The 138964-nt window shown below is 49.5% G+C and overlaps 9 protein-coding genes and 1 pseudogene across 13 annotated transcripts in view; 8 read left to right on the forward strand and 2 right to left on the reverse strand.

Moving 5' to 3' along the window:
• Positions 1–2149: 2149 nt before the first annotated feature.
• Positions 2150–4196, forward strand: HJV (hemojuvelin BMP co-receptor; the record flags this gene model as incomplete). The annotated part of the gene is made up of 3 exons (XM_081113103.1): positions 2150–2246; positions 2604–3172; positions 3573–4196. The coding sequence occupies 3 exons, from the start codon at positions 2150–2152 to the stop codon at positions 4194–4196; spliced, it is 1290 nt and encodes a 429-aa protein (XP_080969229.1).
• Positions 4197–22143: 17947 nt separating this feature from the next.
• Positions 22144–26329, forward strand: TXNIP (thioredoxin interacting protein). Its single transcript, XM_081112805.1, has 8 exons — positions 22144–22632; positions 23104–23176; positions 23280–23427; positions 23827–23929; positions 24047–24303; positions 24410–24566; positions 24674–24825; positions 24956–26329. The coding sequence occupies exons 1-8, from the start codon at positions 22383–22385 to the stop codon at positions 24989–24991; spliced, it is 1176 nt and encodes a 391-aa protein (XP_080968931.1). The 5' UTR covers positions 22144–22382; the 3' UTR covers positions 24992–26329.
• A 14845-nt stretch (positions 26330–41174) lies between these two features.
• Positions 41175–52947, reverse strand: POLR3GL (RNA polymerase III subunit GL). Of its 2 annotated transcripts, XM_081112843.1 has the most exons (8): positions 52861–52938; positions 45052–45213; positions 44590–44719; positions 43520–43588; positions 43126–43182; positions 42615–42688; positions 42193–42303; positions 41175–41898 (listed from the first exon to the last, which is right to left on the reverse strand). In XM_081112843.1, the coding sequence occupies exons 2-8, from the start codon at positions 45169–45171 to the stop codon at positions 41812–41814; spliced, it is 648 nt and encodes a 215-aa protein (XP_080968969.1). In that variant the 5' UTR covers positions 45172–45213; positions 52861–52938; the 3' UTR covers positions 41175–41811. The 2 variants fall into 2 exon arrangements, with proteins under 2 accessions (XP_080968969.1, XP_080968970.1); XM_081112844.1 differs by lacking the exon at positions 45052–45213 and having other exon boundaries at positions 52861–52947.
• Positions 52948–55907: 2960 nt separating this feature from the next.
• Positions 55908–59052, forward strand: ANKRD34A (ankyrin repeat domain 34A). 2 transcript variants are annotated; one of them, XM_081112836.1, is made up of 3 exons: positions 55908–56077; positions 56178–56241; positions 56621–59052. In XM_081112836.1, the coding sequence occupies exon 3, from the start codon at positions 56737–56739 to the stop codon at positions 58204–58206; it is 1470 nt and encodes a 489-aa protein (XP_080968962.1). In that variant the 5' UTR covers positions 55908–56077; positions 56178–56241; positions 56621–56736; the 3' UTR covers positions 58207–59052. The 2 variants fall into 2 exon arrangements, with proteins under 2 accessions (XP_080968962.1, XP_080968961.1); XM_081112835.1 differs by lacking the exon at positions 56178–56241.
• Positions 59053–60470: 1418 nt separating this feature from the next.
• LIX1L (limb and CNS expressed 1 like) lies at positions 60471–84011 on the forward strand (the record flags this gene model as incomplete). The annotated part of the gene is made up of 6 exons (XM_081113032.1): positions 60471–60762; positions 70826–70989; positions 75036–75176; positions 79730–79825; positions 81455–81532; positions 81872–84011. 6 exons carry the CDS (start codon positions 60471–60473, stop codon positions 82112–82114), a joined length of 1014 nt encoding a protein of 337 aa, XP_080969158.1. The 3' UTR covers positions 82115–84011.
• A 2809-nt stretch (positions 84012–86820) lies between these two features.
• RBM8A (RNA binding motif protein 8A) lies at positions 86821–91015 on the forward strand. Of its 2 annotated transcripts, none has more exons than XM_081112138.1 (6): positions 86821–87002; positions 87263–87322; positions 87402–87476; positions 87827–87963; positions 88213–88349; positions 88484–91015. In XM_081112138.1, the coding sequence occupies exons 1-6, from the start codon at positions 86936–86938 to the stop codon at positions 88527–88529; spliced, it is 522 nt and encodes a 173-aa protein (XP_080968264.1). In that variant the 5' UTR covers positions 86821–86935; the 3' UTR covers positions 88530–91015. The 2 variants fall into 2 exon arrangements, with proteins under 2 accessions (XP_080968264.1, XP_080968263.1); XM_081112137.1 differs by having other exon boundaries at positions 86882–87002; positions 87399–87476.
• Positions 88818–94269, reverse strand: LOC308534664 (gonadotropin-releasing hormone II receptor-like; annotated as a pseudogene). Its single transcript has 4 exons — positions 93809–94269; positions 90053–90245; positions 89107–89247; positions 88818–88891 (listed from the first exon to the last, which is right to left on the reverse strand). The product of its transcript is annotated as a gonadotropin-releasing hormone II receptor-like (transcript).
• A 284-nt stretch (positions 94270–94553) lies between these two features.
• On the forward strand, positions 94554–102042 carry PEX11B (peroxisomal biogenesis factor 11 beta). Its single transcript, XM_081112136.1, has 5 exons — positions 94554–94838; positions 95583–95698; positions 96067–96268; positions 100631–101071; positions 101663–102042. The coding sequence occupies exons 1-4, from the start codon at positions 94783–94785 to the stop codon at positions 101034–101036; spliced, it is 780 nt and encodes a 259-aa protein (XP_080968262.1). The 5' UTR covers positions 94554–94782; the 3' UTR covers positions 101037–101071; positions 101663–102042.
• A 2526-nt stretch (positions 102043–104568) lies between these two features.
• On the forward strand, positions 104569–121261 carry ITGA10 (integrin subunit alpha 10; the record flags this gene model as incomplete). Its single annotated transcript, XM_081113235.1, is given in 29 exon segments — positions 104569–104656; positions 105192–105266; positions 107192–107319; positions 107743–107891; positions 109072–109222; positions 109412–109577; positions 109659–109732; positions 109970–110117; positions 110315–110463; positions 110682–110825; positions 110941–111144; positions 111946–112076; positions 112976–113142; positions 113233–113375; positions 114204–114317; positions 114500–114604; positions 114606–114641; positions 114645–114710; positions 114712–114879; positions 115050–115142; positions 115296–115372; positions 115527–115616; positions 116028–116112; positions 116276–116389; positions 116631–116711; positions 116847–116960; positions 118940–119035; positions 119323–119436; positions 119724–121261. Coding segments are annotated over 29 exon segments (3336 nt in total). The 3' UTR covers positions 119790–121261.
• Positions 121262–134801: 13540 nt separating this feature from the next.
• Positions 134802–138964, forward strand: part of ANKRD35 (ankyrin repeat domain 35) — a 7154-nt gene continuing 2991 nt past the window's right edge. The window contains exons 1-4 of the mRNA XM_081113162.1: positions 134802–134902; positions 135560–135741; positions 136289–136326; positions 136459–138468. Of these exons, the coding sequence (XP_080969288.1) occupies positions 134814–134902; positions 135560–135741; positions 136289–136326; positions 136459–138468 (2319 nt within the window). The 5' untranslated portion in view covers positions 134802–134813. The remainder of the gene's footprint in view (positions 134903–135559; positions 135742–136288; positions 136327–136458; positions 138469–138964) is intronic.

Genomic DNA, 138964 nt, shown 5'->3' on the forward strand with positions numbered 1-138964 from the left:
GTGTGTGTGTGTGTGTGTGTGTTGGTGAGAGGGAGGGAAGAGGCATTGCTGTATGAAAATGGAGGTAGTAGGGGGATGGACAGCTGCAAGGATCTGAACTGGAAGACTGAAACCCTCATCCTAAACAACTTAGAGCTCAGATTTCTTCTCTGGGCAGCTGGCTTTTTCGGTCCTTCTGAAATAGTCTGCAAAGATGGGGGAGGGCTGTCAACTACATCCGATCTGGACCCTGTTTAAAGTCAGCTCCCCGCTAGGTATGTTCTGTAGAAACGAAATGCAATAGTCAATACAGCGGAGATGAGGGCGGTGAACGAGAGGCACGCAATTGCCCGCTCTCATTTTAAAGGCCGGGGCTCATTCGTGGCCATACTGGAGGGCTGCCTGGAGTAGGCAGTGACTAGAGTCCTAGAAGCTGGAATTGGATATCTGACTTGCCTGTCATATTTCGGTTTGCCCTCCCCTACTTGGCACCCTACACCCCACATTCTTTCTAATCCTCCTGCCCTCCCAACTCCCACACCCTACCCCCATCAACGCTCCTGGAATTTTGGACTTAGCTATTTTTAAAACAGTCAACTCAGTAGCCACCTCCCTCCCCCGCTCAGCTGTCCAGTGCCCCAGCCAGCCATATACTCCCCCTTCCCCCCACACCAGCCCTTCTCTGGCTCCCTGACCTCGCTGAGGTTGCAGCAGGCCTGGGGGCCTAGGGGAGACATGGAGAAAGAGACGGGGGATCCCCTGGCTGGAGCCGACCAACAGAGTAGGCAGTCATGGCCGGAGAACGGGATGTCAGAGTAATGTTTGGCCTCTGGAAACAGTAAGTCAAAATGAAATTGCAATTCCTTTAATACGCTTTTGGATTGAAGTGAGACTTTCACAGAATTGCAACAGATATCTCTGGTCCAAAAGCTACGATCTCTTCCAGGCTAAGGTGCCCAATCTGCATTCCTCCTTCTGTCTGATTTCTTTCTGGCCTCGAGCCACTCGAAGTTTAAGCCTCGGGCTCCCCTCGGGCAGTTCCAGCTCTCTCTTCACCTGGTTCCCTCCAGGCTTCCGAGGACGCCGCCTTCCTTAGCAGGAGTGTCCCACGTCCTGAGTCTGTGGTTTTCTCATCAAGGCCAAATTTAGCCTCACATGATTAGTCATGACATTCGTCTACCCCGTCCCCGCTTAGCGGTGCCCTTCGCATTGGGCTTCCAAGGATGGTGGCCACTCCTCGTCAAAAATGATTTCTCCCCACAACTCCAGACCTGAGGTCCTATTCTCCCTCCTGTGCCTGTCCCCTAGGCGTACCCTTACCCCAGGGGAGGCAGGCCCCTCCCCAAGTCCTCTCCTCGTCCAGAGACTGAGAACTTCTAAATGTGCAAAGGGAAGGTTAACGGGAAAGGTGATTCCTCAGCCAGGTTTGGAAATACTCAAATGCTGAGGACTCCGTGCAAGCAGGTGTTGTGCATGCGTGGGTTGCACTCAGTTATCCGATGAGAGAGGGGTTATAACTGCAGCTCTCTGGAACAGATGAAAAGAAATCAGCTCCCTTTTTTATTTGAATATTGAGGGATGGGTATTCTGCCATTGCTCGTTCTTGCTGAAAATTCTAACCCAACGTGGGTAAAAGAGAAAGAACAACCCCTGGTGTTCCCTCCTGCTGGGGAGAGGCAAATTAGAGGTATGTTTCTGAAGCACTTTTCAGATCCTAAGTCCATTGGGGAACCTATAATTCCATTGGGGAACCTACTGGAACGGTTGGATCTGATCTGTCCCCATGACTCCTCCGCTTTGGACATTTCTGCTGTTTTGGTAGCTCAGAATGGGGCAACACAGTGGACTCTGCCCCCCACCCCGGGGCCACGCAACGTTCCGTCCACCCCCACCCAGGGGTGTTGCATAAGGGACCTGAAAGTGGCCACAGAGCAGGGCACGGAGGTCTAACCGCCACACGTACAGTCCAGGGAGCCCCCTTCTCCCCAAACTCCGGTCTGTGTACCCTTTTCTTGACCTTCTCACATTCCCTTCACATCATCCAGAACAGCCTTCGACGTTCCTCTCTCCCCACGCCCAGTCTCTTACAGGACGGCCAGCCAACGTCCACTAGGTAGGACAGCCATCCGCTGGGAAGAGCTGGAGCCTGCGGGGACCTGGCTGGATAGGTATGGGGGATCCTGGCCAGTGCCCTAGTCCCCGGGCCCCCCATGGCAGTCCCCCGACTCTAAGCACCCTCACTCTCCTGCTGCTCCTCTGTGGATATGGTAAGGAGGGGCTAGGGAAGGGTGTGGGGGGCCTAGAAGGCAGGCTGCTCTCGAGGGTGGGCATGTGAGCATGAGGGAGTGAGAAGAATGGGTGCCAGGGGTCACCCCCTCTCAAGCAGGTCCATACTATTTCCCATTCCGCTGGGGGAAGGGGAGAGCTACAGCGGGCTCATCCATTTGAGCAAAACTGAGCGAGGACAGCACTGGGAGCTGGGGGCTGGGCCTTGGGAGCCTTCAGTGGTTTCAGGAGGGGCTGGCATCCCCTGAGGAGATGTGGGGCGGGGGGGGGGGGGGCGGGCAAACTCCGATCGAGCGGGGCTCTGCGCACCATCTCGCTCCTCCCGCGTCTGCCCCCAGCTCACTCTCAGTGCAAGATCCTGCGCTGCAATGCGGAGTACGTGTCGTCCACCTTGAGCCTCCGAGGCGGGGGCTCCCCGGGGGCGCTCCGAGGGGCCGGCGGCGGGGGCCGGGGCGCCGGGGGCTCCAGCGGCCTCTGCCGGGCGCTGCGCTCCTACGCGCTGTGCACGCGGCGCACGGCGCGCACCTGCCGCGGGGACCTCGCCTTCCACTCGGCGGTGCACGGCATCGAGGACCTGATGATCCAGCACAACTGCTCCCGCCAGGGCCCCACGGCCCCGCCCCCGGCCCGCGGCCCCGCCCTGCCCGGCGCCGGCCCCGCGCCCCCCGCCGGCCCCGCCGCCCCCGACCCCTGCGACTACGCGGGCCGCTTCGCCCGGCTGCACGGCCGGCCCCCCGGCTTCCTGCACTGCGCCTCCTTCGGGGACCCCCACGTGCGCAGCTTCCACCATCACTTCCACACGTGCCGGGTGCGGGGCGCGTGGCCGCTGCTGGACAACGACTTCCTCTTCGTCCAGGCCACCAGCTCCCCCGTGGCCCCCGGCGCCAACGCCACCGCCACCCGCAAGGTCAGGACCCGGTCGCTCCCCGGACCCTCTCCCGGCGCCCAGCCCCGCGCCGCTGTCCCCGGGCGAGGCTCCCAGCCCCCGTCCCCCCAGCCTCCGTCCTGCGGACACCGCTCCTGCGAATCCCTGTCCCTGGGGGGGGGGGGGGGGGGCGGGGGTCCACTCAAGTTCAAAGCCACTGCAGACAGTGCGGAGGGGAGAGCCGAGAGCCCTGGGGCGAGGGGGCTTCTCCTTCCCCTGCGGGAGCTGCTGAGGCTGAGGCCAAGGGGAGAGGGGGCTGAGCAGGGATGGGGATGGGGGAGATGGGGGACCCCGCCAGGCCTGGCAGGAGAGCCCGTCCGAGGCCTGGCTGCGGGGCGAGGGTGCCCGGCCCCGAGCGAACCGCCCCCCTCTCGCCCCCCAGCTCACCATCATCTTTAAGAACATGCAGGAGTGCATCGACCAGAAGGTCTACCAGGCGGAGGTGGGCAACCTGCCCGCCGCCTTTGAAGACGGTTCCGTCAACGGCGGGGACCGGCCGGGGGGCTCCAGCCTGTCCATCCGCTCGGCGAGCCCCGGGAGCCACGTGGAGATCCGGGCCGCCTACATCGGCACCACGGTGGTCGTGCGCCAGGCGGCCGGGCAGCTCTCCTTCGCCATCCGCGTGGCGGAGGACGTGGCCCGCGCCTTCTCGGCCGAGCAGGACCTGCAGCTCTGCGTGGGCGGGTGCCCCCCGAGCCAGCGGCTGTCCCCCGCCGAGCGCGGCCTCCGGGGGGCGCTGCCCGCGGACGCTGCCCGGCGGCTGTGCAAGGAGGGGCTGCCGGTGGAAGACGCCTACTTCCAGTCCTGCGTCTTCGACGTTCTCATCTCTGGGGACCCCAACTTCACCGTGGCCGCCCGGGCTGCACTGGAGGACGCCCGCGCTTTCCTGCCGGACCTCGAGAAGCTGCACCTCTTCCCCTCCGACGCCGGCGCCCCCCTGGTCCCCGCCGCCCTCCCAGCCCCGCTGCTCCCCGGCCTCTTGGTTCTGTGGCTTTGCGCTCAGTAACTAGGCCCTGGGCCCTGGGTTGGGCTGGACATGACTTGGGGATGGAGATTGGCAGGGACGAGCAGAAAGATTCGCTGAAGGGCCCTGGCCGGTTCGGCTCAGTGGATAGAACATTGGCCTGCGGACTGAAGGGTCCAGGGTTCGATTCACGTCAAGAGCACATGCCCAGGTTGGGGGCTCGATCCCCCGGAGGGGCTGTGCAGGAGGCAGCCCGTCAATGATTCTCTCTCATCATTGATGTTTCTATCTCCCTCTCCCTTCCTTTCTCTGAAAAAGAATCACTGAAGGAAACAGTGGGGCCTGGGAGACACGTGAAACAATGACATTTATCCAGAGTTCGACAAGGCTGCAGCCAGCCGTGTGGAAATGATCGTAGAATAAGTATTCTGGGTCAGGTTTCTGCATCCCAGACCCCCTTAGGGACTCTGCACCACCCGTTTCCTGGTCCCCTTTCCAGTCGGTGAACTGCTCCAGTCCATCCGCTCCTGAGCTCACCCCTACCCACCAGCTTAGCGGTTAGAGTGGCCCTGAGGATCCCTAGAAAACGGAAAGGGTGAGACTATTAACAGGAAAGAACTGAAAGAGGAAAACATGATCGTTACCCATAAAAACACACTGGTTTCCTCCGAGGAAAAATAGTTCAGGAAAGGAGTTTATCTGATGAACATCGGAGGGCGATGTGTTTGACTTTCTGGGTTCAGACGTGAAGGGGGGGGGGGGGGGTCTGGATCTTAGTTGAAAGGAACCTCTGCCCTTGGAGAATGGCACAGGCAGGACAGAAGCCATCACCCCGCCCCCAGCTAAGCCGCTGTTAAAGCTGTGGGTGGTCGCTGTCCTAGCTGCCTGTGCGGAATCTGATGCTCTGAGGTGAGTAAAGACCAGGTGCTCACACAGAGGGCAGACCGGGTGCTCACACAGAGGGCAGACCAGGTGCTCACACAGAGGGCAGACCGGGTGCTCACACAGAGGGCAGACCGGGTGCTCACACAGAGGGCAGACCGGGTGCTCACACAGAGGGCAGACCGGGTGCTCACACAGAGGGCAGACCGGGTGCTCACACAGAGGGCAGACCGGGTGCTCACACAGAGGGCAGACCGGGTGCTCACACAGAGGGCAGACCGGGTACTCACACAGAGAGCAGACCAGGTGCTCACACAGAGAACAGACCAGGTACTCCACAGAGGGCAGACCAGGTGCTCACACAGAGGGCGCAGGGGCATCAGACACAGCTTCTGCTCGCTGGAAGGTCACTGGCTACTAGGGAGACAGGGGAGCGGGTGCTACTCACTACATTCTACCGCACTGGGCGCTCTGCCAGGAAGAGGGCTGGAGAGACTCAATAATAAGAATAATAATGGGTATAGAGGAGATGGGATTGGAAGAGACCTTTGAAGGTCAGGTAGGACTTGCATTGGTAAGGGCCTTCCAGGCAATGGCAACCTGAGTGAAGCATAGATTCATGATTCAGTGAAGCAACCAGCAAAAGTCCAGTGACCTGGGCGGGAAGTAGAGAAATTCCAGAGTACGGTGGGCAGAGGACAGATTATGAAGCGCCTTGAGAGCGGAGCCAAGGAGTTAAATTCAAATGAATTCATTGATGGGGGGCTTAAAGCCTGTCAGGCAATGCTCTGAACTCAGGTTGTTGTGAATCCTCACCTGAGGATATTTTCCCACTGCTTTTCAGAGAGGGTGAAAGGGAAGGAAGGAACGAAGGAAGGAGAGAGAGAGAGAGAGAAGAGACACATCAATTGGTTGCCTCCTGCACATACCCAACCGGAAATCGAACCCGCCACCCTTCAGTGCCTGGGCTGACACTAACCATTCAGCAGCCAGGACTGTTCTATACACTTTTAAATTATTAGTTTATTTAATCCTCACAGCTCTCTGAGGAAGGTAATATTTTCATCTCTATTTTTACATAAAGGACCTGAGGTACAGGAAGATTTAGCAACTTGCCCACAGTCATGCAGCTAATAAATGGTAGAGCCAGAAATGGAACCCAGGCAGTTCAGCTCTACAGCCTTAACTAGTAACCGCTAGAGCAGCGGTTCTCAACCTGTGGGTCGCGACCCCTTTGGCGGTCGAACGACCCTTTCACTGGGGTCGCCTAGGACCATCCTGCCTATCAGATATTTACATGACGATTCATCACAGTAGCAACATTACAATTATGAAGTAGCAACGAAAATAATTTTATCGTTGGGTCACAACATGAGGAGCTGTATTTAAAGGGCCAGAAGGTTGGAACCACGGCACTAGACTGCATTGAAGAGGAATCGGAGAGCCACTAGCCTTTGGTTGGGAAGCTGGGCAGAAAGGGGAGCTGTGGCAGGGCTGCCACCGCAGAAGCGACCTCTTCTTCTGTCACATGAAACCCCAAAGGAGAGCGGGGGTCAGGGGAGCCCGAAGTTGAAGGAATCTAGTTTGTAGAAGAGAAGGCTAGAGCATAAAAGCTATTCTAGTTCAGGTCTAAAGCTGCTCTGAACAAAAACGACTTAGGAGGTAACTTTTATATTCAGTACGTCCCCCCTCTTTTCCTGGGCCTGTCCCTCACCTAATCAGGTGTTGACACTTATGTCGCCCCTGTTCTGCCCATTCTCCCCCAGAACACATCGACACACTGGCCAGTGCCTGCCAGGCAGGGTGGCTATCGGGTCTTCCGTTCCAAATTTCTTTTGCAATTCCCCATCCCCAGCTCCTCCTCTCCGCCTGCTCTAAGGACCACAGCCACTTGGCCATTTCATCAGAGCACAGTCTCATTTCTGAAATGACCGGTTAATCTAGAAAGCAATCTGTTCTAATGGGAGGAAATGGGAAGAAAAATATCTAGGGCTCTCCCTTCCCATTCAGATAACAGGCATTTTCACTCAAAACATCTTTTTAAGAAACTGCTCCTTATATTGGTTCTCTTAACTCACCGGAGTCACTTTACCCCGCCGATTTGGGAATCGCTAGTAAATTAAGAATTTTATAGCCAACTGGTGAAAGCAATGGTTTAATGACACCTGTCAGGTAAGCCTGCTTCCTTTGCCCAGATTAGGGTTCTCCCTCTTACCAATGCAGGCCTTGACGAGGGGTAGGTCAGCCTGAGAGGCCCGGGTTGGATTCTGGTCAAGAGCACGTAGCTGGGTTTCAGGCTCAATCCCCGGCCTGGCTGGTCAGCGCAGTGCAGGAGGTGACCTATTGATGTGACTCTTGCACATGGATTTTTCTCTCTCTTCCCCTCCCTTCCACTCTCTCCAAAAATCAGTGGGAACATATCCTTGGCTGAGGATTAACAAAAGGGGGAGGGGGGTTAGAGGGTAAGGGAGTCATTCAAAATAAGCATTTGAAAAGATGCTCCACATCTTTGTCACCAGGGAAATGCAAATCAAAATAAAACCACAAAGAGAAAATACTACACCCGTGACAATGGTTACAATGTAAAAGATTTGACCAGGCCAACTGTTGGCTAGGCGTGTGGCTCTCAGACTCTGCTGGTGGGGATGTAAGATAGTATAGGGTGTCCCAAAATTCACGCAAGATTTGAATTTTGCCTGATCATTAACAACAACAAAAAATAAAAGCCTGCCGAAACCGGTTTGGCTCAGTGGATAGAGCGTCGGCCTGCGGACTGAAAGGTCCCGGGTTCGATTCCGGTCAAGGGCATGTGCCTGGGTTGCGGGCACATCCCCGGTGGGAGATGTGCAGGAGGCAGCTGATCGATGTTTCTCTCTCATCGATGTTTCTAACTCTCTATCTCTCTCCCTTCCTCTCTGTGAAAAATCAATAAAAATATATTTAAAAAAATAAATAAATAAAAAATAAAAGCCTAATTTTACTTGGTTTATTGAATCAGATTCTAATATCTGTTGCCCTTTGATTTCAATCCCTTCAATTTGATAAGCATTACCAAGTACCAATGATGGCCCAGGAGCAGGGACAATGAAATGAAGACCAATGAAGACCACGGCTTTGCGTATGTGCCAGCAAAGCCGTGGAGGCCATTTACCCGATGTGCTATTCCATACATAACCCTATACTGTATACTTTATGAATCAATAAAAAATTACAATTTTTAATTATAAACCTGTGTTTTCTATCAAAATTACTTCTTGCGTGAATTTTGGGACACCCTATATGACCACTTTGTAAAAACAATTGGGCAGTCTTTTTAAAAGCTAAGTAAACACTTACCACACAGTTGAAACATTCCACTCCCGAATATTGACCCCAGCGAAACGATAGCATGTTTCTGTGCAAAGACTTGCATACCCATGTCCACAGTCCTCTTGTTCGAAATAACCAAAAACTGGAAGCAAGCCAAATGTCCCTCAGTAAGTGAATGGATACACCGATTGTGGTAAACCCGTACAACAGAATACCACTAAGCAATAAGGTGAAATAAACTACGGGTCCACACAACATGATGGATTTCAAAATAATAACGCAAGTGAAAGAAGCCAAACAACAACAAAAAGGAGTACTTACTGTATGCTTCCATTTATATAAAATGGTAGAAAGTGCAAACTAAAGTGACAGAACAGACATCAATGGTTGCCTGGGAAGGGGTAGAGGGAGGGTGGGATGGAGGAATGGCCAGCGTGGCTCAGTGGTTGAGCAGCAACCTATGAACCAGGAGGTCATGGTTCAATTCCCGGTCAGGGCACATGCCCAAGCTGCGGGCTCGATCCCCAGTGAGGGGTGTGCAGGAGGCAGCCAATCAGTGATTCTCCCTCATCATTGATGCTTCTATCTATCTGTCCCTCTCCCTTCCTCTCTGAAATCAATAAAATAATTTTTTAAAAAGGGGTGGGGGGAGGCTGGGAGCAAGCTGGAAGAGGTTAATGGGGGGAGGGAAAGGAGGACCTATGTAATACTTTCAACAATAAATATTTAAAAAAAACAAACCGGGGGTGGAGGGAATGCCCACAATACAAAAAGATACTTTACAAAAACAAAAAAATACAGGGGGTTGGGGAATGCGGAAACAAGCATTTGAGAGTAACATGTTCATTATCTTGAGTGTAGTAACAATTTCAGGGGTATACTGAGGGGCATATGTCATAATGTTGCAAAAGACCAAAGAAATACCAAGCCCGCTTCCTAGAGAAAGGGAGGGACCCCGTTTATTAACACTAGTTGGACTCGGGGAATAATATTCAAATCCGAGTAAAGTAACATGCAGAGAGCCTTTCTATATATATCCCGCTGGGGTCTTTGTCTTGCAGATATGGTTCCGCCCCCTTGTGGGCTTACAGGAAGGCCCCAGGTGTTGGGGGTCCCCAGGCCATATCCGATGATCTGTCCTGGGGCCAGCAATAACAACCTCCCTCCCCACCCCCCACCCCCCCCCACCCCCGCCCAGGGCAGTGCATTGTTCACAGTTTTTATGGCCTGACACGCCTTGCAAGACCAGTTTCCTCCTCGATAAAACATGAAATTATACACTTCAACTCTGTGTAGTTTATCATACATCAATTATACCCAATAAAGCTGTAGGTTTTTGTTTGCAAGTGGGTAACCAGCTTTCCCTCTTCCTCTGACGGATCAGACAAAAGCTTAGAATGACCAGAACATGGAAAGAAAGTAATACAGCACAGACTTTCCTCCTCCTGGGAACACACAGAAAAGAAAAAGATGGTGGGGCAAGGGAAGAGAAGATCTAATGATTTTATATTCTCTCTTCTAACTCTTGTCCTAAGGACCACATTCCTTCCTCCAGATTGTCAGAGACCAGAGAAAGGACCTTTCCTGGTTTAAAAACATCTACCCTGGGCCTCATCATTCTGCCTTTCCACTCCACCTACAGCCAGCAGGTGGCGCTGGTGACTAAGAAGACGTATTCGGGATGAGGAAGGTCTCCAGGAGAAAGAAAATTAATTTCTCAGGTTATCTGACAGGTTGCCCATTTGAGAGAAAATATTAATAAGCATTTGGCAGAATTGTCATTTCAGAAATAAATTTTCATGGATAATAGAGACCATTATAAACTTTTGAACAATACTAGATACAGAGGCAGAGCTGCCTCAAGCAGATTGTCAAACTGCAGCGGGAAGGCCGGGGAGGGTTGGGGGGCAGGAGGTAGGGGGGTAAGAGATCAACCAAAGGACTTGTATGCATGCATATAAGCATAACCAGTGGACATAAGACACTGGGGGATAGGGGAGGCCAGGGGAATGTCAAGGGCGGGGGGGAAAAAATGGACACATATGTAATACCCTTTGTAATACTTTAAGCAATAAAATAAAAAATAAAAAAAGAAAGAAAGAAAGAAATTTAAGATAGGTGCATAGTACACTAGGTAAATTGTTCAAATTATTATAACTTCACAACGAACAGAGTTGTTCAAGACATGAAACAATCAAAATACACTACTTGGCTCCACATGGAAATTATTTACACAGTGATAATAATGTAAACAGCCCTAGCCAGTTTTGCTCAGTGGATAGAGCGTTGGCCTGTGGACTGAAGGGTCCCAGGTTCAATTCTGGTCAAGGGTATATTCCCGGGGTTGTAGGCTCGATCCTCAGGGGGGGGCATACAGGAGGCAGACAATCAATGATTCTCCCTCATCATTGATGTTTTTATCTCTCTTTCCCTCTCCCTTCCTCTCTGAAATCAATAAAAATATATAAAAGTAATAATAATGTAACACTGTCTATTGATGTAGCCAAAATTGTGATATAACTCTATTGGAAGGATGAGGTAAAAGAAAAGGGAAGGTAGGTATACACTGGGATGTAAAATGCTTAAAATTTCAATTATTGTAACAAAAATAGAGTAGGTATGTCTAATGTTTCTAAATTAAGAAATAAAAGAAGAAACATATAGTTTAGAAATATAAAGTAAATAACAGATTAAAAAGCTGAAATTATTGAAAGAGATAATTCAGTAGAGAGACCTGAGATGTGCTACGTTTTGTGTATTAAATACTATATGATTTCAACCACATTATGTTTCCTTATGTTGATTTTTCAAAGAGAGGGCATTTCCACCTTAGCCAGTCCTGAGCTTTCCCCCTTAACTTCTCAAACTTGTGGGCAAGCAACCACTTCCCAGATCCACCCAACTCCTCCCTACCCTCCTCATGTACTTCGTGGCAAGCTCCTTCCCACATTTTTTCTCAAGGAAAGAGGAGAGTCCAGTAAGTACAGTTCTCAAAACCAGTGCCAAGAAGCTGTGCCAGCACGAAGGGGGGAACAGAAGACAGGACATTAGAAAATAAAAGTCCTTTCTTCATTTTCCTGATGCTCCCAAACCAAATTATTCATCATCCTCCTGACCGTTAATAGGAAGGAATAAGTTAAATATGTTTCCTGAGATAAAATTTGTGTTTGAATAGAGGGTGGGTTTTAAGAAAGAGAAAGAGAAAGCAGAAAGGAAAACTAGATTCTGCCACCACTATGAGCTATTTTGGAATCATTCTTTGCTATTGGTTCAAAGAACAAATAATTTTAATATCAAGGGGTTTTTGTGGTTTTTTAAAAATATATTTTTATTGATTTCAGAGAGAGAGGGAGAGGTAGAGAGAGAAAGAGAGAAAATGATGCAGGCCCCCTACTGGGGATGCAGCCAACAAGCAGGGCATGTGCCTGACCAGAATTGAACCGTGACCTCCTGGTTCATAGGTCAACACTCAATCACTGTACCACACCCGCCTGGCTAGCAAGGGTTTTGTATAGTCAGTCTTGAAACAGCACTGTTCTTCTACTCATACCTCTAAGACACTAGCTAACTCAGATTTTAAAAAACTAATCGGCCTCTTCATTTTGCCCTGCTACTCCACCTCATCCCAGCCAAGAACTGAAAGCCCCGTTGCTAAAACGATAGCAACTGAAACGGAAAATGTTCTGCTGTAATTTTATTTTCTCTTTGTGAAGGTCACTGACCTTCATCTACCACAACCAAGCCTGCAGCCAGGGAGGAATGCCGTCAGCACAGGAGAAGCAACCAAAGTCAGGAGCGGGGGCAATGGCCTGGGCTGTGTGAGCAATCCTATGGGTTACCGTTTGCCCTTCTTTAGAACTTTTGAAGCACCTAAACTATACCAGGCCATGAGACAACATGGTTCCTATCTTTGGAGAGCTCAGTTTAGTGGGAAGGAATAATCAGATAAACATAATTACAAGATAAACCATCAACATGCATAACATATAGCCCTGCCGGTTTGGCTCAGTGGATAGAGCATCAGCCTGCAAACTGAAGGGTCCCAGGTTCGATTCTGGTCAAGAGCAGGTACCTCAGTGCAGGCTCAACCCAGAGGGCAACCAATCGATGTTTCTCTGTCTCTCCCTCCCTTCCACTCTCTCGAAAAATCAATGGAAAAATGTCCTAAAAATATCCTCAGGTGAGGAATATATATATATACACACACATACATATATGCAACACATATAGAAGCATGTCCAACATGCTGTAGAAATACAAAGGTGACAATTAAGTCTAAACAGAAGATGACTTAAAAAAATCAAAGTAGAGCCGAAACCGGTTTGGCTCGGTGGATAGAGCGTCGGCCTGCGGACTGAAGGGTCCCAGGTTTGATTCCGGTCAAGGGCATGTACCTGGGTTGCGGGCACATCCCCAGTGGGGGATGTGCAGGAGGCAGCTGATCGATGTTTCTCTCTCATCGATGTTTCTAACTCTCTATCTCTCTCCCTTCCTCTCTGTAAAAAATCAATAAAATATATTTAAAAAAAAAATCAAAGTAGAAAGATCTTTGAACCATATAAATCAGATGAATTTTGTCCTAAGTTGTGTGAACTTGGGCAAGTCTTTTGAACTCTCTGAATCGCAATGTACACTCTACAAAACATCTGCGGCCTATCTAGTGAGAGTCAATTGCTTGTGCAATTTCTTTCTTTTTTTAAAAATTGATTTTAGAGAGGGAGGGAGGGGGAGAGAGAGACATTGATGGGTTGCCTCCTGTATGTGGGATCAACCCCACGACCTTCAGATGCAGTGGGTCCCTCGCGGCCAGGTTTGGGCAGGTCTTTATAACACATTGTACAGTTGTCTCTATGTTCACTGTACATGTTATTAACAGAGGAAGCATTGTTAACTGTCAGTCTGGATAAAAAACAAAACAACTTTTAGCATGTGGCTTCTTCTCTCAGTCATGAACACCATGTTCCTTTCTCTGCTACTTTTTCTCACGGTCAAAGAATCATCTTTGCCTCTCGGGGAGCCGTTCGGGTCAAGTTTCAAGTCTCTGAAAACCATCTGTGTTTTTGAGACAATTCTTGGACTAAGGATTGACAGTACATTCACTTACCCACTGGGTGGCAGGGCTGAGCCAACTGGATTATTGAATTGTGTAAGAAAGAAAAAAATTCTCAGAAAAGGGGAAGTTGGGTTAAGCACGCAATGTCCTGTCTCCCTCGTGCTTATAAACATGAACACCGTCCAATTTTCCCCTAACAGAAAAACAAACCCTCACCCCTCACCGCCTTGCCACCCTCGCTCTGCTACACAATTGGACCGGGGCCTCTGAGGAGAGACCGGTTATGTATGTTACAGGGGAACAGAAGGAACTGAGGTGGAGGTTTAAAAGCAACAATACCAGGGTCTGCATGAGTGCACGCTGTGTGGGAGGCGGTCAGACGGACATGAGCAGAGCCAGGACGATGGGCCGGGCACAGAAGCTCGCCAGGGCAGAGAACCCTGGGAGTCTAGCAGAGGACAATTGCAGGGTGGGGCCTCCCCTCCGGGTGACCTTTGCTCCCCTAGCATACAGCTGGCCTTGTGGTTGGACCCCCTTGACCTCTCCTCCCTAGGGTAACATTTAGGCCTCAGTTGTATTTCAGCTCCAGGCCCAGAAAAGCAACAAAACCAGAGAAGCAACCCCAAGGCTGCCCTCAGGAACAGCTGGATAAAGATCTGCACTGGAGCCCACCAATCAAGCCCAAGGCTGGAAGGACACACCTGGAAAGCTGCTGAATATGCTATTGGGATCTTCCCCTGGGACCGCCCCTAAGCTTTCCACCCCTAACCCTTAGGAGCCCAGCTGGTGTGGCTCAGTGGTTGACCGTAGACCTAGGAAGCAGGAGGTTGTGGTTCCATTCCCAGTCAGAGCACATGCCTGGGTTGTGGGCTTGATCCCCTGTGGGACAGGCAGTCCTATCGATGGTTCTCTCTCATTATTGATGTTTCTATCTCTTCCTCTCTGAAATATATATATATATATATATATATATATATATATATATATATATTTAAACCCTTAGGACAGAGGACCCAGGGCACTCTCCCTCCAGGGAGCCTTCCCTTCTCCTGCGTTGTGCCCCCCACCCCCACCCCCACCCCCGCCTCCACCCCCAGGTGATTACCATTATCTTCCACACTCCAAGCTCCAAGGGCCCTTCCTGTACCTCTATAACTTGTATACTCAGCCCATTTCTTCTACAAATTACTGCTTCCCCCTCTGTGATTTTATAAATAAGTGCTTTAGTCTTGGCTCTGAATTCTTTCCCAGCCAGAACCCAAGTACCGAGGTTGCTGAGCCCAGATCCGGTCTGACCCCACGGGTCTAACACCAGGTGCCCTTCCTGCCACCCACAGCAATTCTAGTCCAGAGCCACACCCCTATCGATCCAACGTATATGTAATAATAATTGTACTCTATGAAATGTACTCTGCTAGGTGCTATGAAGAAGACAGGATCTTTTAAAAGGACATAGTTCCTTCTCTCTAGGAATTCATTATCTGAGAGAAATGAAATTTACATGCAAGTTCCATGCGAGAAATATAAACAAGATGCTATGGAATCCCCAGAAGGGAATGAAATCCTCTTGGTTACAAGGCAAAAGACGAGGGGATCGGGAATCAAGAAAGATTTCAGAAAGGAACAGTCGTTTGGCTGTCCACCAAGAAGCAGAGACGGCAGGAGGGCCCAGCATTCCAGGTAGAGAGGAAAGCATAAACAAAGGCAGAGAAAGATGTATTGGAGGAACAGTGCGTACTCAGGTTTGGCTGAGGTATTGGGTACATGCAAAGGAAGTAGAGAGAAATGAGACTGAACGTTTGGTTGTGGCCAGTTTGTGAAGGCTTTTCACGGCAAGTCAAAGCATGTGAAGTTGACTCAGTTACACAGTGGGTTTGGGAGCCTCACGGGAACAGACAGAAACTCAATTTTGATAGATTTAGTCAAGGGCTATAGATTATAGCATAAATATCAGTTACAAGCTATTAAAATAATCTAGGCAAAAGTAACAAGGACACGAATCAGAGTGGTGGAATAAGAGATGAGATAATTCTAGAATCACTAGAAAGGTAGCTTTCATAGAATCGGGCAGTTGACTGGCTGTGGGGATGTCAGAGGAAGGAATCAGCGGCCATTCCTGGATTCTAAGCCTTGATAACAGAGGGAATGCATAACGGTTCCCTTAAAAGAAACCAGGGAAGCCCGGCTGGTGTGGCTAAGTGGTTGAGCTTCGACCTATGAACCAGGAGGTCACGGTTCAATTCCTGGTTGGGGCACATGCCTGGGTTGTGGGCTCGATCCCCAGTGGGGAGCATGCAGGAGGCAGCTGACCAATGGTTCTCTCTCTCATCATTGATGTTTCTACCTCTCTCTCCCTGGCCCTTCAGCTCTGAAATCAATCAAAACATATTAAAAAAAAGAAACCAGGGGAGAACTGAATTTGAACATAGGGGCAAGATTCTGAATTCCATACTGGACAAGTTAAATCTGAGATGCCAGCCGGCATTTTGGAGACAGACTAAAGGGATAGTATAGATTTCTACAGCAGTGATGTACGGATGGGCGAACTGAAGAACAAAGCTTGAAGGAAAAAAAGCCGGGGGGTGGGGGGAGAGGGAGGAGAAGGGCCAAAGATAAGCCCTTAAGAAAAGCTTTCAGGGCCACAGAAAAAAAGAAATTACTAGCAAAGGAGAAAGAATAAAGTCCAAAAGCAAGAGGAATGTTTAAATTTTTAAGAGATGGCAGTTTTCAAATTACATAGGAGTCAAGGGGAATGGGGCCTAAAAAAACACTCTGGTTACCCATGAAACCTTGAAAAAAACTGTCTCAGTGGCAGCAGAAACCACACTAAAAGGGACAAGTTCAGTCAACAGAGAAAGTGCTATAAGTTTGATAGTAAAGAAAAGACAATAGATGGGGTGGTAGCAGAGAAGGGATTGCCTTCTGTTCATATACTAATGCCACTTTAAGAAATATCTTAAAAGAGTCAGCAATAGATCTGAACAAATTAATTCATCTCCTCTCCCCAGCTTTCCCTAAAGTTGGGGGACTCCTAGATCTCTGATCTTTCCTCAATTTAGTAGGACAATGGATCCCCCAAACATGAAATGTGGTTTTCCAGGTGAGTTTTGTTTTTTTTTTTAATTTAGGTATAGTGGACACACAGCATATTCGTTTCAGGTATACAACATAATGATCCAATATTTTTGTATATTGTGAAATGTTCACCACAATAAGTCTAGTTAATGTCTATCCCTGTACATAATTATAGCATTTTTTCTTGTGATGAGGACTTTTAGAATCTATTCTCTCAGTAACCTTCAAATATGAGATACAGTACTTTTAACTATAGTCACCATGCTGTACCTTATATCCCCATGACTTGTTTAACTAGAAGTTTATTCCTTCTGACTTTGTTTACCCATTTTGCCCAACCCCCAACCCCCACCTCCAGCAACCATCGATCTGTTCAGATGAGGTATTTTTAATAATTAAAGCTAAAGTAGGCCCTGGCCGGGTAGCTGACTGGTTAGAGCGTTGTCCTGATACACCAAGGTTGTGGGTTTGATCCAGGTCAGGGCACATGCACGAATCAACCAATAAATGCATAAGTAAGTGGAATGACATTTCTCTCTCCAATCAATCAATAAATAACAATTTTTTTAAAAGCTAAACTTAAATAAAAGACACCCTCACAAAGCCTCCTAGAGACAACTCTAGATTAAGTATGAAGAATCCTGGTTTTGGCCTGGCCTGTGTGGTTCAGTGGTTGAGTGAACCAGGAGGTCACGGTTCAATTCCCGGTCAGGGCACTAGCCCAGGTTGCAGGCTAGATCCCCAGTGTGGGTGGCAGGGGGCAGCTGACGGATGATTCTCTCTCATCGTTGATGTTTCTATCTCTCTCCCTCTCCCTTTTTCTCTGAAATCAATAAATGTATATATATATATACACACACACACATATTAAAAAAAAGAATCCTGGTTTTGAAGAGCTCCACCAGTTACTAGTTTCATGTCTTAGGGCAAGTCATTTAATTAAAATAATGCAACTGGTTTAGAAAAAAAGACAGCTAGAGTCCCCTTTAATTCTTAACGTTTTAAGTCTTATCTGAATCCTTTACAGTGAACTTCAAGCAAGATACTGTGTGAAACCCCTGGGGCAGGACCACACATTGGAAAGAGTACATACAGTACTTTATAGATCAGAAGCAGCTGGTTCAAGCTCTTGCTCTACTTAACAAAATCTGTGACCTCGGGCAAATTACTTAACCCCAAGCCTGATTTCATCAACCCTGAGTCACAAGGTTATTATAAGAATTAAATGAAATAATCTAACCTTAAATCCTTTCTGGAACAAGATGACAGATGAATTTATTGCCATTAGAAACACTCAAACCTGTAGCCAAACTGATGACAGCTGCTGGGAAGCAAAATCTCAACGGATCGAGAAAATGCTCTGGAAAATAGTTTCGCACCTTATTTTATAAATTACAGTCAAAAGAGAAGGCGTAAATGGATTACATGACATGTATTGGTGATAGATTAGGGAGGTAGGAGAAAGCAAATCGGCGGCTGGTGAGACCTCTGGGATTAGATAAAAAGTAAAATGATAGACACTTCTTTTACACAGGTGGGTACAGGATAGTTAACACAGTCAACAACACTGTAACATTAGCGGTGAGGGGATCTGTGGCCCCGAGCTACTCTGACATTCCAAAGGAATGTTATTGTAGATGCAAATAGACAATAGACAGTTAAGGTAAAGACTGAGTTTTGTCGGGGAAGCTTCTAGCCAAGGACATGACCACCTGCCATGTACTGCTTAAAGAGTTTTAATTTCAGACCATCATCTTATGTGGTTACTTTAGGTCTGGAGTTTGTAAGGCGGCCGTGCAGGCCTTGCCTGAGCATGTCAGGTTTAGTATGTGGCCCCTCTTCGTCCGCATTCTGAATAAAATATCATTGAGATAATTACATAAAGCACCTGGTCCTTACAGGTGCTCAATAAATGACAAGAAAAAGTCATTTTGAACTCAAAATGCTACACAATTATTAATGTGTTCTTATTTATCTATAAGTTGGAGGCAGTCTCAATCCCACACTCTCTTTCAAACCTCTATTTGCCTCTATCTAACATGACATTCCCTAGGGGAGTGGGAAAAGGGGGGGGGGGCGGTTAGTTAAGAGTAAAAGGGCCCTGGCTGGTGTGGCTCAGTTGGTTGAGCGGTGTCCTGAACTCTGACAGGTCACTGGCCGGATTCCTGGTCAGAGCACATACCCAGGTTGATCCAGGGCGTGTACAGGAAGCAACTAATGGATGTTTTTCCTCACATTGATGTTTCTCTCTCCTCTCCCTTCTTCTCCCTCTAAATTCAATTTAAAAAAAGAGAGAGAGAGAGTAAAAGGGAAGCTTACTCTTTGTGAAGGTGACAGAGTGATCAAAACGACAAAGGAAGGGGTCTGTTTTCCCTTAGGAGCTAGGAGTCTTTAGAGTTCTTGAATGTTTGTCAGGCCAGAGGTTAAAGACAAGAGAAATGCAACCAGTCCCTCGTCTGACTGGTACCAAGTGCGGGGCGCTTCACCCCCTACTCAGCCACCTCCAGTCAAGCAAACAAGTCCCCACTGTGTTTCCTACTGGCACTGGGATTGACAAGGGTGGGGAGGGAACAGGTAGAGATGATCGAACTTGCAAAACTGCGGGACTTAGCCCTCACTTTGCTGTTTGCTCCTTCGGGACTTGCCCCTTTTCTCCCCGGCCCCCCACAAGTGTTTGCACCCTGTTTTCAAGACAGGAGTTTACACAATTTTTTCTTCTTCCCAGCCAGGAACTGAGAAAGAGAAAGAGGAATCCGGGGGCAGATTTTTATCTGAATTCCAGGCTATTGGGTGAAAGGTCGCAAACAACTCTGTCCAGGAGGGTTCCCTTCCAGAACATGCCTTGGCTGCAGGCCTGGTTGGCAGCTGCTGCCAAACCGAAATAGTTTTTTGGCATTTAAGGAAACCCAGACATTTCACAGAGCAAACAAGAGGTCTGTACTGGAAGAAAGAAGAAACTGAAGCCCAAGAGAGGAACTTAGAGCAAGAGAAAATCGCATTAAATTTTTTTAAATTAAAAAATTCAACACTTCATAGGTGTGCCCAAATACTTCCCTTTTTCTAAGATGTCCCAACTCAACACCACCCTGATCCACTAATACTTCCTCCATCCCCTCAAAATGTACCGAGTTACATATCACACATTATCTAACAACACTGATTTGTGTATTTCTTTGTAATCATTTTGATGTTTCATTTTATGTACACTTTCATACCCAATCAAACTAAAAATTCTCCCAGAGCCATAATATTGAATTTAAAAAAAAATTTTTTAGTGAAAGTCACACCTTTGCTACTCCAGATAATTCAATGAATATTGTGACTAACCCAAAACAACTCAGGCCTCGTTGGTTCACTTTCTAGAACAGGGTGTTGCCTCTAACTCATACACCCTAAGGATCCACTTCTCTTTTTTGTTTGTGGGAATCGATGCTGTGTGTGTGTATGTGTATGTACGTGTGTGTGTGTTTCCAACAGTCTTGATGCCCGATTCTTGGGCTTGCTTAATACTGAGGTTGAATTGTAACTTGTTAGCCTTAGGATGTCAACCGGGTTAGGGGGTTTGAGGAAGAAGGATTCTTAACAGCAATGAAAAAACTTTTTTTTTTTTGCTGATAGGGTAGAATTTCTGTATATTCTAATGCTTTTTACTCACTTCCTCATCTCAATCTTGGGGACATTGTCTTCCTCTTTCTAGTACAAGAAATGAGGTAATAATCACCTGATGCCCGGCAGGAACCCGAGGGGCTCAAGAATCAAGGAGAAGGTGAAGAATCCCAGCAAGAGGCCCATCTGACAGACAAACGACAACAGGGTCTCCTTTGGTTTGACATATCACCTTCTGATGACCCTTCTGTCTTCTATTTCCTTTCTTACTAATTCAAATAGGTTAGGAAAAAACTTTTAAAAGAGAAATTCTTCCTGCAAATAGGAATATGACCATCTCGTCCACTAACACTTTTGTTATAAACAAGAGAACTTTCCTGTGTTTAAAAATATATATATTTATTAATGAGAGAGAGAAGGAGAGAGATATCAAGTTCTTGTTCCACTTATTTATGGGTCCACTGGTTAATTCTCGTACATGCCCTGACTAGGGATCAAACCCACAACCTCGGTGTATTGGGACAATGCCCTAACCAAGGACATACCAGGCCAGGGCGAGAACTGAAAACTTTCCTGCTTTGAACTACCTTGGAGCCTGGGAGCGGGGTAGGCTACAGATTTAGGAACACGCCTTTGATTAATGATTTGAAGGGGCGATAAAGACCAAAAAGAAGCGAAAGTAACCCAGGAAGAAAGGGAAAAGAGTGAACCATCCGTTCTTGCCACTTTCCTGGAAAAGCAACGAGGGAGATAATGAGAACCTAAGGGTCACGCCTCAGTGAAGAGGTCAGGAGGTAGTTGGGGAAGCAGACACCGTGTTCCCCAACTTTGCAGGTAGGAACTGCAGCGATGAGGGATCAGCAACAGGATGTGAACACGCCCTGACTGTTTCCGTTCCAGAGAACAGACTGCAGGGTACAGGGTGCAGAACAGGGTACAGGGATGAAGAACAGCACAGGCCTCCAGCCCGAGCCCCGAGCCAGGAGGGGGCGGGGGGGGGAATAGAAGTGGGGGGCGGGGGGTCAGTCCCACACACCCGCTTCCCAAGGACTTGGAAAGAGGTTTAAAACTGGTGGCCCGTTCTCCTTGCCTTGCATGTCTTTGCTTGTTAATAAAGATGCCGGCCCTGTCCCAGCCCCCGCTACCGTGTCCTTAGAGCTGCGGGATAGGTTTTGCACGATCTGCAGCTGGGAATGCGCGGCGCCTCTGCACCCACCGCCCGGCCGAGCCGAGCCGAGCGCGAAGCTCCCTCCTCAGCACTTTTCCGTCGCCTCCACCCGCGCCCCAGCCCAGGCGCGTCCCCGCCCGCCCGCCCTCCGAAGGCCGCTGGCCCTGGGTGCGTTTTAGGGTCAGCGAGGTCCTCCTCTCATGGAGCCTAAGGGAGCCCGGCCCGCAGCCCTCCGCAGCCCCCTCCCCAGGCAGCTCCCCGCAGCTCCCTTCCAGGCAGTTCTCCGCACACCCCTCCCCGCAGCCCCCTCCCCAGGCAGCTCCCCGCAGCTCCCTTCCAGGCAGTTCTCCGCACATCTCTCCCCGCAGCCCCCTCCCCAAACAGCTCCCCGCACACCCCTCCCCGCAGCCCCCTCCCCGCAGCCCTCTCCCCAGGCAGCTCCCCGCACACCCCTCTCCGAAGTCCCCTCCCCAGGCAGCTCCCCGCACACCCCTCTCCGAAGTCCCCTCCCCAGGCAGCTCCCCGCACACCCCTCCCCGCAGCCCCATCCCGCAGCCCCCTCCCCAGGCAGCTCCCCGCACACCCCTCCCCGCAGCCCTCCCCCCAGGCAGCTCCCCGCACACTCCTCTCTGAAGCCCCCTCCCCAGGCAGCTCCCCGCACACCCCTCCCCGCAGCCCCCGCACCCCCCTCCCCGAGGCCGCGGAGCACAACAACCATTTTCCCCGCCAGGAGCACACGGTGTCCACGCACCGCGGCGGCGTCGCTGATTGGCCAGGCCCCTGGTAAACAAGCGGCGGGCAGCCAATGGGAGGGCTGTGCACGAGGGCAGCACGCGCCGCGGGGCCCGGGCGGCGGGGCCCGGCCCCTATAAAGCGCGGTTTCCGGGCGCGGCGGCAGCGCCCTGGTTTCCGCGGACTGAGCACCCATCAGCCGCCGAGCCCCGCGCCCCCCAGCTGTGCTCCTGTTGGAATCCCTCGGCATCGCCAACAGCTGCCCTTGTCCTGACATCTTTTCCAAAGTTGCCGAGAGTTGCAGAGGGAACTGCTCTTCCGTCCTTTTAAAGCGCCTGTGGATTTAGGGTTTTGTGACCCCCACGACCCGCATTCGTTGCTCCCCAGCCGCCCCCGCCCGATCATGGTGGTGTTCAAGAAGATCAAGTCTTTCGAGGTGGTCTTCACCGACCCCGAGAAGGTGTACTGCAGCGGGGAGAAGGTGGCCGGCCGGGTGACGGTGGAGGTGTGTGAGGTGACGCGGGTCAAGGCCGTGCGGGTGCTGGCCTGCGGGGTGGCCAAGGTGCTGTGGCTGCACGGGTCCCAGCAGTGCAAGCAGACCCTGGAGTACCTGCGCTACGAGGACACGCTGCTGCTGGAGGACCAGCCGACAGGTGAGCTCCGGGCTTCTCTGCGGAGCGGGTGGGGGTGGGGGAGCTGAGTTGAGAAGTTTGGAAGGAATACATGGAGCTTCTAAATGCTCGAAGCTGCTCGGGTTGAGCGGTTTGTGTTGTGTCCCTATAGTTGAAGTTTTAAATTTGCAACCCCTTCCCCCATCAAAAAAGGCCAACTGGTCCTATTTTCTTAGAGTGATCCTGCGGGATTTTGCCTTAGCTATTTAAAGAATTCTTTTTTTTTTTTTTTATGCATACGTTACTCTTTGCTGGTTGAGACGATAGCAGCTTAATTTTAAACGTTGCAAGTTTTTGCCCAACAAAATGCATCAGAATTTCTCAGTGAAGAACTTAAGGGATGGAGATGGGGGTGCTACAGTAGGTCCTGCGTCCTGCCCACGAATTCTTATCACACAGATGCGTTCTCAGTGTAACAAGAAACCTAATGGTATCGCCTTTCTCTCCCTGCAGGTGAGAACGAGATGGTTATCATGAGGCCTGGAAACAAATACGAGTACAAGTTCGGCTTTGAGCTTCCTCAGGGGTAGGTATCAGCGAAGTGCATCTTCGGACTTTTCTATCTCGAGATCTTCCCCTCATTTGATCCTGGAGAGTGTTTTTAAATTGTTTCCTTTTCCTTTCCACAGGCCTCTGGGAACATCCTTCAAAGGAAAATACGGGCATGTGGACTACTGGGTAAAGGCTTTCCTGGATCGCCCCAGCCAGCCCACGCAGGAGATAAAGAAAAGCTTTGAAGTGGTGGATCTAGTGGATATCAATACCCCTGATCTGATGGTGAGGTTCAGTTTAAGATTCTGTTCTCTTGGGTCTCAGGGATGATAAGTCACATGTCTTGGGCATTAGATTGAAACACCTTAGGTGGGGATTCAAGTTCTAAGTCATCAAGGTGGGAGGGAAAGCTGCCTGCTCTAGGTAAGGGGTGGAAAGTAAAGAGAAGCGTAGAGCCTGGCGCAGGTGTGGTTCAGTTGGTTGGAGGGTCAGCCTGTGCATCGAAGGGTCTCGGGTTCAATCCCCAGTCAGGGCGAGGTCAGGGAGAATTTGGGAGGCAACCAGTATATGCTTCTCTCTCCCTTTCTCTTCCTCTCTTCCTAAAAACATATTCTTAAAAAAATAAAAAAAAGCAGAGAAAGTGTCTCCAGAAAGTCTCAAATCAATCCCCTCTCTTCTCCGTAGGCTCCCGTGTCTGCCAAAAAGGAGAAGAAAGTGTCCTGCATGTTCATTCCCGATGGGCGGGTGTCTGTCTCTGCCCGAATCGACAGAAAAGGATTCTGTGAAGGTAAAAGCCTAAGTCCTGACAAAATAGAAACTGTGGGTTTTGGGGGTGAGGGCAGGGCAGGGGCAGAAGGAAAGTCCCAACTGTACTTAACATCAGCTTCATCTTTCATGTTGCTAGGTGACGAGATTTCCATCCACGCCGACTTTGAAAACACATGTTCCCGAATCGTGGTTCCCAAAGCTGCCATCGTGGCCCGCCACACTTACCTGGCCAACGGCCAGACCAAGGTGCTGACGCAGAAGCTGTCGTCTGTCAGGGGCAATCATATCATCTCAGGAACCTGCGCATCATGGCGTGGCAAGAGCCTCCGGGTGCAGAAGATCAGGCCTTCCATCTTGGGCTGCAACATCCTCCGCGTTGAATATTTCCTGCTGGTGAGTGGTGGGGGTGGGCCTGGAGAGAGCGATTGTTCATCTGTCAGAACAGCAGCGGTGCTTTCTCCAGACCTCCAGTCTCACAAACTGCCAACTTCCTTTCTAGATCTACGTTAGCGTCCCTGGCTCCAAGAAAGTCATTCTGGACCTGCCCCTGGTGATTGGCAGCAGGTCGGGTCTGAGCAGCCGCACGTCCAGCATGGCCAGCCAGACCAGCTCCGAGATGAGTTGGGTAGATCTCAACCTCCCTGATACCCCAGAAGGTGAGCCAGACCCCATGTCCTGGCCTAGGGCCTGCTTGGGTGTGTAAAATTGGGATGGTCGGCCATGTCTGGGCCAGGATTCTCATCCCCAACCTCTCTCTGTCCAGCTCCTCCTTGCTATATGGATATCATTCCTGAAGACCACCGGCTGGAGAGCCCCACCACTCCTCTGCTAGACGACACAGATGGCTCTCAAGACAGCCCTATTTTTATGTATGCGCCTGAATTCAAGTTCATCCCACCACCTACCTACACGGAGGTGAGAATTGTCATTTGACCACTGCATTTGTTCCAAACCTCCTATAGGAAGTTGAGTTGGAGGGATTCCTAAAGGGGGGGGTTTCTTTTAGTTTTTACCGGAACTAAAATGTTTTCATTCTTCCTCCCAGGTGGATCCCTGCATCCTCAACAACAATGTGCAGTGAGCATGTGGGAGAGAAGAAGCAGCTGTATCTACTGGTGTCTTTCCGCCTCTTCCTGGACTCTTCCTTTTTCAGAGACTCAACAGTCTCTACAGTGGGGTTGGTCCACCCCTGCCTCTGACTCCCCAGCGTAGGAGGTGACCAGCAGGCAGTCTAGTCTCCTGGGCCTTAAAGGATGCACACCCATCCTCAGCCAGCCAAGATGTTGTGATGTCGGGGTGTTTGCTAGATGGGTTTAAAAACATAGGCCCATCCCATTTTCTGAGATCGCCTTGAAAATTGAGGCATATTGAGTAGTTTTGAATGGCCTCCTGGCATGGTCTTCCCAAGATTTTTGCAGGGGAATATATACATAGATCGCTATAATGATACCAGATCATGAACATCTGTATCATGTGGAGCAGAGTCAATGTAGCAAACTGGGAAAATGGAAAGGGGGGGAAAATCCTCTTCAAAACTTTGGGAAAAGGAGGTTCTTAAAATCATCCTTGCCCTTTGTAAACTTACAGACAAAAATAAGAACTCTCCAGAGCTGATTGGGTCTGGACTTCGGAGAGCGTGTGAACTAAAGGGAAGAAGCTCTAGGGCGGTCTTTGCTTAGAATGTATTCCATCTGGCAGAAAGCGTTAATAGCTGCGCCCCCCAAAGGCCTTCTAAGCCATTCTCAGAGCCTGCTGCACTGTGTTCTGTTGCAAACGTCTTTCTATGGGAGAACGTGTTTGTCCTTTCATGTGACTCCTTGGGATTGATTCGGAGGTGATGTGTTTAGCACTTTAGTTCCTGTCATTTTACTCTTTTCTATCTCAAACCGTAAGCTAAAACTGGTCTACTACGTCTCTAGATATAAGCACAAGGACAAAAAGGTTGCTCATGACTGTTGAGACTTTGTCCCAGTGTACAGAATTCTGTAATTCTGACACTCCAGCTGTCTGAGAGGGGTTGCTGCCACCAGCCTTGCCCACGGTGACTTCTCCTCACCAAGGAGAGGCTAGATCGGATGCCCAGCCCTGGTCAGAGCCTCCGGACGTTGCCGTGAGAAACCCGAGGGCAGATCTCCACAAAAGCCCCGGGCTCCCCTCTCCAGGGTGGGGAGGCGGGGGATGCTGACAGCCCCTCTCACTGCAGCCTTTAGCACTTTGTTCCCCCTCCTGTGTCAGAGCACTGAGCGCCACCCTTTTCTGAGAAAGCACGTGGACTGAAGGTGGTTTAATGTTTTTTTAATTGTGTATCTTTTTGTATGATTAAAAAAACTATATTTTGTACTTAACCAGATATATTTTCACCCCAAGTAGGGGATATTCTTTGTAAAAAATAAATAAAGTTTTTTAATGGCAAAAACTGTTTTCTTGTCTGTGAGATGGTATTGGAGAAGTTACTAGAAAGTGTGCCTCACCCTGGCCGGGTAGCTCAGTTGGTTAAAGTGTCATCCCAGTGTGCCATGGTTGTGGGTTCAATCCCCCGTCAGGGAATGTACAAGATTCAACCAATTAATGCATAAATGAGTGGAACAACAAATCAATGTCTCTCAATAAATAATAAGTACACTTTCTTAAGAAGTGTGCCTAAAGGAGCATTTCTCCTACTTCACAATTCATTCTTGAAAACCCTCCGATTATTACCCATCGACCCTAATGAATATAGTCAGAATGGGGGTTGGAGAGCTGGAGAGGGAAGACATTTGAGCTATATTTGGTCTTTCCCAATTCAGTAAGGAACTAGCTGGGATCTTCTGATGATCTAAGCTAGTTTTCTACATTTATAGTTAATCATTACTAAAGTTCTTCAATTTTGGAGTGCATAAGCTTTTTTTTTTTTTTTAATGAGCTTTTAAAAAACAAGAAAATGAGGTTTGTGAGGAAAGGTTTACAGTTCCAGATTTTATCATTTGGCTTCATGGTTTCTCCCCAGTGTAAACCTGGTTTATATAAAGACAAAATAATTATTCAGGACTTAAGGATTTAGTTATGAATATTCTTTTTTAAAATTGGTTTTTAGAGGAAAGGAGAGAAACATCAATTTGTTCCATTTATGCAACTCATTGATTTTTTTTTAAGTGAATGGGCTTTTTTGTTGTTTTCATGTATTTTTAAAAATATATTTTTATTGATTTCAGAGAGGAAGGGAGAGGTAGATAGAAACATCGATGATGAGAGAGAGAATCAATCCCCGATCAGCTGCCTCCTGCATCGAGCCCACAACCCAGGCATGTGCCCTTGACTGGAATCAAACCTGGGGCTCTTTAGTCCACAGGCCGATGCTCAATCCACTGAGCCAAACCAGCTAGGGCTCTTGCTGTATTTTTTAAGTTTATTTCAGAGACAGAGCAGAAGGGAGAAGGAGAGAGAAACATCAATGTGAGAGAGAAGCACCAATCAGCTGCCTCCTGCTTATCCCCTACCAGGAATCAAGCCCCCAAAACCCAGGCATGTGCCCTGACTGGAATCGAACCAGCGACCTTTTGGTGCACGGGACAACACTCAACCAACTGAGCTACACTGGCCAGGGCTCATTGGTTGATTCTTGTATGTGCCCTGACCTGGGATCGAACCCACAACCTTGGGAAAGTGCTCTAACCAACTGAGCTACCCGGCCAGGGCTTAAATTCTTTGCAGGCTGCTCCCATGTTTTTATCTCTGCAGTTTGTACCTTTCCAAGCATATAATCATAATAGTAAATGTTTGCTGAATACTCAACTCCACCCTCATCCCTTAAGATATGTTATGCTTCAGCAGGTCCTATTTCTTCCTTGTAGGGTAATAACAATAGATTGACACCACGTAATTGCACCTCTAATTGAAATGATTTTTATTATTCCTAAAGGGGTGACTCAGATGGAAACCCTGAAATGGCAGGCCTTAATGTACTTCCAATTTCTGGCTCATTTAAACCTTTGTAGGCAGATCTAGTCCTGGCCATTATTTGGGGTTCGGCTTTTCTGTGGACTTGCACATGCTAATTCCAAACCTCGGATTCCTGGAAATTCATAAAATCCATGTGAATGGAACAGAAAGTGAAATTGAAAAGATTCCTTTCCGTTCCTGTCTTTGTGTGCTTGTGTCTGTTTTTCGTTTTCAGTAGCTCTTTCCTGGCTCTCTTTGTTTTTCCTTACCCAGGTGTCAAAGTCTCTAGCTCTTTATAGCCTTTACTTTATAGCCTTTACCCCAGCCTCCTTTTCCTGCCCATTCAAGAATTTAGTGGCTCTGCCCTTTTTCAAATCCGAGACCAGGAAACTAGGTCAAAGTTGATGGAAAAGTTTTTTCTGCAGCTGGTTCTCCAGGGACTGGAGAGGTGGCGGAGAACAAGAGCAAGCCAGAGGGCAGACAAAGGATGAAGAGTTCTATTGTTTGTGTACACATCCTGGCTAGCGTTACCTGAGGGGGGTGGGGGGATGGGGTGCTCGGGGACGGAATTAGATAACATACTTAGGTCTGCTGGAGAGTTGAGCCTTGAAAAGCCAGAACACATGCATCCCGTCCTGTCACCCACATACCTCAAATCCAGCACTTGCCCCATAGAACGCTCTATCTATGATGATGCGAATGTTCTATATTTGTTCTAACGTGACAGCCATGTGGCTGCTGAGCTCTGAGATGTGGCTACTGAGACTGAAGAACTGGATTTTTATTTTTGAACTTACTTTGAATTTAATAAGCTTTGTGGACCAAAAGGGGCCGCATGCTAATCTCAGGAGAGGCCCGCATGGCAGCCTTGCAAACTCAGAGAACCTAAAGTAACCACAAAGGATGGTCTGAAATGAAAACTTTTTAACTAAAAGCAGTTTGTCATGTCCTACCTAGGCTGGGATCTTCCCTGACGTAGATCAATCTTTACCTTAACTGAGCCTGTCTATTGTCTTTTTGCATCTATAACAACATATTGGAATGTCAAAGTAATTTTCCTTTTTCCGGACCCCTCGAAGCACAGGCCCTGCTCTTCGGCGGCCACAAATCCCCTCATTATTATTGAGTTCATTGTTGACTGTCTTTTACATCCTGTACCCGCCTAATAAAAGAGGTACAGTTCAATCCCAGAGGGCTCCCCGCTTTGCTTTCTCCGCCTCCCTGATCTATCACCAATGGATTTCATGTAGCCCACTTACCTCTCCTCTTTTGATTGTAACGTGTAAAATAAAGCACAAAGCTGCCATCCTCCGGAGCATTATCTCAATCCGTTCAGATTTTGCTTCCCAGCCATTGTCTACTGCTTTGGCTCAGATAAACTAAAATAGTTCTTCACGGGTCTGAAGGTGTCTTGTGTTGACAAGCTCCATGTGCTGAGTGGTTCCCATATTGCACAGCCACATCTGAGGAAGGAACCAAGCAGATACGGCTGTTCACCAGAGGAAGCGCGCCCCTCTCTGAGAGCACACGAGGGCCCACTGGGCTTCTGCTTTTACACGCAACTTCTAGGTCCCCCCAGAACATTCTCTCTGCGTAGGTTCAGGCAAGTGCGCTTCCCTGGGTACTGGCCCAGCTGTTTCTCCACCTAAGTGGGTAGTTCTCTGGGGACTTCCTTTCCCATGCTCTTCTCATAGGCCTTTTCATTGTTGAAGCACTGTGACGTACATGAACAGCCACTGGAGGAAATTCAGCTCTTAGTATCATAGATCCATGAGGTCCAATGTGGTACAGGAAGATTTGAGCGAAGTCAGAAAAAAACTAAAGAAAGAAAAAAGTTAAAGAAAGTAAAACAAACAAGAAAAAGGCTGGTACTCCCCCAACAAGGGTCCTTGGCTGCCTTGATACCTCTGAACAGACGCGAAACACAAGGATTGAGGCATTGGGGGGCAAAAGTGTGGGGGGAGGATCTGACCAGGCAGCTGGTCAGCAAAAAGCAATCACATGGTCGCGGAAGGGTGTGAAGTGGGGTGAAGGAGTGACTTTTGTCCAGTTCCTTCAACAGCATACAGACCTTGTCCCAGTGTCCTTTCCTTGGGCCATCTCTAGGTGACAGAATGCATAAGGTGGATAAGGAAAATATTTTACTGCCCCGTCAATGGCCCAGTCCCTGTCCCAAGTACCCCGACGTCAGTTGTTCTGAAGTGGGAGAGCAGAAACTTTTGTCCCGTTCTCTGTTCTGACCCCATGTCCACCTTCACTTACTGAGCTAAAAAATTCCCTCTCAGGCCCTGGCCAGGTGGCTCAGTGGGGTGGAGTGTTGTCCTGCACAATAAAAGGTTGTGGGTTCGATTCTGGGTCAGGGCACATACCTAGGTTGCATGATTGATCCCTGGTTGGGGCAAGTATGGGAGGCAACTGATTAATATTTCTCTCTCACATCAATGTTTCCCTGTTTCTCTCCCCCTCTCTCCCTTCCTCATAAAAACATATTTACCCCTGCTGAGGATTTAAATGAATAAAACTCCCTCTCCAAGCTGGCTGCAGTTCCAGGGCCTCAGGGCCTGGCCCAATAGATGTGTCGATAGCCTAAAAAGAGTTCAAGGATCAGCCTTCCTGTGCTATTAAGGAGAAATGGTGTTACCTGACTTTTAAAAATATATTTTTTAATTAATTTCAGAGAAGAAGGGAGAGGGAGAGATAGAAACATCAATGATGAGAATCATTGATCAGCTGCCTCCTGCACGACCCCTACTGGGTGATCAAGCCTGCAACCCAGGCATGTGCCCTGACTGTGAATTGAACTGTGACCTCCTGGTTCATAGATTGATGCTCAACCACTGAGCCACACCGGATGGGCACTGGACTATTTTTAGAAATGGCCCACACCCACGGACAGGTTAGAGCATGCTCTCTGTGGTTTCCAGGGGTAGGTTATGTAGGGGAAAATCATCAGTCTTGGAGGCTAAGGAAGGGTTGTGGTCAGGGTCTGGTCTCTACTAACTGGTGGGTGTTGGGTAGGGTAGTTGATCAGATCACCTGGTCCAATCAGCCATGGCATCGCTTTGTCTTTTCTGGGCCTGGAGCTGAAACGTAACTGGGGCCTGGATGCTATCTCTAGTTTGACCAAAACTCTGACTCTGGGTGAACGGACCCCAGGCTTTGTTCTTAAGATTAAGTGATGCTGATCAGAACCTCATTGTCTCGAGCGCTTAGTGATTAAGGGAGTGGTCCTTCCTGCAAGGGAGTAGGAGGCCAGTGAGTCAAGGTGCTAGATGAGGCCAGTTCGAATCAAAAAGAAAGAAAGGGCCCTGACTGGTTTGGCTCAGTGGATAGCGCGTGGGCCTGCGGACTGAAGGGTCCCAGGTTCAATTCCAGTCAAGGGCATGTACCTTTGTTGCAGCCACATCCCTGGTAGTGTGCAGGAGGCAGCTGATCGATGTTTCTCTCTCATCGATGTTTCTAACTCTATCCCTCTCCCTCCTCTCTGTAAAAAAATAAATAAATCAATAAAATAAAATAAAGAATTCCACTCTACTTGGAAGGAAGGAAGGAAGGAAGGAAGGAAGGAAGGAAGGAAGGAAGGAAAGAGAGAAAGAAAGAAGAAAGAAAGAAAGAAAGAAAGAAAGAAAGAAAGAAAGAAAGAAAGAAAGAAAGAAAGAAAGAAAGAAAGAATAGTGTGGTAGTGAAGCCAATATACTCTGAGCCAAACTAAGTTCAAATCTTACTCCCACCACTTAACAAGCGCTATGACTTGTTTCCCCTCTGTTTGTTTACCGGCAAAATGGTAGATAATAACATCTCAGAAGGTTATTGTGAGATTTAAAAATACATGTGAAGTGTTAGAACAATAGCAAGGAAAGTGTCTGTCACCGAAAATGAAAGAGGAGCCATATCCCATATCTTTTGCCACCACCACCAGGCATGCCCCAAAAATGCTCTCTAGCCAATCAGAAGTGAGGCTGTTCTCTTTGTTCCTCTTGACTCCCTTCCTGGGTTTGGGGAACAAGACAGTCTGAGGAGCGGTCAGTGTATAGACGCCGATTCAGCCTGGAGTTCATTGTGGTAGGGGACAGGCAGCCCACTGTTGGGACTCCCAACCCCAGGCCAGGCCAAGCCCTCTGCACACCTTTAGCATCTCATGGGATAGTCTGGGAGAACAAGCGTTTTTTCTCTCTCATACACCCAGTGTGCTTCTCAGGTCTCTAGAACCATCTGGAAATTAACTGAACTTCCTTAACTTTTTAGTACGCACTCCAGAAGGAAACTTTCCACCGTTTGGAGAGAGAAACTGAAGAACAGAGGGTGCTGGGTTACAAGGTGACTCTGAAACTCTGGGTCCCGGCTGCCAGTCACTACTTGAGCCAGTTCAGCAGAGGCAGGGTGGAACCATATATGAGCGTTTATTCCAATCCTGCCGGCGGCGTGGAGAGCAGCAGGTCATCCACAAACATCTGCGGTGCAATCCCCCATAAGCCAGCTGCTTATATTGGGCAGGACAAAGATTACAGGGGACATTAGGCAGAAGGAATAGGCAATGGGGGCTGGGGTGGGGCTCCATTGTCTGAGCAACAAGGTTGTTCATCTTTCCATGATAATAGGCAGTTCTAGGATAAGAATGGATCACATTCCAAGGCTGACTCCCAGGCCCAAGGTTGACTCCCCGATCCAGGGGGCATACAACTCCCAGCCAGGTTAGAATGTGCTTTCTTTAACCAGAATAAAACAATCATAGTTAACAGAGCATGATTAATATTTCTTACAACTAAGAGCTAGTCCCCAATATTCTATTTCTGCTCCTAACAACACTACAAAGAATTCTCAGACTCCTTATCTAAAGGGACTGCATCTCCTTTGATTTTCCCCCTTGAGGTGGACTAGACTGAGTAGCACAAAAACCAGCTGAGGGGAGCCCATTGTGAGCCCATGTAGATTATTCCTGTTTTGTCCTGCCCTTCCACTTGGCTGACCCTGCCGTACTGTCCCCCGGCTTGTTACATAAGGAGCGAAGAACGGACAGATTCTGAGGCTGGATTTTTCTGACTACCAAGTGATTGGTCATCTCCAGGGACAGGAGGAGAAGGAAGGACACAGGGGCATAACTGTGAATCCCACGTGCTGTGAGGGCTGGGATGTCAAGCCAGGTTTGGTCTCCTTCCTTATTGGGTGATGGAGCTGCCAACTACCTCTCCAAGTCAATCCAATAGCTAGTAAACAGGTTCTTGGAAATGTCTGGCTGGGTGCCCAGTTTGAATATTTTTAACCTCCTGGACCGATGGACAGAGGAAGGATTTCAACTGCTGGCAGGGAAGGTGGGGTCATGAGAACTGTGCTTCCCTGATATGGTTCTGTGGTGAAAGACCCCTCCTTCTCCACTTCACCTGTCCAAATTCTGACTTCCTCCGCCCCCTGTCCACTCACAACTAATCGTTTCTTTGTCTCCTGTTCTCCCATTTCTCTCTGTTCCTCGCCGTTCATGCTTGACTCACCTTCCAACTCTGAGAAACCTTTGGTTTCTGTTCCAGGCCACGAGATGTTAGCGCCATGTCAGCGTCGATCAGGGAAAGGGTGGCTGGGCAGTGACCTTCGCGTCCGAGGGGAAAGGCACAGCCTGCCAGTGGTACCCGGAGGCTTCTCCAGTCCTGCCTCCCCAACCGCTCCTGCGACCGCATGCACCTCTCTGCCCCCAGCCCTTGGGAACAGAATGGCGGACTTGGGAGCCCAGATGTGCACCTCCTATTCCTTTGGAAAGTAAAGGAAATGCCAGAGCCCTGTCCCGTGTGGTTCAGTGGCTGAGCGTCAACCTATGAACCAGGAGGTCATGGTTTGATTTCTGGTCAAGGCACATGCCTGGGCTCGGGGGCTCAATCTCCAGGAGGGGGTATGCAGGAGGCTGCCAATCAATGTTTCATCATTGATGGTTCTCTCTATCCCCTCTGCTTTTCTCTCTGAAATCAATAAAAACATACTGTATATATATATTTTTAAAAGGAAATGTTAGAGGTCAGAGGAGCAAACCAGGGGCCCGTAGGTGGAAACAGCTTGCAGGCATTTAGAAAACTGTACAGTTTCTTCCTAAAAATTTGAATTGGTTATAAACATTTAAAACCCAACTTTTCACTAAAATCGACTGTTCTAGCGTCTCTTAAAAAGCAATGATATTTGAACACACAGTGTCATGGCATCAAGCTGCTGGAGCTGAAGGGGGCAGGCCCGCTCTTCCCTGGTTCTCACCATCCCCTATTGCATTAAACCACCTGCTTCAACTCCTCTATGCCTGCCTGACCCCGTCTGGTGGTCACCTCTGCTCTGAGTAGAGCTTCTCAATTACTCCCTCTGAAGGACCTTTGAGATGACGGAGAGTGAACCATTTTCCAAGGACTTCCAGATCAGCCCACAGTAGTCTGTTACAAGCCAGAAATGTCTTTGAAGTGTGTATTTTAGGTTTAAAAAGTGAACATTTTTATTTATGCGATATACTCTATTTATACAGTTTTAGTATAAAAATAATTTATCTCCCCACCCAATCTTAAAAGCAAAATTGGCTCTCTGGACGGTGTGCCATGTGTATTCTGTGGCTCTAAACACTCCTCACCATGTCACCCATGAATAGCCCGATTCAAGCAGCACAATGCTAACGACAGGCGGCAAAGAGAGGTCTGGAAAGAAAGACATGGCGATGGAGGGAGAGTCGAGGAGAGGAAAGGACTCTCAAAGACACTGAGTCCGAGAGACCAGCTCTCTCTGACCCTAAGTCAACTCTCCTGCCCTGGTGCAGGTCAGCCCCTGAGAAGTCTGTAGACACCCCTGAGGACTCGGGGCAGGTGTTAGAGTGGTGACTCAGAGTGAACGCAAGTATCAAAACAAGAGCCAGGCCAAGTAAGGGAGAGGTGAGGGACTGAGAGCAGCCAAGTGTGGTCAGACAGGAAAAAAGGTCTCGGGACCAGGAGAGACGTGTGGGCACAGGGAGCTGAGGGCATTTGCCCTTTGCCCCACTGTGCCCATCTTTGTTTCACTTCCTCTTACCACCCCTGCTTGAGAAAAATGGGTGGAGAGTTATTTTGATCACCTTAGATGAGAGAATTTTTTTCCCAGAACGACTAGCATCTCTGGCCATAGCAGAGCATAGGAGGGTAAGCATCAGTGTTATGGGCAGAAATAGAAAATTGGGAACTAGCTATGGTTATGGGAAATATTCATCGTGCTCTGTTAACCGTGATTGCCTTGTTCTGGTTAAAGAAAGCACATTCTAACCTGTCTGGGAGCTGTATGCCCCTGGGACGTGGGAGTCAACCTTGGAATGTGGTCCATCCCCAGCCAAGAACTGACTAATATCATGGAAAGATGAATAACCTTGTTGCCCAAACAATAGAGGCCCGCGCCAGTCCTCCCTCCCCCCAGCCCACTGTGCCCACTTCCCCAGATTCCTGTTTCCCCACGTAATCTCTGTCCTACCTGATATAAGCACCTGGCTGATGGTGGGGGGCAGAGCAGATTTTTTGTGGGTGACCTGCTGCTCTCCGGGACTGCCAGCAGTTTTGGAATAAAGGCTCACACAGGATTCAACCCTGTCTCTGCTTCATTGGCTCAACCTGTCTCTGCTTAACACGCAGCCCAGACCCACTGGTTGTCCAGCAACACCAGGGCTTGCCTCTACGTACAAATGGGATTTTATCTATTTTCTCCAAGATAGAGACTACCCCAGATCAGTGTCCCAGGCTTAGGTGAGTTCCCCTACCCCTTCCGCGAGGCAAAAACTGGCCTAACTAATCTCCCTCCCGTTCTAATACTGTCCATACTGCCCTGCTTGTAACAAAGAGGGTTAGATGTGCGGCCAGCATGGCTCAGTGGTTGAACATTGACCTATGAACCAGGAGGTCGCAGTTCAATTCCAGGTCAGGGCACATGCCTGGGTTGTGGGCTCCATCCCCAATGTGGGGCATGCAGGAGGCAGCCAATCAATGATTCTCTCTTATCATTGATGTTTCTATCTATCTCCCTCTCCCTACCTCTCTGAAATCAATAAGAAATATATAGCCCTAACTGGTTTGGCTCAGTGGATTGAGCGTCGGCCTGACTGAAGGGTCCCAGGTTCGATTCTGGTCAAGGGCATGTACCTTGGTTGTGGGCACATCTCCAGTAGGGGGCGTGCAAGAGGCAGCTGATCGATGTTTCTAACTCTCTATCCCTCTCCCTTCCTCTTTGTAAAAAATCAATAAAATATATTTTAAAAAAATAAGAAATATATATATCAAAAAAGAGTGTTAGAGACAAGACTAGGGTATTTTCTCCCTCTGTCCATTGTACACCAAGGGAAATGGAACCACAGGATGAGGAAGATGCAGGGAGGCAAGGGGCCCGGTGTGGGGAAGTCCAGCCCGCAGCTGAGGATGCTGGGGGAGAGGAGGTGTGAGAGTGGAGAACAGTCCCAGAGTCACAGGTCACAGGGACAGCCCCTCCGCATTGGTCACGACCAGGTCTGAGAAGTCCCTGGGTCCCCTCCTCCTGAGTCTGGGGTTCCCGCGCTGATTGCACTCACCTTCTCTGTTAGGGTTGACTCCTTGTCTTCGCAATGACTCCCAGCCAGGGGTGGGCAAACTTTTTGACTCGAGGGCCTCAATGGGTTCTTAAACTGGACCGGAGGGCCAGAACAAAAGCATGGATGGAGTGTTTGTGTGAACTAATATAAATTCAAAGTAAACATCATTACAGAAAAGGGTACTCCCAGTAGGGTTGCAGCCCACGGCTGCTCCAGCCCAAAATCCGCACCAAACAGTGACACGTTGTGGATGCATTTGTTTCTCAACAATCACTTGTGGATTTTCTGAACCCCAAATGCAACAATTTTGTTGATTAACCAAGCCATCAAGATGAAAATGAGCCTCATCAAAATTCAGCCACATTTATGCAAAAATGGTCATGGAAAATTTCAATAAAAGAGTGCGTATGTGCCAGCAAAGCCGTGGAGGCCATTTACCCGATATGCTATTCCATACATAACCCTATACTGTATCCTTTATGAATCAATAAAAAAATTATAATTTTTAATTATAAACCTGTGTTTTCTATCAAAATTACTTCTTGCGTGAATTTTGGGACACCCTTTATATATATATTTTAATAATAAAAAAGAAAAAAGTGAGCCTCCCCCTGGCCAGGGAGCTCAGTTGGTTAGAGCATCATCCCAATACACCAAGGTTGCAGGTTGGGTCCCCAGTCAGGGCAGATACAAGAACCAATCAATTATATATATAACTAGAGGCCCGATGCACAAAATTCGTGCGAGCGGCTCGACCCTCGCAACCCCGGCAGTGGCTTCCTCGGCCCTTGCAGCCCTGGCTTCGTCCAGAAGTTCATCCGGAAGGATGTCCAGAGGGTCATTCAGCTGTCTGGTCTAATTAGCATATTATGCTTTTATTATTAGAGATCATCAATAAAATTGTATATGTATATTTTAAATGTATTTTTATTGATTTCAGAGAGGAAGGGAGAGGGAAAGAGAAAAATGTCAGTGATGAGAGAGAATCATTGATTGGCTGCCTCCTGCACACCCCCTACTGTGGACAGAGCACGCAAGCTGGACATGTGCCCTGAACAGGAATCAAACTGTGACCTCCTGGTTCATTGGTTGACACTGAACCACTGAGCCACACTGGCTGGGCAATAAAAGTATACTTTTTTAAAAAAGGACCAACCAATGAATGCATAAATAAGTGGAACAACAAATTGATGTTTCTCTCTCTAAAAATCAATATATATATATATATATATTTTATTTTTATTATTATTTTTTTAAGTGAGCCTCACTAGGGGAAAGGTTAATGGAGAAGGGGTTACCACTGGTCTGGCCACATTGGATAACTGAGCTACAGCATTCCTCTCCATCTCATTTCTCTTCTCTGTCCTCTGGCCAGATAGAAAGAAGGGGAGTTAGAGAGGACCTGCCCCCCTGGCTTCTTCCTCAGTCAGAAATGTCTTGGTGACCTGCCTGTTTTAGTCCTAGCTTGTGACCTTGAACTCTGCTCTAGGGGTTGTCTCCTTTCTTGCTAGTTGATGGGATTGCTGATTCTCCTCCTATTAAGCTGCAGCGGGTTCTTGGAAAGGACTGGCCAGGTGCCAGAGTTATCTTTAGCTCGCCCACGCTGAGAATAAGATGGGGAGATCCAGCAGATGGCAGGAGCTCAGCAAACGCTGGCCACGTCCTGACCTTTGTTCTCAGAACCATTTGGGCTCTTGCAGCTGGAGCAACACCCGCGTGAAGGACTCCTAGTGGACACCCTAATCCAAATCCTGTTTCATTCATGAGGAATGTGAGGCTTGAGACTGGACATAACTTTCCCAAGGACACGAAGCGATGGGGTGGTGAAGCGAGGCCCACGCACCAGGGCTCTGCCCAGCTGGGATGACAGCCCTTCCCCTTCGTGTAGTTCTCATCCAGCTGGGCCTTCGAGCCACCTTATCTTCCATTCAAAGTTCAAGCAACAGCGAACATGAATCGAGGAAAGTAATTGTCTTTTCCTCACCAAACCAAGGGGGTCCTGCCCATCTGACATCTGACCCTCCAATGTTCTCTGGTCTCCGCTCCTGATCTTCTAAACCTCATGCTGCGTCCAGGCCTCCCATCCAGCTCTCCCCCAGACCACTCGAGACCCGGCAGGTGCATTTGCAGACCCCACTCTCACTCTTCCTGCTCAAGGTGGGAGGGGACCAGGAGGCTGGTAAGAAATGGTGGGTAGCCGAAACCGGTTTGGCTCAATGGAGAGAGTGTTGGCCTGCGGACTGAAGGGTCCCAGGTTCGATTCCGGTCAAGGGCATGTACCTGGGTTGTGGGCACATCCCCAGTGGGAGATGTGCAGGAGGCAGCTGATCGATGTTTCTCTCTCATCGATGTCTCTAACTCTCTATCTCTCTCCCTTCCTCTCTGTAAAAAATCAATAAAATATATTAAAAAAAAAGAAAGAAAGAAATGGTGGGAAACGATAGGACGCTTGCCAGAGAACCTACCCTGCTTGAGGCCAGTGCAGCCCAGGCTGTGGGCATGGGAGAAACCTGTTCAACATCAGCTGGCCCTAGCAGGCACAGCATGCCGGGCTGAGCAAGCACCACACAGGTCCTCTCCACATGTTTACGAGGAGGCCTCAACCTCTAGCCTTCCTCTTGGTCCTCCAGAGGAATAGCAGCCCTGACTGTTTACTGGGCCTTAGCAACCGCAGCCCGCCGGACAGAGCCTGCGGAAAGTGGGGGAGAGGTCAATGGAAACAGACTAGCTCATGCCTGGAACTGCCCCGGCATCTGGGGCAGCTGCCGGGTCCCATGCCTCTGGCTTTGTTCGGCAAGGTCACCTGCCAGCAGAGGCAGGAAGTCAGACAGGGACGAGTCCAAGAATGGTCTGATTTTCCTGGTACTTTGTCTTTGAGGCGAGACATCTGACCCCAAGTGGTCACTCTAACCTTTGTCCCCCTTTCCCCTGTTTCAGGGGCAGAGGATGTGTGTGCACAGAGGTGTGTGTACAGGGGGTGGGGGGGGGGAAAGGGCGAGCCGGGATGTGTTCCTCCTCTACTGTCTTCTGTCTAGAATCTTCTTTGCTCCCATTCTTGAAGTTCCCAGGCTGGCATGGGTGAGGTATAGGGCATTGGCTGTAACACCAACAAAGACACAGATATGGCTGGCCAGATTTGGGATGGGGGGGGGGGTGTCGGAGGCGGGGGGGGGGAAGGGTACAGAAGATTTTTCAGTGCCTTTTGATTCTGTTTCTTGCGGATTTCTCCCTAGTCATCTCACAGGCTATAGTGTGACTGGGAAACCCCAGGGGCGGGTCCTCTCCCTACCCCCACTCCACTTACAACACCTCACAGAGCTAGAAAAAGAACACATCAATCATCACAAATTACTCAATACTGGAATGTTCTGTTTCTATTCCAGTCTCCTTCTCTGTTCTCTTGGCTGCTGCTACTGTAACACCTACTACTGCATCCATATGGGGCTTTTAAGGGCCTTCCCTCAGTGAAGCCACAGGCCCTATTCATTCTTTGCAACGGGGTCAGAAAGATCTAATATAAGGTTGCCACTCTCTGTCACTTGATGCTGCAGGGAATTCAGTGTGCCAGCCTGAATGAGGTTGGGAATTTCTTTCTTATTTTGATTGATTGATTGATTGATTTGAGAGACAGGAAGGGAGAGAGAGAGAGAGAAAGAGAGAGAGAGAGAGAGAGAGAGAGAGAGAGAGAGAGAGAGAGGAGAGGGAGAGAGAGAGAAAGAGAGAGAGCAGCATGGATTTGTTGTTCTACTTATTTGTGCATTCCTTGGTTGATTCTTATATGTGCCCTGACTGGGGATCGAACCCACAACCTTGGCAGAGCAGGGGCCATGCTCTAACCAACTGAGCTATCTGCCAGGGAGGGGAATTTCCTGAAGGTTCTCCTGCATCCCATCTTTATCGCTTTCAGATGTGCAGTCGGGTTGCTATCTGTGCTTGCCTCCTGATTCAGTCCTTATTCCGCACACGCAGCTAGCCTGTGACTGCTGCATGTCAAGTGGCTGGAACCAATCAGCTCATCGAGGGCCTTCTCAGAGCCAATCAGAGCCGAGGGAAGTGACCTCACCCAAGGGAGAGCTGTGTAGGCGAGGAAGCATCTCTCAGAGCTGAGTGTCCCTAAGTCACTCCGCTCCACCCCACCCTCCTTAGTTCCTGTAAAGCAACACCACCTCCCCTCTCCCTCCCAAAGAAGGAAGTGAGAAGGGCTAACTAAATTCCACACGGGAAAAACAAAACAACTGCAGCTTAGCCACACCGTGGCTTCTAGAAGCAGAGAACAGAATATTCAGAATATTGTGGGCTTCACCTACACAACCGATTCCCAGCGGAGTCTCCGGGGCCTGGAAGCGGGTGAGTGTGCTGAAGAAGACTCAGCACCTCCCCCGTCTGCCCGCTCCACACCTGGCTTCCTGGACTCTCCCCACAAAAATAGCTGCAATCATTCCCTGTAAACAAGGGCAAGCTCAAGGCCAAGTGTGGGAAAGACAGGGCCTGCGCCCTGTGAGCACATGAGGACAGGCACAGTCCTGTCCCGTGGCCGGAGGCTCAGGCATCAGCTGATCTTCGGGGCCAGCGCTGTTCTCCACTGCTCTGCACAGCCCCTCAGATGAGCTTCTTGAACGTTCCTGGCAAGGCTAGACTGGGAGCACGTGTCCCACCACTGGGGTGGGCGGGAAGGGAGAAGAACAGGAAGGCTGTAACCCCCGGGTGTCCCGGGACTCTGACAGGGAAGGAGAGAATGGCTCAGCGAGGCATCCCCTTCATTCCTCCAGCCCTCTCCCACCAGGCCTCACCCTGAACAAAGAGACAGATTAAAAAAAAAGTTTTTATTTAAAAATATAAAACTGGCCTTACTCCTCCTAACCGCTCCCACCCCCAATCATCTCCACCAAGAACTATAAAAAGTGGGTGAGGGCATGTGTACAGCTGCCTCAGGTCTAACAGTTCCAGTTCTTCTTTCGACCCTCCTTTCTCCCTTTCATACAAGTGGACACGGGTCCCCTGCCCTTTCGCCAAGATCTCAGAAGTGACACAAGGGCAGAGGCAGGGGAAGGGTAGGAAAGAGAGCTGTCTGTCGCCATTCTCCATTTCCGTCTCCATAGACCAAACAGGTTATCTCAGTGGTTCTCAACCTTCTGGCCCTTTAAATACAGTTCCTCATGTTGCGACCCAACCATCAAATTATTTTCGTTGCTACTTCATAACTGTAATGTTGCTACTGTGATGAATCGTCATGTAAATATCTGATATGCAGGATGGTCTTAGGCGACCCCTGTGAAAGGGTCATTGGATCCCCAAAGGGGTCGTGACCCACAGGTTGAGAACCGCTGGGTTATCTGGACACTGAGCGAAAGATCTCCTTGTCCACAAAACCAAGTAATAGGCACAGTGCCTCTCTGTATCCTACACAGAAAGGTACGAAGGTCCAGGGTGCTGTTTAGGGTCCTTATTCAGTAGATAGCTTCATCCATATTGTCATCACTGTCAACCCCAAAGTCCTCTCCATTGTCGAAATATGACATGATGTAATCCGTTTCCTGTAATATAAAGGAAAGAAAAGTCAGGCGTGCTTTTGGCGTTCTCCTTCCTCCCTGTGTACCCGGTCCCTTCCCTCCCAACCACACCCTCTAGGCCGGGAAACCCCGTCCAGCTGTGGCCGGCTTGTAGAGGAGCCTGCGGCCAGATGCCATGGAGGGCACTATCTCCTTTGGCTCTGCCACCCTCTGAAGAGAACATCCCTGGTGAGCAGAGTTGAGATCCCCAGAGCTAATGAGAGCAAGAGAGCAACAGGGCAAGAGAGAGGAACTGCGGGCGGAAAGCGGTCTCCTCACCTCTTCATGTTCTTCTTCGTCGTACTCCTCCTCTTCTTCCTCTTCCTTCTCTTCTTCTTCTTTCTCCTCGTCTTCCTCTGAAGTTACTTCTTCCTCCTTCTTCTCCAGAGTCTTTTTTTTTTAAGATTTTGTATTGATTTTTAGAGAGAGAAACATCATTCATCAGCTGCCTCCCACCAGGGATTGAGCCCACAAGTGGGGCATGTGCTCTGACCGGGAATAGAACTAGCAACTTTTCAGTGCACAGGTCAACGCCCAACCAACTGAGCCACACCGGCTAGGGCCTTCTCCAGGGTCTTATGTGAAGATGAATAGGAAGACAAACTCAGACTCAGCGCACAGAAGGGAAAAAGTGAGGCACACATGGGCAGAAAAGGAGGGCATGGACCTGGGGCTCAGGCCCCATGCACATTTCCTCCTACCTCTAGTTTCTGTATTGTTTCCTCTTTATCTTCTGTGGTCTTGGGGGGTCTCTTGGGAAGTAGAATGGTGGTCCCTGGTGAGAAGATCAAAAATTGAACCATTAGCCTGGCTCAGTGGTTGAATGGCCACCATAAACCAGGAGGTCACAGTTCAATTCTTGGTTAGGGCACATGGCCGGAACGCGGGCTCAATCCCTAGTAGGGGGCATGCAGGAGGCAGATGAGTGATGAATCTCTCTCATCATTGATGTTTCTATCACTCTTTTCCTCTATGAAATCAATAAAAAAAATATATGTATATTTTTAAAAGTGAACCATCAGAGAGCAAACTTCCTGCATTTCTACCACCTTCCTGCAAAGACCATGTTACTCTACTGCCCTCATGTGGCACCAAGGTGTCCAGCAACAACACTGGGTGCTTGGAGTAGGAGTAGGAGTAGGAGTAGGAGTAGGAGTAGGAGTAGGAGGGCAGGAGGAGAGCTCTTTTCCCTCTTTTTCCAGACACACTCACGCTCCTTCTGTAGCTTCCGCACTCGGATCCTTAGCTCCCGGGGTAGACGTCGCCAATCTGGGAATAGTGGGAAAGTAGAAGTCAGTCCGACCCTGCCTGGGGTGAGGGGGACTTCTGTGAAGGATGACTGGTTCTAGAGATAAGGATGAAGGTGAGGAAGGAAGGGGTTGGGCCAAAGTTGCTTGGAATGAAACTGTGGCTTGGATGCCTCCAGGGGGGTGAGGGCTAGTTAACAGGTTTTTAGGTGGAACCTGAGAGTGTTGACTAGTATATGTAAGGGGCCAGTTTGTAAATACTGAGGGGGTGGCGGGGGCACAGAAGAGGGTGAATAGGGTGACGGCCAGTGTGGAGACATTTGCAAGAAGGGCAGTCAGTGAAAGGACCCATCACCTACCAGGGTTCCAGTCGATGGCACTGTCAATCGGCCCCGACATCTGATATTTGTCTGAGTAACGCTCCACATCTGAGGGGTCAGAGGCCAAGGGTCAAAGCTTTATCCTCCCCGAGGCTTCGACCAGGGTTGTTCCTCAGGGCCCAGCCCTGTCAGTACTTAGGAATTGTCTGTTCCCTCAGCCCACACCCAGAGCCCAGGGGTCAGCTTCATGAGGACCTTCAACAGTCTGTAACCTGTCCCTTTCCACCTAAAAGTATGATTTCTTTTGTTATCTCCCTTAACCCAAAGGCATGAGTCTATCAAGAGGTAGTGATACAATAAAAAGCACACTGGGGCCCTAACCGTTGGCTCAGTGGATAGAGCGCCGGCCTGCGGACTCAAGGGTCCCAGGTTCGATTCCGGTCAAGGGCATGTACCTTGGTTGTGGCACATCCCCAGCTGGAGATGTGCAGGAGGCGGCTGATCGATGTTTCTAACTCTCTATCCCTCTCCGTTCCTCTCTGTAAAAAATCAATAAAATATATTTTTAAAAAACGTATACTGGAGACAAGGAACCAGGGCTCCCATATTCCCTTTGCTCCTTGTTCATGGGACTAACCTCCATGAGCCTTTCCGCTCCCCAAGCTTCCACTTCTAGGGAGCACACTGTATTTCCACAGCAGTTAATAAATACCCACTATCCCAGGCCTCCCACGTGCACCCCCTCCTCCAGTCCCTCTTGGTCTCCCCGACTTCTCCACGATCCACTAACCAGAAAGGTAACCCTTTAGTTAGCAGGGTATCTCCTAGGCCTAACACCAGCCCCCCTTCTGATTGGTTGGTGCCTGTAATATCCAGATGGTTAAAAATTATAATACATCCCTCCCTTTATATGGGTGCAATACTTCACCGCCTGCTGTCCCAAGACCATTGCAAAACACAAAACCAATCGTGGACACTGTCAGGTGTTTCGAATTCAGGGGTGATTATTATGATCTCCCCACTGAGATGGTGAGCGTCCTGGCATCGCTGGCCCCCAGTAGGCACTGCCCTGGGAGGCACTCGGAACGGGATACTAGCATCTGACTGACCTCTCTTGGGGACCGCTGGCCGGATGAAGTAGGGGAGCTGCCTCATGGCCCCTCGCAGCTCCTGCTTCAGCGCCAGGACATACTCCCCTTCCTCTCCTGAGGGCAGAGGCACAGGGCGGAACTCCAGGGGCTAAGGAGACAGGGGCAGTGGTCAGTCCGGGGAGAAAATGCTGGAGCACAAATCCAGGAGGGTGTCTCCCCCCAGCTCAATCCCATGCTCCTGCTGAGCAAAGGGCCAGATGAGAAAAGGGGAGCAGCACAGCATGGTGAAAGTTGGGGAGCCAGGGCTCTGAGAAGTCAGGCAGACACTTCCCGGCCTGGAGAACATCCATGGGAGCTGGGTGCACAGGGACAGGGAAGAGCAAGGTAAGGATGGTTTCATGACGGCCCAGGAGACTCCAGGCTCACATACAGGCAGCCAGGGGCACCTGGGAGGCCTGGGCCGGGAGGGCAGACACTCACGGGGAAGAGTGGTGAAGGCTGCAGGGTGGGTGGGGGCAGAGCATCCCCCTTCCCAATGCCCACGGCCTCCATGTTGAAGGTCAACTGGCCGCGGCCCCGACCCCGGCCCCGGCTGGCCATGGTGGAAGCGGCCTGGGTATTCAGAGATCCGATGAGAAACACCTGATGAAGATAAAAACAGAGAGAAACAGCGCAGGAGAAGAGGTAGGAAACCAGGGAGGTATACGACACGCAATCTTTTTCCCTGGGAACCTGAAAAGCCAGTGTAATTCAGCAGGTTTTGATTGAGAAGGCACAGGCCAGGCAGAATATTTCTGGAAATATAAACACGGATGAGACGTGGTCTCAACCGGACAGATAACTGCAATATAGTGTAACTGGAGCCCAAAGGCGAAAGTGATTAGAGCCTTGGATAAAACTCCCTTGCATCCCAAGATAATCTGATGTTTGTCACCATCTGCAGAGCTACCTATGACTTTTCATTCTTTCTCTCCCTGGCTTTCCAAACCCAACCAAGCCCCACTTCAATCCAATGCAGTGCATTTCAGCAACACATTTATTCAGAATATGCCATGAAAAAAGTAGTATGACAGGCACCGTGGGGGCACAGGGATAAGTCATCAGCCTCTGTCAGTGGCGGGCGTGTGGAGGGTGTGGGGGGTGGGGGGGCAGAGAGGAGAACCGTTACAATCAAATTGATCTTTTAAGACACCACTTGGGAGCACAGAACTTAGAATTGGAAGGACCCGCGTGCAGTACTCCACTCGGTAAGCTGTGAGTCATTCTGGGTCTGGTAGTATTTTCCTAAAGAGGGTGTCCATTCTCCCCCATGGCGGCCCATCCCACTGGGATTGACGCTGATGAATCGAAAGCTCCTCTTGCTACTGAACTGAACTCTGCCTCTTGTCATCATCAGACTTGCGGGGACAGTCAGATGCAGCTAGCATGGGGGATAAAGTCGCCAAGTGAAAATGAAACTTGCTCGGCCTGGCGTGGTTCAGTGGCTGAGCACGGACACATGCCCGGGTTGTGGGCTGGATCCCCATTGTGGGGCGTGCAGGAGGCAGCCGATGAATGATTCTCTCTCATCGCTGATGTTTCTATCTCGCTCTCCCTCTCCCCTCCTCTCTGAAATCAATAAAAATATATTTTTTTAAAAATGAAACTTGAAAAAAATGATACCCCAGTAGCAAGGAACATACCTAGCACCCAGATCTTGGTTTCTAATACTATTTTCTAATAAACGGAACCAAGGCTTCTTGAAGAAATGGCTAATTCTAGGATGGGGGCAGGAAATATACACCATGAGCCTGAAGTAGGACCAGTAAGTGCTAAGACAACAACAACAAACAAACAAAAACCACCACACATTGATGGGGCTACATCAACGGAGCATATGCGTCAAGTGAAAGAGCTCCCAATGGCCAAAGCCGGAACAATTTGAACAATAACATAGAGCAGTATTGGATTATTACCCCAAAGCATAAACTAAATATCCAGGAGTTCACACTAGTATAAATAAATGACTGAATAGAATAAATCAATTCATGGGGGAGAAAAAAACATCTCTCATTCAGAATTCCAAATCCATTGTGTGGACTCCCCTAAAGACAGAGGGTAGAACTCCCCTCTCCTTAAGTGTTGGCTGTGTATGGGGAATTTTGTCCAAAACGTATAGTTTTTGAAAGGGTAGGGTAGTAACTTTACAATGGAGAAACTGCACGAACACTAACTACTTCTGCCAGGTGACCAAGGTCAATAGCAACAATCTTAAATCAGGTCGTGAATTTGTACCCTTAATATTGAAGTGATGAAATGGCACTTTACCACTTTACCTCTGTGACCCCCCTCACCCAAATCCACAACCCCAGTCTACTCAGGAGAAAAACATCGGACAAATTCCAGCAGAAGAGCATCCTATGGGCCTGACTGGTACTTTCTAACACTGCCAGTCACCCAAAACAAGGGAGGTGCACCCTTCCATCGTAACAGGGGAGAGCAGTCCTAGTGGTAGGTAGTATTCTTAAAATAAAGAACACCATCCCTTGTGTCTTCTGATCATAGAATATACATTTATTCTAGAAAACTTGGAAACACATAAAGGTATAAAGAAAAAAAATACTTATTATTTCATGATGACCGCCATCTAGTAAGAACCATTATTAATATTTTAACATGTATCCTTTTAATTTCATTTCCATGTGTATAAATACATGTACGTGTATACACACACACACACACACAATAGGACCATGACAACTAAATGTAATGTTGTATACTGGATGGAATCCCAGAACAGAAAAAGAGCAGCAGGTAAAACTAAGCAAGTGTGACACAAGTGTGACTTTAGATTATTACAATGTATCAATTTGGTTTCATAACTGTAACTTAGGTACCATACTAATATATGGTGCTAATAATACGGGAAACTGTTCCAGGGCATAGAGAAACTTTCCGTACTATCTCTCCAGTTTTCCTGTAAATCTAAAATTGTTTCAAAAAATAAAATCTATTTTAAAAAACCTTGAGTAGCACTTTAAATCCAGTTTCTCAGACCTTCCTTGCTTTTATGACCTTGGCCGGTTTGAAGAGAACTGGTCAGGTATATGATAGGATGCTCCTCTGCTAGAATTTGTCTCCTGTTTTTCTCCTGATTAGACTGGGGCTCGGGGCTTGGGGAGGAGAATCCCAGAGATAAAGTACCATTGCATCATGTCATATTAAGGGTACATAGTAACACCTTGTTAGAGAACAATAAGAAATAATACAGTACATAATTAAGATCTCTTAAATTAGTGATTCATAATGTCATTGTTCCCACAGTCCAGAGAAGGGAGAAAAGTAGGAGGTCTGGGATGGTGAGGGGAGGGTTTATAAATAACAAAGTCTCAAGTTTGGAAGAGCACTTAGAAGTCATGCATCCATTCAGGTAACAAATATTTATTGAGCATCTACTACGTGCCAGATGTAATGCTAGACAATGGGGATCATAGTGAATCCTCTAGGCTTGCACCCTTCCTCTGATAAATGAGTACATTGTTATTCATCTTCTATTTAACATCTTTAATTAATGAGAGAACGCCCTATCTCACTTTATATGTCCGGTCATGTTTGGATATTTGTGCTTCAATTAATATTCAACAAACACTCTAGACCAGCGGTTCTCAACCTGTGGGTCACAACCCCTTTGGCGGTAGAATGACCCTTTCACAGGGGTCGCCTAAGACCATCCTGCATATCAGATCTTTACATTACAATTCATAACAGTAGCAACATTACAGTTATGAACTGGCCACGAAAATAATTTTATGGTTGGGTCACAACATGAGGAACTGTATTTAAAGGGCCAGAAGGTTGAGAACCACTGCTCTAGACAAAAAAAAAAATATATATGGCTAAATAAAGGGCATTTTACAAAAATTAGTTATTTAAAAATATTTTTAAATAGTTATAAAGTAATCTATGTTGCAAACATACACACACATTTATGAATAAAAATGTTCTTAAGGGATATACATTAATTTAAGGTGTGTTTTGGGGGTGCGGTTATTTGTAATTTAAGGTTTTCTTCTATACTGTTTTTGTAATGAGAAAAAAATGTTGATTTAAATTTAAAAATATATACTAACAATAGTAGATGAGACTAGTAACATGTAGCAGAAAGGAGAGGGAAAAAGAATATGTGTCTGAGAAACTTGGAAAGTTTCAAGTCCAACTACCACGAAAAAATGTGAAGAAGAAGCTGGCTGTTAGTTAACAGATTGCATGGTGATCTGATTGACAGAGCGTATGAGGGAAGAGAGGAGGACTGGTGGACCCTGGAGTAAGAACCCATCACCATGTCTTCGGGCCCTTTCAGGGAAAGAACACTCCCACTGCTGGCTCCGGTCTCTTTCCACTTGACAGACAGTGGAGAGGGGAGCTGGGTGTTTGTTTGTTTGTTTGCTTGTTTGGGTTTTTTTTATTTTTTTTTTAAAATATATTTTATTGAGTTTTCACAGAGAGGAAAGGAGAGAGATAGAGAGTTAGAAACATTGATCAGCTGCCTTCTGCACACTCCCCCTCACTGGGGATGTGCCCGCAACCAAGGCACATGCCCCTGACCGGAATCGAACCTGGGACCTTTCAGTCCGCAGGCCGACACTCTATCCACTGAGCCAAACCGGTTTCGGCTGCTTGTTTTTAATATATTTTTATTGAGTTCAGAGAGGAAGGGAGAGATGGAAACATCAATGATGAGAGAGAATCATTGATCAGCTGCTTCCTGCACACCCCCTACTAGGGATTGAGCCCACAATCTGGGCATGTGCCCTTGACCGGAATCGAACCCAGAACCCTTTAGTCTGCTGGCCGACGCTTTACCCACTGAGCCAGACTGGCTAAGCCTGGGGCAGGGGGAAGCTGTTTTGACTGCAAAGCAGCCAGGAGTCAGGAAAAGGCCATGTGTTTGAGGTTAGACAAATCTAATTCCATTTCCACATGCGTATCAAGTGGCTCCCAACAAAGTGGGGTAAAATAAGACAAAATTTTATCTAATTCAGGCGATAAACTAAACCATTCATCTCTACCCCACTCAGCTCAGTAATTATGAGTCTCTTATACTTAAGATTGTGATTGTGTCTCAATTCTTGACAGTAAAGTCTCTTATAATCTGGTTCCAGCCGAAACCGGTTTGGCTCAGTGGACAGAGCGTCGGTCTGCGGACTGAGGGGTCCCAGGTTCGATTCCAGTCAAGAGCATGTACCTGGGTTGCGGGCACATCCCCAGTAGGATATGTGCAGGAGGCGGCTGATCGATGTTTCTCTCTCATCGATGTTTCTAGCTTTCTGTCTCTCTCTCCCTTCCTCTCTGTAAAAAATCAATAAAATATATTAAAAAAAAAAATCTGGTTCCAAACTACTCTTCTTTAATATCAACTGTCCCTAGTGTTCACCCCTGCATTCTCCCTCCCGAAAAACAACAACATCCCATATACATTATGCTCATCCCCATTATGTATAACTGTGTGTTATGGTACAAGTTATTGAGAACAGGTTGCAACAAAACATAGAGAAAAACAGTTACATGGAATTTAAGGAAGTTACATGCATGTAGTGGTTAAGAACATGGATTTGAATCCCAGTTCTGTCATTTCTTAGCTATATAACTTTCAGCTACTTTAGAAATATCTCAAAAACTGTTTCCTTCATCCTTAAAAGGGGAATAATAAAAACAAAATCTTCATTCATTTAACAAATATTTACTGCGTGCTTACTACGTGCCAGGCGCTGTTCTAAGAGATCCAGGGACTGAGGCCTAGAGCACTCTAAGGTTTAGACTTTCCTATATTTGTAGTGAAAAATCACCCCAAAAGAATAAACATGCAAAAGACATGGACAATTGCCCTAACCAGTTTGGCTCAGTGGATAGAGCGTCAGCCTCTGGACTGAGGGGTCCCAGGTTTGATTCCTGCATGTACCTTGGTTGCAGGCACATCCCCAGTAGGGGATGTGCAAGAGGCAGCTGATCGATGTTTCTCTCTCATCACTGTTTCTAAATCTCTATTCCTCTCTGTAAAAAATCAATAAAATATATATTTTTTTAAAAAGACATGGACCATTGACAAAAGTCTGACTCTTTACCTGTCAAACTGACAAAGATTTAAATAATAATCAGGCTGTCATGAATTTTGTTGAGATGGACACTCTCATAATTCACTAGAACACAATCGTTTGAGGGAACAATTTGACCACTTGAATCAACAGCCTTTTTTATTTTTATACTTTTAGAGAGAGAGGAATGGAGAGAGAGAGAGAGAGAGAGAGAACACTTATGATCGGATGGAACCTGGAACCTGAGTGTGTGCCCTGACCAGGAATGGAACCAGCCACCTCTGGTGTAGGGGAGGACCCTCCAACTTGCCATACAGGCCAGGGTTCAACAGCCTTTTCTAACGTTCATATCCTTAATCCACTAATCCTATTAAAATTTTAACCTAAAGAAATCATCAGATATGTAGTCAGAGATATAAGTTCAAGGTTGTTCATCAAAGAGCTATTCATAGTAACAAAAATCCTGAAATAACTTAAATGGTCCAACAAAAAAAGATCAAAAAAATTCAAAATATTCATTTTAGACTATTACGTAGCCATAAAAATGACTTTTAAAAAATATTATTTTTATTGATCTCAGAGAGGAAGAAAGAGGGAGGGAGAGAGAGAGAGAGAGAGAGAGAGAGAGAGAGAGAGAGAGAGAGAGAAACATCAGTGATGCGAGAGAATCATTGATCAGCTGCCTCCTGCACACCCCACACTGGGGATAGAGCCCGCAACCTGGACATATGCCCTGACCAGAAATCGAATCCTGCCCTCCTGTTTCATAGGTCGACACTCAACCACTGCACCCACCAGCTGGGCCATAAAAATGACTTTAAATAATATTTAAAAGAAAAAAAATTCACAATATAATGTAAACTAAGGGGGAACATAATAAAAATTGCATTTATTGTATGACCCTGTTTATGCAATACACACACACATATATATGTATACACGCAGAAAAGAAATAGAAAGGATACATATTAAAATATAATAATGGTTATCACTACATCATGGTCATGATATAATAGGTATTTTTCTTTATACCTTTATGTGTTTCCAAATTTTCTAGAATAAATGTATATTACTTCTGTAATCAGAAAACAAAAGGTAAGGTGTTCTTTATTTTTAAGAATGTTACCACTAGGACTGCTCTCGCCTTTCACAATGGAAGTGTGGGATGCAGTGTGTCAAGCTATATATTTGTTTAGAATATTTGTTGCATATCAATTGAAGAACAAATATCCAAAAATGGAATGACTGGAAAAGTGAGATAGGGTCATTTTACTAAAGACGATTAAATAGAAGCTGGATAACCATTTACTAAATATGGTTTACCCGAGGAAGAATGCATGTCTAGAGTAGAGGATTTATTATGATCCCTCTTGTCTAGCACTGTCTGGCATATTGATTTATGCTCAATAAATATTTGTTGAATGAATGAATGAATGAGTGAACCCAAGATATCTAAGCTTTCTTCCGAACTTGAGACTTTGTGATTCATAAAATCCCCCCCCCTCCCCCAACTATCCCAGTCTTCCTAGCTTTCTCCCTTCTCTGAACTGTGGGAGCAACTATAAAATGAACCACTACTTTTAAGAGCCCTTAATTATATACTGTATTTTGTCTTTTATGAATTGTTCCCTAACCACATTAGGAGTTTAAATTCTGATTCCCCAGTCAATTCCATTCAATCAGCCTTCATTGGGGAATGTGTAGGAAGTATTAGAACCTGCCCTACAAAACCTTATATTCTGAGAAGACTAGAAACATTACAGAGAGAGGGTGCACTAAGTACTGTAATACATAAAATGCTAGCACCAGACTGGGAAACAATTAATTCGGGGGGGGGGGGGGGGAAGGTGGTGCAAGAAAGCTACAGGTAGGACATGGGGAACCTTTCATCTGAGTCTTGATAGATAACAGAAGTCCGTCAGGCCCCTGGGGAGGTACTGTTAACAGGTTCGAGGAAAGCTGATGCCATTGCAGAGTCGGAAGCACGAGAGCGTCTTTCCCACGTTCTGCTTTAATGTCGGTTGCCTATGCGCACAAGAACGCTACGGTGTGGATCAATACCGCGATGGGAACCCAGGAGAGAGAGGGGAGGGAGCCCGCGGGGGCTGATCAGAAAGCTGGTTTGCTGTCTGTCTGTCTGTCTCGCAGCTGGCCCAGGCGAAGTAGTTCGGGAACTGTGAGACGGAACCAGGTCCGAGCCTCCAGGTGGGAGCCTTACCTGCCGCCCCTCCCCCAGCGCGAAGCCGAGGCCGCCGCCAACCTGGAATCCGCTCGTCTTCCTCGAGCCGGGGCGCTCTGGGCCCGCCTCCGCGAGCTCCCCATTGGTGAGTCCTCCCCGCCAATCTAGGAGGAGCGGCGGGGAGGTCCGCCCCCTGGCGGCCGAGGAGGCGGAGGGAGGAGCCAGGCGGAACCGGGCGTGGGAGCCACTAGCGGAGGGAGACGGGGCTGCAGAATGAGCCAGGCTCCATTATTTCCCTTCTCGTCTCAGATGGAGGAGCCGCGGGCCAGCCCAGCGAGAGTTCACGAGCGGGCCTGACGCCCAGGTCTCACCAGCCGGCTCTGCGGGGCCCCCCACAGAGAAATGAGCCCCTATGGGGGTGGCTCGTTAGAGATGAGTCTTTGCGTGACAGCCTCACGCCTGGCCTCTGCTCCATGGCTCCAGCCTTCCCTTCCACCCTACCCTGCTTCCCCCCAGCACCACCAGTGAATACTGCTCGTATAAAAAATGTTTCTTTCCACAGTTTGGTAGTTACCAGGCGTGGAGGGGGATAGGGAAAGGTAGGAGAGGGTAAAGGGAAGAAATGGTGATGGAAGGAAACTTGACTTGGGATGTGAACACATGATACAATATACAGATGATGTATTATAGAATTGCACCCCGGAAACTTGTATAAATGTATTATTCAATGTCATTGCAATATATTCAATTAAAAATTAATTAAAGATGGTTAAAATAAAATAAATAAATAAAAAGGAAAGAAAAAAAATGTTTCTTTCCGTGGGTTGCTGCCATGTCTGAAAGAAGATGGGGAGAGGTTTGGGGGGAAGGAAGGTTAGGAATCGGAGAACTAGAGTTAGGGGGCAGGGCAGGAGCCAGTGTTTCCTGCACTTTCCATTGCCTTCCAGCTCCTCTTCGCCCTTGGTAAGGGCACATGGTGGGAATGTTACAGAAGACCGGAGAAGAACCAAGCAACGCTCAGAGAGAGAGAGTTACATTTGATGATGATGATGATGATGATGATGATGATGCACGGCCCAGAGGAAAAAATGTCTCTAGAATTCTGGGCCAAGTCACAAAGGAAATTTCCTGTATTTATACCTTTTTACCCTCTTTGTCTCCCAAATATGGGTTTTTTCTGGTCCCCTTTGCACAGTTCTATGTGCTGGGCCTTTGAGACCTCAACCAAAGGCTTGGCCTGGCGCCAGCACGGATAACTTCATCTGGGGAAGGTTTACGGCCTCTCTGGAACAGGGAGTCATCTTTTTTCCTCATTATTTAAGCCAGCAAGCATTTACAGAAGCCAAAAGAGCAGGGTTAAAATTTCAAACAGCAGTTTTTGTATAAGATGGGTGCTTCAGGAAGACGAGTCTTACGTACACACACGTACGTACACACACACACACACACACACACACACACACGGCCCAGAAACTGAGGGAAGAGCTCAGAGGGGTGATAAAATATAGGCGTCAAGAACCTCTGAGGTGTCAGAGCAATGGCCTGGGAGCAACACCTCTGGGCTTGGAAGGCTGCAGGGTGGTGGCAAGTGCGCCATCTTTGGGATAAGACAGAAGCGGAGCTGTGAGGCTTTGGAGAACTCGCTTAACTTTACTAAGTCCCTGTTTCTTTTTTAAAAAAATATATTTTATTGATTTTTTACAGAGAGGAAGGAGAGGGACAGAGAGTTAGAAACATCGATGAGAGAGAAACATCGATCAGCTGCCTCCTGCACACCTCCCACTGGGGATGTGCCCGCAACCAAGGTATATGCCCCTGACCGGAATCGAACCCGGGACCCTTCAGTCCGCAGGCCGATGCTCTATCTGCTGAGCCAAACCGGTTAGGGCCTAAGTCCCTGTTTCTTATAAAGTGAAGATAATTCCTTCTTTGTAGTGTTGTTGTGAGAACGGGAGATGCGTACGTAAAGTACTTGGCCCATAGCTGGTGTCCAATAAGTGGTAGCTGGTAAAAATGGGTGGCTTCCCTGCAGTATTTCTCCCCCCTTATTTTTAGGACCTTGTGTCCGGTGGCCTCCGGCCTCTGAATGATCTCAGGTGAGTTTTCCAAATCCTTGGGAAATTTTTCCTCACCCCCCATTTCCTCTGAAGCCTTCCAGCTGGACACAAACTCATTCCTAAAATATGCAGATGGAAGCTATGGTAACCATGGAGACAGGGCAGGTGGCAAGGAGAGGCAGAGGCAGTGAGAGAAACCAATTGCGACCACGGGGGAGCGAGACTTGAGGAGCGATTTGGCCCGAGACTTCCACGCAAGATGAAAAAATAACCTAAGCAAGACGAGTAAAGAGGTGCCAGGAGAGAGGATGTGGCACAAGGTTCGCTCTTGTCTCCGCGCACCCTCGCCCGCAAGAATATGGGAAGGAGGCATCCGGGAATGCCCCTGGCCTTCCCTAAAGATGACCCAAGGTCCCCGCCCTCCTCATACTTATTTAAGGGGCCCGTACAGGGAGCTGCGGTCCAAGTTCATCAGCGCTGTGTGCTCCGTTTGGGGGGGAGGGGGGGAGGGAGGAGTGGGGATGCTCCCCGGCGTCTGACTCCTGACTCCGGCTCGCCCTGACATTTAAACTGTGAGACGCCAGACACATCTCTTGCCGCTCTCGACACAGCATGGACTCCGGCTGCGGATCCCCACCGCCGCCCCCCACCCCTCCGCACAGGGCGCCCGGTGCCCCGCGGTAGGTAGGTCAGGTCTGGCGCACAAGCGCACAGGAACACGCCGAGCGAGCGAGAAGGGAGGTCTGCAGAAGCTCAAGAACGAATTTAGTTGGTGTCGGTCTGGGTGGCAGAGGAATCTTCTAAGAATCCTTTAGGTTTGTTGGGACCGGAGGGCGGTCGGCTAAGCCAGGAAAATCAGGATTGGAGCTCCAGGTTTAGGGGTGTGTGTGTGCATGGGTGGGGGAACGGTTTGGTGCCCGACGCCCCCACCCGCGGAGACGAGGCTATAAATAGCAAGGCAGAGCTCCGCCTTTCGCACCCCCCCCCCCCCCAGCCTCTCTCCTCCCCAGCCGGCGCGGTGCCCGGGGCGCTCCGGGAGGAGGGACCAGCACCCGATGCCCGGGCGCAGATACTGACACCAAGGGAATCCAGATGCCCCCCCACGCCATGCGGGCCCCCGGGAACCCGGCCCCACCACCCCGGCTGCCTGGCGGTCCCGGCCTCGGTTCCGGCCGGGCGGAGATTCTGCAGACATTCAGGTATCTATTTGGGCGCAAAGCCTGGGAGGGGAAAGAGCAAGGAGTGACGGGGACCAGAGCAGGGGCAAAAGAAACCCCCATTCTCCCCCACCCGTTTTAGGTCCCCAATGCCAGCTGCTTCCCTCCCCCCACTCAATTTATGGGGCGGTGGCAACCTCGACGAGGTTAGGAACGGGAATGTGTGTGTGAATGTATGGGTGCATGTGCGTGGGTGGGTGGCATTCAGCATCTGAGAGAGGGGGATTCCAAGTGCAGATGAGAAAAGGGGGGTGCTGGAAAGGTCTGAGGAGCCAGGGGGTGCGGATGGGGGGGGTACCTCTGAGCGTGCACGTACGCATTGCACGAGAGCTGGTCTTTAATGCGGGTGCACCCTTCCCACCTTCTCAGGCATGCTCTGGGGGGAGGCGGCGGCTCCAGGCATGGGTTAGAGGAAGGGCTGTGTGCCGTGCAGTGGAGATCTCTTCCACCCCCCGCCGGGTCCTTCCGCCGGTGCCTCAGTTTCCCTGCCTGGATCCATCGGTCAGATGTACCTCTTTCTTGCAGGGATTGGCTTCGCCACTGAGCCCTCAGGCCTCTTCCAGCCATCACCCCCACACCCCTAGCCTTCCCGGGCAGGCCCCGGCCCCGGCTCCACCCGTGCTCTCGCCCCAGCCGCAGCGATGCTGCACACGGAGGGCCACGCTCTTCTGCGGGCCGTGGGGCAGGGGAAACTGCGCCTGGCCCGCTTGCTGCTGGAGGGCGGCGCTTACGTGAACGAGGGCGATGCCCAGGGGGAGACTGCGCTGATGGCAGCTTGTCGGGCCCGCTACGACGACCCCCAGAACAAGGCGCGCATGATCCGCTACCTCCTGGAGCACGGCGCGGACCCCAACATCGCGGACCGCCTGGGGCGCACGGCGCTCATGCACGCCTGCGCCGGGGGCGGGGGCGCCGCCGTGGCCTCGCTGCTCCTCGCCCACGGCGCCGACCCCTCGGTCCGAGACCACACGGGCGCCTCGGCGCTGGTCCACGCCCTGGACCGCGGGGACCGCGAGACCCTGGCCACGCTGCTGGACGCCTGCAAGGCCAAGGGCACGGAGGTCATCATCATCACCACCGACACCTCGCCCTCGGGCACCAAGAAGACTCGGCAGTATCTCAACTCGCCGCCGTCCCCGGGGGTGGAGGACCCCGCCCCCGCCCCTCCGAGCCCGGGGGTCTGCACGTCGCCGTCGGAAATCCAGCTGCAGACTGCAGGGGGGGCGCGGGGGCTGCCCTCCCCCCGCACGCAGGAAGAAGAGGAGAAGCGGGACGTGTTTGAATTCCCTCTGCCCAAGCCCCCCGAGGACCCCTCGCCTTCCGAGCCGCTCCCCAAACCACCCCGCCACCCTCCCAAGCCGCTCAAAAGGCTCAATTCCGAGCCCTGGGGGCTGGTGGCTCCCCAGCCGGCCCCGCCCGCGGAGGGGAGGCTGGGGATGGAGCGCCTGACCGCCGACTTCAACGGCCTGACCCTGAGCGGCCGACCCCGGCTCTCCCGACGTCACAGCACCGAGGGCCCCGAGGGCCCGCCCCCGTGGGTGGAGAAGGGGACGGGCGGGGGCGCCCTCTCGCGCCGGAACACCGCGCCCGAAGCTCAGGAGGCCGGTCCCCCTTCTGGGCTGCGGCAGAAACTGAGCCGCATGGAGCCGGTGGAGCTCGACTTCCCCGACTCGCCGGAGGGCGGCCGCCCGTCGCTGGAGCGCCGCCGCTACAGCGCCTCCCCGCTGACTCTGCCCCTGGCGGGCTCGGCGCCCTCCCCGCGCCAGTCCCAGGAAAGCCTGCCCGGGGCGGTGTCCCCGCTGAGCGGGCGCCGGCGGAGCCCGGGGCTGCTGGAGCGCAGGGGCTCGGGGACGCTGCTCTTGGACCACATCTCGCAGACGCGGCCGGGCTTCCTGCCCCCGCTCAATGTCAGCCCCCACCCCCCGATCCCCGACATTCGCCCCCAACCCGGAGGTCGCGCGCCTTCGCTGCCCGCCCCTCCCCAGGCGGGGGCGCCAGGCTCTCCGAGGACCAAGCGCAAGTTGGTGAGGCGCCACTCGATGCAGAACGAGCAGATCCGCCTGCTCGGGGGCTTCCAGGGTCTAGGCGGGCCTGGGGAGCCGGGGCGCTGAGAGAAGGGACGGGAGCCAGGGTGGGATCAGGACCTTGACGGACAGAGGGAGAGCCAGCTCACACACACTCACACACACACACACACACACACACACACACACACACACACACCGGGCAGGGGGGTCTTCTGCATGTGCTCCTGGGCACGGTGCGCGCACACATGGACAAGCGTGTCCACACGCACAGTTACTCTTATTCGCAGGGAAGGGTACGTCCTCCTTACTGGGCTTACAGACACGTGCATTCATGCCCTGGTTACTTCACAGGTTTATGAGAATTACCCACAAGCAAGGCACACAGGCCCCTTGTGCTAGGGCCCCACGTGGGACCCACATTCACTTGCATTTGTTGAGAGGCAGTAGGGAGCCCCCCTTATAGGTAGTCTGCAGTCCTTGCCACAGAAGCAGCCCCTTGCTTTCCGTGTGTGCCCTGAAACACAGCCCTCTCATGACTTCGCACACTCTGCCCTCCTCGTGACCATGTCACCCCGTTCTGCGGGTCTGGCTTCTCTCTCCAGGCCTGGCTCCCTGCCCACACCCTGCTCCCCGTCCTCACCATTGTTGGGGATATCTTTTGTCCTGGAGGGTTTCCTGCCGCAGTCCCAGCCTCGGTTCTGCTGCTGCCCTTCCTGCTCTCAGCTTTACCTCTCTACTTCCTGCTTTTCACTCCCACGGGTCCCGCAGCCAATACCATACCACACGGGCGCCTCCTGTCCCCAGGGTGGGCCATGGGCTCCAGCTGCTCTTGTGTCTGAGCTTATGAACACCCTCGGCGGGTAGAAGTGGGGAGCAACCCCAAGTCACTCCTCTCTCCACTTGACATATCAAATAAATGTGTTCAGAAGTTTCTGTTTTGTCTCTGCAACCGAGGGGTGTGAGGTGTGGGGGATGAGGAATGTGGAGGGAGGGTGATGCTAACTGCAGCTATAATGACGTAGGGATACTTAGACATTCCACCCACCTTCCTCCCTGGAGTCCAACTGACCAACTGTGGTTGTAGAAGAAAAGGCCAGTGTCCTGTGTCCTCCAGGCTTGACGGCATTAGGCATGCTCTCATTTCCCCGTCTCCTCTCGGTCCATCCTCAGAGTTTTTCACTTAAGAATCCTACAAAGAGTTCCTCCCTCCACCATCAGCAGACATATCCCAGGAGATTAATTTCCCTCTTTTCAAGCTTCCTATTTCTCACAGCTTTTCCTCTGGGTTCTAACTTTCATCTCACCAGGTGCATTTCATTCATCTGGATATCAGGAGAGGGAGAGGGAGCAGGAGAGGGAGAGAGAGAGAGAGAGAGAGAGAGAGAGAGAGAGAGAGAACTAGAAGAATCCAGCCTGACTGACAGAGTCTATGAACAGGGTATGTGTCTTCACCTGCTCTCTGGGCCTCTCAGTTGGCTAGTTTTCTGCACGTGCTCTAAGTGTCCCTCAGTCTAATAGGAGGTGAGGGAGCAGACCATTCTACTCTTTCTAACTCCCCCAACTTAGGATGTTTGAAATCAGAAAGTTACCCCACAATGTGGTATAATGAAAAGATCAAAACATTGAGAGTCCGAAGACCTGTGTCGGAACCCCCCCAGTCCTTGCCGCTTTCTAGCTCTTTAGTTGGGGCAGTTTAGCCTCTCTGAGCGTGCTTCCTTATTCATAAAACAATAAAATCTAGGTAGTGATTGTGATTATTAAGTAAAACAATGCACTAAGTCCATTGCGTAGTGTCTGACAAATAGTAAATATTTTCTCACTAAATGTCAGCATCTTCCCTTGCTTTTTAGCTCCTCCCTCTCTGGCATGTGATCTTGGAAAAGTCACATCCATCACTTCTCTGAGCCAGTTTCCTCATCTACATCTACAAATGGCCTCGCAGCACCCCTTCACTCCGTCTGCAGTTCTCCCCGGCCTGCTTCCAGGCCAACCCCACCCCGCCCCCACCCCGCCCCCGCCCCCCAAGCCTGGCCCGGGGCCTGGGCGGCTTTTCAGTTCTCCCGCAGACGCCCCCCGCCCAGCTGCTCTCCCAGAGAGGCCTTCGCCTTTTCCCTTTGCGATTGGGTGCTCAGAACCCCGCCCCCTCGATCATGTGCCTATGGCGGGGCCGGAGCCCGCCAGCTCCCGCCCCTCGCCGGTGATTGGCATAGGGTGGCTGGCCCCGCCCCCGCTTGACGGACGGCTGGGCCTGTCACCGCCCTCAGTCCCGGGCGCTCGCGGGCCGGGGTGTGGGGACCGTTAGCTCGCCAGGCTGGCAGGCTCGGGCCGCGGCTCCCCGGGCGGCAGGGATGGAGACGATGCGAGCGCAGCGTCTGCAGCCGGGAGTGGGCACCAACGGGAGGGGCACCCTGCGAGCGCTGCGCCCCGGAGTGACCGGGGCGGCGGCTGCCCCCGCCACACCCGCAGTGGGCTCCCCGCCGGCCCCCCCGCCCCCCGCACCGCCCCCGCCGCCCCTGCTCCTGTCCGGGGCCCCCGGGCTGCCCCTGCCCCCCGGCGCCGCGGGCAGCCCGGCGGTGCTGCGGGAGGCGGTGGAGGCCGTGGTGAGGAGCTTTGCCAAGCACACGCAGGGCTATGGCCGAGGTGAGTCTGCGGGTCTGGCCTCCTGCGGGACACCCTCCGCACGGAGCCTCGCTCCCACAGCCCTCTGGATCGCTTCCTGGCGCGGAGCCTCACATGCATTTCCTTTTGGGGAGTTTCCTTCTGCGCTGCACGCTCACACACACACACTCACACACACACACACACACACACACACACACTCATACACACCCCTCCCCTTCATTGAGTTACTACTATATTCTCAGGGACCACCACCCCCCCCCCCCTTGTACAGATAAAACCCTCTTTTCTTCCCAGCCTTTTCTCCTTGCGAAATGGAATTCCTTCTGTAGCGTAATGCCTTCCCATCTGTCTGCCTTCAAGGACGGGTCCCCATTGTGTGGGGTCTCATCCTTTATCTCAGACCCAAGACGTTTCTCACCCATGGGCTCCCTGTAAACTTACTCCGTCTCCCTGGCTTCTGAATTCTTTTCTCATTGTCACTCTAAAATGTCCAGTGCAACTTGGCATTTGCTGGGGAATTCCGTGGTGCCTTCACAAGTTGCCTGTAGTAACTGTGCTCTTAAATCTGGGGCCATCCCATCGGGCTCACACCAGCTTTCTGGGACTTAGAACCTCGCTTTGGTGTCTTTTTTAGTCTGAAGCCTCTCAACTCCGGCCTATCTGTCTGGCTCTGTTTTCCTGGCTTTTGCCCAAGAGCCCGGGATAAATCCTAGGCCTTGGTTCTTTCGATGTTAAATTCTGTGGACATGAGCCAGGCAGAAATCCGAGTTCCACTGGAAATCTTCATCTTAAAGATGCCTGATTTCTTCTAGGGCTGCTGAGAAGGGGAAGGGGAAGGTTTTCTTTGTTGTTTTGGTCAGCCAGTGCAGAACTTCCTGAGTTGCAGCTCCAGATGGATAGTGTAACAAGGAATACATCGTGAGGGTGTGGGATACAGAATTTAGGTCTGGGATTTCTGAGACATCACTTCTCCCTGGCTGGTCAGCCCCTGTCGGACATGAAATGACTAAATCTGTAACTTTCTAGTTTATTAATAACGCAGAGAAAGGTAGCAGGGCTTTCTCTACAGACAGTGATGAGGTTGTTTCTCTCCTGAAGAAAGTGTAATGGAAAGGGCCCCTACAAGGTTTGGAGTCAGGCAGATCTGGATTAAATCCCAGATTAAATCTCTTGCCGCTGTGTCTTCGGGGAAGTGACTTCACTTCACTGAGCTTCCGTTTCCTCCAGGGCTAATTATGTGGATTAAATGAGATACTGCTCCTAACACATAATGGTACTTAAAAATGATGTGTATTATCTCAAAACGTATTGGTTCATATTTCCTTGGGAAGGACACATCTCATTTCCTCCCACTCTTAAAGCCTGACAGTGTAGCCCGGCCAGCTTGGCTCAGTGGTTGAGCACCAACCTGTGAACCAGGAGGTCATGGTTCAGTTCCGGTCAGCACATGTGCAGGTAGCAGTTTCTCTCATCACTGATGTTTCTCTCTCTCTCCCTCTCCCTTCCTCTTTGAAATCAATACAACTATATTTTTTAAGAAAATGAAATCCTGACAAGGGTATACCTAAAGATTCCTAGGAAAACATTTTTAAATCCACTTTGTTATATGTGCCTAATGATATTTACCATCAGTTTCCCTTTGTTCTTCAACATTTTGAATTTCTACCATGGGGCAGGCACTCTGCTAGGTGCTGGGAATACAAATGCGTGTAATTCTGAAATTCATCAGGAGGGAATGGAGCTGTTCTTCTAGCTTAACGCCTACAGGAAGCAGGCCCACGCGATGGAGCTGCCACCAGCTCTTGTCCTGCTGCTTCAGGTCTCTAAGATGAGACCAAGGGAGGGTCTGCCCCTGAGCACGGGAGCAGCCAGGCTCCCTCCCTCTCAATCTCGATCCTTCCTCTTGGAAACTTCCAGGCGTTTACTAACATTGTAGAGGGGTGCGTCCTTTTGCTTGTCTGTGCTACCTGGGGAGCCTCTGATTTGGCTAAACTGAGTGTCCTGTGAAAACTTTTCAATTTCTTAGGAAGGGGGAGGGACCAAGGGGATGGGGCTGACAGAGAGCAGTCAGGCAGGCTGCAGATGCTGCGGCAATCCTTGCTTCCAGCCTCCCGCCTCCCACCGCACTCCTCATTATTTCTGAGTTTCTCATTTCCAGTCTGGGTGTCCAGCCAGTACTTGGGGAGAGTTTGGCAGATAGTTCAGCTTCAGGCGAGCAGAATCTCAGCCGGTTTGGCTCCGAAGTCCTTCACCACATGGAATCACTTACTCAGCTTCGATTAATAGGCAAAGCTGCCCTTGGCATGTACCCCCATACCCTTGTGACTGGTGGCATGGCATTTGGGGGCTGGCTCTAGTCCCCTGAATAGAATGTACCTTGGTCTTTGCCCAGACCGCTTCCTGACCGAATCAACCGAATCATCTTCAATTCACGTCCTTCACCTTCTGGCAGCTCCCAATTCACCTTTTCCAGTCATGGTCTTCGGCTTTATCCTCACTCGGGTAGGACCTCAGCACTTATACAAGACGAACCAAACTCTTCTTTATTGCACTGTTTGTCTATATCCCCCCCCCCCAAATCCCTGCCCAAGATGCCCACATAGCTCCACATGCTGTAGGATCTTTTCTTTTTTAATATATATTTTTTATTAATTTCAGAGAGGAAGGGAGAGGGAGACAGAGAGAAACATCAATGATGAGAGAGAATCATTGAGCGGCTGCCTCCTGCACGCCCCTTACTGAGGATCGAGCCCACAACCCATGGCATGTGCCCTGGAGCAGAATCGAACCCGAGACCCTCCAGTCGATAGGCCGACGCTCTATCCACTGAACCAAACCAGCAAGGGCTGCTGTAGGATCTCAATTTGTAGTGCATAGGACTTAGAATCAGAGAACCTGGCCCTCTTAAATAGTGGCTGTGTGATCTTGGATACATTATTTAATCTCTCTAGGCCTCATCTGTTCCAGCCATTCATCTAACAAATATTTATTGATCACTAACTAGAAGCAGTGGTGAACAAGACAGATACTCAGTCCCTATCTTCATGGAGCTCAAAGTCCACTTTACAGAGCATGTGTGAGGATTAATGGTGAAAGAAAGCAGATAGTACAATAAAGAATTGGCTTTGGAGGCAAACAAACCTTGGTTCTAAATTCTGGTTTGGCCCCTGTGGCCTGATTTTCAGCTTGTTCACTTTTTATAAAATGGATATTACAATTCTTGTCTTGATTAAATGAGGTAATGGCCCTGGCCGGGCAGCTCAGTAGGTTACAGCATCGTCCTGATATGCTAAGGTTTCACGTTTGATTCCTGGTGAATGTAAGGTGTGCAACACCTCGTACTCAATGAGTGGCTGCTGTTGTTATGCATTTGGAAGTGCTTTGAAGACTGTGCATATGGCAGGTACGTTAGCATTACCATTTCCTCTGCCCCCCTTTTCCCACATGGAATACGTATAGTTTCCTTTAATGTTTGACAGCGGGCAATCTCTAAACTGGCATGATTGACTGAATGACTGTCCTTGCTAGGCAACTTCTGCATTGCTCTCTTCAAACCGATTTTTTTTTAAATTATTGTTCTCCCTTTATATCCCAGTATGGTTACATGATTGAAATTCGGCCCAGCTTTCTACTAGGTTGAACAAGTGAATCTTGTGTGGTATTTAGTTGTTTCTTTCCCTCAGAGTCCAGACAGCTTCTTAGCCTATAAATGACCATGGAGTTAAATTGATTGGTTGAATATTTCCAATTTTTGGAATGTTGGATTAGACCCTGTATCAGTTTTCTTGCTCTAACAAATTATCCCAGAGTCGGTAGTTTAAAACAACAGAAATGTACTCCCTCACAGTTCTGGAGACCAGAAGTCCAAAATCAGTACCAGTGGGCCAACATCAAGGCGTCAGCAGGTCTGTGCTCCCCCCAGAGAGGCGCCAGTGGACCCTCTGTCTCTCTGTCTCTGCTAGCTGCTGGTGGCTGCCAGCATCCCCTGGCTTGTGACTGCATCACTCCCATCTCGGCCTCTAGGACCTCACTGCCTTTTCCTCTCCTGTGCTTCATCAAATACCCTTCCCTAAGGACGTTTGTGGTCGTATTGCGAGCCCACCCAGATCATCTCCCCATCTTGAGGTCATTGACTTCATCACACCTACGAAGTCTTTGTCACACCAGGTAGCCTGCAGAGGCTGCCAGGATTAGGACGTGAACCTCGTGGCCGGGGCATCATTCAGCCGACCACAGCCCCCTCCCAGCGTCACTGTCACTTTGCAGTCCCTTCCTTCCAAAGAGTCTGTGCACTGTGGCCCATTCAGGGTAACCCTGCAGACGGAAATAGGAAATGGCAGGTCAAATACTGCTCACCGGCTTCCCTGTAACCATAGCAACGTGAGTTCAGTCAGGCCAGCCTAGTCCCGCCCTCCTTGATCAGGGAGCACCTTCTCACTCACCTTTCCATGTCATTATCTATTTATCCATGCCCCCCCCCCCCCGGAATTATATTTATTTTATGATATAAGTTTTTTACGGTCGTTTCCTGTGTTGTTTAAATGTTTTTACTCTGGTGGATGTGCAATCTCAACCTCTCATTCCACTTAGACATTCACATAATATTTTATCTCCTAAAGCAAACCCAAAATTTCTCTTTTTTGTTGCTATTTCACATCATGGTACAAGTAGTGAAATATTCCTGTATCTTGGTCTTTCTCCTCCCTTTCAGCCCAGCATCCATCCGTGGCTTCCAAAAAGCAAGTGTAGCTGTCAGCTGGGCAGGTCTCAGCCATTGCTCCCCCTTCCCCCCATCTCACCGTTCTTTAATTGTTCTTATGTAAACCATTATTATATCCATGATTACTCACTGAAAACCTTATAAGACTATGAGCAACATCCTCCCCCCCCCCCACACACACACATAAATACTGATATGCACACACACATAATTTTCCCATAGTTTTAGGGGGATTTTGAACCCCCATAAAGCTTAACCATGAACTGGGCCGTAGCCGCTGGGTTACGAGTCCCAAATTGAAAAACACTGGCATCAGGATGTCTACATTCATGCCCCCAGCGCTGCCACGTGAGCTGGAGCCAGACACTTACCCGGCCTTAGCCTGAGTTGGACTAGATCACCTCTAAAGTCCCCTTCAGCTCTAAAAATAAGTGAGTCTATGAGCATTTTCAAATGCAGATCACAGTTCATTGCTTTTTTTCCCCCTAAGCACTTGCCCAATTTCCCATTTCATATTCCCATTTCTGAAACAAGGCTCCCTATTTCCTTTGGTTTCGAGTTATCATTGAAAAAAACAGCCCTGTGCTCTGTGCCAGGAGGGGTTTAACTGGCTAGAAGATGGACACATGCTTTCTGACAGGACCTGCCCCATCCTCGCGCTCTCTTCTTCCTTTATCCGCATTCTCCCCGCGGTTTGCACGTAAGGAGAGCTGTCATGCAGCGCATTGTGTTAAATTGTCTCAAAGAGGGAACTGGGCCTGAAAAGATCTCAGTGGAGAGAACAAAGACGGCTGAGCTTTCTGGGCAGCAGTGACCTTTGAAGAGGCCCTGCCAAAACGCAGGGTGGGAATGAGTTTCCTTTCCATGCTGCCTTTCAATGGAAGAATGCGCATTCTGAAAGGCCGGTTAAATATCGGGAATTAGAAAAGAGCTGATGCTGCTTTTCAGACTCCGGCTGGTGCACGAAGTGCTTGCTTCCGTTGTAGAGCAGGTGAGGTAACAGTTGCCATTGGCCACTAGATTTTTAATGCCTTGCTGGCAGGGAATGTATGTTGTTTATATTTGCATCCCTAATGCCTAAAATAGAGCGATGCACCTGTCACATGCTCAAGTGTTTGCTTAATGTGTGTGTGGCGGCCATGAAAATGTACTTGGCACACCCTGGCCAGTAGCTCAGTTTGTTATAGCATCATCCTGCTCCACCAAGGTTGTGGGTTCAATCCCTGGTCAGGGCACATACAAGAATCAACCAATGAATGCATGAACAAATCAATCTCTCTCTCTCTCTCTCTCTCTCTCTCTCTCTCTCTCTCTCTTTCTCTCTCTCTCTTTCTCTCTCTCACTCTTGTCAATAAAAATTTTTAAAAGAAAATTCGCTGCCCATGTCCCCTGCAGCAGGAAGCATAATTGACTGACAGCCTTGCCCTGCTGTGCCCTGTAGGTCCATCACCACATTTGCACTGAGTCTACATGTCCTGGAGGCAGTTCCCAGCCAGGGACTGAGCGCAGCAGGGGTACTACCTCAGGCGCGGCCTAGTGAGATGTGGGACTCCTTTGGCATGAAGACTTCCCACTGGCCTGGCCAAACCTTTCTTAGAACTGTGCTGCAATCGCTCATCTCCAAACCTTGCCCCTCTCCTTCCACAGGTGCCAGACCTTCAGCATGGTCTAAATGTTCTCCCTTCTCTCACTTCCTCCCCAATACATGTCCTGCATGTCCATCCATCTTGCTGTCTTCTTGGCAGACCTAAACTAACACAGTCCCATATAACAAAAGCCTAATATGCTAAATGTCTGACTGTTCGACATTCGACCAGTGGCTATGATGTGCACTAACCACCAGGGGGCAGACGCTTCAACCGGCAGGTTAGCTTGCTGCTGGGGCCTGGCCGATCAGGACTGGGAAAGACGGGCTGGACACGCACTGGAGCCCGCCTGCAGTCCCTCCGTGGCCCTGATCTTGCACTGGTGGGGTCCCTCGGCCTGGCCTGTGCCCTCTCGCAATCTGGAACCCCTCAGAGGATGTCAGAGAGCCGGTTTCAGCCTGATCCCCGCAGGGCAGGCCAAGGGACCCCACCAGTGCATGAATCCGTACACCAGGCCTCTAGTATAAAAGAACTAGAGCCTTAACCGGTTTGGCTCAGTGGATAGAGCATTGGCCTATCAACTGAAGAGTCCTGGGTTTGATTCCAGTCAAGGACGTGTACCTTGGTTGCGGGCACATACCCAGTAGGGAGTGTGCAGGAGGCAGCTGATCAATGTTTCTAACTCTCTATCCAGCTCCCTTCCTCTCTGTAAAAAAATCAATAAAATATATTTTTTAAAAAATAACTAGAGGCCTGATGTATGAAAATTGTGCAAGAGTGGGCCTTCCTTCCCCTGACTGCCGGCACCAGCCTCCCTCTGGCACCCGAGACCCGGGCTTCCCTTGCATCCCTGGCTTCATTGGGAATGTCGTCCGGAAGGACGTCCGGTCTAATTAGCATATTACGCTTTTATTATATAGGATTATTATATAGGATGAATGACAGATGATGTACCATAGAATTGTATCCCTGAAACTTTTATAATTTTATTAAACAATGTTACCCCAATATGTTCAATTTTTTAAAAAGGATGAATGAGTCCTTGTAACTGAGAGTGAAAAGTGGTCATGTTGCAAGTTATTGGAGAATATTTATGATGGTTTATTATTATGAGGCTTTAGTTAAAGCCATTTACAATGTTTGAACCCTAGAGTCAAAGTGATCCCTTCCGAAGGCAAACTGATCTCATCCCTCCTTCCATGTAAAACCCTCAGTGGCTTCCCAGGGCTCTTAGGATCCTCCGTCACGGCCTCAAGATCCAACCTGGTCTGGTCCCTGCATCCTTTTGCAGCCTCATCTTGCATTCTACTTCCCCTCGCGCTCTCTTTTCTAGACACACTAGTCCCTTTATTCACCACATTCCCGACTGCTACAGACCCTTTGCACATGCCATTCCTTCTGTTCAGAGCACAGTCTTTTTGCCTAGTGGATTCATATGCATATCTGAGCTTAAATATCTCCTCCTCAGGTGACTGCTTAACTAGGTCAGATGTTCCCATAACATTGCTCACCATCTACCCCTCCTTTATAGCACATATCACACTGGCTATTTTAATATCTCTCTTCATCTTAGACTGTAAGCTCTAAAGGAAAAGGAGCACTTAAGGTACTCAGTACATATTTGTGGAATCATTGGACCCAAGTATCGGGGGCTGAGGGCCACTGTTCTGGAATACAGTGTTGGGGCTGGAGTTTGATTTTACCCTAATTATAGCTAATAAGTTAGCGGGTTACTGTTTCATGGATGCTGGTAGAAGTCAAGAAGTTCTGGTTCAGAAACAAAGGGCTTTATTACTCAGAGCACAGCAGGTAGCATGAGCATCATGTTTGTTTGCACCAGTTCCCTTTGCCTCCCAAGTCCGACATTGAAGGCTTGTTCTTTGTCCCAAAGAAAGATATTATCTCATCTGTTAAGGTTTCTTGCTGCAAACACAATCCTGAGACATGGCCTAAGTACAGAGCAGACACAGCCTTGAAATCTTGCCATACCCAGCAAGATTGAAAGGTGATTGCAGCAGACGGGTGGAGGAATATCTCCCAATATACAATTTCCCCCAAAATTATTTATGTCTAGAGAAAGCCTCAGATAGAAATTCATTTCTCTCTCTCTCTCTCTCTCTCTCTCTCTCTCTCTCTCTCTCATATATATATACATATATATATAATATACTAGAGGCCTGGTGCATGGATTCGTGCACCAGTGGGGTCCCTCGGCCTGGCCTGCAGGGATCAGTGGACCTCCGCGCCACCGCAGCCTGGCCTTATCCGCCAGCTCAAGTCGGGCTCCAGCCTGCTGTCCCCTTCTATCCCGCACAGCACGAAGTAGTGTGCAAAGTGGCAGGCCAATAGGGAGAAGCCCGAACCCGGGCTGGGCACTGCATCGGCCCCACTGCACCTGCTACCTCCGCCAGGTGTGCAGGGGGAGTGTCCACGAGAGGCCTCTGCAGCTGTGCTCCCCAGCCATCAGCTTGGCATCTGGTGCCCTTCTGTCAGCTGAGCAGCGCTCCCACTGTGGGAACGCACTGACCACCAGGGGGGCAGCTCCTGTGTTGAGCATCTGCCCCCTGGTGGTCAGTGCACATTATAGCTACCAGCCAGTCGTCCAGTCATCTGGTCGTCCAGTTGCTTAGGCTTTTATATATATAAATTACATATATATATATATATATATATTATATAAATTATATATACACTAGAGGACCAGTGCACGGATTCATGCACCAGTGGGGTCCCTTGGCCTGGCCTGTGCCCTTCGCAATCTGGGACCCTTTGGGGGAAGTCAGAGAGCTGGTTTCAGCCCAATCCTCCTGGTGGTCAGTGTGCATCATAGCTACTGGCCGGTCGGCTGGTCGGCCGTTCGCTTAGGCTTTTATATATATATATATATAGATATAGATAGATAGATAATATACACATAGTATTCCAGGAGGTAAAAGGAATCTGGCCATGGGTTTGCTTGCCAGAAGCATACGCTTGAGAATGGCTAATATGACCATATTTCCTTGAATGACAGTATTATATAATGGTTAAGAACATTGACTGCAACCAAGACTTCCTGGGTTTGAATTCTTGCTCTGCTGCTTTCTAGCTATTACATCCTTGGGCAAGTTATTTAACTTCTCTATGCCTCATTTCCCTCATCAGTGAAATCCTCCAGGTTGAGCATCAGCTATGAACCAGGAGGTCACCATTCAATCCCGGTCAGGGCACATGCTCAGGTTGCAGGCTCGATCTCCAGTGGGGGATGTGCAGGGGGCAACCGATCAATGATTCTCTCTCATCATTGATGTTTCTGTCTCTCTCTCCCTCTCCCTTCCTCTCTGAAATCAATTTAAAAAATATGTACATATTTTTTTAAAGTATCTGCCTCATAAGGTTGTGAAATGGGTGACATACGGTAAGTATTCAGTAAATGTTAACACATTATTGTGGTGACTATTATTATTCTAGGGCAGCTGGCCAATTGTGGAATAATCTACTTGCACTTCATCAGGCAGTGATAATGGTCTGCTGACCTTGGAAATGCTGCCTTTAATGTTTAAGTTACTTTCCTCTGAACTACTCAAAATGTGAACTAGAAAGGTGGGGGTCCTTAGACTGTGAATAAACTCACTCACAGTCTGAGTTTATGAATTTTTAAATGCTTTTAAATGGTGATAGGTAGAGACTTAGGAGGGTAGACTGTTAACGTAGGTATAGGTTACAGACCCTCTATTCAAGCAGAGCACCACTTGGAATTGTTCTCTTGGCTGCACTATCTACTTCTCTTTTGTAGTGAACGTGGTGGAGGCGCTTCAGGAATTCTGGCAGATGAAGCAGTCCCGTGGGGCTGACCTGAAGAATGGGGCTCTTGTGGTTTATGAGATGGTTCCCTCCAACACCCCTCCCTATGTCTGCTATGTCACCCTGCCTGGGGGAAGTTGCTTTGGGAGTTTCCAGGTAAGAGTTGCAAAGCAGCAGTAGCAAAGGTAATTGCTTTGACTTTGGATGGTGGGCACACAATGCACAATATACAGATCACGTATCATAGGAATGTGCACTTGAAACCTATGTGACCCTATTAATCCTAATCAATGTATTAGTCTACTCTCCTTAGCTCCCCACCTATCACCATTTAAAAGCATTTAAACATTTACTAACCCTAATAAATTTAATGAAAGAAAGAAGATAATTGCTCAGGTGCTAGTAATGGCTTTCTCTATCACTTTGGCCATTAAATCTCTGTTTGAAATCACATATTTGAAGACCTGAACCAATGCTGGGCAAATCATTCTAGTAAGCGTCTCAGGCTCATTTGACCACAAAAGAACCTCATAGCATGCTTTTCTTTTAAGCCTGCAAAAATGCAAACCCACTTTGAATTTGAGCAGTGATTAATAATGCCCTGATTCAGTATATCAGACTACCAGCACCTAACCCATGTTCAAATCTGGCTTTTCAAGTTCCGGCCATCTCTTTTTGAGAACATAGAATAATACTCCTTGCCCCAAGTTTGTTTCCATAGGCATTTACTAAGGAAAGCAATGTTTGGGTGGAAATATTACTCAGCCAGGAGTTAGGATATTCACATTCTCATTCCCTTGACTGCCAGCAGGCAAGTCAGGTGACTTCTCTGGGCTTCAGTTTTCCCATCTATCATATGAAGGAAAGAGGTTCGATTATTTTTAAAGTCTTTCTGGTACCGTTACTAGCATTCTACAATTATATGAAAGACCTGTAATATATGATGATGAAGAGTGGTTGCTATTACAGGGTGATGAGAAATTGGAATAGCGTAAATGTCATCATCAAAGATGGATTCTTTTTTAAATATATTTTTATTGATTTCAGAGAAAAAGGAAGAGGGAGAGAGAGATAGAAAAATCAATGATGAGAGAGAATCATTGATCGGTTGCCTCCTGCAAGCCTGCCCTTGACCGGAATCGAACCCGGGACCTTTCAGTTTGCAGGCCGATGCTGTATCCACTGAGCCAAACCAGCTAAGGCAAATGGATTCTTTACATTACAGATAGGAAGGAAGCCCTCTGAAATGTTAACTTAGAGACTGAATAGGAATTTAGAAAAGAGAATAGACACGTTTGTTCTGTTTTCCATATGGTTTGTGTAGCCCTTAGACAAAGTTATAAGCCCTGCTGTGTGCTTCCAAACACCTTGAACTTCTCCTAACATATCATAATTGTTTATCTCTCCTGGGGGGATGACACTCTGTGGAGGCAGAGATAGCATCTGTCTTCTTCCTTGTTCAGTTTTTTTAATTAACTAATTAATTGGATTTTATTGAATGGTTTCTGTGGTTTTGTTTTGTGGTTTTTTAGAGAGAGTGAGGAAGGGAGGGAGGGAAGGAGAGAAAGACATAAAGACAGAGATAGTGATGTGAGAGGGAAACATCAATCGGCTGCCCCATGCACGCACCCTGACTGGGCATCGAACCTGCACCCTGGGTATGTGCCCCTACCGGGAACTGAACCTGCCACCTTTTGTGTTTTTGTTGTTGTTAATCCTTACCCGAGGATATTTTTTCATTGATTTTTAGAGAGAGTGGAAAGGAGGGGGAGAGACAGAGAGAGAGAAACATGGATGTGAGAGAGACACATTGTTTGGTTGCCTCCCGCGCAGGCCAGATCAAGTCTGCAACCGAGGTACATGCTCTTGACCGGAATTGAACCCAGGACCCTTCTGTCCACGGGCTGACACTCTATCCACTGAGCCAAACCAGCTAGGGCCAACCCACCACCTTTTGGTGTATGGGATGGTGCTCCAACCAACTGAGCCATACTGGCCAAGCCCCTTGTTCAGTTTTAAATCCCTACCATGAAACTCAGCACTTAAGTAGGCACTTAAGCCCTAGCCGGTTTGGTTCAGTGTATAGAGCGTTGGCCTGCGGACTGAAGGGTCCCAGGTTCAATTCTGGCCAAGGGCACATGCCCAGGTTGTGGGCTCGATCCCCAGTAGGGGGCGTGCAGGAGGCAGCCAATCAATGATTCTCTCTCATCATTGATGTTTCTCTCTCTCCCTCTCCCTTCCTCTCTCAAATCAATAAGGAAATATATTTTTAATAATAATAATAATAATAATAATAGGCACTTAATAAATCTGTTGCATGAATGAGTGCCATTACAGCTCAGTTCCTGCCCCAAATAGAAATGGCCCCCAGGGAGCTTCATTTAAAATCAGATGGCTAAATTTCCCCCGTAGAGCCTCAGCCATTAAAGAAAAATAAGTAAGTGCCCAGAATGACTAATGTTTATGCTTTCTCTTCTACAGAGTAAGACCTTTCCTTCCCTTCTCAGACCTCATTATATTGCTGAATAAGGACTTGATTATTTTATGGTGGTGCCCAAAGCTGAACCATGGTAGTAATTTGATTTCTCTTATTTCCTGAAAGAGTAGGATTATCTATTGTGGCCCCTTTTGGATGATCTGTTTTATACTCACTTTGGCAGCTGAAATTTCTTCCATTGGTTCTTTTCATTGATGACCTCTCAGAAACAGCATTAGACAGTAGAGTGGACAGCAGGCTAGTAAATAGAAAAGTAGAAACAGAGAAATTGACGAAGCAAGATTTAGGGTTAATGTACCAAGCTCCATATACCGTCTGAGAGAGACCTGCCAGCTAAAGGGAATTGGGAATTATTGATAATTAAGGATGGTTAAGTAGCAAACATATCCTGGGCTACTTTTAAAAATTGTAACATCACTTACCTCCTTTCCTCTGATCCTAATCATAGATGACAAAGGGGCCCAGCTGGGTGTGGCTCAGCAGTTGAGCGTCGACCCAAGAACTGAGGTCATGGGTTTGATTCCTGGTCAGGGCACATGCCCGATCAATGATTCTCTCTCATCATTGATGTTTCTATCTCTCTCCCTCTCCCTTCCTCTCTCAAATCAATACAAATATATATTTTTAAAAGTGACGGCACGGAGGCCTTTGAAGCAGCCAGTGAAGATGAATTATAAAGGAATACTCTGGTGCCTAGGGGTCTGAAGTTGAATGGTGAAATCAGACTGTCCCACGATACCTATGTTGAATACAATGTAAAAATATGAATTTTTAATTTTTCTTGCTTTCATTGGGTCAGCCTTCCTTTCCCTAGACACCCCTCTTCTCCTTATGTCCATGGGGGGTAAAGAAGACTATAGATTCTTCCTTCAGACCTTGGGCTCTGCTCAGGGATAGCTCCTGGATTCATTACATTATTGGGGGAACTGCTCAAGCTAAAAGGGGAGGCCAAGAGTCCCAGATGAGACTAGCGTCCCCACTGCATGAGCAGCCTAGACTCCGTTTGTTCTAATCTTGGGTTATCCAGAGGGATGAAAGAAGTCTTGCCTGTCCACAGAACAAGAGAACAAGACACAGATTTTTAAAAAATATATTTTATTGATTTTTTACAGAGAGGAAGGGAGAGGGATAGAGAGTTAGAAGCATCAATGAGAGAGAAACATTGATCAGCTGCCTCCTGCACAACCCCTACTGGAGATGTGCCTGCAACCAAGGTACATGCCCTTGACCAGAATCGAACCTGGGACCTTTCAGTCCGCAGGCCAATGCTCTATCCACTGAGCCAAACCAGTCAGGGCAAGACACAGATTTCTAACAGGCTGGCCAGAATCTGGCTTTTGAGTAATTAATTGTGTTGACAGTTTAAACAGGGCTATTTTTCATACCCAGTGATTATATGCTGACTTCAGCAAGCAGCCTTCCTCATTCTGCTTTCAATTTGGTATGAGCTATATAGCCATCTCCAGTTCTTTAATAACTTCAGGATGTCGAATCAAAATTATGTTTCCAAATGCCCCCACCATTTACAATAAAAACGCTGGATGGAGTGTTGAACAAATGATTTATCCAGAGTGTCCAAGTGTCTTCTACCCCCAGTGTTTCCCTCCCATCGCGCCTTCTCTCTCTCTCTCTCTCTCTCTCTCTCTCTCTCTCTCTCTCTCTCTCGGACGCACACATGCATATATGCGCTCTCTCCCCTGCCTAGTTTTGCCCCACCAAAGCCGAGGCCCGGCGGAGCGCTGCGAAGATTGCACTAATGAACTCCGTGTTTAACGAGCACCCTTCCCGAAGAATCACTGATGAGTTCATTGAGAAGAGTGTCTCTGAGGCCCTGGCATCTTTCAATGTAAGTTTCTTGGAGTTGGAAGGAAGGAGATGGGAGAAGGGAGGACTGGCTGGTTGGGAAGTCTCACCTATTACTTGGAAGCAGGGCATGGATGCTGGTTTTATTTCCTGTCTGCATCTCTGTTCTGTTCTTTCTCTGGCAGTCTTTGATATGACACGCTCCATATGTCTCATTCTCTAACTCTGTATGTGAGTTTGTCTTTGTTGCATTTCGTTTCTTTAATATTTGAAACATTTGTGTCTCTCTGATATCTAGAAACCTTTACTTCAAGATGCATGCAGTTTTAGAGATTTTACAAAACAAAAGTTGAGCTAGAATTTTGTTTTTCCCAGTTTTGGTTTTAGACCTTAGCTCCTTCTTCCTTCACTGTTCTTTCTTTTTATATGACTTGTTTTTATTGTCACTTGTCTCCTGCCTCCGTTATTTTATTATATTAATAAAGAACACTTTATAATACAGGGTCTTGGCTTTTTTCCCTTCTAGGAATGGGAAGGATAAGTTATTTATTTTCTTTAAAAAGAACATTTGTTCTTTCAAATGACAATGACGTTGATGATGATGACTAACCATAGCTAGTCCTAATTATTTACTTTGTGCCAGCAATTGTTCTAGGAATTTATATGTATTACATCTCATTTGATCTTAAGAACAATCCTGTGATGTGTAAGTATTGTTATTGCCCCTGTTTTACAGATGAAGAAACTAAAAACACAGGAGTGAAGTTTTGCCTAAAGTGATAGTGCTAGTAAGTGGTAGAGCCAGGGCTGGAACCCAAGCCAACTTATTGACTTTTCTAGTTTAAGGTGCATCTTAGAAGTTAGCACTACCTTCTCCCTCCTTCCCATAAGTTCACTGACAGGCTGATAAAGTCAGGTCAATTTTCTGTTTTTATCCTCTTTGCATTTAAGGTGTAATTACATATCCTAAAATGCTTCAGTTATCTGTTTTGTGAAGTAGTGTTGAGCACTTCATTTATTAAATTTTTAAAAATATTTTTTCATTCATTTCAGAGAGGAAGAGAGAGATAGAAACATCAATGATGAGAGGAAATCATTGCTCGGCTGCCTCCTGCATGCCCCCTACTGGGGATCAATCCCACAACCCAGGCATGTGACCTTCACCAGAATCAAACCCAGGACCCTTCCGTCCACAGGCCAAGGCTCTATACACTGAGCCAAACCAGCTAGGGCTGTGTTGAGCACTTTAAATCATAGATTCGCTTCTCTTTGTTACCTAGGCTCCATCTATTCTTCTCCCATTACTCTTTACCCCAGTCAGCAATATCTGTGGGGAAGAAAAACATTTTTATATTAATCAAAGCCAATTAAAATTAAGAAAGTATGTTTTTCACTCATTACCAATGTACTATAAAACAAAACATTAATTTGGATTATAGAAAGGGGGTTTGTGACCAGGGGCTCTGATTCTTGTTTTGAAATTATGATTCTACTAGCTACGTGACTTTGAGCAAATTACTTAATCTAAGTCTCAGTTTCGTCACCTGTAAAATAGGATAACAATTATGCCTATCACATGAGATTATTGGATAAAAGAGAATATATTCAAGCACTTAGCACATGTTATCTCTTTAGATGCCTTTGGCTGCCAGTAATAGAAAATATCACTTCAAATTGACTTAAAGGAATAAGTAACAGAAGGAAATTTATTGTCTAACATGACAGACAGTAAGTTCAGAGATAGAGCAGATTTCAGGGCTGGTTGATTCTGTGGATCAAGAATGACATCATCTTGCCGAAACCGGTTTGGCTCAGTGGATAGAGCGTCGGCCTGCGGACTGAAGGGTCCCAGGTTCGATTCCGGTCAAGGGCATGTACCTGGGTTGCGGGCACATCCCCAGTGGGAGATGTGCAGGAGGCAGCTGATCGATGTTTCTAACTTTCTATCTCTCTCCCTTCCTCTCTGTGAAAAATCAGTAAAATATATTTTAAAAAAAAAATGACATCATCTGGCCCAAATTCTTTCCATCTCCATTCAGCCATCCTCTAAATCAGTGGTTCTCAATCTTCCTAATGTCACGACCCTTTAATACAGTTCCTCATGTTGTGGTGACCCCCAATTTCATTGTTACAAATTGAACATAATTAAAGCATAGTGATTAATCACAAAAACAATATGCAATTATATATGTCGGATGATCTTAAGCGACCCCTGTGAAAGGGTTGTTCGACGCCCAAAGGGATCGTGACCCACAGGTTGAGAACCGCTGTTCTAGATGTTGGCATTTTCCTTGGGCAGTCTCCCCTCAGGGTTCAGGATGGCCACGAAATTCCAGACCTTCAGACACAACTACATTCAGAGAGAGAGAAAGAGACCTTTCCTACCCCTTACCAAGTATGCTGTGATTTAATGTTTTTATTGAATAAGTGGAGTTCATTTATAGCCATGTGAAGTGTATAAGTGTCACATGAGTTACAACTTCCCAATTGGGAAGTACAGATATCATTATTGTCTAGGTGCCATATCATGGAGAATGCTGAAGGTACTGAGTATCATATGGAACAATTATAGGCAAAAATGAAAATGGTTGCTTGCTTCAGAGCCCTAAATCCTAACAGTGAAGATTACCTGTTTCCTTCCTCCTCCTAGCTTTTCACTTCTAAATCCAAATTTTGTGATCTTTGCTTCACCACAAAGATTAGCTACATGTGGCATGATTGTTTCTCATGAGCCACAAAGCAATATGGGATGATCTTGAGTAGTTCTGACTTACTGATTGTAACACAATGAAAATAATAGTAGTTTGCTAGCCCTTATGGTGTTCTTACTAAGTGCATTATTTTAGGTGTGATATAAGTACAGTAAAACTCCACAATAAAGTGCCCCACAATAAACTGAATTTGGGTATAACTTGATTGGCTCCCGATTCTACCCTGTTCCCTTCCTCAAAGAGAGCAGAATAAAAGCTCTTATGTTGAGAGGTGGGGTGTATGGTATGGAACTGGCTAGAAAGAGCAAGCGACTTCTCAGGAAGCAGGAGGAGAAAGTTGGGTCCCGTGTTCCCAGTACCCTCCTTATTTTCCTAGATCAGATTCACAAAAAGATCACCAACAAACCAATACTCTTATTAGTCACCACCAATACCCTTATTTTGGAAGTTCCAGCCATTCCCATGACCTGGAATTATCCTCAATAATATATTTTATTGATTTTTTTTTTTTTGAAAGAGAGGAAGGAGGAAAGAGGAGGGGAGAGAGAAAAATCAATTTATTGTTCTACTTATTTATGCATTCATTGGTTGATTTTACATGTGCTTTGACTAGGGATTGAACCTGCAACCTTGGTGTATCGGGATGACACTCTAACCAACTGAGCTGCCCAGCCAGGGCTCACTAAATAATATTAAATTATCACCAAATAGCACCAAACCAGAGCAAATACCAGTGTGGATTTAGATTGTGTAACTGAACACCAGGTCCAGTACAATTATGCACCCACATTGTATATGATTGGAGTTTTAAACCAGATTCATTATTTTTTTAATTAAAAATGTTTTAACTTAATTAATTCTCAAAACTATCCTATAAGGTAGAGCTATGATTATTCCCATTTTACAGATGAGGAAACTGAGAAACAGAAGGTTAAATGACTTCACCAAGGCCACAAGACTATGAGGAGCTTCAGTCCATGCTCTTAACTTCTATATTGTATTGTTTTTTTGCACACACTATGCTTACAGGTAGGACAATGTATCTTAGTTTTAGCCCTGCAGCCTCATGTCACCAGTAGAAGACACATGAGGTAAATGTTCAGGAGGCCAAACTGCTACCCTACCCAGAATTTGCCATGCTTATGGCTCCTACTGTCTCCCTTTAAAATGCATGTACCCAGTCTGGCCAGCATGGCACAGTGGTTAAGCATGGACCTATGAACCAGGAGGTCACAGTTCAATTCCCAGTAAGGGCACATCCCCCACTTGTGGGCTCTGCCACCCTTAGGGGGTGTGCAAGAAGCAGCTGATCAATGATTCTCTCTCATCATTGATATTTCTATCTCTCTCCCTTCCTCTCTGAAATCAATTTTTAAAAAGTATATTTAAAAATAAAATGCATTTTTATTTTCCCAATTGCTCTCTAGTCTAGTCCAATCCCACATGCTGAACTCACTGTTATTTTGGCTAAATCAGGGCTCTTCTCTGTGTCTGTGTTCTCCCTTGCAAAATAAGGAAGATCAGATTGACCTTTCCTGTCACCTGAGTTAAAATGTGTGATAACTTTGGAGTCCTCTAGGGTGATGACCAGCAGAATAGCCGCTAGCCCCATGTAGTTAATGAACACTTAAAATGTGGCTCCCATGACTTGAGATGTGCTGTAAGTATGAGACACCAGATTTTGAAAACTTAATGCAAGAAAAAGAAAAATATTTCATTAATAATTTTTATACTAATTACAGTTGCGATAATATTTTGCATATATTAGGTTAAATAAAATATGCTATTAAAATTGATATATTTTATACTAATTATGTTTCTATCGGACAGTACTGTGTGAGGGGATAATTCTAATTGAAAATCTTCATCTATTCCTCTGTTACAGGGCAACAGGGAGGAAGCTGACAACCCAAATACTGGGATTGGTGCCTTCCGATTCATGTTGGAATCCAACAAGGGCAAGTCAATGTTGGAATTCCAGGTACTCTTCAATCTACTTCCCTGTCTCTAATTGCATGTGTGCGTGTGTGCGTGTGTGTGTGTGTGTGTGTGTGTGTGCGCACGCGCCTCCTACTAATCCCTAACACATTGATACTCAACTGGGAAGGGAGAGGCATGGAAACATGGAACAGACTGACAAATCTCAAAGGGAAGGGAGGGGGGTGGAGGAAAGAGATTAACTAAAGAACTTACTTGCATATATGCATTACCTATGGACACAAACAATAGGGGGGTGAAGGCCTCGGGCAGGGCTGGAACTGGGTGGAGGAGGGCAATGGAGGGAAAAATGGGGACGTCTGTAATACTCAATCACATATAATAAAGAGATAATTATGCTAATTAGACCAAACAGCAGAACAACTGTCCAGATGGCCTTCCAGATGACCTTCTGGATGAAGCTGGGGCTGCAGGGGGCCAACCCCTTGTACGATTTTCGTGCATTGGGCCTCTAGTAATAATAAATTTTAAAAAGGAACACATAGCAGATGATAAACATTTTCTTGCCTTCATGCAGTATTTCGGAAGATCCTATCATAAACTGACAATTAAAATTAAAATTAAGGTGCTTTGTTGAAGAACTCTGTATATAGTACTTTTCCTTTAATACTCAAAGCATTTACTGATCAGAAGTCAATATATAATTAGATCATTCAAACCAACAGTTTCAATATGAGTTCTAACCTACAAATAAATGATAAAGTGCTCTAAAAATATTTTTTGAAACACTGCTTTTATTTTTTATTTAGAGAAAATGAAAGAGAAGGGGAGAGACAGAGAGATGTGACAGAGATACATTGATTGGTTGCCTCCCACACTTGACCCAACCATGACCTAGAATCAAACCGGCAACCGAGGTACGTGCCCTTGACCGAAATCCAACCTGGGACCTTTCAGTTCAAGGGCTGACACTCTATCCGCTGAGCCAAACCAGCTAGGGCTTTATTGATCTTTAGAGAGAGAGAAAGGGAGAGAGAGAAAAAAATCTATGTGAGAGAGAAACATTGATTGTTTGCCTCTCATAGACACCCTGACCAGGGATCAAACCTGCAACTTGGGTAATGTGCCCTGATCTGGACTTGAACTAGCAACCTTTTGGTGCATATGACATTGCCCAACCAACTGAGCCACAGTGGCCAGGACTAAAATATTTTTCAAAGTATAAATCCTTTCTTCCCCCGAAGGCATATGAGAGTTGTTCTAAGACAGTGGTTCTCAACCTTCCTAATGCTGCGACCCTTTAATACAGCTCCTCATGTTGTGGTGACCCCCAAACATAAAATTATTTTTGTTGCTACTTCATAACTGTAGTTTTGCTACTGTTATGAATCATAATGTAAATATCTGATATGCAGGATGTATTTTCATTGTGACAAATTGAACATAAAGCATAGCAATTAATCACAAAAACAATATGTAATTATATATGTGTTTTCTGATGGTCTGAGGCAACCCCTGTGAAAGGGTCGTTTGACCCCCAAAGGGGTCGTGACCCACAGGTTGAGAACCGCTGGTCTAAGAGCTGCTTCCACAAATACTTGTCGTGAAGGGTTACCCATGTGATTCTGATGCCACCTCCCAGTATTAAATCACTTCGTGTTTTCTTCCCCAGGAGCTAATGACAGTTTTTCAGCTGCTGCACTGGAACGGCAGCCTTAAGGCCATGAGGGAACGACAGTGCTCTCGGCAGGTAAGGATCCTATGTGGGAGGGGAGCCTGGCAGAGGGACTGTTTTGAGATGGTTGTTGTGTTAGAAATGATCAGGCCTCTGGACACCAGGCTGTGAGTACGGAAAGCCTCACCTAAAGTGCCCTCTTCACTCCTATTACCTTTCCTGTTTAAATCTTAGCTGTGATTCTTTTGCTTCCCTTGCTTTCCCCACAAGGACATGTCTCTGAACAATCTTCTTAGAGGGCTGAAGTGCTGACCTCACTTAGGACTCCAAGGCTGAGCTCCTAGTCCCAGCTGGGTCAGTGTGGTATGAGCCTTTACCTGGCCAGCGACCTTCACACTTCCTTCCCCTCTCTAGGAAGTGCTGGCTCACTATTCACACCGGGCCCTGGATGATGACATTCGTCACCAAATGGCACTGGACTGGGTGAGCCGGGAGCAGAGTGTGCCAGGGGCGCTGTCTAGAGAGCTGGCCTCCACGGAGCGGGAGCTGGACGAAGCCCGGCTGGCGGGCAAGGAGCTGCGCTTCCACAAGGAGAAGAAAGACATCCTGATGCTGGCTGCTGGGCAGCTGGGCAACATGCACTCTTCCAACTGCTAGGCCCCCGCCCGCGTGGCTCTCATCCCCTCCAGGCCCTTTTAATGTGTCCTTTCCGAGATTTCCTATGGTTTCTGTACATACTTGCCCAATTTTATACTTTAAAAATATACATATGCACATATATACATACCTAGGTATGTATAAATTCTGCACCTGGATCCCTTTTTGCCAAGAGACCTCTTTTCTTCTAGTTTTTTGATGGACTTTCATTTGAAACATCTCCACTCCACTTTACAAGAAGAGCAGGCTGCCTTTGCAGCTTTGCTGGCTTTGACACTCCCAGAAATTCTGTGTCGTCATTTCAGTAGCACAAGATTAACTGTTCATGTCTCCTTCTTCTACAATAACAGGAGCTTGAGTAGGACTCTGTCCCCCCGCCCCATGCCTGCTTTCTCTTAGACTCAAAGAGGTTATGAATATGAAGCCTTCAGCTTTGGTTTATCTTGAGCTGGGCCTACTCGGTACCAAGTTGTTCCTCCAGTAATGACATCCACTAAACTGCACCACGCCTCTTCACCACTACCTTACTCCCCCTGACTCCAGTTGGTACGAGGTAGGAACTGGAGATCTGGCTTCTCATTTTTAAAGTCATTCCTGAGAAAGTGCCGAGGAACGAGAGAGGAATTATAAACACAATTCACAAGGGTTTGTCACCTATGGCTTCTGGGCCATTGAAACCATACCATAGTCCGGATTGCTGGATGTAGTCTACATTACAGAAGGAATCAGGGTTGGAGTTGCTTATCTTTCAATATTCCCTTTCACTCCTGCTCCCCGGCCCCCCTAGCTTAGTTAAGCCCCATATTTAACCTTCCTGCCTGCAGAGATTGGTAGAAGGCAAAACATGTTTCCCTCCTCACTCTCCTGCCATCATTTTGCTCTTTGGAAAGATTATCTGTCCTATTTGATGAGGGCCAAGTTCCTCTCACTGCCGCAAAGTTGCTGCTGTCTACTACCTTAGATGTTCATACCTTAGATTCAGAATTGTTTTGTTTTCTTTCCTCTTTCTCCACATTGATTATTAGAGCATGAATTGATCAGGTAAATTAGATGACACTTTAGCATTATGGCACTTCCTAAATGGAATGTTGGGAGACTGCAGGAAGGGAAAGAGAATCAATGATCAGCTATTTGCGTTTTTAATACTGTTCTCTTCCCCACCACTCTCCTGGGTGGAATAGGAGAGGAATGATCTGGAGTATAGGTAAAACACTCACCTTTGGGAGAATTTTTTGTAGATCTAAGATATATTCCCCCCTTTTCTGTAGTCTCCTTTATGCAATATTATAGCTCAGTGCACTTTCTAAACTGAGCTTGGGAAGTTTAATGTTTCTACAATTTGACTTTCCATTCAATGATTATACACTTTGCTTTCAGAAATAGGTTAGGAAACAGGCCACAAATATTCTCTTTTGGATCAGATAGGGACAAGATGAAAGAGAGCTTTCTCTCTTTTGAAACCATTTATGGGATCAAAGGTATGGTATCGAGCAACACATGTACCAATGCTTGAAAGGGACTTCCTTGAATTCTCCAAGCCCCTTCTCTGTATTCCACGAAATACATGTAGGGTTGGTGCAGACGCTCCTGCGTTCAGCAACAGGTGTGTCTATTCAGTTTTACTGATATTTATAATCCAAAAATCATAAACCTTCATTTCTACGCTCCTTTCTCTGGGAAGTGTCAAGGGGTGTGAGTTCTGGGAAGAACTTATCTCTGCACCTCCTGGATTTACTATTTTTCTCTAATACCAACCAGTAAGATCCCGAAGAACTTGAGAAAAATTGTTCCCTGATCTGTACACTTTTGGTGTTAAAGATTTTACTTACCTTTTTAGTACTTTCTATGTATTTTATATGTATAATTTTATACAATTAAAATAGTTTTTTGTCTAGTGTGCCAGATTGACTCTTTAAGACTTTTGTATCAGAGGAGTTATAAAATGACCCTTTCTTTTACATATATGAAAACATAATTTTTATTAGTATTTTTGGGGTGGTAGAGATAAGATTGTACTGCTGGGGGGAAGCATCCTGCCTCCCCTTCTCCAGACATTTGAGAAACCTGGATTTTGTTCTTAGTTCTTTCTCCTTAAGCTCTACCCAGTTCCACTTGCAATCTCAGCCCAGCCTGTGCCCTCTCGCAATCTGGGACCCCTCGGGGGATGACCATCTGCTGGCTTAGGCCTGCTCCCCAGGGGATTGGGCCTAAGATGGCAATCAGACATCCCTCTGGCAGCCCGGCAGCCCTCAGGGGATGTCCACTTGCCAGCGGGGAGCAGACCTAAGCTGCAGTCAGACATCCTTAGCACTGCTGAGGAGGCAGGAGAGGCTCCCAGCACCACCGCTGTACTGGCAGCCATCTGCCTGGCTTGTGGCTGAGCAGAGCTCCCCCATGTGGGAGCGCACTGACCACCAGAGGGCAGCTCCTGCATTGAGCATCTGCCCCCTGGTGGTCAGTGTGTGTCATAGGGACCAGTCATTCCCAGTCTTTCTGCTGTTAGGGTCAGTTTGCATATTACCCTTTTACTATATAGGATAGAGGCCTGGTGCACGGGTGGGGGCCAGCTGGTTTGCCCTGAAGGGTGTCCCAGATCAGGGTGGGGGTCCCGCTGGGGTGCCTGGCCAGCCTGGGTGAGGGGCTGAGGGCCGTTTTCAGGCTGGCTGGCAACTGAAGCTCCCAGCCTCTCCTTTTTTTCTTTTTTTTTATTCTGGGATTTATTTACCTTCTATAATTGAAACATTGTTGGCGTCACTGGCGCTCCCAGCTCTGAGGCCATGGCTGCCGGCTGAAAGCAGGTATCTGGGGTTTGCTTAGCTTCTATAATTGAAATATTGTTGCTTTCGGGCTCAGAGCCAGGCCGCGGCAGGTGGCTAACCTTGGCTTCCTCAATCACTGGAGCAAGCAAGCCTCCTGCTCGCTTCAGCTGCGTGGCTGCCGGCTGCCATCTTTGTTGGCAGTTCATTTGCATATCACCCTGATTAGCCAATGGGAAGCGTAGCAGAGGTATGGTTAATTAGCCTTTTTGTCTTTTATTAGATAGGATTTCCATATGTTGACATCACCACCTGAATATGACACAAGTTCTTTGAACTTATATATTCAAAATAAACACATTTTCCATACATGGTCCTCTCTGAGGCCCCAGATCAAGACAACACTCCAACCAACCGAGCTACCCAGCCAGGCTCTGCCTTCACTCCTGTCACCCTCCACGCTGCTGTCGTGTTTCTTTCTAGAATCCTTAATGACTGTGATTCTCTTCCTGGGACATGTGAGAAGCAGTTCTGTCTTTGTTTGCTTTGGCCTATGAGGCATCTGGAAGCCACTGAAGAATCCCATGGAGAGAGGTGAAGTCAAACAGATCTCTTGTATCTTCCCTAAAAACTGGCATTGTGAGGTGGAAATGGCCGAGTTCAAACAGATGTCCTCCCTTACATGGACTTGCCTACCCCTATTCCACTTTGTGATAGCAATTACCACTTCTATCTGGAATTATAAAGTGATTGTTGATGATATAATTATTTTTCCTTGTATTGCCAGCATTACCTCTAGTATTAGACACAGATAAGCATTAAAAATTGACTAAAAAATTAATAAGAAAAAAATTAATAAGTGAATCTTCAGTCCACTATTGTTTAAGGCCTACATCGAGATTCCAGGATTTGGGGACAATATGGGTTTTGTCTCACTTCGAGGTTTTTTTGTTTGTTTTAGTTAAAGGCATTTTTAAAAAGATACTGATTTGAGACAGAGAAACAACCGACTTGTTGTTCCACTTATTTCTGCATTCATTGGTTAATTCTTGTATGTGCCCAGGCCCGGATGAACCCGCAACCTTGGCATATGGGGTTAATCAACTGAGCTACCAGTCCAGATCTCAACTCCTAGCTTTTTGTTGTTGTTGTTGTTTTTAAATTGATTTGAGAGAGAGAGGTGGGGAGAGGGAGAGAGAGATAGAAACATTTATGATGAGAGAGAATCATTGATCGGCTGCCTCCTACTGGGGATGGCGCTGCAACTAGGCAGGTGCCAGCCCCTGAATCCAACCCTGACCTCATGGTTCATGGGTTGCCGCTCAACCACCGAGCGGCACCAGCTGGGCGCAACTCCTAGGTTGTTAAAAGCGAAAAACCCGCCACATCCCCCAAGAAGCTAAAGCCCCTATTTTGTTTAAAGCCGTGATCTTTTATTAATTCCCCGAGGTGGTGGGGAACGTTGGGGATTAGCCTTAAAAAGAAAAAAGGTTGGTATCTGTCTCACCAAAAGAGCTGCACAACCAGGTCTGTTAGTTTCTTGAAGAGAGAAATTCGTGCGCAGTGCGAGCCAGCGTTGCAGACCGAACTTTTTTCTTTTCAATGTTCACATCACAGATCCGGCTGCTCCTCGGAACAGGTTAAGGCCTGGAAGTTTTGAAAGAAAAAAACTTTCAACTTCCATTTTCTAGTATGAGTGAGAGAAGGCAACCCTCCACTACAGAAATCATGCTGGGCTCCCCGGCCAGCAGCATTTCTCCTCCGTGGCCGCGGATAAAAGGAAGCCATTGATTCGCGGCCGGCGCGTCCCCGCCCAGCGGCGGCATTCATGACTACGGAGCACTTCCGGCTTCCGACCTGCTCAAGATGGCGACTTCCGGCTCTTCCCGGACTAGGCCCGCCCCCACGTGCGTATTTACACCGCGTCTAGGGCGGGACTTAGAGAAAGCATTTGATTGGTCAGCTGGACTGGTGACCTTTCGCCTCCGCGACAGCTTCCCGGGGGCGCTTAAAGCCTGAGCGCTTAGCTCCCGAGCGGCACGGGCGCGGGTTACAGGGAGGCAAGATGGCGGACGTGCTGGATCTTCACGAGGCCGGCGGCGAGGATTTCGCCATGGATGAGGATGGGGACGGTGAGGACAGTGGAGGCGGCTGCGGGAAGCGGGGAAGGTGCGAAGGAAGGACGTAATAGGGCAACCGTCCCCCTTCCTCCCGGCGGGGAGGCGGGAGCGGGGCAACGGGCTGCCGGGCCTGCAGACCCCGCCCCCGGTGGCGGCGTGGGGCGGGGCTAGACGGGACTGGAGGTGGTGGGGTCCGCGCTCAGAATGTCTGGGGAAAGAGGCTGTTCTACATGTTACCTTTGGCACTTATTCTTTCACTTGTGGGGTTCCAGAGAGCATCCACAAACTGAAAGAAAAGGCGAAGAAGCGGAAGGGCCGCGGCTTTGGCTCCGGTGAGTGTGAAGAAAATGGGGTCCTGGGGGATAGTGGGAAAGGGGCCCTTCCGGTGATCTCGGGTGTGTTCCCTAGAAGAGGGCTCTCGAGCGCGGATGCGGGAGGATTACGACAGCGTGGAGCAGGATGGCGACGAGCCGGGCCCGCAGCGCTGTGAGTAGCGGACCTGTGGGCGGCGTGTCTGCAGGGAGCTGGGGGACGTGGAGGCAAACCCGCGGGAAAGGGCCGAGGTCCTCTTACAGCGGTTCTCAACCTGTGGGTCGCGACCCCTTCGGCGGTCGAACGACCCTTTCACAGGGGTCGCCTAAGACCATCCTGCATATCAGATATTTACATGACGATTCATCACAGTAGCAGCATTACAGTTACGAAGTAGCAACGAGAATAATTTTATGGTTGGGTCACAACATGAGGAACTGTATTTAAAGGGCCAGAAGGTTGAGAACCACTGTAAGCCTTTCTCCCTGTGCTCACCGCCCTCCCTTTCCCTTCCCCTCCCGCAGCTGTTGAAGGCTGGATTCTCTTTGTCACTGGGGTCCACGAGGAAGCCACGGAGGAAGACATCCATGACAAATTCGCAGAGTATGGGGAAATTAAAAACATCCACCTCAACCTGGACAGGCGCACGGGGTACCTGAAGGTACCGAGTTACACTCCTTGCCTCCCCCCATCACCCTGAGCAGGGGCAGATCTCCCCCGTCGCGCTGGTCGGCCAGGAGCAAAGTTGAAACCAAATGACATTGGAAATGGAGTTTGTTAGACGCAGCGGAGACAGGAGCCGAGGAACCTGTGGGGTATACAGCAGGGATGTGTGATGCACGTTGTTTAAAGTTGATAGGACAGGGCTTGGTGGGACAGGGTTTTGATCGCCGTCTTCCGCTTGCCCTAGGGGTATACTCTGGTTGAGTATGAAACATACAAGGAGGCCCAGGCTGCGATGGAGGGACTCAACGGCCAGGATCTGATGGGACAGCCGATCAGCGTGGACTGGTGTTTTGTTCGGGGTCCACCCAAGGGCAAGAGGAGGTAAGGTGGAGGGGCAGACACTGCCTTGGTGAAGGGAATATGAGCGAAATAGAGAAAGGACATTGCAGGTCCCTCTGACGGACCTCCCCCCCCCCCCCCCATCACCCCCAACAACACCCTTTCCCTTTTCCTAGGGGTGGCCGGCGGCGCAGCAGGAGTCCAGACCGGAGGCGACGCTGACAGGTCCTCTGCTGGCCAGGTGTTCCCTGCAGAGATTCCGTGTGACCACACAGCCTTGGAGAAGTGGGGCCCGGGTGGAACTTGCTGTTTATATTTAATCCTTTATCCTCTTAGTGTTTTGGAACTTGGGGGGGTGGGGGGGTTGAGTTATAAATAAATGTCCCATTTTTGTTTTCTACATTTAAAATGATTTTCTTGCTCTAACCTTGCAAGCTCTGCGGTGCTCTTTACCGTAGGCAGTGTGGGACACTGAAGGCACTTCTCCCAGTAGCTGAATTCAGTGAGTTTCTACAGGAGACATAGTCCCAGTCCCAAAGAGTCAAAGTAGAAACACTGCTCAAGGTATTTCATTGTCTTGGGAGCTAAGAGCAGGGGTAGAAGTGAGATGTTTTCAGGATATTAATGACTAATTATTCTGTTCCTGTATACTCTGTCCTGAGCAAATGGGTGTTACAGGAATGTTTTCTTTGTTTCTCCTGCCTGTACTGCCACATTTGTTTGTGCCTCCAGCTGCTGAAGGGCTTAAATCTCCTATGGGGCATTCTCCCACATTCTCTGTCCCTAAAGGAGTCTATACAAAGTTCTTGGTGCCCACTTTGGCAGCCAAGGGTGAAGGCCCCTTGGAGATGACCCAGAGGAGCACTGATGAGGCCGAACAGAAGAGGAGGAGGCTGGGAGGAACTCCAGTTAGCATCGTGGGAGAGAACCAGCGAGTAGTGTGTCCGGCAGAGGACAGAGGTCAGCAGAGTCAGCAGGGCTGGTCGCAGGTGCACAGACACGGGGTGATTGTCTAAGGAGCGGCGGAGGGCCAACTCGCTGGTAGGTTTGGGATTTAGAAAACACACTGCCATTCAGAACCACTCAGCTCCGACCTGAGTATAGGGTGAGTTGATGGGTGGGCAGTGAGGTGGCGCTCTCCCCTACAAGGAAGAGAATGCGCCAACCCTCCTCTTCTTCAAACCTTGGGACTGTGTGCTCCTTTCCCCCATGGATTATGACAGACATGTTGGAGAAAAGTTTGGGTGGGGTTTTTTTTATTATTATTTCCTATTTTTATTGATTTCAGAGAGAAAGGGAGAGGGAGAGCGAGGAAAACATTGATTGGCTGCCTCCTACACACCCCCTACTGGGGATAGAGGCTGCCACCCAGGCTTGTGCCCTGACCGGGAATTAAGCTGTGACCTGGTTCATAGGTCGACACACAACCACTGAGCCACACTGGTGGGCAAGGTTTGCTTGAGGTGCTGTGCTGTGTGAAGCTACTAAGTCTGCTTTAAGACATCATGGTGTCCCAAGTGTAAAGGAGAATAGTGATCACGTTTCTCCTTAATCCTTGTCCACCTAACTCAAGTCCATCTAGAGGTTGGTTAGAATTGGAGGCATTCAAGAAAATTATATGCAGCATCAGGTACTAGAAATACAATTAGAATCTCACTTTTGGCTTGATAAGTAGCTATCAGGTAAATGAGACCAGAGGCATTTGTTTGAGGGAATGGATGAGAGCCTGGGGATTGAAGTCTCACCTTCCTTGTCAGGGAACTAGACACACTGAAGACAGTGCGGCGATAGCAGGTGGTCATGGCAGTCAGTGGCACAGAATGGGCAGCAGAAGAAGAGGTTATAGGAACTCCCTTGCCTTTTAGCCTTGAAGCTGCCTTTGGTAACACAGAGTGAAGGGCCTGGGCCAGCTTGGCGGATGGTATGGAATAGCAACAGCTGGAGTGGGGTTGAGGACCATTAGAACTGGTCCCCTTCCACCTCCCCCAGCCTGCCCACCATTGTCACACTTGAATCTATGCCGAACACTACAGTGCTGAGTTGATGGTTCATCCATGGTGCCAATATTTAAAAGGTTAGAAATGTATCTTGAAAATCCCTGTGTCCCCTTAGGCCAGTGATGGCGAACCTATGACACGCGTGTCAGAGGTGACACGTGAAATCATTTTTTTGGTTGATTTTTCTTATTTTTTTATTTTTTATTTTTATTAGTTAAGGTATTACAAATATGTCCTCATCCCCCCCCCCCATTAGATTTTTCTTTGTTAAATGGCATTTAAATATATAAAGTAAATATCAACAAATTTCTATATGTGACCCGGCACCAGAGTTAAGTTAGGGTTTTTCAAAATGCTGACCCACTGAGCTCAAAAGGTTCGCCATCACTGCCTTAGGCTATGGAGCTAACCATTAAGTTTGTTAAATCCTGGGACTTAAAGAATCCTGTCTCAATTTTTTTTTTAATTACTATGCTAAATATTGCACTTTATAAAAGGACCTCTCTACCACCTCACCAATGTTTTTAGCTGAAATGATTTTCCTGATGTGTCTGATTAATTCTGTGGGAAAAAAGCTTGTGTAAAACGGGTGTTGCTAAAATTTCAGGCCATTGTGCAACCACTCTGAAGTGACCTTTAGTAATAGACTTTTGTACAGAAACTATAATAGTGAAACAATGTTAAATAATAAAATTTAACATTTTCCAAATGCTCTTGGCTGCCCTTCCCCCTTTTTGGTAAACTGCTGAGTTTTTGGTTTGAATCAGTAAAGAGTATTTTTCAGGTTTGAGCTTCAAGTAAGTTAGTACCTTGGTTCAGGTAAGGTAGATTTGAGTCACACTATTCATTTGGTAAAAGGCAAGCTTTGTAGGTATCAGATTCCTAAATATGAGGCATTTGGAAAAGTGATTTCAGCAGGTGGAGGGGCTTTTAGGAAAGGTAGATGGTATCAGCCGTAGACACAATGGCATGAACTGCTTGGACAGTGACTAACGCTGAGCTAGTCGAACATTGGTCTCTCCTCTTGCCCCATCTTGAGTCCATATAATTCTGGGGGTTTGGAGTTCTGGGGTGTTTTTCTTTGCATTATGCCTAGAAATACTTGACACTGTGAGAAGTGGCTGAAAAAAAGGTCAGGTTCCTGGACTTCCATTTGATCCATAGCCTTACTTCTGCCTCCTCTCCCTACTTTATATGCAGTTTACCTATAACCTTTTAACCATTGATACTTGGAAACTTTAGGTTACAGACTAATTTCTAAATACCCGCATAGTCCATCGCACTACCACCACATTTTTTTTAAGTGGTGTTTTTCCCCCCTGGCTGGGTAGCTCAGTTGGTTAGAGCGTCATCCCAATATGCACACCAGGATTGCGGGTTCAGTCACCAGTCAGGGCACCTGCAGGAGTCAACCAATGAATGCATAAATAAGTGGAACAACAAAATTGATGTTTCCTCTCTTCTCAAATCAATAATAAAAAATTTGTTTTAAACATTTTTAACACTGGTATTTTAAATACAACATACAGAATATGTTGTGGAGAGTTACACAAGAGCAGACTATTTTGGAACCAAAAATATCTCACTTTTTGCACATGCATCATGTTACCACCAGTTTGCCATTGAAGCAAATGGAGATTGCAACTATTAATCAGGTCAGGCTGTAAGAAATTATGAAATTCATCTTGTGGCCCATGGGTTTCAAATGATTTAGCCAAAGTCATATAGCTAGCAGTGGTAGAGCCCCTAGACTCGGGAAGAAAAGCAAAACGAAACAAGCAAACAGTGCAACAGAAACAGGCTTCTCACCCCCAAGTCCACACCTAAAATTTACTTCATATGAACAAACCCAACTGTAATTCCTTTTACACGGAGGCAACAAGTTCTTTTTAAATCTTGGGTTTAAGAAGGTCCTACTGCCCTGACCGGTTTGGCTCAGTGGATGGAGCATCAGCCTGCGGTCTCAAGGGTCCCAGGTTCGATTCCGGTCAAGGGCATGTGCCTTGGTTGTGGGCTCATACCCAGTAGGGAGTGTGCAGGAGGCAACTGATTGATGTTTCTAACTCTAATATCCCTCTCCCTTCCTCTCTGTAAAAAAATCAATAAAAAAAAATACATTTAAAAAAATAATAAAATGTATTAAGAAAAAAAGGTCCTACTTGCAACATACTATTGGAAGATTTTATATATGTATACATATATGCATATATATGTGTATATTTATAAACTATAGTCAGACTTTTGGCAGTGAAAATTTTTTTTTTTGGTAGTTATATTTTTAATATTTGAGGCTTTAAGGATGAAATCTTTGACTCTAATGCATTGAATCTGGAACCTTCAGTCTGCAGGTTGACGCTCTGTCCACTGAGCCAAACTGGCTAGCAGTGGTTCTCAACCTTCCTAATGCCGCGGCCCTTTACTACAGCTCCTCATGTGGTGACCCCAATCATAAAATTATGTTCGTTGCTACTTCATAACTGTAATTTTGCTACTGTTATGAATTGTAATGTAAATATCTGATATGCAGGGTGTATTTTCATTGTTCACGACCCACAGGTTGAGAACCGCTGGTAGGGCTTTATGCTTACCTTTAGCATAACATTTGACTGTACACTGTGTTGTATTAATTTGTCTCCTGCGCTAGTCTATAAATTTCTTGAAGGCAGGACTTCATTGCTCTATCCTTGCTAGAGCAGCGGTCACCAACCTTTCGGACCTCATGGACCACCAGTTGGCAACAGCTGCTCCAAAGGTTTCCTTAAACCAGCAGTCGCCAACCTTTCAGACCTCATGGGCCACCAGTTGGCCACCGCTGTGCTAGAGCATTTAGATGGACCTGAAGATGATGTATGTTATTTTTTTAATTGATGGATGTACCACAAAGTGGTTTTTTTAAATATTTATTGTTGAAAGTATTGCATATGCCCCCCCCCCCCCATCTACCCCTGCCCCAGGCCCTCACCACTCCACTGTCTGTGTCCAGGGGTTGTGCACATTTGCATACAAGGTCTTTGGTTGATTACCTCCCACCCTCTCCCACCTTTCCTCTGAGATTCCGCACTCTGTTCCATGCTTCCATGTCTCTGGATCCACTCCGTTCATCAGTCTATTTTGTTGATTAGATTCCACATATGAGAAAACATGGCACCACAAAGGTTTAGCCAAAACCCCGGCTTCTCTCTTTTCTTAACAGACCCTCCCATATACGTTTCCTCCTGCCCTAGAGTTTCTGCAGCGATCTCCTGAAGCAAGGTGGGAACGGGAGATACAAATGGGGAAACTAAGTGTAGTTAAAGCTTAAGGAAGACGCGCGGACAAAAGGGTACTGCTTTTAAGAACAGAGATGCCAATTAGCATGCAGTGATCTTAGCGTGCGAATATCAGACACTGCCGCCTGAGGATTGATGGCTGACCACCACCAACCACATGACTTGACGCTGAAGGCTCACCTTACGTACCCAAATTCCTGTCCAGTCTAGCCCTGAGTCCAGACAAGTGAGTCACCGGGGGCAAGGCGAGCAGAAGACAAGTCCATAGGCTGCCCCCAGAAGTGTCCTTACAGCTGAGGGGGTGGCGGTCCAACCCAATGGCCACAGGCAAGAAAGCTGTAGCCTACATGGCCATTAACTTCGGGAATGGGTGTCCGTATGCGATGTCCCTGGCCAGCCATTGAGCAGTGATAGGCCAGGTGGCATCTGGAGCATAACCACAAAAGCGACCAGTAAATCTAGAGCTGCTAAGTGGGCAAATGGGCCCGTACCTGACGGGCGGAGCTGACCGGGTGGCGGCCGTGTCCCCGCAGCACCGCCAGGTTCCCTCCAGCGGAAGAAACAAACAGCACAATGGCCACTCGCACTCGGACCTTGGCTGCCGCCGAGGTGGGCAACTCTGAGCCTTCATCTCACTCCTAATCCGGCCCAGGTCTCCCCTCCGCCGACCCCAAGGGGTGCCTTGCCTGCAGACATGGTGACTTGGAAGGGAAGGGGGGGTGAGGTGTGGGTTTGAAGGGTTAACCGGCTGCTGCTGTGCTCTGGCGGCACCGGTCTGGATCCTGTAGGGCCCTGGGATCCGGCGCTGGCTCCTACTTCCGTAGATTTACTTAGTCCCGGAGCCCTGGATCGACCGGAGCGTGTGCCCGTCGGGGCTGTTCTGACCCTAACTCAGCGGCCGCAGCTGGAGCGCCGCCGCGCCTCTCGCCCCGCCCCCTCCCCTCAGGCCCCGCCCCTCAGGCCCCGCCCCCTTCCCGAATAGTTAAAGCGGAATGTGCGGCTGAGGGCGAGCGGGGAAACCGACCTTCTGAAGAGGCGGCTTTGGAACTGAGTCGCGCGCACCGAGACCCAGAGGCGAGCACTTCTCGGAAAGGCCGCCTCCGGGGCGGGCTCCACCGCCTTCTGTCCTGACGACGTTTGTCCCTCGCGAGGCCCCGTTGAGCGGCCGGGAGGCGGGGCGGGGCGCGCGGGGCCGGGAGCGGCGCCGCCATGGACGCCTGGGTCCGCTTCAGCGCCCAGAGCCAGGCCCGGGATCGGCTGTGCAGGTGCGGGCGGGGGGCGGGGCGGGACCCGCAGACCCTCGTGCGGCGAAGTCAGTTCAGCTACGGGGGTCAGGAAGGGCCAACTCGGGCTTCGGGGGCCGCGCGGGCGCGAGGCTGCGGGAGCCGGCCGGGCGCGGATTCGTTTCTGCCCCCGGGAAAGATGGTGAAACTGAGGCACGAGAGGGCCAGCGGGGTTCGCTCAGGGCTGCCGCGTCCACGGGAGACCCGCACGGCCCTCGCTGGGCGGCGGTGCCGCGGGAGCGCTGGCCCCGGAGAGCGGTGGCGAGCGGCCGGACTCTGCCCCGAGCCGAGGACCGGTTCCAAGTCTCCCTGTCCCCTTCCCGCTGTCGCCGGGAACTCCGCCCCCGTCCTGCCTTCCGGTCTCGGCTCCGCTGCAGGCCTGGGAGCTTAGTTCACCTCCGAGGAAGAGGGTCTGCCCAGCGGGGTCCCCCAGCCCACCCCAACCTCCACGCACTGCCCGCTGTGCTGCCGGCCCCGCGCCTCTGCCCCCGGCGCTCAGCCCGGTGGAGTCTGCATTTCTCCGCGCTGAGTGTGCTCCCGCCCGTCTGGCTCCTCGGTACCCCGTGCTTGCCCCGCTCCGGGCCTGAAGGAGAAGCAGTGGGTGGTGGACGGAGGAGCAGGAAAGGGAGTGGCCGCAGTGGGAACGGGAAGCCCATCCTGGCCTTAGGGGGCGCTTTCGCGGGGAGGTGCGGGAGGTCCCCGCCTCTGCTTGCCTGTCTCCCCCAGGGCCGCCCAGTACGCCTGCTCCCTTCTGGGCCACGCACTGCAGAAGCGCGGGGCCAGCCCTGAGCTGCAGAAACAGATTCGACAGCTGGAGGGCCACCTGAGCCTGGGGAGAAAGCGTAAGTAGCTCTAGGCCCTGTGACCCCAACACTCCCTCCACCCCAGCTCTGCTCTCTCCGTCCCTCCTTCCTGTTCCCACCTCCTGCCAGTTCTTCCCCCTCGTTTGGCTTTGCATTCACCCCCTACATGCCTCCCATTGAGGTAAGACAACAGAGGCTGAGGGCAAGTTTGAGAAAACGAAGCCGGGACACACATTAACTAAAATTTGAAGTAAAAAAAGAATGAACTGTTTCTGCTCTTTTAAAAAATTATTTGTTTTTGTTTCTATCACTTGCTCAACTTTCACCCTCTTGCTTTTTCTCTTTCTGTTTTTGCTCTCCGCCTCTCTACTTCCAAACCTCTGCTTTTTCCTGCGGATCCCCACAAGTCCTCCGCCTGGGCAACTCGGCAGATGCCCTCGAGTCAGCCAAACGCGCTGTGCACCTGTCAGATGTTGTCCTGCGATTCTGCATCACGGTTAGTCACCTCAATCGAGCCTTGTACTTCGCCTGTGACAATGTCCTGTGGGCTGGGAAGTCTGGACTCGCTCCCCGTGTGGACCAGGAGAAGTGGGCCCAGCGTTCATTCAGGTTTGACGTGCTTTTATTCTACAAGACCTTTTGTATTCTTCATATCACATAACTTGCCTTTCATGAGAGAAAGATCTCTCAGGGTCTTCCCAGAATGTGCACATCTTAATCACTCACCGGCTTCTAATCTTCACTTACATCTTAAACTGTCAGAGGATAAGGAATGGAGGAGGTGGAAGACAAATGCTCTTCCGTAATGAATGACTAAGATTGGGAAAAATGTGATGTTACTTTAATTCTGCTTCTATCTATACCAGCCGTGGGCAAACTACGGCCCGCGGGCCGGATCCGGCCCTTTGAAATGAATAAAACTAAAAAAAAAAAAAAGACCGTACCCTTTTATGTAATGATATTTACTTTGAATTTATATTAGTTCACACAAACACTCCATCCATGCTTTTGTTCCGGCCCTCCGGTCCAGTTTAAGAACCCATTGTGGCCCTCGAGTCAAAAAGTTTGCACACCCCTGAATACCATAGGTCAGCGATTTTCAACCTTGTTCATCTCATGGCACACATAAACTAATTACTAAAATTCTATGGCACACCAAAAAAATACATTTTTTGCCCACCTGACAAAAAAGTAGGTTTAATAATTTTGATTCATTCACACCGGATTGCTATTGTGTTGGCTACTGTCATTTTTTTTACTTGACAAACTAAGGGAAAAGAGGTCAGCGCCCCTAGCTAAATAGTCAGGTATTGCATGTTTTAAAAATTCTAGTGGCACACCAATTGAAAACCGCTGCCATAGGTTACTCTCCTCACTACTTGCTCATGCAGTCATTCTATAAATATTTAGTAAGTGCTTACTGTGGTCCAGGGAATAACGCAGAGAGTGAAACAGATATGATTCCTGCTCTGATGAAGCTTCTGGTCTAGTGGGATAATCATATGTTAAAACTAGAGGCCCGGTGCACGAATTCGTGCACAAATGGAGTCCGGAGGCCTGCCCCGATTGGGCCGGGCCGGCCGAGGGGAGGGGCTGTGGGCAGTTGGCAGACCAGCCCTGTCCCCTGATTGAACTCCCGGTCAAGGGGACAATTTTCATATTACCCTTTTATTATATAGGATAAATAAACACCAAACCGCCCTAACCGGTTTGGCTCAGTGGATAGAGCGTCGGACTGCGGACTGAAGGGTCCTGGGTTCGATTCCGGTCAAGGGCATGTACCTCGGTTGTGGGCACATCCCCAGTAGGGGGTGTGCAGGAGGCAGCTGATCGATGTTTCTCTCTCATTGATGTTTCTAACTCTCTATCCCTCTCCCTTCCTCTCTGTAAAAAATCAATAAAATATATAAAAAAATAAAAAACACCAAACCAAGTGTATGAGGAAAAGTACAGGGTATTGTGAAATAAATAACACTAAGAATGAAAGATCAGGAAAGAGCCCTAGCTGCTTTGGCTCAATGGATAGATTATCGGCCTGAGGACTGAAGGGTCCCAGGTTTGATTCCGGTCGAGGGCACATTGCCAGGGTTGTGGGGTCAATCCCCAGTGAGGGGTGTGCAGGAGGCAGCTGATCAATGATTCTTTCTCATCATTGCTGTTTCTATCTCTCTCCCTTTCCCTCCCTCTCTGAAATCAATAAAAATAAATAAATAAGAAAGAAATATCAGGAAAGAACTCTTTGAGAAAAATAATACTTTAGGTAAGACCTGAAGTTTGAGTAGAAGTTAGACAAAGCAAGCAGTAGCAGAGAACACCTTTTCAAACAGAAAATAGCATTTTCTAAGGCTTTGAACCAAGAAAGACTTTGGGGAATTAGAAAAATAGAAAGAAGGCCAGCGGAATGGATGGTATTTAGTAAAAGGCATACTTTCAAACTGGAGGGGCAGATTGGTCAGATCACTCATGAAAGACAATAATAAGATTTTTTTGGTTTAGTTTTTAGAAAATTTTTATCCTAGCCCAGGCTGGTGTGGCACAGTTAGTTGGAGTGTCATCCTGTCCCGTACACCAGAAGATGGTGGGTTCGATTCCTGGTCAGGGCACATACCTAGGTTGTGGGTTTGATCCCTGGTCAGGGTGCGTGGCAGAGTCAATTGATCAATGTCTCTGTCTCTACCCTCCCTTCCTGTCTCTAAAATCAATTAAAAATTAAAAAATAAAAATCCTAAGTACAGTGGGTTCTAACTAGGGATATGACATGATTTAAATTGTGTTTAAAGAAGATTTCTCTGCTGCAGTGTGGAGAATGGATTGCAGTAGGGTAAAAGAGGAGAGGCCGTGCCGAAACCGGTTTGGCTTGGTGGATAGAGTGTCGGCCTGTGGACTGAAAGGTCCCAGGTTCAATTCCGGTCAAGGGCATGTACCTGGGTTGCGGGCACATCCCCAGTGGGAGATGTACAGGAGGCAGCTGATCGATGTTTCTCATCTATGTTTCTAACTATCTCTCTCCCTTCCTCTCTAAAAAATCAATAAAATATATTTAAAAAAAAAAAAGGCCAAGAGATCTGACTTGAACTAAAGAGCTGACAAGTAATGAAGGTGCAGAGAAACATGATTTCAGAATAAAATGATCTGTATACTTATTATCTATATTTGTTTCTTATTATGCTATGATTCTCTGTTCTTTTAGATTATATTAGTTAGCATCTTTCTATCTCCATTTCTGTGTTATTTTTCCACATGGCATGCAATGTATGAGGGCTCTGGACAGAGGCATGATTGAAGTAATATGGAAAAGCACCTACCTAGAAGAGTTTATATGCCATATTTATTCATCATTCAACAAATATTTATCAAGCTCTTACTATAAGCAGACACTGGTCTAAGTATAGGGACCCAGTGGTAAAGACCGACAAGGCCCTGCTCCTGTGGCGCTCACAGTGTAATGGGAGGAGACACACATAAAGAAAATACAGACAGTGCTAAGTACTGTGCTGGAAATTGAAAGAGGGTCACGTGCTAGAAAGGAAATGGCTTGCTACTTTAGCATGGGGGTCAGAGCAGGGCTCTCTGGAAAGGGGACATTTAAGCTCATACCCAAAGAGCCAGCTGTGTGAAGATTTTGGAGGCAGAATATTTCAGGTAGAAGGACCCAGTCGTGTAAAGGTCCCAAAGCAGGAACAAGCTTGACGGGATCAAAAGAAACAAATGTGAGTGGAGCACTGATTGACAGAAAGAGTGGTGTAGTGTGGAGTTAGAGAGGCAGGTCAGATGTCGAGGCCTGTAAGCCTGTCTAAGTTACCTAGATTTTATTCTAAGTGTGACAGGAAGGAAACCATGAAAAGTTTTAAGAAGAGGAGTTTATGTTGGGGGCGAGGGGCAAGAGTGACCATGGAGAGACAGGTCAGAAGACGAAAGCAGTAGTGCAAGCAAGAGATGACAGTGGCTTGGACTGTGGAGATGGAGTGTAACAGAGGTGCTTACACTGAGGCTGTGTTTTGGAGATAGGACAATCATACGGAGTACAGACCACTGCTGTGAGAATGGATTCAAAATAAAAAATACACTGTTCTTAAGGAATTTATAATGTAACACATTTGGCAAGCTGCTTACCACCTCTGGGCCTCTTTTTTTTGTTTCGTTAATCTTCACTGGAAGATACTTTTTCCTTTTAGAGAGAGTGGAAGGGAGGGGCGATGGGTAGAAACGACAGAGAGAGAAACATCAGTGGGAGAGAGCCACATCAATCGGTTGCCTCCCACACACACCACAACAGGGGCAGGGAACCTGCAACCCAGGTATGTGCCCTTGGCCAGAATCGAACCTGAGACCCTGCAGTTCACAAGCTGATGCTTTAACCACGCTGGCCAGCACACCTCTTTTTTTTGTTTTGTTAAATAAAAGGATTAGATTTAAGTTATTTATAATTTAACTCTGAAGCAACTGAAGCTTATTCTTTTTAAACAAATTTCTGCCGGGCTGGTGTGGCTCAGTGGTTGACCATTGATCTATGAAACAGGAGGTCACGGTTTGATTCCTGGTTAGGGGACATGCAGGAGGCAGCCAATCAGTGATTCTCTCTCATCATTGATGTTTCTATTCTTCTCTCCCTCTCCCTTCCTCTCTATGAAATAAAAAACATATTTATAAAAAAAAGTTTGTATTACTGTAGTTCAAGTTGAATGTGTGTGTGTTAATGTGTTGCCAAGTGGAAAAGTGAAAGTTGAGGTTGATCTTGGAAGATTTGATGATGCTCATGAACTTTAGCCCAGGTTCTTAAGGTAATTGTGAACATATTCGTTAGAGAACGGTGGGAGGACATTTCTAATAGTGGGCACTAGTACACATCCACTTCTGGGTTCTGACGTTAATCCTTTGCATTTTGGCGGGACAAAAATGTTTGAGTGTTCTGTTGGCTATGCTAAGTGGGTACACGTGCCCTTACTGACCCTTCCGTCCTGTGTATCTCAGGTACTATCTGTTTTCTCTCATCATGAATTTGAGTCGGGATGCTTATGAGATTCGCCTACTGATGGAACAAGAGTCTTCAGTTTATAGCCGGCGACAGAAGGGTTCTGGAGGAGGAGCCCCAGGAGGAATTGAGACTGGGGGACCTGGGGATCCAGGGACTCCAGGAGGAGGCCTACCCCAAATAGCTCTGAAGCTTCAGCTCCGAGTCCTGCTCCTGGCTCGGGTCCTTCGGGGTAATCCCCCGCTTCTGCTGGATGTAGTCAGAAATGCCTGTGACCTCTTCATTCCGCTGGACAAATTAGGCCTCTGGCGCTGTGGCCCGGGAATTGTGGGGCTTTGTGGCCTCGTGTCCTCCATCCTGTCTATCCTCACCCTAATCTGCCCTTGGCTACGACTCAAGCCCTGATGTTCTGGTGCAGGATAAGGAGGGGACCTGACTTGGTAAGATGGAATCTTAGATTGTCCCCAGTGTCCCAGCCGCATCCTAACCCTACTCCTTGGTTAAAGTTAAAATCCAGAGATTTAGGGGTAAACCAGGGGTGGGGAACGTCTGGCCCGTGGGCCATATAAGGCCCGCAAAATCATTTGGTCTGGCCTTGCCAAGGCATTAGGGGTGAGTTAATTAAATGTTTGACCAAATATATCAGGCTAATTTTTAAATTGATAATTTTATATGGCCCATGAAAGATGTTATAAATATCCAATGGCCCATGGCAGAAAAATGGTTCCCCATCCCCGGGGTAGAGGGAGGAGCTTTGGGGAAGATGAGGTGAGGAAAGGTGACTTGTGTAGTCAGTAGGATGATTCCAGTGTTGAGATCTGCTGGAGCTTTTGTTCTTTTCCTCCTCCACTGCATTGTCTATGTCTCTCTTGACTCTTGATTTTGTCTCTCTTAAATCTTAGATTCTGTCTCTGGTTTTTTTCCCCCTTCACAGTCCCCTGTCCTAGGAATTTAATCAGCAGCAAAATGAGTTTTTGGTAGGGGAGAAGGTATGTTCTGTAAGATTCTAATTGCCTTCTTTTTCCTCACAGAGGTGGCTTGTGGCAGATTTTACCCCCTTCAGACTCCAGACTATAATTTTAAAGATTTATGTCCCAGTGGACTCTTCCCTCATGCCCCAGAAGTGGTTCGCTGCTTCCTCTTCCTTCCTCATGGCTACCTCACCAACCTCGCTCATGACTTGGCCCTTACCCTTCCCTCTACTCACAACTGCAGATTTCGGCTTACACTTCGACTTCAGGGCTTTGTTCGCAGCCTGTTCTTACCCCTTCTCTGCCAACCCAGAATGATGCTGTGTCTAACATCTTGTTGTAAATATTGTACAATGATTCTGTGTAAATAGTTAGGGCCCCGCCCACAATGGAGAGCACGCCTTCTAGGCCAGCCAATTAAAGATCATTTTGCTCATTGATGTTTGGTCTGGTCCTGTGTGTTCTTGTCATCGGAAGCCCCTATTTCTGTCACTGTGGTTTGGATTTTTCATGGGATTAGCCACTGCATCATCACCCACAGACTTCTGTTGAGACCTCAACTCTGCAGGGCATCGTACTAGGTGGTAGAGATACAAAAAGCTTAACTCCTCGGTCCCAGCGTCAGATGTTTGTAGCCTACTTGAGAAGATGGGAATCTAATGTTAAAGTGATTATACAAGTTCCACAAAGCACATCCACCCCAGTTCAGTTTATGGTCCCTCCAGAAGCTATAGTGCCACAGGCAGCAGAAGCGAGTCCAAACAGAACCAAGTTGTTTGGCTTCGTCTGTGGGCCGGTTGTACCTTCACATGTTGGGACTCCCCTGGGTGGTTAGGTCAATAAAACCACTGTTATCAGTTCTTTATTTTTTAGATCTCAGGTTGAGGTGAATACGGTTAGGAAGTAAAAAGTGTCTGTCTCCCACTCTGTTTATTCCGACCCCAAAGAAAGCATTATTGTCTGGAAACAACAAAGGACAGGAAAAAGGAGAAGGAAACAGCGGAGAGTCCAGAGTTGTGTTCCCTTTGGATTCTGAGATGACGCCTCCAGGGGGCAGCACCAAGGCAGAGAACTAGACTAAGATCACTCAGTCCTGTCCTCTGTCTGGGGCTCCCCACAGGTCCCCACCATCACTCCTCCCATTCCTCCCAACTTTATTTTTAGCTGGCAGTGGGAGGGGGCAGGATGGGAGGGAAACTAACGAAAACAGAAGAGGAAAGGGACAGAGGCACAGAGGACTTCTCACGCGGCCAGAGCAGCCAGGCATGGAGCTGCCTCTCATCCCTCACCTGTTCTTGTCCCTGATGGTCCTGACAGGTGAGGGAGGTTAACTTCTTGGTTTCTGATGGGAAAAGAGGATACTGGATTGTTTGGCATTGGGACTTTAGGGTTAAAATTATTTGGGAATTAGGATGAAAGATTAACACTGATTCTCCATTGCTAGTGTGTCTGTGTGTCTGTGTGTGGGTGCGCGTGTGTGTGTGTTTGCACGTTTGCTTTCTTATGCCCACAGCATATGACCGAGTTAGTGTTGAGATTGTCAGAGCCTGTGTCAGGTTTGTGATCCAATTATCTAAAACCTGTGTCCTCCGCTCTGGAGAAGTTAGGGGACCACAAAGAAACAGGATGTGACCTTCCACGTGGCCACTCTGATTCCTATTCCCCCCTCCCTTCCTCTCCCTACCCTTGGTGGTCTCTGGAGCCGGAGGCATAGCTGACTAACCATGTAGTCAGAACTCTGGGTTTATCTAACCAATGAGCTGCAGCTCCTAGTCATACAACCCTGGCATTTTCCTGGGTGCAAAAAGGCTCACATACAAACCACCTTTTTGAAAATGAGCATGTTTTGAGGCAGAGCTGTCGCCATTGGTGGGAGTGGGTGGTCTAAGAGGGGGTGGCTTGAAAGGAAGGAGCAAGACACAGGGAAAGAACCATGGGAGAGACCAGAAGCTGGAATGTTTCCTCACCAGTGCCCTGTAATCTTCGTTTCCTAAAATACCAGCTCTGATTTTAAAGGGATGGGAGGGAAGAATCAGCCAGAACTTGATTGGGGGCGGGGGTCTTTAGAGTGGGTCGACAGCTAAGGAAGAAATGCGGAGGGCAGTGGGGAGGGTGGGTACATTTAGAAAGGAAGCTGGTGGTTGTGGGAAACTTTAGGGCGAAGGGACCCTTGCTAGGATGAATGGCAAACCATGTGTGTGGGCAGGCGAGGGGCCCCACCCAGTTAATTGCCACTGAGGTTTTCAGGGCTGGAATCACCCAGAGCCCTAGACGTTGGAGAATGAGAGTGAGCGCGTAACAATGGCACTGGGAGTCTAGAGCGAGAGAGGAGAGACCCAGACATTCAGTGTTCCCTCGTCCCCTGTTCTCCCCATGGTCCTGGTTTTGGGGAGAGTTTGAAAGGCATGGTTGTTCTGGGGCTACAGACAGTCTCTCTCCCTCTTTTAACCCTCCGCTTGGGGAGGAGGATGTGTAGGAGGAATGATGTGGAAAAGAGGAACCTGACCCAGGCTTGTCTGTAAATTAGATCAGGGGTTGAATGGAAATACAGCTGTGCACTAGCATGGCAGAGGGCCACAGGTTAGACAGCTGGACACAGATACAGGAAGGAGATCATCCTTGCCTGGAGCTCTGAGTCCATGACATTGACAGAGGCCAGGCAGCTTATGAGTAACTAGAGGCCCGATGCACGAAATTCGTGCAAGAGTAGGCCTTCCTTCCCCCAGCTGCTGGCACCGGCTTCCCTCTGGCACCCGGGACCTGGGCTTCCCTCGCAGCCCCGGCCTTGTCCGGAAGGTTGTCTGGTCTAATTAGCATATTACGCTTTTATTATTATAGATAAGCAGAGAAATATAGCAAAGCATGTCCTTCACAGCCTCTCTCTGGGCATTCACTAGCCTCTCTACCTGCTGCCTGCTAACCTTATGATCCCGGCCCCCCAGGTCTCTGCTCCCCCTTCAACCTGGATGTGCATCACCCACGTCTGTTCCCAGGGCCACCTGAGGCTGAATTTGGATACAGTGTCTTACAACATGTTGGGGGTGGACAGCGATGGTGAGGAGGAAGCCAGAGGGCCATGAGACGGGGGCTGTGATGACGCTGTAAAGGGGTTGAGGCAGATGGGAATCTAAAGGAATCGGGAAGTGGGTGGGCTCTAGATTTGCCAGCCCATGCACTTACCCTCTGGCCTGTCTCTCTCTCTCTTTTTTTTTTTTGTATGGCCTATCTCAAAGGTCATGGTTACATTGTGCTTATATTCATGCCCTCCCCCAGGGTGCTGGTGGGTGCCCCCTGGGATGGGCCTTCTGGTGACCGAAGGGGAGACATTTACCGCTGCCCCATAGGGAGATCCCACAATGCCTCATGTGCCAAGGTCCACTTGGGTAAGATGCCTCACTCTTCTACTCCTAACCCTAGCCTTCATACGCTAGTAACTTTGACCCCTTATACCTCATCTTCACCCCCATATCCCACATGCTCCCTGTCCCCGACTTGACCCTGATCTCTTCTCAAACCCAAAATCATCCTGAACTCAAGCACCCCATCTGGGACCTCATGATCTCATTCTCTTGCACCCCCCTCCCTCCAGGTGACTACCCACTGGGAAATTCATCTCGTCCTGCTGTGAACATGCACTTGGGGATGTCTCTGCTGGAGACAGATGGTGACGGGGGATTCATGGTGAGCTAAGGAAAGGGTGTGGCTGGGTCTCTGCGGGTTTGTGGCAGAGAAAGAGCAGTATGGTGTGGGAAGCTGGTCTATGCAGAGGGTCAAGGAGTTAAGAACCCTAGAAAGTAGAGGGGAATCTCCGTGCCTCCTCCTCGGCGCATGCTCTGTGGGCGCCTCCCAACCTGGGAGTAACTGTGTCTCCCACCTGCCCCCAGGCCTGTGCCCCGCTCTGGTCTCGTGCTTGCGGTTCCTCTGTCTTCAGTTCTGGAATCTGTGCCCATGTAGACGCCTCATTCCGGCCCCGGGGAAGCCTGGCACCCACTGCACAGCGTAAGCCAGAAGGAGGGCTGAGGTTCAGCCCTCAGCACGGGGTGCAGGGTGGGAAAAGGATGGGGCATCAGGGTCTGCTGGGCCTGCCTGGCTGTCCTCACTGCTACCTAATGTGTCTGCATAAGCGCCATGCTCCCTAACAGGTTAGAATTCAGACTCTACCAGGGCGCTAAGACTCTATGAACTGATCAAAACAACTTCAAAAACTCAGCTCTCACTGTATCCCTCCATGCCCTTGGCTACAGCATTTACCTCACCATTCTCCAATGTGTCATCTATTTTTATACCTCCATCTCCTTTTGTTTAAAGAGTTCTCAATCCAAAGGCCTTTTCTTGTATTCTCCTTTCCTCGAACATCTTCAGTCTTCAGTATCGGCTCAGTTGCTGCCTCCTTTGATTCCCCACCATCGGTGCTATGTTTTTACCTGGCATGCAATTATTATTATTATTATTATTATTATTATTATTATTGTAATATGCTTATACTAGGGGCCCAGTGCATGAATTCGTGCACCTTGAAAGGAACTGTGGGCTGTGAGGCTGTGGTGGTCACAGGGCAAGTCTCGGCCAATCCTCCGTGCCCCCACCCGCCCCCTCCCGCTGTGGCCCTGGTCCCTTGTCTGCCAGCAGCCCCGCTCCCATCGTTGCTCGCCCACGCGCTGATGGCACTGGCCCTGCTCGCACCTGATGGCAGCATGGAGCAATTGGGACCTGTGCCAGCAGCCGGTGTGAGCAGGGCCAGAGCGGCGGCTGCTGCCCTAATCACCCCTCAGGAGCAGGGGGAGGTAGAGAAGCCTCAGGGACGATAGGGGCCGGTGCCTGGCACCGGCCATGGGTGTGTGCAAGTGGGGCCAGCGCCGGGCACTGGCAGCGGGTGTGAGCATCGGGCGGAACCACGGCACACGGGAGCAAAGAATTTTCAGTAACCACCAGAGGCTTGCCCCAGTGACAGCGACCAGTGCCCTGCCTTGGTCTGACACCCCCGCTCACCTGCTCCACCATCCTGCTGCGCCCATCGCCCGCCATGTTCCACATGCACCCTCTGGTGGTCAGTGCATGTCATAGCAACTGGTTGTTCGGTTGTTCTATCATTTGGTCTATTTGCATATTAGGGTCATTATATATATATATATATATATATATATATATATATATATATATATATATATATTGATTTCAGAAAGGGGAAGGGAGAGGGAGAGATAGAAACATCAATGATGAGAGAAAATCATCAATTGGTCACCTCCTGCATGCCCCCTACTGGGGATCGAGCCCACAACTGGGGCATGTGCCCTGAACAGGAATTGAACTGAACCACAACCTCCTGGTTCATGGGTCATTGCTCAACCACTGAGCGACACTGGCCGGGCTTTTTCTTTCTTTCTTTTTTTTTAGTATATTGCATAACTAACTTAGTATATTGCATAACTTTTATTCATTTCTACATTTACCCAGGGCCTGGCATACTACCTTCCTTGCATGACAGAAGTGCCTAATAAATGTTTAAATTGAATGTGACCTCTTCCCTTGTTCCCTCATGCCCAGTATCCTGTACCCCTCTGCTCTCTATCACCACACTCCTCCTCCTAGGCTGCCCCACATACATGGATGTTGTCATCGTCCTGGATGGCTCCAACAGCATCTACCCCTGGTCTGAAGTTCAGACTTTCCTACGAAGACTGGTGGGAAGACTGTTCATTGACCCAGAGCAGATACAGGTAAGAGAGGTCAATAAGGATGGGCTCGGAGGGGAGAGACAAGGAGAGAGGAGATACACGTAGATAGTGTCTTCAGGAGTATCCAGGCGCTCACCTTCCCTCCCTTACACACTTTCTTCTCCCTCCCCACTTTCATACACACGTTTCATTTAAAAAATACATTTTTATTGATTTCAGAGAGGAAGGGAGAGGAAAAGAGAGATAGAAACATCAATGATGAAAGAAAATCATTAATCGACTGTCTCCTGCACAGATATTTGTCCCTGATGGATGGAGCCCCCCACTGGGGATGGAGCCCACAACTCGGGCAAGAGCCCTGACCGGGAATCAAACCATGACCTCCTGATTCATAGGTGGACACTCAACCACTGAGCCACAACCGTTGGGCTACATACATTCACTTGACTGTGCACTTTATTCCAGGTGGGGCTGGTACAGTATGGCGAGAGCCCTGTACATGAGTGGTCCCTGGGAGATTTCCGAACCAAGGAAGAAGTGGTGAGAGCGGCAAGGAACCTGAGTCGGCGGGAGGGACGAGAAACAAAGACTGCCCAAGCAATAATGGTGGCCTGGTGAGGCACTGGGGAGGGGAGTCGGGGAGGCAGAGTGGGGAGGGCCGAGACGGGTTAGGGGAGGCGTGGAGTGCAGTGTGTACATCCCAAGATGCCTTGGATGTTTATCTTTATGTGAACACTAATGGTGGGTGAGGGGAAACTAAGTTGACTGTCAGTGCACTCCCTCCCGTCACATTTCTACAAAATATCTATCTGTATCGCTCCATGTTTCTGCTGTGTTTATCTCTGCAGACGGAACTCTCTCTCCCCATCCTGCCATCCCCACTTCGATCTTGACCCTCAGGTTCTCCATCACTCATGTCCTCGCTCACTTTCCAAACATGATTCAGACTCATTCTGGGAAGACTAGCCTGGCCTGGCCATTCTTCTTTATTCTACACTCCCTTACTACGTGTCCTCCCAAACACACTCTCTGCTAAATTAATGTAGGAATGAATGAATTTTATACTTATTGCTCTCCGGGCAGCTCAGTTGGTTAGAGCATCAACCCAATACACCAAGGTTGTGGGTTCCGGTCAGGGCGCATTCAAGAACCAACCAATATATGCAGAAATACATAGAACAGCAAACATCTTTCTCTCTTTCCCCCTCCCTCTCTCAAATCAATTTAAAATTAAATAAAGGAATTTTATATTGATTTGCATTGATGACATGCTCATCTCTATGTCCTATGATATTCAAGCATTTGAGCTCTTACTGTGTGTCAGTCTGCATGCTAGACACTGTTGGGGAGATGGTCTGAAAGGCAAGATGCCCGACCTCAGCGAACTGGTGATGCTGTTGTGTGTGTGTGTGTCTGTGTGTATGTGTGTGCCTGTGTGTGTCTGTGTGTGTATGTGTGTGCCTGTGTGTATGTGTGTGTATGTGTGTGTGCCTGTGTGTATGTGTGTGTGTGTGCCTGTGTGTATGTGTGCCTGTGTGTGCCTGTGTGTATGTGTGTGTATGTGTGTGCCTGTGTGTGTGTGCCTGTGTGTATGTGTGTCTGTGTGTCTGTGTGTCTGTGTGTGTGTCTGTGTATGTGTGTGTCTCTGTGTGTGTGCCTGTGTGTATGTGTGTGCCTGTGTGTATGTGTGTGCCTGTGTGTATGTGTGTATGTGTGTGCCTGTGTGTGTGTGCCTGTGTGTATCTATGTGTGTGTGTGTACGTCTGATCACACCTCCTTTCTCTCTCTTCTCAGCACAGAAGGATTCAGTCAGTCCCGCGGGGGCCGCCCGGAGGCTGCCCGGCTGCTGGTGGTTGTCACTGATGGGGAATCACATGATGGAGAGGAGCTGCCCGCAGCACTGAAGGCCTGTGAGGCCGGACGAGTGACCCGCTATGGCATTGCCGTGAGACTCTGCTCGGACCTGGAAGGAGGGGTGGGGTGGGGATGGTGACATCAGGACCGGGAACTTGAGAGAAACCACTTCCCAGACACCAGCCACCTTTCCCTCCCTTCACTTTGGCTGGCTGTGTCTGTACCAGCTCCCATATCCCAACCCACACACTGAACAGACCCACCCTGGCTCTCACCCCAGGTCCTCGGCCACTACCTCCGGCGGCAGCGAGACCCCAGCTCTTTCGTGCGGGAAATCAGAGCTATCGCCAGTGACCCAGACGAGAGGTTCTTTTTCAATGTCACCGATGAAGCTGCGCTGACCGACATTGTGGACGCACTGGGAGACCGGATTTTTGGCCTTGAGGGTAAGGATGCCCCTGGAAGAAATGGAGGGCGGGGAAGGGGGTTCTGGAGCACAGGTGCCTCAATATTGTCTCATGCCCAAGGGTCCCATGGAGAAAACGAAAGCTCCTTTGGCCTGGAAATGTCTCAGATTGGTTTCTCTGCTCATCGGCTAAAGGTTGGATAGCCTGCCCCCTCCATGCGTGACCCCACTTGACCTCTGACTCCTTCCAGCCTCTGACTCGAACCCTTCAACCCCAGGGTTCTTCTATATTCCTCCTTTAACCAGTGTCCGTTCTGACGGCTCCTGGCTGTCACACTGACCCCGACCTGTGCCCAGTGACGCCCTCCCTCCCAGGCAGCTTTGCCCTGACTCCCGCTGCCTTTGCGGTGACCCTGTCTGTTCTGCCCACAGGATGGGATTCTCTTTGGGATGGTGGGGGCCTATGACTGGGGGGGCTCCGTGTTATTATGGCTCGAAGAAGGTCGCCACCTTTTCCCCCCACGGACCGCCCTGGAAGATGAGTTCCCCCCTGCATTGCAGAACCATGCGGCCTACCTGGGTGAGTAGCAGGGGTTTGCAGAGGCCTGGGAGGTGGGGGGCGCTTCCCGGTGTGGGGTGTGAGCACCCCCTCTTCACTTACACAGTTGTTCACGGACCTCCTGCTACTCCCCTTGGGACCCCTCCTAGGCCTGTAGGGATCCCTCCCATTCTGACCCCGTCTTTTCCTTCTGCCCCCGACTCCTTGCCCACTTCCAGGTTACTCTGTCTCCTCCATGCTTTTGCGGGGTGGACAACGCCTCTTTCTCTCGGGGGCTCCTCGGTTTAGACATCGAGGAAAGGTCATCGCCTTCCAGCTTAAGAAAGATGGGGCTGTGAGGGTCGCCCAGAGCCTCCAGGGGGAGCAGGTAGGGCATCCGAGGGGAATCAGCCTGTAGGGAGACAATGAAGGGGCTGGAGAGGGGCCTGAGATTGGTGCTGAATTCTGCTAGGGAGTCTGTCAGGGCCATGATGACCAGAGCGGCAGGTGGGGGCGGGGGAGGGGGGGCGGTTCTTCCCACTTGTTCACAATCACCTTCCCTTTTCTCTGGGTTCACCACTCCTCTCACTCCCCCCCACTCCCCAGATTGGCTCATACTTTGGCAGTGAGCTCTGCCCATTGGATACAGATGGCGATGGGACAACTGATGTGTTACTCGTGGCTGCCCCCATGTTTCTGGGACCCCAGAGCAAGGAGACAGGACGTGTTTATGTGTATCTGGTGGGTCAGGTGAGGCTTGCTTGCCGGTCAGGAAGGAGAGAGAAGGGGAGGCACATGTATTTGAGGGCTGGCTGAGAGGTTGGGACAATCAGATCGACGCCTCTCTTCTTCTCGCCGCCACCAGCAGTCCTTGCTCACACTCCAGGGAACACTTCACCCGGAACCCCCACAGGATGCTCGGCTTGGTTTTGCCATGGCTGCCCTTCCTGACCTGAACCACGACGGCTTTGCTGACGTGGCGGTGGGGGCACCGCTGGAGGATGGGCACCGTGGAGCGCTGTACCTCTATCATGGGGCTCGGAGTGGAGTCAGTCCCCGCCCTGCCCAGGTCAGGCGTGCCCGAGGAAGGCAGGGGCGTGTGGGGGCAGGGGGAGTGGGGACGTGGCCTCTGCTTATCAGTGCTCCCCTGGACTTGGGACCCAAACTGAACAAATGTGTTTTCAGTAGTACAGTAGCCGCCTCCCCCCCCCCCCTGCCTCCCCCCCCCCCCCGCCCCACGGGGATATGGTCCAAGACCTCCAGAGGAGCCCGAAACTGCAGATCGTACCAGACTTTACATATACCGTGTTTTAGGCTTGTTCCTGTACATACATACCTATGACAACATTAATTTATAAATTACGCACAGTAAGAGATGAACAACAATAATGAAAGAGAACAATGATAACAGTATGCTATAAGAAAACTCATATGAATGTGGCATTATTAAATAAAATAAGGGTTACTTGAACAAAGCTGTGTGAGTCCTACAGTTGATCTGATAGCTAAGATGGCTCCTAAGTGACTCACGGTGGGTAGCATACTGAGTGTGGCTACACTGGACAAAGGGATGACCCACACCCCAGGCGGGACAGAGTGGGGCAGCTTAAGAGTCTATCCCACTACTCAGAATGGCACACAGTTTAAAACTTAGGAATCATTTATTTCTGGATTTTTGTATTAAATATTAACAGCAGAAAGTGAAAGCGTGGATAAGGGACAGAAGGTGAGGTGGAGGGGGATACAGGTTGCTACAGGGAATCCTGAACACAGGCAAGTTTCTCTTGTGCTGATGAAAGAAACAGGAGCCAGGTGGGAGGCTGGGAACCAGGTGTGGGAGTCCCTGCTCAAACTCCCCCTCTCCCCGCAGCGGATCGCTGCTGTCTCCCTGCCACAGGCCCTCAGCTACTTTGGCCGAAGTGTAGATGGCCGGTTAGATCTGGATGGAGATGACCTGGTGGATGTGGCTGTGGGCGCCCAAGGGGCAGCCATCCTGCTCAGGTGAGTGGTCCCGTTTCAGGCAAAGTGGATGGCTCAGCATGGCTGTTCAGAGCAAGGGATTTGGAGTCGCAGGCTTAGATTTGGATTTCTTAGTCAACTACTCTGGCCTCCATTTCCTAGTTTTTAAGAGTCTCATGCTCTACCGACTGAGCTAGCCGGGCAATTTCCTAGTTTTTAAAATGGGAACACTCCTACCTGATAGGCTTATTGTGAGGATTAAGTGAGGTAATCCCTGTAAAGATCTTAACACAGTGCCTAGCACAGCGGTTCTCAACCTGTGGGTCGCAACCCCTTTGGCGGTCGAACGACCCTTTCACGGGGGTCGCCTAAGACCATCCTGCATATCAGATATTTACATTACGATTCATAACAGTAGCAACATTACAGTTATGAAGTAGCAACGAGAATAATTTTACGGTTGGGTCACAACATGAGGAACTGTATTTAAAGGGCCAGAAGGTTGAGAACCACTGGCCTAGCACATAGCTAGTGCTTCTTAAATGTTAGCTGTTCTCACCTGGCCAGCACCGCTCAGTGGTTGAGTGTCGATCTATGAACCAGGAGGTCGAGGTTCGATTCCTGGTCAGGGCATAAGCCCGAGTTGTGGGCTGGATCCCCAGTGGGGGGCATGCAGGTGGCAGCCGGTCAATGATTCTCTCTCATCACTGATATTTCTGTCTCTCTCTCCCTCTTCCTTCCTCTCTGAAATCAATAAAAATATATTTTATATATATATTTAAATGTTGGCTGTTATCTTACTTCTGTTAGAAGGTTCGGAGGAGAGAGGCCTGCACGCCTAGCCCCTCACTCTTTCCTTTGACCCCAGGAGGCAAGCGCTGGGAGTGGATTTTCTCAAGGTCTTTCCTCCGACTAGAATTTCTTTCCCACCCTGTGCCCAGCTCCCGGCCCATTGTCCGCCTGGCCCCGTCGTTGGTGGTGACCCCGCCGGCCATCAGTGTGGTTCGGAGAGACTGCACGCGGCGAGGCCAGGAGGCCGCTTGCCTCTCTGCGCTCCTCTGCTTCCGAGCGACCTCCCGCACGCCTGGCCGCTGGGACCGCCGGCTCCGTGAGTGACCGCTGGGCACCGGCCCCCCTCCACCCCGGCCTGCCTCGGCCTCGGACCCTCTTGACCCTCACCCTTGCCTGCCCCGTGCAGACGTGCGGTTCACAGCATCACTGGACGAGTGGACAGCTGGAGCCCGGGCAGCGTTTGACGGCGCTGGCCAGAGGCTGGCCCCCCGGCGGCTCCGGCTCACTGTGGGGAATGTCACCTGTGAGCGGCTACACTTCCATGTGCTGGTGAGGAGGGGCAGGACGTGCTTAGCCTCGGGGCCTGGGCGTGAGGGGAGGCCCGGGTCAGAGGAGCAATTTCAGAAAGTCAGACTTTGGAGTTGGGCTGATCTGGGTTTCAATTCTAACTGCTGTCTGCCATCTGTGCAACCTGGGAAGCCGGTTTCCTTGCCTGCAAAGCTGGGGGGGAGGTGAGGGGGGCAGATGATAATAATAACTGCATCACAGGATTGTATTAGAAGTAAATGTGTCGCCCTAGCTGTTCTGGCTCAGTGGATAGAGTGTTCGCCTGCAGACGGAAGGGTCCCGGGTTCGATTCCGGCCAAGGGCACATGCCTGGGTTGCAGGCTCAATCCCCAGTGGGGGGGGGGGGGTGCAGGAGGCAGCTGATCCATGATTCTCTCTCATCATTGATGTTTCTATCTCTTTCTTTCCTTCTCCCTTCCTCTCTGAAATCAATAAAGAAATATATTTTTTTAAAAAAATAAGTAAATGTGGCCCTGGCCGGGCTGCTCAGTTGCTTAGAGCATCGTCCCATGTGCCAAGGTTGCAGGTTTGTTCCCCAGTCAGGCCACATACAGGAATCAACCAATGAACGCATGAATGAGTGGAACAACAAATTGATGTTTTTCCTCTCTCTCCCTTCCTCTGTCTCTCAAATCAATCAGGAAATAATTTTTTAAGAAAGAAGTAAATGTGATAGCACTGCCAAAACCTTCTGACAGTGCCCAACACACAGACAGCGCTCAGCAAATCATCGCGGGAATGACCACATTCCCAGGCCTGGCTTGTCCCCTAGCCCTGGCTCCCCATGACCTTGCCTCTGGTTTCCCTCAGGATACATCAGACTACCTCCGGCCGGTGGCCTTGACTGTGACCTTTGCTTTGGACAACACCACAAAGCCAGGCCCTGTGCTGGACGAGGGCTCACTCACCTCTCTGCGAAAGCTGGTCAGCAGTTCCACGCCCTGCCCTGTCCTGTCCTGGCCCCCACACTGCCTGAGGGGGAGGGAGGAGAGGAGATCACAGTGAATCTGACCTGGGCACCCGCTCTTCTCCCTTCACCTTCCTCCCAATGCCACTTCTTTCTCCTTGCCTTCTTCTCAGCCCTTGGCCCCCCCTCTCTCCGCCAGGTGCCCTTCTCCAAGGACTGTGGCCAAGACAATGAATGTGTCACAGACCTGGTGCTCCGGGCGAGTATGGACATCAGAGGCTCCAGGTGGGATGGACAGGAACTGGCCAAACCCAGATGACCTGAGCCAGGCTGGACGGGACTAGAAGGGAACTGGAGGGTGGTTCTTTGCCCAGAAAAACAGAAGCGAGGCTTTTGGCATTCCTTCAACTCCTGAGTTCTCCCTTATGCACCTCTCCTAGGAAGGACCCGTTCGTGGTTCAAGGTCGGCGGAAAGTGCTGGTGACAGCCACCCTGGAGAACAGGAAGGAGAATGCCTACAACACCAGCCTGAGCCTCAGCTTCTCTAGAAACCTCCACCTGGCCAGTTTCACTCCTCAGGTGTCAGGGGCGGGGAGGGGCTTGGGGAGGAGCTGGAGAAGAAGGAGGGAGCAGAGTGGGTATTGTTCTCAGCTGCGAGGGGCTCTGGAGAAAGGCCCCGTGTTCAGGGGCTGCGGGCAGGAGAGCAGCCGCAGCCCCAGCTCTGCTCCAGCCCCTGTCTCTGCTCTCAGAGGGACAGGTCGGTGAAGGTGGAGTGTGCCGCGCCTTCCCCTCACGCCCGGCTCTGCAGTGTGGGACAGCCGGTCTTTCAGACTGGAGCCAAGGTAAGTGGGGCCCAGGATGAGAAAGGGGCTCTGAGAGAGCAGGGGCCGGACTGGGTGGGCCTGGGGCTGGAGAAGGAGGCACACAGGGCTCCTGCTCCTCTGAACTTGCCCCGTGACTAGGAATCTACCATGACCCCTGTCTCCTGCCTCCAGGCGACCTTTCTGCTAGAGTTTGAGTTTAGCTGCTCCTCCCTCCTGAGCCAGGTCCTTGTGAGGCTGACTGCCACCAGGTGAGAGCAAAGGGAACCTCCCCCGGCCCTCTCCTACTGGGTCTTGCTGGCTGGGGTGGTGTGTGTGTTGGAGGAGGGGGATACATAGCCTTGAACCCTCTCCTCCTGAGAGGGTCTCTGGGACAGGATGTCAGCTTCTCCCCTTGCCCTACAGCAATAGCCTGGAGAGAAATGGGACCCTTCACGATAACACGGCCCAGACCTCAGCCTACATCCAGTATGAGCCTCACCTGCTCTTCTCTAGGTATGGCTTGGTCCCCTCTGGGACCCTCACCCCATTCTGACCTCAGACTCATAGTCTATGTTCCCACCTCTCCCTTCATGTGCTTCAGTGTCCCCAAAGCCCAAACCCTTGGGGCTGCTCCATCTTTTTGCCCCCAATCCCACTCATGCAAAACCGTCTCTTTTAAGCATCTTACTTTCTCCCTAGGTATGGGCTTTGCTGGGCCTGGGGATTGGGGCGAGGGTGGGGGATATGGGATGTGGCCATAAACATTGTTAGTCTGCCGTGTCTCATGTCTATCTTCTCTATGTACCCCCGCCTCTTCATTCATGTGCTGGCTCGGCCTTCCCTGACTCCATCTATGTATTGACCATGTGCCTGTGTCTGGGTCATGGCTATGGCCGTGTACTTCCCGACTTGGTGTCCACGCAGTGAGTCCACCATGCACCGCTATGAGGTCCATCCGTACGGGACCCTCCCAGTGGGTCCCGGCCCTGAATTTAAGACCACTCTGAGGGTGAGAAGCTGGCGGGCCTTGGAGTGAGGAGGGGAGGAGGGAGACGTCTTGGGGGGAAACGGAAAAAGCCTCTCTTAGATGTCAGTGGGATCCAGGATAAAGAGGAGCGGATGCCGAAGGATCTTCGTCTCCTGCCTCTTCCCGTTTTCAACTCTCCTCTCAGGTTCAGAACCTTGGCTGCTATGTGGTCAGCGGCCTCGTCATCTCAGCTTTCCTTCCAGCCGTGGCCCATGGGGGCAACTACTTCCTGTCACTGTCTCAAGTCATCACTCACAATGTGAGTCTGGGCTGGGGGATGTGGGGCCCTCCACCTTGACCTGGTGGACTCACCAGCCCCTTATTGCTGGGTCACTGCCCTCAGGGCTCCTCCCCGGGGGGACCTTTCCTTTACGTATGTGGCTTCTTTGAGAAGAAAGAGAGGGATTCCCCCACTATAAGAGTGTGGGTAGGTGCTGCTCAGCATGCAGTGGCTGGCCTCTCACCATCAAGAGAGTCCCTCAAGTTCCATCTTTCTCCAGGCAAGCTGCGCGGTGCAGAACCTGACCGAGCCCCCTGGGCCCCCTGCGCACCCAGAGGAGCTTCAGCACACCAGCCGGCTGGTATGCGTACAAGGATGGGGCAATGTGTCCAGGGTGGGAACAGTGGTGTTTGGAGCCTTCTGGTTGGGGGCAGAGCCTGGAGCGGGAAGTGGGAGATCTTTCCACCAGGTCTGATCTGTCTCTCTCTTGTGATAGAACAGGAGCAACACTCGGTGTCAAGTCGTGCGGTGCCACCTTGGGCGGCTCGCTAAGGGGACCGAGGCCTCTGTCGGACTACTGAGACTGGTTCACAATGAATTCTTCCGGAGGGTAAACCTCTTATTTCCTACTACTCTTCCCTTCTGTTCCAATCTGGAACTTGAGCACAGGCTTTGGAAGTAAACAGACCCATGTTCAAGTTCCACTTTGCCTCTTACTAGCTGTTGGATGTTGAGCAAGTTATTTCATCTCTCTAAGCTTCTTTCTTCTCATCTCTAAAGTGGGGGTGATAACACCTACTTTAAGGGGTTGTTGTAAAGAATAATTGAATAATGAGATGGGCTCATTAAAAGCTAGTTATTATCCTCTATGTATCATCCCTTAGTACTATACTAATAATCAATCAACATTGATAGGATACCTAAAATTCAATCAATTAATAATCCATCAAGTGCCTACTATATGAAAGGTCCTGTACTAGGAGACATTGAGGAGAATATCCCAAATGTTTAGTGCCATGTTTAAATCACTGTAGTGACTTAATACATTTCTGTTAAATAAATGAGCAAATAGTAGATTTACATGCAGTATATGTATTGTAGGGGGGTCAGAAGTAAGATTATACAGTTGAGAGAAATCTAAATTATGAAAGTTCTCTAAAGCTAGGGAGATAAAATGGAACTTAATATGATTGGCAGTTAGGAGTCAGTGTGAGTTCCTGAGCAGGGAATTGTCATCTTAATTGTAACAGCTATTCAGCACTAGGGTTCTCTACTGTGCATCCCATACACCATCTCCTTTGAATAACACAACATCCCTGGGATGCAGGCATATGTTTTAAGGGAAGTTAACTCTGACAGACCATTCCTCTCTAAGTCTGCTCCTCTATTTATCTCTCTTTGGTATCCTCTGTTTTAAAAATAATATTTTATTGATTTTAGAGAAAGAGGGAGAGGGAGAGAGAGATAGAAACATCGGTGAGAAACATCAACACTGATCAGCTGTCTTCTGCACGCCCCCAACTGAGGACCAAGCCCACAACGGGTCATGTGCCCTTACTGGAACCGATCAGTGACCTCTTGGTACACGGGTCAGTGCTCCACTACTGAGCCACACCATCTGGGCTTTGGTATCCTCTTTTGAATTCATTAATCTATTCTTTTTAAATTTTTAAATTGATTTTAGAGAGGGGGGGAGAGAGAGAAGCATCTATTTGTTGTTTCACTTATTTATGCATTCATTGGTTGATTCTTGTATGTGCCCTGACTGGGGATTGAACCTACAACCTTGGCATAGCTGGATGACACTCTAACCAACTAAGCTGCCTGGCCAGGGCATTCAGCCATTCTTTTAACAGATTTATTATTTAACCACTAGGTATTTGGCACTGTGCTAGGTACTAGACACTAGGAACACATAATTAAAGATTTTTTAAAAATATGTTTTTATTGATTTTAGAGAGAGAGGAAGGGAGAGGGAGAGAAAGAGAGAGAGAAACATTGATCGGATGCCTCCCATACACACCCCAACTGAGTATTGAACCCACAACAACCTGGGCATGTGCCCTGACCAGGAATCGAACCAGCAACTTTCAGTGCACAGGACAACGCTCAACCAACTTAGCCACACTGGCAGGGTTAGGGACACATAATTAATAAGACATAGCCCTTGTCCTCAAGGATCTTATAATTCATTGGTGAAAGACAGAAAAGTAAACAGAATTTTATAACCTTCTCAGGGGTGGTTGGGTTTAGAAGGAAATACTTTCTGAAATCCCAGAGATGATGTCTAAACTTCAACCTGAAGGAGGGGTAGCGCTTAGCCAAAGAAAGGGAAGTTGAATGCATTTCAGGTAGAGCAGACAGCATAACGAAGGACCCTAGCTTTAGAGAACTTTCACAATTTAGATTTCTCTCATTTCTCCGTCTATAACCCTTTCCTCTTTCCCCATTGGTCTCCAACCTTTACTTCTGGTCTTCAGAGTCCTGAGAGTTGTGCCTTTCAGCCTCATCTTTGTTATTGGAGTTCCCATTGCCACACTCCCTGATGATGGCTCGCTTTAAATGTCTTCCCGTCTCCTTGTTCCGCAGGCCAAATTCAAGTCTCTGACAGTGGTCAGCACCTTCGAGCTGGGAGCTGAGGAGGGCAGTGTCCTCCAGCTGACCGAAGCTTCCCGCTGGAGTGAGGTGGGCTGGAGGCCTCGTGTGAGAGCTGCGAAAACATTGATTGGATGCCTCCCGTATGAGAGTGGGGGTGGGGAAAGGACACGTGTGGGCTTTTTTCAGAAGTGTCTTCATCAGGCAGCAATCGGGGAGTCAGAAGTGACAAGTCAGGATGCTAGGGTCCCACTGCCTCCTTTCCTGCCTCCGTTTCATTCCTTTTAGTCTTCTATTTGGAGGCTGGCTTTGCTTGAATGTGGGGTGAGGCCAGCTGGGTGAAAGGGTGCAGGTAAAAGACCCCTCTCCCCACACAGAGCCTCCTGGAGGTGATCCAGACGCGCCCTGTGCTCATCTCCCTGTGGATCCTCATTGGCAGCGTCCTGGGAGGGCTGCTGCTGCTGGCTTTCCTCGTCTTCTGCCTTTGGAAGGTGAGCACGGCTTTGGTTGGAAATACGGGCCTGGTGCCCACGCCTTGAGGGGTCCTTGATTGTAGCAGGGAAAACCGGGTTTGTGCTGGGCAGCCGGTGGGTGTCATGCCCAACCTCCTTCCCTGAACTCCACAGATACTGGTTGAATTCCACTAAGCCAAATAAAAGAAATGTGAACCTCATGTTTGGAAGCAGAACCAAAGTGAAGACTTCAGATAAGTCTGAGGGCTGTTGGCAAGGTCCCCGGGCAGGCCATCTGACAATAACTCTTATCTCTTCCTGTACAGCTTGGCTTCTTTGCCCGTAAGAAGATCCCCGAGGAAGAAAAAAGAGAAGAGAAACCGGAGCAATGAATGTAGAATAGAGTCCTGGAAAGCCCTCCCTGGAAGCTTCTCCGAAAGATGCGCAAAAGAACGGAGGCCGGGGGCGCCGAGGGGACGAGAATCAGCCCCTGGACGGCCTCCCCTCGCCTGAGCCCTGACTTGACTTTGGAGTCATGAGGAAGCTGCTGGCAGGAGATGAGGCCTCGCCTCAGACAAGAGGGGCTGGCACCCCGACTAGGAGCGCTCCCTGTCTGCTCCCTCCTCACGACCACGGTTCCACGGCCAACACGGGCCTTTTCCTCCAGCCTCGGGAATCGGGAATTTGGTGCCTAGGTCCCGGCCTCCTTTCAGATCCCCCGACGGCCTCCTTCACAGTGTGGGAAGGGCGAGGCTTGTCTTCCTGGTCCCCTGCCTCTCACCTTCCTGCTGGCTCCCTGATCCCCAGGAGGGAGCTGACGCTGGCTTGGAAGAAGTAAAGTCAACATCTGCTGCTCTCCTCTGGAGTCTGGTGATTCAGAAAGCCAACTGGGGAGAGTCAACAGGAAAGAAGAGGGAGGAGGAAAAGCCACAAGAGACATTCTGTACAATTCCAAGGAACAGAGAAGCCTTTAGACAGGCAACTGCCATCCCCCTGAAACCTGAGACCTGGCGGTGCGCTGGCCCGCCCTCAGGTGCTGGGGAAAGGAGCCGCTCCGGGCCTGCTGGGTATGGGTTTCCCAGCTCCCACCATTCCCTGGGAGCAGAGCCAGGTCCCCGAATCTCTGGAGCCAGGAGCCCCCCGGTGGCTAGAGGTGGAATAGCAGAGCAGCCTGGCTGCCCCAGGCAGCATTTTCTCCTCCCTCGGGCCTCTCAAACTTGTGAGCCCTCTATAAAGTCCAGAGAAGGGAAAGGATTGCCGCTTGACGGTGGGAAACCCTTCCACCCTACCAGCGTGGGGAAGCAGCAGCCCCATGGAGCCTGAATGAGGGGGGTTTGCATTGAGGAGGAAGCTGAAGTGAGTGGCAGGAGGTGTCTGAGGAGCAAGCCCTTCCTTGCTCAGCAGGGGTTCTTGAGCACAAAGAGCTCCTAGGAACATGCTTCTGGGGCAGCTCCTACTTTGTGGGGCTTCCCTGCTGGAAGCGCGTTGCCAGCCCCTGCCTGATGTTTACTAGAAATTCTCAAGTTCATTTCCATCTCTGGACCACCCCCACCCCGTCCCATGTTTTGGTCATGGCCAGTTAAGAGAATTTGATTCTCATCAACAACTGGGTAATTTATATTTCTTTGTAATCAAGACTTGGGATACCAAAGTCAGTTACTGGTCTCCAGGGTGCGGCACCCATTTAGAGCTGAGATCAGGCATCTGACCAGCAGCCACAGAACCTGTCCTTCAGGGCTGTCCTTGAGGCCCACAGTATTTACTTTGGCATGTCTCGAGCTGTTTGCAGAGGGCATTGTCTCTGTTTTCCAGCGTGGTGGGCAGCATATCAGATGGCCAGAACAAATAAAGTTCGTGTCAAGTGACTTCCGTTCTTTTTGAGTTCCCTAGGATATAGGTTATTCTTGGTTCCCCTGAGGTGAGATTTTATACGAAGTATTTGAAATGTTTTCTGTGCCTCTCCCCCTGCGGATGTGCTCTAACCTCCTGTGTACAATGTGTGTGTTTGGGAAGCACAGAGGCCTAGATTGAAGCCCCAGGTCTGCCATTTATTAGCTAGTGGCCTTGGGCAAGTCATAGCTACCCCAAGGCTCAGAGAACAACAATAGGCCGTGTGATAACAGTAGTGAAGAATGAAAACAGACTCGGCTTTAAATCTAAATTCTACTACTTAAAACTCGTTTGACCTTGAACAGATGTAACTTCTCTAAGTCTTGGCTTTCTTTCTTTTTTAAAAAATTTATTTTATTGATTTTTTACAGAGAGGAAGGGAGAGGGATAAAGAGTTAGAAACATTTATGGGAGAGAAACATCAAGCAGCTGCCTCTGCACACCCCCCACTGGGGATGTGCCCACAACCAAGGTACATGCCCTTGACTGGAATCGAACCTGGGACCCTTGAGTCTGCAGGCCGACGCTCTATCCACTGAGCCAAACCAGTTAGGGCAAATCTTGGCTTTCTTATCTTTAAACTTACTAGGGTTGTGAGGCCTAAATGAGATAATTTAAGTGAGCATGGTAAGTCTTCATAAATGTCACTATTGTTATAAAAATATTTTGTTATTAAATAACCTACCCTACCATGTGTTGTGAAGATAGAACAAGAGGTGTTTTAAAGCGCCAGGCCAGACCCTGAAGATCTGTTTCTTCTGTATGCTATTGTCTCCTCCTACTAACATCATCCCCTTTGAAATAAGCCCTCATGTCCACGAAGGTGATAAATAGCTAATTAACTTAGGTTGTAATGGTAGAAATCAAATCTATTTTATTTCCTTAGATACCTTAAGTTCTTGTCTTACCCTCAAGGGACATGTGCACCTCAGCAATGGCCTAGAGACCGTCCCTGCCTCTGTCACCTGACCTGAGAATGGTGGTGTCTGGCCTACCAGGCAGGGACAACTATTCTGTGGCAAGCTGGTGAGTTATTTTGTGGCATTAGGAGTCCACGGGGGCCATCAATGTACTTCATATAGGCAACAGCTTAATCAGACTTTATGGAACATATGGTTTATGGGGCTGGGATGGAGGCCATGGTTATGACAGACATCGATGAGAGAGAAACATCAATCAGCTGCCTCCTGCACACCCCTTTCTGGGGATGTGACCGCAACCAAGGTACATGCCCTTGCCCAGAATCGAATCTGGGACCCTTGAGTCCACAGGCCTACGCTCTATCAGATAGAGTCTATCCACTGAGCCAAACCAGTTACGGCCAGATTTTCCCTTTTTAATCTCAGACAACTCCCAAAGGGAGATGGATTTCTGGATTTCCTTGAGGACTGGTTCATCTAATTCTTTTTAAAAAATATATGTTTTTATTGATTTTTTTAGAGAGAGAGGAAGGAAGAGGAATAGAGAGAAACATCAGTGAAAGAGAAAGAAATCATCTCTTGGCTGCCCCCTGCACAACCCCTACTTGGGATCAAGCCCAAAACCCAGGAATGTGCCCTGATGGGGAATCAAACCAGTGACCTCTTGGTACATGGGTCGATGCTCAACCACTGAGCCACACAAGCCAAGCTCATCTGATTTCTTTTTCCATACGATTAAAAGAGCACTTTTGGTATTCTTATCCATCTAGAGATCCCTCTCTATCTCTCAGTTCCAGAATAGGGCTTTCTCTAACTCTATCCTATCTTCTATATATATAAAAGCCTAATATGCAAAGTGTCCCCTCAGGAGTTCGACCAACCAGGAGTTTGATCGCTTGCTATGATGTGCACTGACCACCAGGGGACGGCATGGAATGAAGGAATGCCCCAGCAGCAGCCAGTAGCCAGGGAAGGGAGGCCCCAGTGGGCAGCTGGCAGCCGCTAGAGACCCTACCTGTACACAAATTTGGTGCATTGGGCCTCTAGTTCTTCAATAAGCCTGTTACCTCTTCCTTTGGAGCAGAGCAAGTTTGAGAAACAACTGTAGAAACAACAGGCTCTCTCCAGACACACATGTTCCTTCTTTTCTTCTTGTTGTTGTGCCTTTATTTCTTCATTCTTTCATACCCTCATCAGACATGAAGCACCTAATGTGCGCCAGGCAATGAGAATAATACAAAATACAACTGCTACCATTAAAGAACCCAGTCTAATAGGGAAAACAGATATGTAAACAAATACAAATACTGAGAGGTGGTTGCTACATGACATAGCAGAATTAGAATTGCGTCTCACACAGTTTGGCACGGTGTGTGTGTGTTTAGGGAGTGGTGGTGGCAGGGTTGTAAGGAAAAACTTTACAGAAAAAAAATTAGCTTGAGGGACCACCAAGTGTGAGAGGAGGCAGAGGGAGGAGGAACCACCAGCCGGGAGGAAACTGTGGTGATTAGAACCCCCTGAGCACTGCGCTGTGAAAGCAGCGGGAGATGAGGCTGGAGAAGGCAGGGCGCAGTCCTGGGAGCCTTCTCAGCCACGAGAAGACTTCGCGCTGTGACCTTTAGGCTCTGTTAGGGTTGGGGGGCTAGCTCGGCCGCAGGGTAGACCAGTTGGCTGGGACTGACTGTTCGAGCCAGAGTTGCTGAGTTTGAATTTAAAAAGCAGATTTTTTTTTTCCCTAAAGAATGCGGAGGAGGGTGGCGTATGCTTAAAACAGAAATTCTCTCCTCTCCCTCTGCCCTTTCCTAACTCACAGGTGCTTTATAGGTTAAACCCGAGCCCCTTCTCCTCAAGTTTTGTTCCCCAGGTTGCGGCGAGCCCTGCTCCATCCACACTACAGGCTGCTCCCATTTCCAAACTGTTCTTTCGGATCCTCCCTGCGCCTGGTTTTGGCCGGGGGGAATGGGGGGGTGGGGGGAGGCAGAGGTTTCTGGATGAGGTTAATGCGACAACGATACCAGCCGAGCGCAGGGGAGAAGCGGAGACTGCCCGCCTCCTGCGGCGCTCGGGGGCGGGGCGGGGCGGGGCTTTGGGTGGTGCTAGGGCGGGGCGGTTGTGGGGAGGGCGGGGCTTTGGGCGGAGCGTCCCCTGGACCTGCGGGGGGCGGGGCTTTGGGTGGTGCTAGGGCGGGGCGGTTGTGGCAGGGGCGGGGCTTTGGGCGGAGCTTCCTCCTGGACCTGCGGGGGGGCGGGGCCGGGGAGGAGTTTTAGCCCAGCCCGCGCGGTTCTGTCTACGGTTAACCGGTCAAAGCTGGGGCGGGTTCGGTTTGGAGGGCGGGGGTTGAGACCGAGCCCAGGTCGCCGCCCAAGACTGCAGGCTTTTTGCCTCCGCTGCGGCGGAGCGGGCAGGGCCAGGGGCGGAGTTTTCAGCGCAGCCCGCGGGTCTGGTCTCTGATTGAGCGCGGCGGCCCTGGGGGCGGGACGGCTCTGCTTTTGACAGCTTGCCCCGGCACAGCCGCGACTGAGTTCGGTGGGTTCGGGATCCTGTGGCCCCTTTCTCCGCGCGTCCCCGTCCCCCCGTGGCCCTGGCCCTGGCCGCGGCCATGAAGCGCTTCTTCTCCTGCTCCAGCTCACAGGTGGCGGTAGGTGCCAAAATGTCTGGGAGTATGGGAACGGGGCTAGGGTCCGAGCCCGCGGTGACAGGAGTCCTGTGTCCCACCCCGGGGCACCATTTGCCTTTTCCCTTTATCGGTCTTTCCAGATCTTCCTTCCTGCAATGCAGCTCGCCATTCCTGCCTCCCTCAAGACCCTGTCCCCAGCCTCTGTTAACCTCTGACCTCCCCAAGGTGCTTCCCCTTGGCCCTTGCTTGTCCTCCTGTCACCTACAATCCCAGCTTCTAGTATGCTTCCTGCAGCGCTTTACCCTCCCGAAGGCCTGTCCTCTACTTCAGCTCAGTCTCTCGGTTCTGAACCATCCTCAAGCTTCTGTCCTGTCCCCAGCCCCAGCTCAGCCCTAAGTTCCATTCTGTCGCCCAAGTTCAGTCCTGTGCTGTCCTCACAACCCTCCCCTCCCCTATGGTCCTATTCTTGCTGCTTTCTCTCAGCCCAGCAAGTACTCCCAGCCCCGTGCCTTCCCTAGCCCTTCCTCAAGGACTGGTCTCCATCCTTGCACCCGTACCTCTTCCACGCCCATCCTCTCCCCATTACCCCAGGCTCTCAGACATCACTCCACGCCTCTTTCTAATGGGTGCTCCCCACCAGCAGCCTTCTCCTGTTCTCCCTTCAGCTTCTGCCCCTCTCTGCCCCATGGTTGTTGAACCCCACTGTTCCCCCCTTTGCCTGACCCGCCTACTCTCTATGGGTTAATCTTACAGTCTGGCCAGCCTCGCCGGCTCTGCCAGAGAAGGCACGGTGCCCGGCTCCTCCACACAGATCCGGGGAAGTGGCCTGCAGAATTCACCCTCACCAGGTCACTGCAGTGTCTGGTCATCAGTCTGGTTCTTGGGCCAGTCAGGGCCTTCCGCCTGCTTCTCCCCAGAATCTTCCTTCACTCTACACCTTCACCCAGTTGGTGAGGGCTTGTCCTGCTTCCTTTGACTCAGTCGGGGGGGAAGGGGCGGTGAGAAGAGAGTGGACTCACTCAGAGTTCCCAGCAGAAGCCACTGTACTCCCCGTGCTCTCCCAGAACAAAACACAAGGAAGAAGATTACAGAAGGTGGTGGCTTAGGAAGAGTATCCTTTCTTCTCTGAAGATCCCTCCCCGAGAGACCCCCAACCTGGGGACCACATTTTCTGTGGAGATTGGAATTAAGTACTGAGGATGCCAACGACCTGTATGATACCGCTTGGCCCAGCCTGACTTAGTGATGTCACTCTGAGCCAACGTGAGAAATGTTGAGCGCGCCGGCATGGGCAGGCCACAGGGGCCTGGAAGCGAGCTATGAGGCAACAGCAGGAACTCTGTTGAGGCCTGTCCTTGTCCCACTTATATTTGCTTATCCACTTTGTTTCTACACATTGATCAACCAATCAAGAGGCGTTCACTGAATGACTATTATGGGTACCGGGAACAGAGGCTACCCAGACTCTGTGCTAACTCATAATGGTTTTCCTATTCACATGGACGCTTCCCTAGTTACTGAAAGTCCTCCACGGTGCCCCTCCCTTTCAGGTCTGTGGAGTCTGCATGTGCCTAGGAACGGGGACACTGCTTCATTCTACCTGATTTTCCAATCCCTGGTCAGTGCCCTCCTTTCCAAGATGCTGGGTGAGCTATGGGCTGAACGTTGAAATTTGGAAGGATTCCTCGGTCCTTCATCCAGCTCTACAAAGTTTAGGCCAGGAAGGATTTCTGCCCATTCTAAACTCTCCTTCGCATCACAAGGTTATAGGAAGTAAATTGGGTGGATTTAGAACTGTCTGGGAGAAAACGCTTTCCTCAGTCAGGATAGGATCGCTGAACGCTTGGTAATAGGCCAGTTTCAGTGGCAAATTGTTTCCTCATAAATTTCCTCATACCTCTTAAGATAAATTCCTCCACTCCCCATGTAGCTAACCACTCTGGACCCGTTTGTCAGAGAAATAAAATAGTGTGACAACCTCCCTGGCCACTCCTAAAGCCTGGCTTCCCAGTCACACTGGATTGGCCCTGCCCATCCGCACCCCACCTCTGGGTCCAGGGCCAGAGCCCTTCACTCTCAAATGGAGATAAAGACTGAAAAATCACTGATCATCATCTTTTCTTCTTTTTCTGTAAGATTTTTTATTCATTTTTTAAAAATATTTTTTTATTGATTTCAGAGAGGAAGGGAGAAGGGAGAGAGAAACATTAATGATGAGACAGAATCATTGATCAGCTGCCTCCTGCATACCCCCTACTGGGGATTGAACCTGCAACCCATGCATGTGCCCTTGACTGGAATTGAACCTGGGACCCTTCAGTCCCCAGGCTGACACTCTATCCACTGAGCCAAAATGGCTAGGGCTTGATTTTTTTAAAGAGGGAAGGAGGGAGGGACAGGGAAAGAGAGAAACATCGATGTGAGAGCATCATCAGCTGCCTTCCTGCACACCCCCTACTGGGAATGGAGCCCCAAATGGGAATCGAACCCCCAGCGACCTCTGGGTGCATGGGATGACGCTCAAGCAACTGAGCCACACAGGCTGGGGCCTGATCATTTTAAAACTAATCTAAGTTATCCAGAATATAGGAAATTGAGCAAACAGACAAAAATCAGCTGTTATAATCTTATTTTAGTCAAGTAAAGGAAGCTTTTGAGGAGGGCGTCTTACATATTAGCTTACTCTGCCTTTGCAGGAAGTAGGCCAGAAAATAGCTTTAAACAGTTGGGACTGAATCAGTTTAGAGAAATGTCAGTAGCATTTTAAAAATTGAGAGTCAGCTCCTGGTTCCGGTGGCCACTCTTCCTCTGCTGCTGGTGTGCTGTGTCTTGGTGGGAAGCTTACGGGCGCACAGCCAGAGAGAAGAAGTTGCAATTACTTTTACCAAGGCCCCCTAATCTTAACTACAGAAATACAATGCTTATTCTTGTATTTGAATCTGCTGATTACTTTGGTAATTGCTCCCTTGAGGCTGTGATGGTAATCCAGGACCTCTTTTCCAAGGTGCTGGGTGAGCAATGGACTAGATCTTGGAATTTAGAAGCATATCTCTGCCTTTCTCCACCCTGCTCCGCAGAGCTTTGGCCATGAAGAATTTCCACCTATTCTAAATTCTTCTTCGTATAACAAGATTGTAGGAAGTAAATCCAGTGGGTTTAGAACTGTCTAGCTGGAAAGAAAAGTGTCTACTTTGCTAGGAAACACTGTTACCATCTAGACAGCCTAGCTGTTAAGCATCGGCTGATATGAACAAGATCTCTTCCTTCCACTCCCCTGTACGGAGAATTCTGAGCCCAGGAACTCCAAATTTGCCCCCATTAACGTAAAAAAACATTGAAACCTGTAAAGAATTTTTGTGAGTTTATTTGAGCCAAACTATCGACATATGCCCGGAAGCAGAACCTCAATGAATTGAGAGAATGTTCAGGAGAATGGCTGGTTACATCTGTATTTATACATTGCAATCAAAGGAAAGGGACATAGGTGGGTTACATGAAATCCATTGGTGATAGACTAGAGAGCCGGGAGAAAGCAAAGCAGGGAAACGCCTGGGATTGGATAAAAAGTAAAATGATTGACACATTCTTAGGTGGGTGCAGGAACGATTAACATAACAATGAAGGAATTGGTGGTGTCTGCCCTGGTGCCCAGGCACATTAGGTTGTGCCCCAAGGGGTCCAGAAAAAGGGAAGTTACAAGTTACCCAGACATTTCAAGGGTATGTTATCATAGATGCAAAAAGACAGATGGGCTCAGTTAAGATAAAGGTTGACCTTGTCAGTGAAGATACTGGCCTACGATGTAATTACCCACCATAACTGCTTTTAGTCAAAGTTTCATTTCAGACCATCCTTTGTGGTGACTTTAGGTCTCTGAGTTTGCAAGACCGCCATGCAGGCCTCCCCTGAGCTTGTCAGGTCAGCATGTGGCCCCTTCCGTCCATAGCCCCAAAAGGCTAGAAAGAATGGGGCTTCAACAAACATTTATTGTGCACCTACTATGTGCCAGACAGTGCTAGGTGCTTTATGTCATTTAGAAACTGATGTTCAGAGAAGTTTTCACATGCCTAAATTCACAAGGATCGGAAGTGTTAGAATGGGGATTTTAAACGGAGGACTTCACACTGAGGTCAGCTGACCGCAGCGGCTGTGCTGGAGGCATAGTGCTAGCTCTCTGCTTGTTCTGAGGGTGACCCAGCACCCAAGGGACGCTGAAGAAGGTGTTCTTACACCTCAGCCTGTTGGTATGTGGAGCAATCGTTTTGCTTATTTTGTCCTTTGAGAATGAACCTGCTTGGAGACTCTCTGTGCAGAAAGGTAGCGTCTGAGAGTGGGCGGCCCTGCCCTGAGGCAGTCTTAGGCTGCTTATTTGGAAATAGGTAAAATGTCTCCCATCACTGGGTAGGAGTGTGGTCTGGTGGTGAGAACTGGCATTGGGCAGCAGGGGGCCTCGGTTCTAATCTCAGCGTTCCTGCCCTGTTGTGGTGTGTCTGCACAGTTATTTGACCTCCGTGGGCTTTGGTTCCGTCTTCTGTCACACAGATAAAATAATATCAGCCCTAACCACTTTCCAGGGAGATTGAGGGGCTGGTTGAAATAGCATCAAGTGAAATAGCATAAAGGCCTCTGAGGATTTACAAGTGTGTCCTGGCGTCTTACCCCTAAACCATCTCCCCTGGGTCATTTTATGGTTGGCACATTTAAAATCTGTCCTGTTTTTGATGGATAATGTGCCCTAGCTATGTAAACAGTATCTGAAAATGAGTTATTTGGCTTCCATTGGCCCTATATTTTTCCACCTCCTCCCGTAGCCTCTTCCTTGTTGAGATTATACCTCATAAAATGCAATGTGCCACCAGCAAAGCCCGGCACTTTTTGTTTTGTTATAAGGATGCCATGCACTTGTGTAGCTCTTCAGTTTACAAGAGATTTTAGACACATTAGTTCATTTACTGCTCACAGCACGACGAGCCAGTCGTTCTTTTCCACACGTGACAGAGGAGGAGACAGGTGAGAGGTGTGAAAAGGCTTACTCCAGGTCAGTCACACAGCTGAGAAAGTAGCTGAACCAGACCCCAAACTCGGGCCTGCGGACAAAGCCCCCCTGCGGCCCTTCTCACCGTCCACGGGTCTTTGCATCCCCTTCTCTGGGTCAAACCAGGCTTTTCTGTGCCTTTAGCCCTGGGTGGTTTTACCCAGCTCTCTCTCTCACACCCTGTGATACTTCAATTATTGTAATTACCCCATCACCTGGAGAAAGTCACGCTGAAATAATGGAACAATGCATGCCCAGGTGTGGCCTTATCTGGGACAGCTGCTCCCTGTCAGAAGCAGGGGAAGGTGGGGAGGGAGGGGTAGGCGAGAGGCCTCTGCTGCCTCCTCAAACCTAGGAGAGACCTGTATTTGCCTTTTGGCGGTGGTTGCCCTGAAAGGGAGAGCAACTAGGTAATGGGCAGGGATATGAGATGGGAAAACCGAAGCCCTGTGCTTCTCCTCCCAGTTTTGGGGCCCAATGCCGATGGGTAGATAGTTGGGCTCAGGGCTGTGACCTGATGTTAGTTGCCCTGATTCCCCAAATATCTGAAGACAAAAAGCAGAGCAGCATGGGAAGCTGAGAGGCAATGTGAACCCAATCAGGAGTGGTCAGTTGGTTCCGTTTGCTCCAGCAAAACCCCAAGAGCAAAAGGGAAGGGAGTCTGAGGCTGTGCACCCAAAGGATAATCATAATGATGGTTAAAAAGGCATCTGAAATGCTCTGCATCCAGCACTCAAAACGATTTTTAAAAAATATACTTTATTGATTTTTTACAGAGAGGAAGGGAGAGAGATAGTTAGAAACATCGATGAGAGAGAAACATCGACCAGCTGCCTCCTGCACACTCCCTACTGGGGCTGTGCCCGCAACCAAGGTACATGCCCTTGACCGGAATCGAACCTGGGACCCTTCAGTCTGCAGGCTGACGCTCTATCCACTGAGCCAAACCAGCTAGGGCTCAAAACGATTTTTAATTCAGTAGTGCAAGCACCTTCTGATCCAGGGCTGGCAATAACCGGAAGAGGTGCTTGGTGGCATATGAACTGGTGATATGTAACTGCTCACCTAATGAGGACCATGTGATCTAGGCTGATTGGGACATTGAAAGGCCCTCAGGGATGTTCCTTTCCCCTGGCTTGGCATCTTCCTAAGCATCTCCTTCCTTTCTGTTCATCCTCACCCGAGGATACTTTCCCATTGACTTTTAGGGAGATTGGAAGAGAGAGGGAAAGACAGAGAGAAACATCAATGTGAGAGAAACACATGGATTGGTTGCCTCCTGCACGAGCCCCGACTAGGGCCCGGTTGGGGGAGGAGCCTGCAACCAAGGTATGTGCCCTTGAGCAGAACCTGAACCCAGGACCCTTTGGTCGACAGGCTGACGCTCTAACCCAGGGGTCCTCAAACTACAGTCCGCGGGCCACATGCAAATACAAATATTGTATTTGTTCCCGTTTTGTTTTTTTACTTCAAAATAAGATATGTGCAGTGTGCATAGGAATTTGTTCATAGTTTTTTTTTTTTTTAAACTATAGTCCGGCCCTCCAACGGTCTGAGGGACAGTGAACTGGCCCCCTGTTTAAAAAGTTTGAGGACCCCCCTGCTCTAACCACTTAGCAAACTGGCTAGGGCAGTCTCCTTCCTTTCTCCACTCCACCCTCACCTAAACCACAATCTGTGGCTCTGCACCAGGTGGAGAGATGGAACCGCCGTGACCAGAAGCTGCTGGAGGCCGTGCAGCGGGGGGACGTGGGGCGCGTGGCCGCCCTGGCCTCCAGGAAGTCTTCCCGACCCACCAAGCTAGACGCCAACGGCCAGTCCCCGTAAGTCCGTCCCCGGGACCCACCTTTGGCATGTGATTCCCTTTGAAAACTCCAACCCCAATATGTCAGAGGACAGGGAACGCCTACAACTTCAGGGCCCTTTTTGTCCTAATAAGTCTTTGCGACCTATCAAGTGCGGCACAAAGTGAGGGAAGAAGATATTGTCTATGAGCTCCGTCCACCGCACAACCCAGCTTACAAAACTGACCAAAGAGGACATAAAGCCCACGAAACAAACAGGAAACGGACCCATACAGTAAATCGAGTATTTCTGCATTGCACAGAGAGGCGGGGGGTGTGCTTGGAAAGTTCAGAATGAAGTGGTAGCTACGAGAGCCACACGGCTAAGAGGAGTGAGTAGGACAAGAGGGATATTGCTTCTCGTCTCTGCCCAAGTCGGCTTCCCCTGTCCAGCCCTCTGCTCTGGTCTGGCTGACACTTCCTGTGACACGGCCAGTCTGGGAAGGGGCCTGGACGCCCTGCCATAGTCTGACATTGCTTGGGACCCGTAGCTCTTATTTCTATATCTGCTTCCAGCGTCCTCTCACTCATGACAGTAGGCCATAGAGCAGTGATGGCGAACCTATGTCACGCGTGTCAGAGGTGACACGCAAACTCATTTTTTTGGTTGATTTTTCTTTGTTAAATGGCATTTATATATATAAAATAAATATCAACAATATAAGTCTTTGTTTCACTATGGTTGCAAATATCAAAAAATTTCTATATGTGACACGGCACCAGAGTTAAGTTAGGGTTTTTCAAAACGCTGACACGCCGAGCTCAAAAGGTTCGCCATCACTGCCTCAGAGCCATCTCTTTCTCAGTAAGTCGGGCCAGGGGAGTTTCCCTCTCTGCTCTTGGGATCGGCCTTGGTGTAGCAGGCAGTGATTATTAAGATTACGAAGATTCTCCCATTCCTCATCCCCTGGTCCCTTCATCCTTCCGCAGCTTTCATCTGGCAGCCTCCAAGGGCCTGACAGAATGTCTGACTATCCTGCTTGCCAATGGGGCCGACATCAACAGCAAGAATGAGGACGGTGAGTCAGACTGGGCCATGCTGCTTGCTTTTCCCTCTACGGCAGCCGTGGGGGCCGGTGCGGGGCCCTGCTGGAGGTTCCCAACCAGCCCCTGCTTCTTTCCTCAGAAAGCCTGGCCGGCACCCTCCAGAGGTTCCCCTCCCCGCCAGCTGGGTACACCTTACCCCCCTCCACCTCCACCACGTGTACCGGGCACCTGGGGAACAGGAATTTCTGGCCCCATGTGCCTGAGAGCTTCTCTCTCTAATCTCCCTTTGATTATCTGTGCGTCTCTTGCCTTCCCTCCCTGTGAGTCACTGGCCTGCATAGGGCCACCCACCTGCCTCTCTTCCTCCTCCTCTTTCCAGGGAGCACCGCCCTGCACTTGGCCACCATCTCCTGCCAGCCACAGTGTGTCAAGGTCCTGCTGCAGGTAGAGCAACCCCTCGATACTCCTCCTGTGAAGGGAAGAAGTGGACCCCGAGTTTCCGAACTTTGTTTGAAGTCACAAGCAATATTTAATCAAATATACCTCTCTCCCCACTGAGAGAGCTGGTGATCATTGATTCTTTAATTCACAAACATTTATTTAACACCTACTATGTGCAGGCCCTGCACTTATGCTGCCCTTGAGAGCAGGTCATAAAGTTGAGTTGGCAGGGACTGACTGCCCCGCAGTCAATATGCATGTTTTTATTTTATTTTATTTATTTTTATTTTTTTATTGATTTTTTACAGAGAGGAAGGGAGAGGGATAGAGAGTTAGAAACATCGATGAGAGAGAAACATCAATCAGCTGCCTCCTGCAAACTCCACACTGGGGATGTACCCGCAACCAAGGTACATGCCCTTGACCGGAATCAAACCTGGGACCCTTGAGTCTGCAGATCGATGCTCTATCCACTGAGCCAAACTGGTTAGGGCAATATGCATATGTTTTGAGGCCCGCCATTGGTGAGCCACTTCAGAGACTGGCTGCTGTGATGATGATGGGCAGGCAGAAGGAGGGCAGAGAGTTTCAAATTAAACCAAAATCCTACTGTCTGTCTTTGAGGAATTCATAGTCTAGAGCACAAAGGAAAATATACATGTGAAATGACATGTGGACAATTAATAAGTAAGTTTCCAAAAGTACGAAGGCCAACAGGTCATTGGGCCCACGGCCGTTCTGCTTTTGTTCTTCCCAGCCCTTTGCAAGATTCCCAATTACAATCCTAAAGTACCGGCCATGACCCGGGCGTTACTGTCCTAGCATGCTTATTTATCCGTAACCGGATGTTCCTCAGGCCCTAGGCTTAAGAACCAGGGCTGAAATTTAAGGCTGCCTGTCACCTGTAAGAAATGGAATGGGCCTGCTGAGCAGTTGGACAAAGCTATGATCCTCCCACCCCTCCCCGTCGTAATTAGGAAGCTGGGGACCCCACGGTGGGTATGGGATGAGAACGTTAACACTCTGTTCCATGCGGCTTCCCTTTGTGGCTCTTCCCAGCACGGTGCCAATGAAGATGCTGTGGATGCAGAAAATCGTAGTCCGCTGCACTGGGCAGGTGTGTGCCAGGAGACTGTGGGCACAGGGCTGCGGGGAAGATAGGGGAGGAAGGCAGGGGAGGATAACATTTGGTGGAGAGGGCAGGGCTGATACTAAGATAGTTGGAGGGGATGTTGGGTCACGATCTGACTAGGTGCACTTCCTGCTCCCCTTCGCCCAACCATCCCTCAACCCTCCCCAGCTTCCTCTGGCTGTGCCTCAAGTGTGCTCCTGCTGTGTGACCATGAGGCCTTCCTGGATGTCCTGGACAATGTGAGTATCAGCGGGACCCTGGCCAGCGCCCTGCACCGGCAGGCTGCTGCTCTTTCTGAGCTTGATTAGCTAACTTCTGTGAGCAGGGGTTGGACAGCACCACCTTTCCTCCCTCCTGCTCCTCTTCCTCACAGAGAGGTTAAGCCTTATCTTCTGGAGAGCTTTCAACCCTTCCAAAGGGGTATTTAGCCCCTAGGCTGGGCTTTTTTCCTGGAGAGGTGTGGGGAGAGGGAGCTGGTAGGATTGTGCAAACCTCTGGCTTCTCATGAACTCTCTTTCCACAATCCGTGCAGGATGGACGCACACCCCTGATGATCGCCTCGCTGGGCGGTCACGCAGCTATCTGCTCACAGTTACTGCAGAGAGGCGCCCGAGTCAATGTCACAGACAAGGATGACAAGTGAGCCCTCCCCGTCTTCCCACCCCAATCCAGGCCCTGGCCCATCTAGGAAGGAGCCACTGGGCAAAGCGCGCGCGCGCGCGCGTGTGTGTGTGTGTGTGTGTGTGTGTATGTGTGTGTGCAGGTTGGTCTCTGTGTCCTTGGTCTCTTTCCTTCTGAGTGGTGGCTTACAAGAGATCTCCTCTGTTTCACTGTTTTCCTCTTGAGACGGGAAGAAAGTTTTCCTTATACTCTTTTATTCAGCTGCTGTCACCACCAGCTTCCTAACTTGGGAAGCAGAATCAATACCTCCGGACTCATTAGTTTAATTTACTGGTTTTCAAACTATCTTCCGAGCAATGAAACCCTTCTCTCCAGTAAAGAATTTATGCAGAATCTTAATATGTAGAGCAGAGAAAAATGAAGCCCTTGCCATCGGCCCTGCTTTCTGATGCTGCAGCTCCAGGAATGGCATTTGAAAAGTTGTGGTCTCGCCCGGCTGGCATAGCTCCGTGGTTGAGTGTTGACCTATGAACCAGAAGGTTGTGGGCTCAGTCCCCAGTGTGGGGTGCGCAGGAGGCAGCCAATCGATGACTCTATCTCATCACTGATGTTTCTATCTCTCTCTCCCTCTCCCTTCCTCTCTGAATATATGTATATATTTGTCCTAACCCACAGGTCAGCTCTGATCCTGGCCTGCGAGAACGGCAGCGCCGAAGTGGCTGAGCTGCTCCTGAGCCATGGAGCGGACGCGGGGGCGGTGGACAGCGCGGGCCACGATGCTCTGTATTACAGCCTGCGCACACAGGACAAGGCACTGCGGAAGCTGCTGCAGCAGGCCCTGAGCTGGCGGCGGGGAGGTAAGCCAGTTCCCTTTTGTATCTTCAAGATCCTCCCCAGTGGCTCAGAGAAGCTCCTTAGAAGCCCATTTGTCCCCATGGAAACAGTCCACCTGACGAATAATTGCCACGTGGTCCAGAGTTTGCTTATTTATTGCTGCTGCTATGAGATGACCCCGCGTTCCCCAAAGCAGGGCCACCGAGTTCCTTAATGAAGCCCTGTCTTACCCAAGGCAGCTCTGGCTGGCGCTATCGCTAGGACTCCTGAGCTGCGATTGAACATCTCTGTGTGGTTTCCCAGTCAATCTCTCCCCCCGCTGGACTGTAAACGCCCCAGATGACAGGCCATGTCTGTTTTATTCACTGTTGATATCCTGGTGCCTATAACAGCGCCTGGTACAGTGTCCAATAAAGTGAGTGAACAAAATGAGTGAGCTGGGGCGGGAAGCAAGGCTGCTGGGTTGAGAGGAGTGGCTCCCGGCTCCAAGAAGGCTGTGTGGTGAGGGTTAGGACACTGCGGCCACTCCTCTCAGTGAGAGTCACATTGTCCTCATGTCTTTTCATACAGGTCAGGGGCTAGTTCAACACCCAGATGCTGCATCTAAGGTAAGACCCTAAGTGCCTCCCTTCCAACCCACCCAGGCCATCCCACCGGGATGCCTCCCAGGCGGGAGGCCCTCCCGGGGCTGGGATAGCTGCCCTGGCTCCCCGTCAGTCACTCTTCTGTCTCCTACACAGGCCTCTCCATCTGAACCTCCAGTGGGTTCTCCGCCCAAGAGCCCCCGGGGGGCAGAGCCCGGGGTGGAGCAGGAAAAGGAGCGAGAGGATGTGTGCTCAGAGGAGTGGAAGTGGAAGTACGAAGAGGAGCAGAAGAGAGTTTCTCAGTTGGAGCAGGAGCTGGTGGGAAAGACAGAAGAGAGCAAGGCTCAGGCTGCAGCCTACCTGGGCCTGGCCAACCAGATCCGGGAGCAGGTGCAGGAGCTGGGGCGGCTGCTCTTCCGGGAGCCCAGAGCTCCAGGCGGGCCGAGTCCTGGTATCCGTCCTGGAGGGGATGGCATGGAGCAGGGCTGCCCCCTGGACCTGCTGGCTGAGGGCATACGTGAGCTAAAGAAGCAGCAGCAGGCAGTGGCCGCAGCCGCAGGCAACCCAGTGTTAGCCGCCAAGAAGACCGAAGATTCGGCCCCCCGGGAGATGTATTATGAAGCCCATGGAAGGTCCCAACCAGAACAGGGGCCACCCCAGGGCCCAGTGTCTGAGATCCCGGGGGAAGCCACAGGGCAGCAACAGACGACTGTCGGTGGGCAGGCCCTTGGCCCTGAGCATGCAGACCAGCCGCATGCTGGCCAGAAGGAGAGGCCGAAGGCCCCAGGGGCGGAAAGAGCAGGCACAGCAGCTGAAGCAGCGGGCACAGCGGCCATGAACCAGCTACTGCTACAACTGAGGGAGGAGCTGGCCGCCGCCTGGCGAGAGAAGGACGCTGCCCTGGGGGCTTTGTCAAGACCCGTCCTGGAGGGAGTTCTGGGGAAGTCCCGGGCGGAGGCCACAGCGGCCGCCTGGGAGAGGATGGAGGCCAGGCTGGAGCAGGTGCTGCTGAAGCTGGATCGGGCCAAGGCGGGGCTGCGAGCGACCCCTGCGACCCCTGCCCAGGAGTCCAGAGAAGGAGCCCCTAAGGCAGGCTCAGACACCATCCCCGAAGCGGATGGGGAGAAGGCGACGGGGGCTCCCGGGACCCAGCGGGAGTCTCCAGGGGCCCCGGGCAGGCCGCAGACGCCGGGAGGAGGGCTGGCCAAGGGGATGCTGGAGAAGGAGGTGTCGGCCCTGAGACTGAGCAACAGCAACCTGCTGGAGGAGCTGGGGGAGCTGGGCCGCGAGCGGCAGCGGCTGCAAGGGGAGCTGCAGTCCCTGAGCCAGCGGCTGCAGCGGGAGTTTGTGCCCCGGCCCGTGGCGCAGGTCCAGCTCCAGCAGCTGCGGCGGAGCGTGGGGCTCCTGACGGACGAGCTGGCGGTGGAGAAGGACGCCACCGAGAAGCTGCGCAGGCACCTGGCGGCCCAGAGCAGCGGCCTCCGAGGGCTGTGGGACTGCCTGCCCCCCGACCTGGTGGGCAAGGCCGCTGCCCGGGGCCCCGGCCCCGAGCCCCTGCAGGAGCTGCAGGCCTGCATCAGCGCCCTGGTCGCCAGGCACCGCGAGGCGCAGCAGGTGCTGGCGAGGCTGGAGGAGGAAAACCAGCGGCTGCGCGGAGCCCCCGCCCGGCACCCGGAGCCGGGCCCCTCCTCCCAGGTGACAGCACCCGCGGAGGTGGCCGCTTTGGAGCAGGACCTGGGGCAGCTGGAGGAGGAGCTGCGCGCCGTGCAGGCCTCGATGCGCGGGAAGAGCCAGGAGATCGGGAAGCTGAAGCAGCTGCTGTACCAGGCCACGGAGGAGGTGGCCGAGCTGCGCGCGCGGGAGGCGGCCAGCCTGCGGCAGCACGAGCGGGCGCGCAGCTCGCTGGCGGCCCAGGCCCAGGCGTGGGGCCAGGAGCTGAAGGCCCTGCTGGAGAAGTACAACTCGGCCTGCCGCGAGGTGGGCCGCCTGCAGGAGGCCGTGGCCGACGAGCGCTGCCGGAGCGGGGACCTGGCGGCCCGGGCCACGGAGCAGGAGCGCCAGGCCAGCGAGATGCGCGGGCGCACGGAGCAGTTTGAGAAAACGGTGGGGCTGCTGAGAGAGAAGATGGAGCATCTTCTGGAGGCCTGCCAGGACAAGGAGGCCAAGGTGATGAGATCGGGCGGCGGGGGGAGGTTTGCTAACTGCCCCTGCCTTTGGTTCGCCAGGTGAATCCCTCCCAAACAGAACGCCAGCCATTTGCAAGGATGGCGCTATGTTCTCTGGGCCTAAGGTGGTCTGGGGTTAAGACTGGAAGTGAGGGCTGGCAGTGTGACTCAGTGGTTGAGCATCCACCTATGGACCAGGAGGTCAGGTTCCATTCCCAGTCAGGCCGTGTGCCTCGGTTATGGGCTGGATCCTCGGCGTGGAGCGTGCAGGAGGCAGCGGATCAGCGATTCTCTCTCATCATTAATTTCTCTCTCCCTTCCTCTCTGAAATCAATATATATAGAGAGGTGTAAATAGAAGAGAGAAAGGGGCTTAGGTGTTAAAAATCTGGACGCTGGATTTAGAAGCCATGTGGTGGGGCTACCACCTGTGGAGTACTGTGGTTTATTAGCATTTTAACTTAAATCATGCTTTAGCCTGAGAGCAGGTCTGATGAC

The sequence above is a fragment of the Myotis nattereri genome, assembly GCF_964212035.1.
Source record: "Myotis nattereri genome assembly, chromosome: 18".
In the NCBI taxonomy this organism is placed as follows: domain Eukaryota; kingdom Metazoa; phylum Chordata; class Mammalia; order Chiroptera; family Vespertilionidae; genus Myotis; species Myotis nattereri.

Bases quoted from the DNA above. Each gene is read 5' to 3' on its own strand.
- ANKRD34A (XM_081112836.1), top strand. From the start codon at position 56,737: ATGCTGCACACGGAGGGCCACGCTCTTCTGCGGGCCGTGGGGCAGGGG.
- RBM8A (XM_081112137.1), top strand. From the start codon at position 86,936: ATGGCGGACGTGCTGGATCTTCACGAGGCCGGCGGCGAGGATTTCGCC. The intron at 87,964-88,212 runs GTACCGAGTTAC...CGCTTGCCCTAG, and splicing joins GGCGCACGGGGTACCTGAAG to GGGTATACTCTGGTTGAGTA. The intron at 88,350-88,483 runs GTAAGGTGGAGG...CCCTTTTCCTAG, and splicing joins CCACCCAAGGGCAAGAGGAG to GGGTGGCCGGCGGCGCAGCA.
- PEX11B (XM_081112136.1), top strand. From the start codon at position 94,783: ATGGACGCCTGGGTCCGCTTCAGCGCCCAGAGCCAGGCCCGGGATCGG. The intron at 94,839-95,582 runs GTGCGGGCGGGG...TGTCTCCCCCAG, and splicing joins GCCCGGGATCGGCTGTGCAG to GGCCGCCCAGTACGCCTGCT. The intron at 96,269-100,630 runs GTTTGACGTGCT...TGTGTATCTCAG, and splicing joins TGGGCCCAGCGTTCATTCAG to GTACTATCTGTTTTCTCTCA.
- TXNIP (XM_081112805.1), top strand. From the start codon at position 22,383: ATGGTGGTGTTCAAGAAGATCAAGTCTTTCGAGGTGGTCTTCACCGAC. The intron at 23,930-24,046 runs GTAAAAGCCTAA...TCATGTTGCTAG, and splicing joins CAGAAAAGGATTCTGTGAAG to GTGACGAGATTTCCATCCAC. The intron at 24,304-24,409 runs GTGAGTGGTGGG...CTTCCTTTCTAG, and splicing joins GCGTTGAATATTTCCTGCTG to ATCTACGTTAGCGTCCCTGG.
- POLR3GL (XM_081112843.1), bottom strand. From the start codon at position 45,171: ATGGCCAGCCGGGGCCGGGGTCGGGGCCGCGGCCAGTTGACCTTCAAC. The intron at 43,589-44,589 runs GTCAGTCAGATG...CTGACCCCTCAG, and splicing joins GCCAGCGGTCCCCAAGAGAG to ATGTGGAGCGTTACTCAGAC. The intron at 42,304-42,614 runs GTAGGAGGAAAT...TAAAAAAAAAAG, and splicing joins AAACAATACAGAAACTAGAG to ACTCTGGAGAAGAAGGAGGA.